At 40.2% G+C, this 144,179-nt stretch overlaps 1 protein-coding gene across 1 annotated transcript; it reads left to right on the plus strand.

Annotated features, from left to right (window-relative positions):
- Positions 1-20,208: 20,208 nt before the first annotated feature.
- Positions 20,209-103,891, plus strand: LOC109429421 (protein drumstick). The gene is made up of 4 exons (XM_029877334.2): positions 20,209-21,519; positions 79,603-80,167; positions 94,728-94,748; positions 102,156-103,891. The coding sequence occupies exons 2-4, from the start codon at positions 79,941-79,943 to the stop codon at positions 102,205-102,207; spliced, it is 300 nt and encodes a 99-aa protein (XP_029733194.1). The 5' UTR covers positions 20,209-21,519; positions 79,603-79,940; the 3' UTR covers positions 102,208-103,891.
- Positions 103,892-144,179: the final 40,288 nt, after the last annotated feature.

A 144,179-nucleotide genomic window follows, 5' to 3' on the forward strand; every position in this document is an offset into this window, starting at 1 on the left:
TCGCTTTATACGGCCATGAATCGTGGACGTATAGAGAAGTTGATCGGAGAGCCATGGAAGTCTTCAAATGTAAAGTGCTACGAACACTACTTAGCGTTAAACTGGAGGACGGCATCTGGCGACGTCGCATGAACCACGAATTGTACCAAGTACATTTATAAAGAGATGGATACCATAAAGCGAAGAAAACACGGCGGGCTTTGATGGGCTGGGCACGTAGCTCGTATGCCGGAACGACAAAAACGACAAGTTTAAACTATATTATACAGAGAACCAGGAAGAAGTCGTCCGCTTCGTGGTAGGCCGCGCACACTTTGGCTTTTTGCAGTTAAGGATGACCTAAGGCCTCTTAATGTTCAGGGTGACTGAAAGCGATTGGCCCAGGACAGAGACCAGTGGAGGTGATTGCTTCATTCGGCGTAGACTCACCGCTACGAGTCGTAGCCCATCAAGTACATATCAAGTAAGTATACAGAAAAAAAAATGAAAAATAATAATTTAGAAGTCAGCCATTTGAGTGGCACATTATCCGTTCCAACCGCCTGGTAACCCTACCGTTGCCGATTGGAAACCATAGGCCTCGCTAAGCCCAGTGAGGAGAGTGATCTTGACACGCGTAACGGCAGTAGCGGTAGAATTTATACAATAAACATAAAATAAAGGAGAATGAGAAATGTTGGCTTTGCTCTTTGGGCCAAGATTGCTGGGACGGATGGACTGCGGCGCGCGGTGTGGTGGACATTGTGGATTAGTGCAGGGATAGGGACGACAGACGAAGACGACGACGACGACGACGACCGAAAGGAATGTTAAAGATAGTCTTCTTTGAAGCGACGACGGACGGGACCGAAAGCTAAAGATTATGTGTGGTAAGTCAGCAGCAGCGCGGTGGTGGCGGGTGGCGTGGTGGCACAGTCGGCTGTTCGGTCGGTCGGTGGCGGTGATGGGAAAGAAGAAATGATCACACGGCTTATGTGCACCATGGGAAAGCAAACCACCGCGGTGCCGACCGCGAAGACGATGACGGCTCCGCTAGGGCAAACGGTGGACGGCGAGGCGGCGGCGGCAAGAAGAAACTAAACGGAGCATGAATGACGAAGAATGGAATTAAAATTAATAACGTTATAAAAAGAGACTATATGTGGCTGTTTTGTGTGCTTTACAGGGAACAAAGAGAGCGAGAGCCACAGTTCAAAGGAACGCATGATACACGGCTGGTTGGTAACGGGCTTGAATAAAAAAAAAGTGCGCAGGTATTGGACGAATAGGGATTTTGTATTGGTGCTAAACAAGGAAGCTAGAGGCTCTTCATTCAGATCTTTTGCGCGACGTGTAAGCAATTTGAATAAGAAGCCGTTCGACTACCGAACATGCGAGAGCGAGCCGAAGAGCAGCATCGGAGAAAAGTGGGCGGAGTGAAGCTATTGCGGCGGCTGCTTGCAGTAAAGGTAACGGTGGCAGTTCGCCGAGCAGCACTGCTGCTGCTATCAGAGGTCTTCTGGGAATGGGTGGAGTTAAATGAGTGTAGTTCATGCAGTTTTTTTTGCCTAATATTTCCTTTCCTCAAGGGTCAATGAGTGCCAGTGAGAGAAGGGTGCAGCAAAAGTGGCAGCAGCAGCACGGGCAATAACAGCAGCAACCGTGTGCGCTGTTGACTCATGCAAAGTGCGCTTCAATCAAGAAGTTAAAGTATAAAACGCAGTAGGCAGCTGCTGGCTTGACGGATTCCCTTGCTACGAGCGGCAGTGCGGCCAAACTTGTCTGAACGAAATGGTTGAGAGAATGAGCATAATAATGTACTAAGACCAGTGTACGCAGAATATGCCACCGCAAGCGAAAAATAGGCAACAAAGAAGGCACGGCAACAACGCTTTGTTTTTTCGTTAGCAGATAATGACAAAATCGCTCCCGAGTTTGTTCACAAAAAAAAACGGTAGGAATATTTGTCTCGTTCTATTCACATCGTGATTTTCGCATTGTTTTACAACTGAAACTCGACTCTGAGGTTTGCAAGAGTCTTAATTCGTCCAAATGCTTATGAATTCGATGATGTGGGTCGAAAATTTCAGCAGAAAAGTAGGAATATCGGCACACGCACGGCAAGCGATGTTTGTTTTATTACTCTCATCGCATGACATGCGTTTGTTGCGGAGCGCCTTTGTTACCAACATGCACCGCTTAGGACAAAGCGTTTGTTTTTCGGCGTGATCCGTTTTTCATACCCTGACTAAGACAGACAACAGTTGTTACTGTGAGGTTTTTTATAAAGCCACGTGGTCGGATTTTTTACAATTTATACTTAATATTAGTATTTATTATTATATATCAATTATTATGATTTGACCCTAGGTTCAAAGCAAAGCAGCAAAGCGAAGCAGTTGCTACTCCGTGATTGAACAGAACAATCGAAGTTTCACAGAGAACCAACTACCAGCTGCTTGGGACTAGCTACACACTCTCAATGTGCACAATTCGAGAGTTCAATATTTTAAAGTCAATAACGGCGCCGGTCACGTCCTTACGGTCATCGGGAAAGGGAAGGAATGTTAGTACGACAACCGTTGTTACTAAAAACCGTGGAATCCACAGCATCCCCACAGTTGTCTCGGGAAGGAGTATTTGTTAGTAGGGTAGGGTAATATATGGAACCACCTTTGGTAGGTGAAATGATCCACTAGTTATATGAACGGAGATGAACCAGCCCCTGGCTGAAAATCTCGATAATAAAGATAATAATAATAATAGTTATATGAAAATACACGAAACTGTCTTCATCACGATTATAATTTATTTGGTCGCGATAGTAAGCGTAATGCACATACGTCAACAATCGTTCAATATAAAACGCGTCACCGCATTGATCGTTTACTAAACCGTGAAAACCGACTTTCCCACGAAAGTTGTCGCACGCATTCATATTCCGCATTCAATATTCGCATCCCCATCTCCCTACCGAGAAAATCGACCGACTCACGAAAACAGTCGCGCGCTTTTCACAGTATTGAACGGAGAATAAACTTTCAAGCTTAGATAGCTATTTTCGAATTATGTATTTTACTAAGTTTAGTCCCATGTGTTACCTGTGATCGACGGTCGTAGAGGTAATTACAATTATTTTTATTTTGATCAATGATTGTTGTGAGCTGCAATTACTTTCTTTAAACATTTTTATCGCTTCAATATTTTGTCAGCACTGGAGCCACAAGATTAATTGGCAGATATTACCAAACTCCAGTGGGGGTGGAAGCTCAGGTAAAATATTATCTCCTGGGCGCCCATTAAAAACACCACCCCCGGCGAAGACTGGCGCTCGAGCCTAGCTATTTAGCACTGTAGTTGGAGGAAATGCCAATGCAGAACCCGTAGCTTCCGGGAAGGTAAGCCCAGCTCCCTGGGTTAGTGGGTTGGTGTCAGGCCCTGCGAGCCAGCCGTAAAAAAGACTAGCACCGGAAAATCAACAAGAGAAGAATGCGAACCGATACCAATGGCGACGACCACAGCGACGAAAAGGGACTTGCGATTGGAAGCTCGGTACGTGGAACTGCAGATCTCTCAACTTCATCGGGAGCACCCGCATACTCGCCGATATACTGAAGGACCGCGGGTTCGGAATCGTAGCGCTGCAGGAGGTGTGTTGGACAGGATCTATGGTGCGAACGTTTAGAGGTAATCATACCATCTACCAGAGTTGCGGCAACACACGTGAGCTGGGAACAGCTTTTATAGTGATGGGCGACATGCAGAGGCGCGTGATCGGTTGGTGGCCGATCGACGAAAGAATGTGCAGGTTGAGGATCAAGGGCCGATTCTTCAACATTAGCATAATAAACGTGCACAGCCCTCACTCCGGAAGCACTGATGATGACAAAGACGCATTTTACGCGCAGCTCGAACGCGAGTACGACCGCTGCCCAAACCACGACGTCAAGATCATCATAGGGGATCTAAACGCTCAGGTAGGCCAGGAGGAGGAATTCAGACCGACGATTGGAAAGTTCAGCGCCCACCAGCTGACGAACGAAAATGGCCTACGCCTCATCGATTTCGCCGCCTCCAAGAACATGGCCATTCGTAGCACCTTCTTCCAGCACAGCCTCCCGTATCGTTACACCTGGAGATCACCACAACAAACGGAATCGCAAATCGACCACGTTCTGATTGATGGACGGCACTTCTCCGACATTATCGACGTCAGGACCTATCGTGGCGCTAATATCGACTCCGATCACTACCTGGTGATGGTTAAACTGCGCCCAAAACTCTCCGTTATAAACAACGTACATTACCGGCGGCCGCCCCAGTACGATCTAGAGCGACTGAAGCAACCGGATGTCGCCACCGCATACGCGCAGAATCTCGAGGCAGCGTTGCCGGACGAGGGTGTGCTCGACGTGGCCCCTCTAGAGGACTGCTGGAGTACAGTGAAAGCAGCCATCAACAACGCAGCCGAGAGCACTATCGGGTACGTAGAACGGAGTCGACGAAACGATTGGTTCGACGAGGAGTGCAGAGCGGTTCTGGAGGAGAAGGATGCAGCGCGGGCGGTAATGCTGCAGCATGGAACCCGACAGAATGTGGAGCGATACAGACAGAAGCGAAAGCAGCAGACCCGTCTCTTCCGGGAGAAAAAGCGCCGCCTGGAAGAAGCGGAGTGCGAGGAAATGGAACTGCTGTGCCGTTCACAGGAAACACGCAAGTTCTACCAGAAGCTCAACGCATCCCGCAAAGGCTACGTGCCGCAAGCCGAAATATGCAGGGATAAGGAAGGGAGCCTCCTGACGGACAAACGTGAGGTGATCGAAAGGTGGAAGCAGCACTTCGACGAGCACCTGAATGGCGAAGAGAATGTAGGCACGGAGGACTAAGGCAGCGGAGGAAATGACTATGTTGGTGCAGCAGAGGACGGGAACGAACCAACTCCCACACTGAGGGAAGTTAAGGATGCCATCCACCAGCTCAAAAACAACAAAGCGGCTGGTAAGGACGGTATCGCAGCAGAACTCATCAAGATGGGCCCGGAAAAGTTGGCCACCTGTCTGCACCAGTTAATAGTCAAGATCTGGGGAACCGAACAGCTACCGGAGGAGTGGAAGGAAGGGATAATCTGTCCCATCCACAAGAAAGGCGACAAGTTAATGTGTGAGAATGCGAATGTTGCGAACTTTCGAGCGATCACCGTTTTGAATGCCGCCTACAAAGTGCTATCCCAGATCATCTTCCGTCGTCTTTCACCTAAAGTAAATGAGTTCGTGGGAAGTTACCAAGCCGGTTTCATCGACGGCCGGTCGACAACGGACCAGATCTTCACCGTACGGCAAATCCTCCAGAAATGCCGTGAATACCAGGTCCCAACGCATCACCTGTTCATCGACTTCAAAGCGGCATACGACAGTATCGACCGCACAGAGCTATGGAAAATTATGGACGAGAACAGCTTTCCCGGGAAGCTGACTAGACTGATAAGAGCAACGATGGACGGTGTGCAGAACAGCGTAAGGATTTCGGGTGAGCTATCCAGTTCATTTGAATCTCGACGGGGACTACGACAAGGTGATGGACTTTCCTGCCTACTATTCAACATCGCCCTGGAAGGTGTTATGCGACGAGCCGGGCTCAACAGCCGAGGTACGATCTTCACGAAATCCAGCCAATTTGTCTGTTTTGCGGATGACATGGATATTATAGCCAGAACATTTGGAACGGTGGCAGAACAGTACACCCGCCTGAAACGTGAAGCAGCAAAGGTCGGACTGGTGGTGAATGCGGCTAAGACAAAGTACATGCTGGTAGGTGGGACTGAGCGAGACAGGACAAGCCTTGGCAGCAATGTTACGATAGACGGGGATACTTTCGAGGTGGTAGAAGAATTCGTCTACCTCGGTTCCTTGCTAACGGCTGACAATAACGTGAGCCGTGAAATACGAAGGCGCATCATCAGTGGAAGTCGTGCCTACTATGGGCTCCAGAAGAAACTGCGGTCAAAAAAGATTCACCCCCGCACCAAATGTACCATGTACAAGACGTTAATAAGACCGGTGGTTCTCTACGGACACGAGACATGGACGATGCTCGAGGAGGACCTGCAAGCACTCGGAGTTTTCGAGCGACGGGTGCTAAGAACGATCTTCGGCGGTGTGCAGGAGAACGGTGTGTGGCGGAGAAGGATGAACCACGAGCTCGCTGCACTTTACGGCGAACACAGTATCCAGAAAGTGGCCAAAGCTGGAAGGATACGGTGGGCAGGGCATGTTGCAAGAATGCCGGACAACAACCCTGCAAAGTTGGTGTTTGCTAACCATCCGGTTGGTACAAGAAGGCGTGGAGCGCAGAGAGCACGATGGGCGGACCAGGTGGAGCGTGATCTGGCGAGTGTTGGGCGTGACCGAGGATGGAGAGCTGCAGCTGCAAATCGAGTATTATGGCGGCAAATTGTTGATTCAGTATTATCATGAATTTGATGTGAACTAAATAAATGAAATGAACCAAACTCCAGTAGTCCTCATGAAAACGCATTGGCGAAATTACTCCAACTTCTTCTAGCATGTAAAAAAAAATCTGAATGATCTCACCCAGTTCCATGTCGTCAGATGACCGTAACCACTCCTTGATTTCTTCAATTTTCGGCAATACTGTTGGCTACCAAGTGTGCATCCATTTTCATTACTTCACGAGGAAGGACAATGTGCACCTGCCCCAAACACGCGTCACTTTTCACTTTTTCCTTCAAACAATGCAACCCGATCGAGATGCCCATCGCAACTCATTATGATTTAACCCTAGGTTCAATTCAAAAAATCGGTCAATTCTTCGCATTCCAAATATGTTTTCCATGTTTTCTCAGTGCGATTGAGCAGAGAGTTTCAACTTGAGATCGATGCAGCTTTAGAATAACGACCAAAATATTTTATTTAATATTTTTGCCCACCATATCATTATAAGCCATCATAGTGCAGCGAAGATTTTTTTTGTGGTTATGAAATAGATGTTTTGTATGCAGAAAATCGACGCACACATTTGCTTGCATCCTCCCTAGATGAAGACAACTTGTTTACATTTTACCGACGGGAAAAGATGATTTATTTAAATATTTGAACAGCTTTTGTATCGAGCAGCAGTGAAATGCAATTTTGAAGTGCCAGAGAGCTTTTGTGGGGTGTAAATTGAAGGTAGGGTGAACAAGTGAATCAAGCGAAGTGAAAACTGAACTTTGATGAAGAACAATAGTTATGTTCAGGTCGTCACCTGTAATCTAACAGCATCATCAACGCACCTTAGCTACCACACGGCTCGAAACAACATTGTATCACAACCTGCCAGTTCATCAATTTAGTTGACGCACCATAGTTCCCATACGGTGCTATGCAACGTTTCATCCGAGCCTGCCAGATCATCGAGACACCAGTTCCCACGCCACGCGAAGCAACTTTGTCACGATGAAACCGGAGTCCTGAAACGTGACAATTCGATGAGAAGCAGTACAGCGACATCATTGTTTCCCAGGCTGACCCGGTGAGTTAGAAGTGAAGTTAGGTTACCAGGATAGAAGAATAAATTAAGTGATTCAGTTCTAGTTTAGACTTTAAAGAGTGTAGTGCTTTTTTTAAAAATCCGAAAGTAATCACTTGGACATTTGCGGCGCAGTCGTGCGGCCCTTTCTACGTCTAGAAGTAACTAGTTGGAACAATCGCGTGTGCACAAAAACAGTGACCAACGAGAGCAAGTTAATTTGAAGCTCAACCCGTAGTGACAAGTGAACGTGCGTCGCGTTGAACAATCTCTGTGTTTTGTGTAGTGCAATTGAGCTCGATCCTGCAGCTTTGGACGCCCGGCGAAGAGTTCATCGAGAATTTGGAGCCATCCCTCGCCACGTAGGTGACTCGTGACGTCCTATTCCAGCGACATTCTCCTTAGACGGTTGGCTTCAGCCATTTGAGATAGGGAGAACTTAAACAAGGTGAGTAACTTCTTTCCTTAACTTATTTAATTACATGCCTAAATATAGGCCGTTCTCAAAAGTAAAAGCCATAAGTTTCAAACCAGAGAACGAAACGATGGCGGAAGGCTTCGACATGCAAGCTATGTTTAATCTTTTGAGCACGCTGGAACAACGTGTAAATACACTCCAGCAAGAAAATGTGCAACTCCGAGCGGATCAGTTGCAGCACAATCAAATAGCAGCTAACGCTGCTGCTGCACCCGCAGTGAACGGGCAACCGGATATCTTTCGAATCCCGGACCCAATAAAAATTATCCCAACTTTTGACGGGAACAAAAAGCAGTTAAGTGCATGGCTCAGTACAGCCGAAAGAACTCTAAATCTGTTTAGAACAAGAGTATCTGTGGATGTGTTCAATATTTACGAACAGTCCGTAATCAATAAAATCGAAGGTAAAGGCCGTGATACAGTTTGCGTTAATGGGAACCCATCGACGTTTACCGAAGTCGCAGATATTTTACGATCGATTTATGGTGATAAAAACGACATGGCAACGTACCAGACTCAATTATGGACCTTAAAAATGGAAGACTCTATTCATCTTTACTATAGGCGAACAAAAGAAATAGTGCAAAATATGAAATCTTTGGCTAAAGATAAGACTCTTTATTTAAATCATTGGGATGCAATAAATGAATTTCTGGATCAGGAATCCTTGGCGGCGTTCATCAACGGCCTTAGCAAGCCATATTTCGGTTACGCGCAAGCATCTAAACCGGAGGATTTGGAAAGTGCTTATGCATTCCTATGTAAATTTAAAAATGCAGAATTAACAAAAAAGCAAACAACCCCAAATTCGCAAAAACCCAGTGGAAAATTTAATCAAAAAAGTGAACCGCACCCACAACATTCGTCTGCACGGTTTCCTAGACATTCCGATAGACAAAAAAGTTCTCCAATGGAAATCGACCCTTCCTTAAGATCAAATAGAATTAACAACCACGACACTTGTGATGATGAATCTGAAAAACCCTCGGATGATGTCGAAGATAATAACGAATCAAGTTCAGAAGAAGAGGAAGTAAATTTTCAAATTGCCTGTTTCAAAGAAAAATTGAAATAAATGCAAATAATGGTCTACCGTACACGTTTATGAAACTTCCAACAGGTTACAAAGCAAAAATCTTAATCGATAGTGGTTCCAACAAAAATTTCATATCACCTCATTTGATTCCTGAATCGAGAAAAGTATCATGTAAAACTATTAAAATTTCAAATAACAGTGGCCACCACAAATCTTCTCAAAAATTTGTCACCCAAATATTTGGAGTTAAGAAAGACGTACCATTCTACTTATTCAAATTTCACAGTTTCTTTGATGGAATTTTGGGATACGAGACTTTGTCACAGTTACAAGCAGTATTGGACATCGGAAATAATACTTTGAAATTTCCACACAAGACTGTTAAATTAGAAATTAGAAAAATGGGATCTCCTGACGTAACAATTAACGCTAACTCAGCGAAACTCATCAAAATTCCAGTTGTTGAGCAGAAAGGCGATGTTTTTCTATCTAGAAAATTGAAACTTTCAGAAGTTTCTATACCTCCAGGCGTTTATACTGCTAAAGATGGTTTCATAACATCATTAGCAATGAATTACGGTGAAAATATCGCATTTAATTGGGTTGAACCAATTAAAGTTAATAAAGTGGACAAGTTACTGGAAATAAATTTTAATCAAGGCAACATACAAGGCAAAAGCGGTTTGAAATATGAGGAATTAGATAATTTGATTCGTACAAATCATCTAAATTATGAGGAGAAATCCAAACTACTTGATGTTCTGAGGAAGAATATAAACATTATTCAGAAAGCTGGAGAAAAACTGACATGCACCACGGCAACTAAACATAGAATTCGAACAGTGGACGATTTACCGATTCATACAAAAACTTATCGTTACCCGAATATTCATAAACCCGAGGTAGAAAAGCAAATAAACGAAATGCTCGCGGACGGAATAATCCAAAACTCGATTTCACCTTGGACATCGCCAATTTGGATAGTCCCTAAAAAAATGGATGCTAGTGGAAAAAAGAAATGGAGAATTGTGGTCGATTATCGCAAACTCAATAAAAAGACGATCGACGACAAATTTCCAATCCCTAACATGGATGAAATTTTAGACAAATTAGGAAGAAGCGTTTACTTCACTACGCTCGATCTCAAATCGGGTTTTCATCAAATTGAAGTAGACCCCAGAGACAGGTCAAAGACAGCCTTCAGTACCGAAAAAGGGCATTTTGAATTCATTCGAATGCCTTTTGGATTAAAAAATGCGCCAGCTACTTTCCAGCGCGCAATGAATCGAATTTTATGCGACCTTATTGGAAAATGTTGTCTAGTTTATCTAGATGATATTATTGTTTTTGGAAATTCTCTGCAACAACACTTGGATAATTTAAATAAAGTGCTACGTAGATTGATTGAGGCCAATTTGAAGGTACAAGTGGATAAATGCGAATTTTTGCAAAAACAATGTGAATTTCTTGGTCATGTTGTAACGGAAGATGGTATCAAACCAAATCCAAACAAAATCGAAAAAATCTTAACCTGGCCTTTACCAAAAACAACAAAGCAAATAAAAGGGTTTCTTGGACTTCTTGGTTATTATAGGAAGTTTATAAAAGACTTTGCGAAACTAACAAAACCTTTAACAAAATGTTTGAAAAAGGGAGCACAAATTATTCATAATGAGGAGTTTAAAAATTGTTTCGATGATTGCAAACAACTGCTTACATCCGACCCTATCTTACGGTACCCAGATTTCGATAAGCCATTCATTCTTGAAACCGATGCAAGCGACTTTGCACTTGGCGCGGTTCTTTCACAGAAATTCGAAGATTCAAAAGAACATCCAATTGCATATGCATCGCGAACCCTAAATGATACAGAATGTAATTGGTCTGCCACAGAAAAAGAACTTGCTGCCATTGTGTGGGCTGTAAAGCATTTTAGACCATACATTTATGGAACAAAATTTCAGTTACGAACTGACCATAAAGCTTTGATATGGCTCAGACAAAAGAAAGATTTAAATCGAAAGTTATTACATATGAAACTAGAATTAGAAGAGTATGAATTTGACGTTACATACAAAAAAGGCACTTTGAATAGAAACGCGGATGCATTATCAAGAATAGAACCAGAAAATTCAACAGTAGCTGAAATACATACAACCAGCGAAGATAGCATGACACAACATTCGGCTGATACGGATGATGGAGACTTTATTCCTAGTACAGAAAAACCGTTGAACGAATTTCGAAACCAAATTGTTTTAGAACAATCTTCTGAAGATAGTGTAGAAACTTCTATTATTTTTCCACATCATACGAGAGTAACAATCAAAAAACTAAATTTTAGTCCTGGTATTCTGATTAACATACTGAAAGACTATGCAAGCCCAACCTGCACAAATGGATTATTTTGCAAAACTGATATTTTACGAAGTTTGCAAATTATTTACAAAAACTATTTTTCCAGAGCTAAAACGTTCAAAATGTTCTGGACGGAAAAAATGTTAACCGATGTTACTGAAGAAATTGAACAAGATCAGATTATTCAAGCGCGACATAACTACAATCATAGAGGGATTGTAGAAACTTTTAAACATATTAAAACCGAATACTTTTTTCCTAAAATGAAATCCAAGATCACACGTTTCATAAATATGTGCAAGTTATGCCAAAAAAGTAAATATGAGCGACATCCGTACAAAATGAAATTCAAATTTACTCAAATACCATCAAAACCATTGGAAATCGTGCATCTTGACATCTTTATAATGAGAAATAAATTGTACTTGACATTTTGCGATAAATTTGCGAGGTTAGCAATCGCTATACCCATTAAAACACGAAACCATGTTCATATAATACAAGCATTTTCCAAATTCATAACAATGCTAGGGAAACCAATAACTCTTGTCATGGACTCCGAAGCCTCATTTACTTCAGCTGCAATGAGAGAATTTTTAGAGGAGAATCAAATTGAATACCACTTCACCAGTCTAGGTCAATCATCCTCAAACGGTGTAGTAGAAATTGTTCATCGAACCTTGAGGGAACTACACAACATTCTATCAAACAAAAATTCAACTAAGGACCTTCCAGAATCTACAAAAATTAATTTGGCCATGGCCATTTACAACGACTCGATTCATAGTCAAACCAATTTAACACCTAGAGAATTATTTCACGGAATACGTAATAATTCTACTGTACCACAGGACCTCGATGAGAGAATAAGACAAAAAGAAATGTTTTTTCGAGAAATGAAGGAAAAACAAATTGAACGCAAACAAAAAGAATTAGAAAAATTGAACCTGAATAGAGAGGAACCTGAAGAATTCGAAGAGAATAAAACAGTCTATCAAAGGAAGAGAAATAATCTGAAACACGAAGAAAGATATGCAGAAATTAAAGTAAAAGAAAATAAGGACGTATGCATAATAGATCAGAACTCCAGAAAAATTCATAAATCGAAATTGAAAAGGAAACGGAAAATTATTTGAAAGTACTGGCATAATCAGTAATAATAATGAAAAAAAAATATTGGGAGTTGTATCAAAATTTTCAGTATTATGCCGGTACTTGACCACAAATGGAAATAAATTCTAAAATTATGTTTATTTTCACAGGTCCGGACACGATGTTGCGGAGGATGTTATCCATACTATCCATAATCCCAATCCTTTCTCCATACCTTTATTTTTCAGCACAAGGCACATACTTAGAAATTACCGATTTGAATAACAACCCGGGTATTGTAGCGCTAAAAGTTGGTAAAACTTTCATTTCAAATGGACACGATTGGTTGGTTCATAAAATAACTCTTAATACATTTCACGAGATTTTACAACAATACGACATAATGATCAATCAGATAGATTCAAACTTGCATACCAGAGATTTTAAGGATATTTTAAAGATTAAATTTAGTCAGACAAACGCGACACTACAAAAGCTTAGCATTCGGAGAAAGTCCAAAAGAGCAATCAATATTCTAGGCACTTTAATTAAAACAATAACAGGGAATTTGGATAACAATGACTTAGTAAACTTAAATCAAAATATAAACCTTTTACAATATTCCAACAAGAACCTCATAGAATCAAACAATCTTCAAATAAAAATAAACAATCAGTTTCAAGAAAGAATCAATAACTTGACAAAAACAGTTCTCAATGAAAAGGAAGAATTAGGCAAACTAACGAGTCAGATTAGATCAAACAAAAATATGAAGGTCTCCTGGGAACATATTCAACATTTCCAGAGGTTAATCTTCAACCTGGATGTGGTACAAAGACATTTGGAAGACATCTCAGACTCGATTGTCATGGCTAAAGTAGGCGTTTTGTCTAAAGGAATACTTCAAACAACAGAAATCGAGTACATAGCCGAAAGTTTGGAACGCGCAGGAATCTCCATAAACAACGATGAACAGGTCTATGAGTTTCTAGAACCGGCAGCCTATTACAACGGATCATCCATTGTGTTTCTCATAAAAATTCCAAAATTCTTACCTGGGTCCTACCAGCAAATTATTGTAGAAAACATACCTGTAAATGGCGAAGTAATAGCAATTGATTTCACGAAGGCAGTATTAGGAACCAACGTTACATTTATAACAAATGATACTTGCGTGAACATCGAGCAACATATTATTTGCAAATTACAAACAATGAAAAATGTCTCCGACGATACGTGCATTCATCGATTACTAAAAGGAAATCCTAGTAACTGTCCATTCAAAAAGGACAACAGAGTCAATGAAATCAAGCCTATCGGAAGTGGAAAAATACTCATTCGAAATGCATATTCAACTGTGCAATTGAAGAACAGTTGCGGGTTTGGAAATAAAAATCTAACAGGATCATTTCTTATCAGCTTCAGAAACTGTTCGATAGAAGTAGATAATGAATCATTTCAAAATTTCGAATTCGATAACAACAATCACTTGGAAATACTTCCACTGCAATCAACGTTTATCAACAAATCAAAAACAATCAAGACAGAAACACAAACCTTACAAGAGCTGCATATAAACAACAGGCACAGGATCGATGTTTTAGAATCAACAAATCGCCATGCTTCCAATGGAGGAACACTAATAATAATCATTTTTCTAATAATATGTATTTACCTGTTCAAGGAGATAAGGACAATCTGGTCGAAAATTATTATCAAACCATCTGCATCCATGGATACGGATATCGGGTTGAACCGGGACGGTTCAAGCTAGAAAGGGGGGAGTTATGTTCAGGTCGTCACCTGTAATCTAACAGCATCATCAACGCACCGTAGTTACCACACGGCTCGAAACAACATTGTATCACAACCTGCCAGTTCATCAATTTAGTTGACGCACCATAGTTCCCATACGGTGCTATGCAACGTTTCATCCGAGCCTGCCAGATCATCGAGACACCAGTTCCCACGCCACGCGAAGCAACTTTGTCACGATGAAACCGGAGTCCTGAAACGTGACAATTCGATGAGAAGCAGTACAGCGACATCATTGTTTCCCAGGCTGACCCGGTGAGTTAGAAGTGAAGTTAGGTTACCAGGATAGAAGAATAAATTAAGTGATTCAGTTCTAGTTTAGACTTTAAAGAGTGTAGTGCTTTTTTTAAAAATCCGAAAGTAATCACTTGGACATTTGTCAATTTGGCTAGCTGTTGCTGTAGTGCGGTTGCCTTCGTCGTATGAAAAAAAGAAAAAAAAATACTACTCGTTAGGGAGCGTCCATAATTGACGTAGCATTTTTTGGCCGATTTTTTACTCCCTCATCGTAGCATATTTTCCCATACCTAATACATGACTCGTCACACAGTTCCAGACTCCCCCTCCCCCCTACTTCATTTATGGACGCTCCCTTAGTGGAGTGAAATTGAAACGTGAAATTTCGCGTAATAATTCGATTTCCAGTGCTATAGAGGCTGGTGATAGATAGTCTGGTTCTTTTTGCATGCATCTGATGAGCCATTGGCAAAGGTTAGTTGGAATACATATCTGTAAATATGTATTGGCTATTGCCCGTCTGATATGATGGGAATTGGCGCCTATGACGAAGTACATTTCTACCCTATTTATATTAATTTGGTCAACATCACATTTAAGATAAGTTAAAGTCAGCAATAGTACGCCACAATACTCGGTTTGCGGTTACCACTGTCTATCCTCGGTCTTGCTCAATAGTCGCCAGGCCCATTTCCACAATCAAGTGTATAATTAGCTTCTTGTTAAAATACACGTTAAGGCCGATGCAAATATTATTTTTCTTTTATGTCCGAGACCTCTCATCAGGTACGAGGGGGGGGACAAAAATAAATAAGGAACAAACGAAACAAAAACTATTGAAAAATTGGAATTTTTACCAACTATTGAAAAAATATTTTTCAACTATTGAAAAATAGTTGCTTGTAAAAAAATTGTCTATTGAAAATGGAGTCATGAGACGCCATGTTTTTTTTTTTCGCCCCTTCAATATTTTGAGATTTTTGAAGGGGGGGGTGACATAAAACAAATTAAATATTTGCATCGGCCTAATGAAAAAAAAAAAAAACATTTCCATATTAGTTCCATATGTCAGTGAAGGCTCTGTTGATCGCTTAACAACCCCTGATGACAAAAGCTGCTATCTTGGCGATATTTTTCCAGTTTTTAAAACATTGGATATGACGTTTAGTATTGACAGTCCGCATGATTTTTCTGTCAATAATGATCATACCAACAACTTACACCTGATCCTCAACAGAGGAGTTAGAGATCACAAGAATTGTCAACTTACATCAAATTATCCGAAAACATAAAGGCCAGATATCGACAACAACATGAACTTGGAATTTAGCTTACTTAGACTGACTGCACATGTCAGTCTCCGTGATTGATCTGATCTGGTATGAACTGCACTGCATCCCATGGGATTCAACTGAATAAGGGATAGGACTCTCCACTTATTCTCACAGTGCAATTTAAGCAGCTAACACATTTTGGATCAACATCGGCGCCGGCCGGGTTATATTAAATTGACACTGTGCTGTGAAGGTTGAAAGGAAGGGAAATGTCTTTTTCAACCCGTTTTTTTTTTCTAGCGATGGCTATGAACTTACGCATCAGAAGCGGTAGCCCGTTCAAGCCCGTCTTATCGACAACATCATGAATTTGAACCTTAAGAACTCAAGATATTCAATCCATTTAGCTACCTTTCTTCTTCGTGGCAATAAGATCATTTATCACCCAAAGAAAATCGTCCCATCAGCATTTGTTGTGGTTGTCTAAGCTTTTCGAGAGAATAATTTACCGACTACTTTACTTCTTCTTCTCTTCGGCGCAACGTTCAAGCTGGAACAAAAGTTGCTTCTCAGCTATAGAAATCATGGACGACACAGGCATCGTGGTTCCACCCAAGGGGAATGACATATCTTTTTCTACCCGGAAAATCCGCATTTATCCGTTGCAAACCGTTGCTAACTGCTGCTAAACTGAGCTGCAGTTAGACGCGGTTAACGACGGTTAGGAACGGATAATGGATTTTACCGGTTAGCAAAGGAAGTGTCATTCCCCTTGGTTCCACCTGATAGCTGATGTAAAGTACACTTTATCCGCTTACAAAGAGCCAACGATCCGAGACCAGAGGAGATGCCAGGTTATCAACAAGATCCAAAACTTCATCAACCGGAACAAACTGTCCAGCGATCCTTTGTTCAAATTCTGCAAATCTGCCGTCAACATAACCAAGAAAGGCAATGATGTGAAATTATCAACGCTTTTCCCGTGATTGAAAGCTGGAAAAATTCCATAGCTACCAAAAAAACAAGTCGAATGTTTCCATATCAGCAACTTCAGCGGCCAAGCCAACTACCAGAATCGTTACTGAAGACGTCGAATATCATCATAATCGCCGGCGTCGGCCCGGTTGTTGCTGTTGACGATGAACTCTGTGGCTAGAAAAGCATCGAAGAGCATCGAGGAGACACCGCACCGCTGCATAAACCTGCGCAAGTACGTGGGAACATTGTTCATGGCCATGATTGTTTTCCCTAATTCCCTTACACTCCCCGTCTAATCTAGTCTAGTCTAGTCTACAGTCTTGGAAGAATCCAGGAAAATGATAAAATCGACTAATTTGATCATGTTTCTTGTCATTATCATTGCAAGCCATTAAGCATGGACATATTTTTTTTTCGAGCTATCAAAAGGTATATTGGTCAATATATTAACGACTGATGCAAAATATTTCGTTTTACCAAATCAAATTTGAAAGTTTTAGGCGATTTATGTTAGTTATGACATTTTCGATACAAGTCACCCTCCAAAAGTTGCATGAAAGTTTACATACTAACATAAAATGCTAAAATCTATCAAATTTGATTTGGTAAAACGAAATATTTTGCATGGCTATAAAATTTACAAAATAAAATAAAATTTATATGCTTTTAGGACATTCTTGTTGCACAGCTCACATTACAGTTTTTTAACTGACGCCGACAAGAAGTTGTCACCACATTTTTGTGATTCCGCATTTGTTATCAAATTTTCAGGAAGTTGAGAAACTTGAATTAATTTACCTGTCGGTTTTGTTGAACGCTAGAGTGATTTCAATATCATAGAATACTATAGAAGTTTCTTCAGGAATACTTAAAGAAAATCTCAAGGAATTTTTTCCATGCAATCACTTGGAACCTTTCCAGAGATTAGGATTTCCCTAAAAGTTTCTTCTGAGATTCTTCTGGGCTATCTCATACTATTCCGCTTGATTATCTTTTAAAATTTGATGAGATTTTCATCATGATGAGGAATGATCAGAAATCCATTCTCGGATTAACCTAGATGTTCTTTTAAAATTTTCTTCTGGAGTATCATCGGCGATTGCCACCTGGAATTGGAATTCATTAAGAAAATAATTTTGTTTGTTTTATCAAGACATCTTAAATTTATCGAAGACTTGCTTTGATGATTCACCAAGATTCTTTTTCCGAATTTCCCATAGGAGTTCCTCCAATTCTTCAGAATTTTCTTACGTGAATTCTTCTAAGACTAGTTTCTGTAATCCTTTAAGGAACAGGAATTCTTTCTGATATTCCTCCTAGAGTTCCTTCTGGGGTTTCCCCAGAATTTTTTTCAACGTTTTTATTGGATTTCATCAGGAGTTCTTTCTGGGATATTTTAAATAGTTTCTTCTGGTGTTTTTCCAGGAATTCCTTCTGGGATCCATTTTAAAATTCTTCCACGATTTCTTTGTAGGGTTCCTGCCGGAGTTCGTTTTGTTGTATGTGCGCTGTAAATTTGATTTTGAATACTTACTTGCGATTTTATTCATCTTTTTTATTGGAATTTCTCCAGAATTGCTTATTGCGTTTCCTCCAATAGTTATTTCTGTCAATCCTCCCAGAAATTATTCGAGGAATCGTTCAGGAGTTACTTCTTGGCATCCTCCAGGAGTTTCTTCTACAAATTCTCCAGTAGCTCTTTCTAAAAAAGACACTACACCGTGTTCAACCAGAGGTTGCACAGATTGAACAAGCACTAACATATGACAACGGACAGCACACATAACACCCAGTAGACCATCCGTCCCGGGACAACTTAATTTTCAAATACTCGCCCCTGGAACATTGTTTATGTTTTTACCTGATTGATTCGTTCTTTCCGCCTGAAATAGAATTATTTTTAAAATCCAATTCTGTTTTCGGACATTGATTTATTTTTTGTTGAGGTTCCAGCATGTGTCCCGTATTTAAACGGGACAAATCTGGTCAGCCTACCCAGTGGAGCATTTTTCGTTTGACGAAAAGTTTACCCCGACTGGGCGGGAATCGAACCCACACTCCGAGGCTTACGAAACGTCTAGATGACTGACGCCTTTAGCCGCACGGCCACGAAGCCCCCAGGGGTTCCTTGCAGAAATCTTCTGAGAGAGTCTGAGAGTAATTGCTACAACGATTTGCTAACCCACCAAAACCAACCATCCCTTCAAACTAAAGTCGTACCTACACGATAACTAGAGTGCATAACAAGCACGCACACCATTGGAGCTGAGGGGCCAAATGCGCAGAATGTTACACACATTGGAATCCTGAAGAAGTTCTTTCAAGAGCTCTTTGTGGGAAACCTTCAGAATTGATGGGATTCCTGGAATCTATTGTGGGAATTTCTTCAAAGATTTCTTCCAGAGCTCCTGAAGAAATCTCGAATTCGTAGATCCAAGACTAAACTTCTGCTCCCTAGAAAAAAAAAATCTCACAGACTTTATTTCCCTAACACTCAGAAGAAATCCATTAAGGAATCTTGAAGAATTCACAACTCCTAACAGAATTTATTGAAAAAAAAAAAAACTAAGATTACATTTTTGGAGCAATAGCCAATCGTGGATAAAAATTCTGTACTGAAGAATCGTTAGCCTATTGGATACGGCATTGTATCGCCAATCCGGAGACGGTGGCTTCGATTTCCGTTTTGGTCGGGAAAATTTCCTCAAGTTGCGAACTTTCCATCGACCACGCTTTTATCGATAATTTTAAATCTCCATAAAGACTGTTCAATTTATAAAACAGACAACTTGCTTCTTCGATATCTTTTTTTTATTTTTCAATGAAATCATTATCAGTTTTTTGCATAACTTTCTATAGCTATTCTCAAATGTAGGAAAAATATATCATTAAGCAAAATGTTCTTTATTGTGTTGTTGAAGCGGTTTTCGTAAAACATCAATAAAAACCCATTTCTCAAAATTCGACATAACTTTCCACATACTTAACGTAAGTCCGCATACGTCCGCACTTTCCACATACGTAAGTCCGCTTAACGACGTACATAGGGTATCGTGCCACTTGGGCGGTGGCTTCTGTATTCGTCTGTTTTCCACTATAACTCAGTCAATTTCGAATCAATTGACTTGAAATGTTGTACACAGGTAAATACTGTACCTATCTCACCACATTCCAAAAGTTGTGTCAATTGGTTTAAATTTGACTGAGTTATAGTGGGAAACAGACGAATATAGAAGCCACCGCCCAAGTGGCGCGATTCCCTATAATCAATAAGGGTATGAATCGATTCATAAACTAAAACAAAAATAAATTCTTCCACTTTGTAATAAAATCGCTTCAACATTTGGCAGCACTTCCCTCCGCATGCTCATAACTTACCTATACGCCTCGACCACGTTGCGCGTAGGACGATTGCTGGTAGACCAAAGCAAAGCGTGAATCAGCGACGGATGGTCCAAGTCGGGAGAGAACTCTGGGAAACGAGTAGCACCTGAAGGTTGTGGGTAGGCGGGGTAGGTGGCAGCGCAATGTGAAGTAGGTTAGAGCGAGAGACATCGCTGGGTTGGAATGCAGGATAGGGTGGGAGAGCGAGAGATTAAACTACCAACCGGGCATGAATGAGGAGAACAAGAAAGAGAGCCTAGGCGTAAGAGTCAAATCGGCAGCCAAAAACTTGATGGTACATATAACCGAGAGTCAAATCGTCAGCAGCTGTGTATATAGAAGGAGATTTAATGTACGCACTCTAGGGGTCTACGGTGCTACGGGGGGCATCAATAAAGCAGCTACTAGTGTAGGTTTTCTCTTTGGCCTGCTGGAAGATGCTGTCTCGTTCTGGCGCGTGGGGTTGGATGGCCGACTACCCCGAACGGCAACACGGTTAAGTACAGTAGATGTCTGCAGTTTCCAGTTCGCAGCTACTATGCCAGAAAGTCTTTTGACTTCTGTTACTAGCAAACGTTCGCAACACTCGTTCCAAGTCCAGCGTACTAAACAGGCCGTTTTTTGGTAGCCACCTTCCTACAATTCTCCGTCATAACTTTTAAACTTTTCGGGTTACCCGATTGACTCGAACGACGACGCCGACGACGACGACGATTGGTGTGCGGGGCATACACACACGTTCCGACGCGTTTGCCTCCTGTATTGGCTTGCTGACTGGTTGGCTGGTTGATCGGTCGGCCTCTCGTGTGGTTATTTCGGTGTGTATTATTGCGCGCTGCTGTGTTCGGTGTGGAGTTCGGTCTCATCATCTTCATCTTTGTACGCGACCTAACCGAGGGATCGTCTGCGCGCTGCTCTACACTACTCTTGCCTTCAAGTGCGGAAGATCAATTTAGTCATAATAGCGATACGCACAGAAGCGCTCGGAAGTTATATTACATCTGCGAGATTATTAACTCTCACACTTTTTTCGACTGTGCTGGAGTTTAGAGCATCCGATTACAGTGCAGGAGCTCAGCGGGATTTGTTTGATAGGTTTCCGATTTTATTGGTTTTTTATTGCTGCAACCTACCAAGTTTGGTGAAACAACCGCAGTTCTGTGACCAAAAGAAGAGTTTCTGCAAGAGAATAGTGAATTTTAGTTGAAGCGAAAGCAGTTCTTGCTATAAAAAGTGCCCCAAATGTACCAAATTGTGATGAAAAGTGTATTAAACATCGTGTTACTGATCGAAGGCTAAGGAAAGTGCTCAAACAAGGAAAACCAGCTGTACTTCAGGATCATCTAACTAACAGTTCACAGGTAAGTTCACTTAAAACTCAGCAATACATTATTACCATCAAAAATAACTCTTATCCCTACCCTACGGAACTCGGTAGCCGACTGATCCAAGTGTTGTCGCGAGCTAGTCCACTGCAGAGCTGCTACTGGTCTTTACACCGCCCACTTTTTATCTTCGTTTCGTGCAATGCCGAAACGAGCTGACGGCTACTGTTCGGCTACTGGTTTTGCTCTCTCTCACCAACACAACCTCACGAACCCCTGCGATCCAATCGAATCGGAAAGACGTCCAAAATCGTGCCTAATTGAATCCATCCATTCATTCCCCACAAATTGCCGTCGGCGCTTCACCGAAAGAGACATCCGCCGACGGCATTGGAGCGGATTTCCTAATTTGCTTATCGCTAATGATCCTACCCGACACGTCGAAGACGGACATTTTTCCTAAAACCCCCTCGTTTCACGAGAGTGTGAGAGAAATTTGCTGGGTACGGTGCGACGGTACGGACGCGACGCGAAGGCTTCCGAATAGCCAGGGGAAGAAAAGCGAACCCACTCGGCTACCGGTTTTTGCGCCGCCCTTTTTCCGCTCGTGGAAACCCGTTTATTTCGGGTGCCCTGCGCCTGCTGGCGAGCACGTAACAAAGTTAGCGTCGTTTCTTGGGGTTTTATTATAGGTAGGTACGCAGGTAGGACCGCCGGAGAGACCGAAAACGTCTAATTATTGTCGTTTGGCGGTGGTTCGGACCGATCCCAGCGTATGGCGAGAGTCTACGGAGCACAGCAACGAGCGCAAGCGCGCGCGATCACCGGCCGCAGCAGCTACCGGTTTTACGCGTGCACATGTGTGCGCAATGCTCTGCGTCGGAAGAAGCCGCAACAAGGCAGGGGTCGACTCTTTCTCTCGATTTTCTCTTTTGGCTACTGTTCGGGAATTGCGGATGACGACGCGAGTGCCGTCGTCCCTGTCGTCCGGTCGAGCGTTGGATTTTTGGATGGCGGTCGGCTGGCGACGGATTGGATGATGCGTGTATGCGCGGCTCATTGCCCCGATGTTTGGCGGGTGGGTGGTGGAGAAACATCATGCCGGAAAAAGTAGAATGGCTACTGTATTTAGGTGTGTTGGATGTAAGAAAAATGACGCTGGTTTTATGAAGGCAATTGTATCTTGGGTGGCAAACATTCCGAATGAGTTGTAATGAAAGTATTGAAGTCTGATTCATCGTACCATTCTTGCTTTATTCGCAAATCTATTAGTATTTTGCAGAGTTTTCAAAATAAAACAACAAAAAATCCATTGTTGAATGAATTTCTTATAAACTTTACAGGCACAAATCTGGCGTGCGAAGCATTGAATCACGCTGTTTTGTTGATTTGCGATAACATTGATCACTAAATGACACGAATGCCACAATAATGGTATAGTGTCTTTAATAAATAGTAATAATAATAATAATTGATCACCAAAGAAAACAATGTTCATTAGTGTTGAAAATAATCTTGCTAAACTGCATTCGTGGTTCCTGAATGTGACCATGCAGCCAAATTGTTACTCGTTGAGACTCCAAAAGGTTACAAGAACCACCATTAAACTAAAATAAAGAACTTTTGGTTTTATCATAGCTTTCAGAGCCTTTTAAACACTTAAGTGCTACTTGAGATATTTCATCCATACTCTCTAACCCTTAAATAACCCGTAAAAGTAAGTAAATTTTTAGGATGACTAAAAGTTGTAAGTTAGTTGTAAGTAAGCGTTTACTTTAAAAGGAAAAAAAGCATTTGTTGGAAGATTATCTAATTGAGTTCTTGAGGTTTTGACAAAAGACTTCGATAAGAACGGAGATAAAGCTTATTGATGTTATTTAATGTTGAGAAAGTGTTCAGTTAACATCTTCATCTATTTTTGTTCACTTAAATCACGCATTTGATAGGGAACTGGAACCATCTTGGCAGGGATTCTATTTTGAGCCTGTTTCTGTTATATTTCAGTACGTTTTGAACTAATTCATATTATTTTTGGTTCACGTCGAGCAACGTATAGTTATACTTATAGTCGAAAAGTGTCCAAAAATTAGCTACTGCCCAAGGGGTTCGGCAAACTACTCTCATCTACTCGATGTTCTTTAGCTCTTTAACCATACGAAATACGCATTCTAGCATCCAGTTAAAGGGACCATTAGACTGTTTGTCATTATGACAAATATTTGCCGTTGTAGTCCGACATTCATCCGAGGTTGCCATGATTCAGATGTATTGTCTTAAGATGTTGGAAGGGGAATGGCGTTCAGTCTTTGGAGGAATAACTCAAAAACGGATTTTTAAGCTTTCATCCGACGTTTCGGTCGCTATATTGCGCAATATAATCACCAACAGTCCAACATAATCACCAACAGTCGAAATTCGAAGAAATGTCTTAAGATGTATTGTCCATTTAATTGTTTATTTATTTTAAATAAACAATTTGAAAGAGGGAAAAGCCCCTCTGCAGTGATTTCCATTTGAAGGTATTGTCCATTGACTCACTATTCAAGGGAACTGCGGATCAAAAATATTGCCAAAAAATTCTATCGTAGAGTTTTTTTTCTCAATACTTTATTTCTACTTTTTATAAGATTTTTTGTAACTTTCTCTACATATGAACAACCGTTCTGAAAACGAATTAAACCATGCCAAAATAATGCTGATCGGTTCAACCGTTTATGCGTTATATAACTTCAAAAGGAATTCATACTCATTTTTGAATACGATGTATCAAAGAAACACTATATCCTAAAATTTACCATTCACAACAGGGTAAATTTTCATTTTTTTTTTGTGTGAAGGTATATACTTATGGCAAAGCTTCCCAAACTTCGTTTTACGACTCCCCTTTTGATAATTCTGAAAAAAACTAGGTTGCAAGTTTGGGAAATGATGATGTACCTAATTACAAATTTGAATGCATCATACTTCAATCAATTGAAGAAGCATCAAGTGTTGTTTGCAACTTTTAAAAACCCTCGTTTTACAATAGCTTCACACATGACCTACTAAGATACGTATGTCGATAAGTTACTGCGTTAGAAGTTACATTAGCAACTAATGCGATTTAGGTTGTGGAAAACGTTTGGCAGATTATTTGTGTTAAATCTCACCGAATAAACAAACAGATTTTTAATATTTTGTGGTAAAAATATGAACTCAAAAAAGATGCTGTAATTTTAAACTTCAAATATAAGTCTTCGCGCAAAAAAGGAAATTATTTAATCTTTAAGATATAAAGCAAAGTTTTGAGCGTTTATTATCTGAAATGATATTTTAAAATTATTCTCTGCACAATTCCGTAAATACCACTGATCGAAAAGCGTATTGCAGAACTATCTGATCAATTTTTTCCACAATTCTTGCATTAAAAACTTGTTTATCCCTGAGAAATCTTTTGATAATGCTTCTTAATCTGCTGGCAGGATAAGATTACTGCATACATCATACACCAAATGTCAAACTGGACTAACAGAAACGACACCAACCGTGAGAGAAAAGATCTGACGCACATGTTGCACTAATGGAAACTTTGTCAAATAAACTAACAGTCATCTCCAGAGATGAATGTGGGAGGAATAGCCGCCAACCAACATACATGCTATGTTAGAATCACAGCAGCACAAGTTTTGGTGTATAGAAGGCATTGTGACTCAATTATAGTCTTGTGTTAAATCACAGTAACTTCTAATACAACTAAATCTTGCGCTGTCGTGACTCTTATGCTTAGGTGGGCCATGACCGCCGAACCCCTAATTTCAGGGGCCTCACAAAACCTCACTACTGGTAAAAAGGATGAAGCAAGGAATTAAGTAGTGTAAGAAACATATTTTTTTGTCACGGGAACTTCAATCAACTGTCTACTCACAAAAAGTTTGTGGAATTGTAGGTTTCTAATTTGAAGGACTGCAGATATATATCAATTTATCTTTTTTTTCTTCCAAAGTTTGTTAACATTAAAAAAACTGGACTCGAAAAAAGTGAGGCAAATCAAATAATGTATAACCTTTGATTGCGTGCATAAAAATAGCTGATTTTTCAACCAACAATAGCACATTATGTGTGGTTAATACCATAAAAAATTCATCAAAATCGGTTTAGTACTGGCGCAGATATTGTCGATGCAATAAAATGTAATTTTGGAAGCTTTGGGCAATCCATTTTAAAAATTGTTTAATCTATAACTTTGTTGTTAGCTCATCAAAACATCTGAACGTTGGACTGTAAGTTCTCCTAGTTAAGGCATAATAACTTGTAAAAATTTCATCATAATCGGTTCAGCACTTTTTTCAACAATTCAAACGAAAACTTTTTTTTTGGTCACTTTGTGTTTTCAAACGATAAGTGTCTTGTTTCATCGATATCTCCGCCAATACTTTATCGATTTTGATGAAATTTTTACGCTACCACACATAATGTACTATCCAGGGCAAAAATTCAGCTAATTTTGTGCACGCAATCAAAATTATTTGCGTGTCTCTGTTTTTTCGAGTCCAGTCTTTACTTGAATCATTTAACGTTGTTCAAATGTTCAAGATATTGCACCGGCAATCATGCTGAAAATTTTTGCCTGAATTTTGTAGGAACTCCATAACTCTGTAAAATGAAGAGCCGAAAAGTTCCGCCAAATATTCGTGGTAATATCTAGAAGAAATTTTAAGCAATTTTTACAGAGTTCTTGGCAGGACTGTAAGAATTTTTATTGGAATTAAGACGAATTTTCGGAACTCAAGTGTTTGAATTTATTTATGATTTACTCAAATCGGAGATTCCCAGTACTATTGGAATTCTTTAGAGGAACTATTGCAAGATTCTTAGGTGGATTGTTTTGACGAGCTTCGGTACGGATTTCTTGAATTCTTGAGAGATTACCTGCCTGAAGTAAAGATGAAATGTGATGAAATCCTTTAGATCTCAGATGAATTTGAAAAGTTTTGCAAACAAATTCTATTTTTCAAAATGGGCTCAAAATTCATCCGAGGTTTCCGCCAAAAATTTTCAAGAAATTTACCGAGAAATTCTATTAGAAATCAAATAAGTTTTCCAGCTATCCATACAAGTCTAACGATTTGAATTCGATTTCTTTTCTTTAAGAAAAAATGATCACTTGATACATCACATGATCCGTTTTCCATACTCTAGTAGCAACGTACGTCACACAAACATTCCTTCCCTTCCTCGATGACCGTAAGAACGTGGCCGGCGCCGTTATTGACTAATAAAGTTTGGAATTCTCGAACTGTTCACATTGAGAGCGGCAGCTACTCCCAAGCTCCGTTTATTGGTTCCTTGTGCAATTTCGATTGTTATGGTCAATCACGGAGTACCAACTACGAATTGTACGGTCATCTATGCTCATGCTCATGCTCACATGTTTCGTAATCCATACTCCGGTTGAACTGAAAGTTTAACTGTAGCTTGCTTATTTTTCTTATTTGGAACGTATTCTTAAAACTTTATAAACGGGATTTTCAGCCCTGAGCTAGTTTATCTCGGAGTTTAAGGATTTAATTTAAGAAGTTTATGAACTCATCGGCTTCCGCCAATCTGACGCAAAAATTGTATTCAGATGGTTCAAAGATTTATATTCAGCTTTTTATTAAGGCAACAAAATACGTACATTTTTTGAAGCACGGTCATCAGCACAAATTATCACGACCAACACGTTGAAAGAAGATGATGAGTTTCAGTTTGGTTTTGTAACATATTAACACTTATTTTTCGATTTTTGTTTTTCAACTTTATAGCTCCCAAATTTGAAAATCCCGCCCTGACTGTTCTCGCTTTTCATTGCATTAAACCGGTTGCGAATAGATGTTTTCAATTCGCACAATATTTTGAGTTTATCAAAAAAACAAAAAAAAAAACTTTGGATTATTTTCAGACCTGTTGAAAATTGTAATTTGTGTGCTTTCCTAGATTTTAGTCACATTTATAGAAAAAACCTCCTAGTTTGAGTTAAACATATATTCGTAATTGAGCCGTTTGCGTATTTACGAGTTATAAAAATATGCTGTCTCCTTAATTGCTGTAGCTTTCTAAATTTCCAACTTATTTTCAATTTCAATTTATTTCATTTTTTGCACATTCATTTTTTACTCCAACCGTACACTGCGTTAGCTAGCTGTTCAGTTTCAGTTTTTCTCTTTTCTTGTTTTTACTTGTAGCATTAACTCTAGGCTTTGATAACTTTTTAACTGCTTTGCCAATTTCAAATATCTACATTTTTGTTGTCGAAGCATGTCTTGATCATAATGTCCTTTTAAGTATTCAATTCTATAATGATTTTCACCAACTTAACTTTTCTACTTTACAACTTTTTTTAAAATAAACTTTTCAAATTCAGAATGAAACTGCATGAAAACAATCAAAATTTAGCCATGAATTATATTATTCTGTGAATAATCGTGGTTTTTGGCATATGATAATGTGAAAAAAATATTATAGGTATAGTTTATTCACAACATTTTTGGACAACAAAAATATCTACAAAAGCATGGTAAAGATTTGAAATTTGTCAACCAGTTAAACACCTACCAGACCTCAAAGTTAAATTTTTGAGTAAAAAATAAACAAATAAAAAAAATAAAAAAGTAGGGTAGGTAATCCAAATTTGAACCAAATTGAGGCTTTCTGAAGCAGTGCAAATTTTAAGTGATTTTTTATCCCACATGGAAATAATTTACTACGGCAAAATCGTATGTACATGAAAGCCACGGGTATAAGCTTTCTGTTAAATGGTAAAAAGTTTGTATTTGCACCGAATTTCATTGAAATATTTGAAACAATGATTTTAGTCTTAATTTGAACCATCGTAATCATAAATTGAAACAATTATAATCTTAATTTGAACTACTGGCGGCAGCAGCTCGAGCAACTCACAAAACAACCAATTCCATGCTGAACAATGAAAAATCACATGAATCTGCTAATTCTCATACCTATTTTTCATTAGGCAGTGGAATCTCAACTCAGAATGTTCGAAATTCTTTAGGAATTTGGAAACTAAATTTGGATTTTTTCATCCCCCAAGAGTAAACAAAGCAACCACTAGCGCAATCTACAGGCCAACACTAGAAGCTCACCCCCGTTTACTAGTTCAAATTTAGATTACAAATGGTTCAACTTAAGATAACATTCTCCAAGTAAGAATCACTTAAATTTGATAATTTTATGACAAATGCGCCGGAATATTATTCGGTTGGTCGATTCTACGATAAATAAGCTTTCATTTGACGTGTTCACATATTGCGTGTGATACAATGCATGAGCTGTATGAGTGCACCGAAAATGTGCTTTCTCTTGGGGGAAATGGGTGAAATCACAGTGATTTTTCAATTGCCTGTTTTCCATGACAAAAACGCTTTATTCAATGCTTTTAAAGTCCATGTTTTCAGGTTATATTACGGAAAGCTGTTTAACATCTTTTTCGGGACAATATTTGCCTGAAAAGTACGTCTTTTTTTAAGAATTTTGAAATGGTTCAAATTAAGATTACAATTTGACTAGTTCAAAGTTTGATTTCTTACCCTATGTTTAACGTGATTTTGGAAAAAAAAAATGAAAAAAAAAATTGTTTAAAATTGAGAAAGTTATTTGAATCAGTGGTTCAATCTTTGCAAAAACTATTTCTTGTCAACATATTGCAAAACTCCCATATTAGATATTTTATTTTTTTCGGGAATATTTCAATAGCTCACTTTTTTGGCATGGGGTGATCCATGAAGTACGTCACGCTAAGAGAGGTGATGGGGGGTTTGTGAAAGTGTTACAAGCAATGTTTTAAGAATAGAAAAAACCCCAAAAAAATCCTAAGTTTAACGTGACGTATGGATGCTCCCCAAACTATTTATTTAGAAAAGTTGAGTATTTTGATAGTCTGAGTTTGTAGAATAACATTTCGGAATAATTTAAAAATTAAAAGTTTTACAATTTTCCTCAAAATGGATGATCAGCGAAATCTTAAAATTTCTGGCAGAGCATAGTCTCATATCTTTACAAGTAAAGTTTTGGGTTATAATTTAACAGTTCCCAGTTAAAATCTAGATTGTTTTTTTTTTATTTCTATTTTAAAGCACTCCAAGATCTCAATCTGTTTAGTTTGGGACATGAGAATGAAATTACAGCGTATCAGAGTTAGCTAGTTTATATGGAAATTAGCATTTACTGCTATTTTTATGAACGTGACTAACGTACCTTGCTGCAATATTTAACCCTCGAATACCCAAATTGTTGATTTTGATCTAAATATCATTTTTCGTCATCCAAAATCGATTTAAACATCTACGAATTTGTGCGGCTTGCTTAATGCTAATGCTAATGCTAATGCTAATGCTAATCTAAAATCGATTTAAACATGTTTTGGAAAATAATTCTTTTTAATTTTAGATTTTGTGAATTTTGGTTTTTGATTTTTCTAATTTTTATTTTTGAACATCCCTACACTTTTATATTTTCCTGGAAGCCTATTTGGCCTACCGATTTTTCAAGACGAAAACATTTTGAGATTTTATGATTATATATAAATTATATATATTTTTTTAATTTTTTCATGGAAAATTTAATTTTCTGTGTAATTTTTAGGAAAATGATTTTAGTGTGTACCCAAGTAACCAACAAGCATTTAAAATAGCATTCCTTCAGCATTATAGTAGTCTGTACGACAACGCTTTTAATGCTAATCAGCCGTATATACGCCTTAAATGCTGCTCAGCAGCAGGATTTGGAAAAAAAAACGGGCTGTCTTAGTGCTATTCCTTAAGTAACGTCGTTTCAGAATGTCAAAAAAGTGTAACGCCTCGTCGTCGAGCAAAACAAAATAAAAATAGATTCACGCTTTTTTCTTCTTGGTCTCTCAGCGGTCCCGCATCTTCGTCCTTGCCCACTCCAGCTCCTTCTCTAGCTTGTTGTACACTTTTTGCTTGTTTAGTAGTAATTGGGATTTGAACTTATGATCCAGAGATGACTAATTAAATTTGTGTTGCTTCCACGCTGCAGGATACGCTACAGCTGATGCGATAAGGTGCGCTAATTTTATCCCCAATATAAAGAATGATTGAAATGTGGCTCCAATTCCAAACTCCAAAACAAATTGTTTTCGGAGAGATATTTGCTTTGTATAAAGCATTTTTATTCCCTCTTCGATCTACATCGTATTCCGCTTCCCTGTTTCGATCTACAGCTTATGATCCGCCCAAGGAAATGGATCCTTCCGGATGGATCCGGTGGATCGATGCACTTCCGATGTAATGAGAAACGGTAACTTTTGGATGTCTGTGTTCTCAATCAAAACCAGCAACAGCAATGTTTTCGGCGATGATTTCTGAAAAGGGAGGGAAAAACGAGTATGCATCACAGATGTCCAAATTTGTCAACAAAGGACTACATCATGTAAAAGAGACGGCATGTGCTGTCAAATGCATAACATATCTTCCATACTCTTTGCTCGTAGCATTTACAGAGCATTTAAAAAGCATTTTTATTGCTTCCGAGAGAAAACATCTCAAGCAGTCGAAGTGCTAATTAAAAGCTGTAAGCATCTGAGTAGCACAGCTTATGCTAATTTAAAGCAGCTATGCATTCAAACTGCTTATGTAGGACAGCAAGCAGCTCAAATGCTGAAAACGGTCTGTTGTACGGCTTATTTAAATGCTTAGTGGTTACCTGGGTATTCAACTCCCTTAAACTCTTCTACGGATAGTATAATATAATAATCTACTAATAGTATAATATAATATATAATATAATAATCTACTACTAATACTACTAATATATAATATGATAATCTACTAATAGTATAATATAATATTATACTAATAGTATAATAGCGAAGGGTGGAACAACATGTTTGTCATTCCAGGCGTGACATCAGTGCCGGATTTAGGCCTCGGGGGGCCCGGGGCAAACCCTAAAAAGTGGGCCCCCAGAATCAAAATTTCGAAAAAAATAAACCATACAATTAGGTTTTTTTTTCTTAATCTTATGTATTATTTTAGACCTAATATTGAAAGCTTCTGATTTCTGAACTTCTCCAAAACTCCGACAAATAGAAAATTATTCGAACATTTAATTTGATATTTGACTCAAATGTCAAAATGCTAGCGTTAATGACATCTCGTTCAGATAGTACATATATTTTAAACTTTCATCCGAATTGAAAACATTTATACAAGTTTAAGAACTTAGCGTTCAGTTAAAAATCTACTAAAACATGCAGCAGCTTTATTTGAGATTGCACGGGATCGACGAGTATTTCAAAATTCAGATTATATAAAGATTAATCTCTTGGGAGCAACTGTAGCAATAAATCTTAATATCTTGAGTAAAACCAAACATAAAGATATGGAAAATTACAGTTTCCAGGATACTCAGTTTTCAAAACTAGCTTTAACTCCCAAACATCTCCAGAATTCATCATCTTCTCTTTGTCATGATAGCAGCGAACTGATGCAAATAAGTATAAATAAATATAATCATAATAAACAATCGTATGCATAATTGTATAATCATTGTGAAGTAATAGATAAATTAGTGAAACTAAATATTGAAATTTATATTGATGTACAATTACTCAAAAGCTTAATCTTTCTTGCACTCTGCTTAGAGACACTTTTTGTAGCAACTTGAAGTCACGGAAAAGTGTTTCCACTCGATAAGAACTTTCAAGGGTTTTTAGAGAAAATCGCATATTTTCAAATACTGCAACAATGACGTCCTCACTGGGACACTGCTTCTTACCTTAGTGTTCTATGAGCACTTCCACAGTAACTGTGGAACTGTTATTAACAAAGAGTTTCCTTTGTCAATGACCATTTCGTATGTGCATACCGTGTGGCAGACACGAAGACACTCTTTTCCTAAGGGAGTCAAGGATTTTCCCTTACGAAAAGTTCTTGGAACTACCGGGAATTGAACGCGTCACCCTTAGTATGGTCATGCTGAATATCCACACCTTAACAGCTGTGGCTATAGGGGCTTTGTATAAAATATGAACGCTCATTCACGTGAATTTCATATGGTTTCGTTGAAAAATACATACATACATACATACATTTATTTGTTCAACATCATTAAGACAAGACATAATCAACAATAGTACGCCACAATACTCGGTTTGTGGCTGCCGCTCTCCATCCTCGGTCGCGCCCAATGCTCGCCAAGTCACGCTCCACCTGGTCCGCCCATCGTGCTCTCTGCGCTCCACGCCTTCTTGTGCCAACCGGATCCGTTGCAAACACCAGCTTTGCAGTGTTGTTGTCCGGCATTCTTGCAACATGCCCTGCCCACCGTATCCTTCCGGCTTTGGCCACCTTCTGGATGCTGGGTTCGCCGTAAAGTGCAGCGAGCTCGTGGTTCATCCTTCTCCGTTGAAAAATATAAATTGTATTTCGGATTCTTGGGGGCCCCCTTCATCGGGGGGCCCGGGGCACTTGCCCCCTTTGCCCCCCCTTAAATCCGGGCCTGCGCGACATGCTAGCTGGTTCGTATCACCTTGGGAAGGGTGACTCCAGAAGCGGTTCAAGTGATTGTCTCGTGATGGTCTCGATTATTCGCAAGACTGAATAGAATAATTGAGGAAAAATTTAAAATACTTTAATTGTTGTGATTACAGTTTCCAGGATTAAATACAAAAGAATCAATGACATTCAAAAGGTGACCAAAACATCAATTTTTCAATGATTAAAAAAATATTAATGTGCTTTAAAAGACTCCAAAAACTATTGTGAGATATACAGAACAGTCCTAAATATCAGCTAAATTTGATTGTCCGGGCAAGAAAAAATACAAAAATGCTCAAACTATACCCCGTCTAAAGGCGGGATTTGGTATTAAAGGGTTAACCATCAAACAATAATTATGAAAGTGATTGCATTGTGTTATGTTCATTGCACGTCCCACCTCACTACGAGTAGAATAGTTCTTCGACCTGCATTATGTTCTTGCTGGACCTTTACCACTCCGTGGGGTGGGGTCATAGACTTGGAGATATTTGTAGTAAGTTTTTCCCAATTAATTTATTTATTGAATTTATTTGAAGAATTTCATCGTAGTTTTGAGAAGGTTCTCCCAACCAAAAACCAAACGCAAATTCCCATTAGAGAGCTGTACAGCCCACGTCCTTACAACTGTTGAGGGAAAGGAAGATTAGTGATGGAAGGTTATGACAACATTCGAATGTAAACTATGTTTAATCCTTATATTTACAACTAAATTACCAATGCTCAACTCATGTTTCCCACGAATCCATCAATCAGCCAAAGTGAAAAAAAGAGATTGAACATTTGGCATTCCACCGCAGCGTGGCCGGGTGCATTCTGGGGTGCAGTCCATTACCGACCGCACACCCGCATTTCAGGCTCCCTGCGACCTGCGTAATGATGAGGCATTTTTCCGTCCAATCCTAATGATTTCACCAACCACACATAAATAGATCAACATCGAACCGAACAATGCCGGAGGAGATTTTGGATGCCGATCGGTTGCGGTTGCCCTCTCAATCAACCAACGAGAGACGCAATGCCCACTCACAAGGATCGCCGCCGGCCGCAGCCGTCGTGATCCTTTTGTGTAAGGATCTCGCTTTCCAGTCTTAAGTACCATGACCACCCCATCCAAAGTGCGCCCCTAGATCGTCGGATCGATGAATGGGAGTCAAATTCCAACCCGAACGGTTCTATTCAGTCGGGAGTGGTTTTTTTACAAAGGAAACGACGATTCACAACCCAGGACTACCCGTCACGGAAAGCTGTGGCGATGATGACCACAAAGTATGATTCACTTTTAGACGAAAATAAAAGATAGGAGAGTCTTGGTTGATACGCATGTATAAAGTGCCGTCGGTCCGGGACGATGTGATCGCTGATGCACAAGGCTCGGCCGACGGTGGGCGCAGGGGACAGAGGAGGACGAGTGGGAAAAAGAAACTGGACAAGATTTGTTCCTTGAAGATCGATAAAATAAACAAATCGATCGTCAAGTGAACATGAAAAATGAATTCAATGAATGACTCGGCGGATCTTGGGAGGAATTCCTTTTTTATGTCTGCCTTATGGTTCGTCCAAAAGGGGGAAAGGACAGCAAGCAGGACAAATGCAATCCCAGGAATGCAATCAGAACATTCAGAAGTTTCGGGATGGTTATGGCAAATTGCATGAACGTGTGTATGTTGGTCACAGGTGAGATCGTTGCTGCTTGATATGTCTTTATTTATTGCTCTGATTTTGGGGAATCTTTGGGGTGGTTTGCATGGGAACCATGGAAAATTTCATCGCTTTGAATGTTTTTTTTTAATTTTACAAAATCACTACTGACAAGATTTGATTCTCGTTGTCATACGGATATTTTTCGGACTCATTGAATATGTATAACCGCTACCAGTCTTGTAAAATTCAAATTTTCAAACAAGATATATGCTGAATTCTTCCTCCTAAATGCAAAATGTAGTCATTTAGCTACAACAACCTATGACAAAAATGGTCACCATCGATGAGTTTGTGTTAAAGGATGTCTTATACTTACTTGGTACCTGATAAACTACAACCCGATCGTTACTAGTCGCCCTCAACGCTCAGAGTCTGTAGGTTCTCCTTAACTGCTAAAAGCCAATATGTGCACGGCCTACCTCTCGAAGCCGGCGGCCCCTTCATTGTTCTCTGCTGAATATAGTTTTATCTAGTAGTTCCTCCGGCATACGATGTACGTGCCAAGCCCACCGCAGCCTGCTGTGTTTTATTTGCTTCTCTGTATCCATCTCGTCATATACTTGGTACAGTCCGTGGTTTATGCGACGCCGCCAGATGCTGTCCTCCAGTTTACCGCCGAGTATTGTTGTCAGTATCGTTCGAAGACTCCAAAGGCTCTCCAATCACCTTTTCTCAAAGTCCACGATTCATGGCCGTATAAAGAGACCGGAAGAATCAAAGTCTAGTATAACATGAGATTTGTCTTCCTTCGTAGCCTACGGAACTTTAGCTGGTTTCACAGACCGGAAAAGGAAAAATGCTCTCTTCGCGGGTATTACTAATATCGCACGTCACTAGGATGTCAAGATAAATAAGTTCGTGCAAAACATCAAATTTTTCCCAACCTAGCACAACTTCGTTACCGCTGCCACGGCCTCATCGACGTTGACCACCAATAATCATGTGCTTGGTCTTTGTGGTGTTAATCGTAAGTTCATTCCTTGAAGTCTCCCCCTTAAATGCTATGAAAGCCTTTTCCGCGGCCCAACGGTCGATCACGATGATGTTGATTTCGCCCACGAAGTCCATAAGTATTAGCGTGGTTCAAAAAATCGTTTTTGCTCCACACCGCTTATTCGATTCCCAACCAGATTATATGCCTTCTCCTAAAATTTGAACTCATTTGGTTGAAAATTGAGACTGCACAAGCCCGTCAAAGTTTGTATGGGAATTAATTTAGGAAAAAGATGTTTTTCATTCAATTGACCGTAGCCTTTCCCCAAGTGCCCTAGTGGGTTAGTCGACCCTTGGTAATCCTAGGCTACTCTATCAGCTACAACTTTGCCGCAGACCGCATTCAAATCAGACGCCTCATTAATTAGTTATTCATTTGTATCCAACTGGGCAAACTTTAACAGTGATCCTCCAGATTCCCAGCAGGCAACATTGCTTCATATGGCACCAAGGATAGCACACTGAAATCATGGCTACTATGTTTTGCTGCAAAATGCAGTGATGCCCACCGAATAGTTTAACCATCATGAGTAAAGATTTCAATTCTGGATAAAAATTGGTAACTAATTAATGAGGCGTCCGATTTGAATGCGGTCTTCGGCAATGTTGTAGCTGATAGAGTAGCCTAGGATTACCAAGGGTCGACTAACCCACTAGGGTACTTGGGGAAATGTTACGGTCAATTGAATGAAAAACATCGTTTTCCCATAGTAATTCCCATACAAACTTTGACGGGCTTGTGCAGTCTCAATTTTCAACCAAATGAGCTCAAATTTTGGGAGAAGGCATATAATCTGGTTAGGAATCGAATAAGCGGTGTGGAGCAAAAACGATTTTTTGAACCACGCTAATAAGTATGTGCGACCGCGTGACAATGGTTCCGCTCTTGTACACCAGCTCTCACTGCTCCTCCTGCTCATAATTGAACAGTAAATTCGAAAGAGCATCGGCCTGCTTCAGTCCATCAAGGGCTACAAAGAATGACGAAATTTCAGCGTTGCACGAATCAGTCTAATCAGCTTCGTCGGGAAACCATGTTCGATCATGATCGGCCGTCTCTTTTTACTGAATCGTACGCCGCCATGAAATCAATAAAAATCAATAAAAGGTCTGCGAATTATAGTCCCGCAATTTATCGAGAATCTGCCCCTGGGTGAACATATGATCTATCGTTGATCGGCTGAAAACCCGCCTGATATTTGCTGACGAGGGACTCCTCAATCGGCCTCAGCCTGTTAAACAGGATTCCAAAAAAATCTACGCATAATTGAGAAGTGTTACTTCACTCCAGTCGATGTCCTTTCTTGTATATAGGTTAAATGCGACCTTCCAACCAACTTGTTCCACACAACCTTGTTGTTCTTCAGCCCTCTGATGACTGTTTTGACCTCGGTTAGCGTTGGAGGTTCCTCAGGCTGTCCATCGCCATCGATTATAATTCTGTCTGTCGCTCTTTCATTCCCACCGTTCATCAGTTCCACGAAGTGCTCTCTCCTCCTAGAAGCCACCATGTTACTTTGTCTGTTAGCAAGTTTCCGTCACGGTCGTTACACATGACGGGAGAAGGCGCTGTTTCTCTCCGCACGCCATTGACAGTTTCGTTCTCCACATATCATTCTGTTCCATATTCTCTTGCGCCTGAGCAACTAAATTTTTCTCATGCTCTCTTTTCTTTTCAATGGATTCGTTTTTCGGCTACTCTTGCTTCTCGATATCGCTCCCTACTTTGCCGGGACATCGACACCAGCATCCGACTTCTGCCTGACTGGTGATAGCCAGCTACCCTTTGTTGCGCCAAAACTTAACTTCCCACAGTTTTCTTTGATTTTTTCACAAGCTTTCCTTGTTTAAGGCGAAACTGGAAGCCTTTTCTCATTTTTTCGGTTTTTGATTTTTTATTAAATAACGAAGCAATATTTTCAAAATCGGTTTTCGTGCACATGTAGAGTATGGATCAAGGTATCTTCTGAATTTTTTTGAGGTAGAGAATGTTTTCCACTACAAAAAAAATTCAGAAGATATCTTGATCCATACTCTACATGTGCACGAAAACCGATTTTGAAAATATTGCTTCGTTATTTAATAAAAAATCAAAAACCAAAAAGTGAGGAAATGCTTCCAGTTTTGCCTTAAGACCTGATTCAAAAATGAAACGAATGAAACTAATCTAAAGTAAACGTTCCCTTGGTGGTGACAGTACCAGCAGTGGGAACTCAGGATTTTGGGCCCCTAAGAATAATCTAGGGATTTAGAAATTAGTCCGAAATTTCGAAACAGTGCTGTCTCGGCATTCAATCATCAACAAATTGGTTAATCGCCAGATCGTTCTTACCCTTCTGTACATTTTTTCCAAAGGCGACATTCTTCTATCTACTTTCGATCCCGACTTTTATCTTGTAGTTTTGACTAAAAGTTTGCCGAATAGTGTAGGGGCCGCACACACATACCGAAGTCGTGAGAGAGCTCCGAAGGCAACTCTCCATGAGGTGAATGTAAATTACACTCACCTCGTGGAGAGTCGCTGCTTTCACAGCTCTGTCCCGACTTTGTTATGCGTGTGCGACCCCTACTCTATTCGGCAAACTTTTAGACAAAACCACAATGCAAAAGTCGTCCATAGTCCAAGTGAGTGTAACTCTTTGCAAGTGAGTGTTCCCATCCCTGCTTATGGTAAATCATCAGAACGTTCTTGTATTTCTTACCAACTTTGTCAAAGACAACACTTTTTTATCTGCTTTGGATCCCAAGATAAAGAAGTTCCAAAGTTTACTTGGCAACTACCGCCACCTGGCGATGAAATCACCAACTGAATAGCGAATTACCTGATTGTTCTTGTCCTTTTGAATAACTTTGCGCCGAAGACAACATTTTTCCACAGACAAACAGACGTAACACTCTGATAATTACCATCGTACAGCGATTTAACAGTCCATTTAAGAATTTGATAGTTGGCTAACTATTCACCCGTGGCGCTTGCATCGTTTTTGTTCGAATTTGACGTTTGCCCACTACCGCCATCTAGTTGATGGTTGGCCAAATCCCGTCTTTTTAGCATTGGGCGAACATGCTTCCGTGACCATGATTTAAATCGAAAACTGTTCGAAGTGTTTGTTTGTGTGTCTGTTTGTCTGCAATTTTTCTATCAGCTTTGGATCTGTAGGTAGAATCATCAATCAGTTTACAGTCAAATTTTACGTCACAAAGTGTAAAACTTTACTTGACAACTAGCACCACTTTGCGGCAAAATCATTAACCAATTGATGAATCACCAGATAGTTCTTGTCTTCCTGAACAAGAGAAGTTTAATCCTTTTTAATACTTTAATTGAAAATAAGCACCACCTAGCGGCGAAACTACCAACCTTCTAAACAACTTTGCCAAAGCCGACGTTGTTTATCTGCTTTCGTTACTGATATAGGGAAGTTTCTAAACTTTACTTGATAACTAGCGCCACCCAGCGACGAAATCATCAACTGATTGGTGAATCATCAGATTGTTCTCGATCTTCTGAATAACTTTGTCAAAAATTCTATTATCCCAAATAAACTAGATATAGAGATGTGAAAACTTTTGAAAGCTTCTACTGGTACGTGCATATCGCAACTTTTTTGCATAGCGCTTCTATCGGCGAAATTGCCAACTTATTGTATGTCAGTTTTCATTGTATAGTAGATTTATTGTAGTACTATTACTATGCCAAAGAAAGTATGGCGCCATCTTGAAAAAAACGTCAGAGATATTCCCCAACTAACAATTACTCATTTTACAAGCACCTTTACGACGAATTGATTCAGCATGATGCTGAATAACATTTGGATAATTTTCAGGCACAACCTTTGTTCGGGTTTTGTTCGCACAAATTTGGTGAAACTATAAAGCATAGTGTTGTGTACCAACTGAACTGTTTGTTGTTAAATCGTTTTACAACTATATATTAAAGCTGTTATTCAGCTTTAGCAAAAAATGATTAAAAATAAAAAAAATGCAAAAAATTTCAATTTCCACGATAGTTTATGAACTTAATGCTGTGAACAAATATTGTGGATTAATAACTACACATAAATTTACCTAAATCCAGATTCGAACTCGAGACCCGTCGATTACTAGCCGCATGCCTTCCTATCTGCGCCATCCTAGAGATGATGAATTGCAGCACTCAAATCAAAACATAAACTTTCCGGGGTTTAATAATGATCAGACTTCGATTCCTATTCAGCAGTGGTGAATTAGCACAACATTATGATTAACAACTGAACAACAGATTAGTTCAGCTGTTGTTCAGTTAAAACCACGTGTTTTTCATCATGTACTCTGAGTTGAAGTATGATGAAACGAAAGCGCTTATTTGACTTGTTAAAAACACATTATACAGATACATGTGCTAATTTTTACATGAACTTAACAAGAAGCAGAAAAAAGTCTTGTTAAACTATGTTGTAAAGGAATTACTGCGAGTCGAATAAAAATCTTATTGAACGTTTGAAAAATGTTTTAAATTATCATTGTTGATATCAATACGAAAAGTTGAACAATGCCTCCTTTTCAATTGAAATAGCATATGTACAGTAATGTGTACAGCATAATTTTAGTTCAGCTATAATTACTAGTATAAAGCAACAATTCAGCATACATGCTTGTTTGCGGCTGGTGATTGTTAGTTGGGTCGCTCATACTCCCAATTCACTTACACCCAGCAGTGTTGCTAAGTTTTAAAATCGTATGGTTTAATTGGATAATGACATGCTGGGTAACACTTAATACCAATCGTGTGACATTCTCTGACCAGTTCAATTTGTTAACATCTGGTGTGTCCGAAATATTGAGTCAAATTTGGCTATATTTGAGCAGACACTACACACTTAAAACAGAATGCCGAGATCGGTTGTACAAATCTCGGTTAAAGTTCATTTGCTGAATCTCGGCTGAATACTTGACGTTTGAAGTTTGATGCCAGCGGCACCCATAGGTGCTGCTAAAAATAAAATTGATTTTTTGCCGATATTTCAATTAAATTTAGGTTGCCGAGCAATCGGCTGTGCAGATCTCTGAAAAAGAATGGAAATTAGCCGAGCTCAACTGTGTGTGTTCGTTCAGAATTTGAGCGAAATCGAGCGATTTATTGAATCACCCTTCATCAGATTTTGTACAGGGTGAAGCTGTCGAGCAGTTGACCAGTTGTCCAAAGGTGGTATAAAAAATTTCCTTTAAATTAATTTTCAGTATAAAGACGAAACTGGATCCATTTCCTCACTTTTCGGTTTTTGATTTTTTTTTTATAAAATAACGAAGCAATATTTTCAAAACCGGTTTTCGTGCACTTGTAGAGCATTGGCGTATCTAGGATTTTTTCCTAGGGGGTGCCTAGAAGGTGCCAGTTTTATCGGTTTTCAGGTTGGTTTTGCTTTTTTTTTTTGTAAAAGGAAATACCGATCCACCCTCAATTTTTTAGTATAATGATATACTGCGTCGCAGGAAAAATTAGCCCGCAAATTTTGACTTACGTAAAACCAACATTGTATCGAGTCTGGTTTGTACGTATAATACAAGAAATTTGTGTTTTCGGCAAAACATTCTTTCGGTAATTCCTCAGGAAATATTCCCGGCAATTTATTTGGAAATTGTTTTGCAATTTATCTCAGTTCTTTTGCAAATTTTTCAATAAATCCTTTGGATCCCCTTCGAAAATTTATTAAAGAATTTATGTAGTAATATGTTTGGAATTTAATACCAAACAGTTTTCACGCATTCTTTAAAAATTTCTTCGGCAATTCCATTAGGACTAGGAGTATTTTCAGCTTTTTTATTTTGTTGGCAAAACCTTTTGAACTGTTTTCTCGGGAGTTCCTTCGTCAATTTTTTAGTAGTCTTTCAAGCATTGTTTTGTTAATGTTAGCAATTCTATTGATATTTACTTTTTCCAATGCTCCAATTACTCTTCAGAAAATTCTTTTGGGAATTATTTCAGTGAAGCCTTTAGTAATTCATTTGACAATGACTCTGGGAACTTCCTCACATTTTTTTTTTCATTTTACAGTCATTCTACTTTTTTTTTGTATTTTTGTCGATAGTTCGGACTTTCATTATCAACGTATGCTATCCGGTATTCCTTCGCCAATTTTTTCAAAAACTCCTTCGGAAACTCTTTCATAAATCGCTTCAATTATTTTATTGAAAATTCTTTAGACAATTTCTTCTAGATATCTTTAGTAGTTGTGTGCGGAATTCCTGCAGCACATGAGTTTCGATGTTACATGCATTGAAGATTGATTTGGAAATATCATCAGCAATGCCTTGGGCAATTTTGGAAACTTCGATTATTACTTAGAGAAATACTTCGGTAATTCCTTTGGAAATTAATTCGGCAAATTTCTTCGAGATTTCCTTCGGAAATTTATTTGAAAAAAGAAAATCCTTGTAACGGGGACTCCACGGCAATTATTTTCAGGAATTCTTACTATTTTTTTCAGATATTCCTTTGATGATTTTGGAAAATTCTTTGAGAATTTCTTCGATTTTTTGTGAATGTTTGTAGAAATGCTTATAGAATATGTTTCAGCAATTTATTTTGAGATTGGATTTGGGCAATTTATTAAAAACGCCTTAATATTTTCTTCAGGAATTTCTCAATTAGCAACATTCTTTGCCTTCTAATTATATACAAGTTTTTCCCGTATATTCCTATAGGGTTTCACAAGAGATTTCTTTAGTTATACCTCCTAGGATTTCACTGTAAATTTCAACTTTTCCCGAAATTCTTTTAGGGATTCCTCTGAGGTTTATATTGAGATTCTTTCAGCTGGCATTCTTTGAAGAAGGCCAAGAGGAGTTCCAGGAGTAAAACCACGATTAATTTTTAAGAGTAACCCATGAATCAAAATTCTAGAGCAATTTCTGGATGAGTCTTTTGAAAAATACCTGGAAAAATCAAAGGCGTTGTTGGAAGCATCCTAGGAAAACTGCCTAAAAGAATCCCAACAAGAATGCCAGGAGAAATCCTTATAGAAATTCTTGTAGGTATCGTAATAAGAATTTCTGGAGGAGACCTAGGAAGCATTCATGAAACATTAGAAGCAGCAGGAATCGCTTATGGAATCCCAGGAGGAGTTCCTGGATGAAAGCCAAGAGGAGTTCCTGGAATAATCCAATGATAAATATTTGGAGAATCCCTACAAGAATTCCGAGAGGTATTACAGTAAGAATTTCTGGGAAGTCCTACGAGGAATTTCTGGTAGAACCACAGCAGGAATAGCTTGAGAAGTCCAGCTGAAAATCCTGGAGGAAGGCCAAGAGGAGTTCCTGGAGGAATCCCTTGAGAAATTTATGAGGGAATTCTTGGATAAAAATTTCTGGAGGAATCACCGGAGAGCTTCTGAAGAAATCACAGAAAAAACACAGGAGGTATTCTTGGAAGGATTCTGGGATGTATCATTATAGAAATCTCAGCAGAAATCTAAGGAGGAATTGCGGGATGAAACTATACAGGAATTTCTCGAGAAACCCCATCAGGAAAGCCTGGGGGAATCCAAAGAAAAAAATCTTGGAATACCTACAGAAGTCCCTGCAAGAACTGGTGGAATCTATAGAGATGACCCTGAAGGAATTGCAGGAGGAATCCCAGGAAGATTTCCCGGAAAAATTCCAGCCACAATGCTAGGATAAATTCGTAAAGGAATCACTAAAAGAATTTCTGGACGTATAATAAGAATTTCTGGAGGAATCGCAGGAGAAGTTGTTTGAGATATAAGGTATTCTTGGAAGAAGGCTAAAAGGAGTTTCTGCACTAATTCAAGGAAGATTGCCTATGGAAAAATTCCAGCAAAAAAACAGGAGAAAGCTCTAGAAGAATCCGTAGCATAGTTTCTGAAGTACCAAGGTTAGAATTTCTGAAGGAAGAATAGCTGGAAGAATAGCTGGAAGAACCGCAGGAATTGCTTGAGGAATCCCAGCTGGAATATCTGTAGAAATTCCTAAAATCCTAAAAAGAAATTATATCTAGAAGTTATATGCCTGAAGGAATACCCAATCTCCTTGAAAGAATCGGTAGAAATATACTGGAGGAATCCCTGATGGAATCACAGGAGATATTTTTGGAGGTATCTCAGGAAGATTTCCAGCAGCAAGGAAGTATGTCACGAGAAATCCCTAGAAGTATTTCCGAAGGAATCCTAATGGGAATTGCTTGATGAAGCCAATAGATGTTCTTGGAGAAATCCCCTGTGGAATTTCTGGAAGAACCTCTGGGGGAGGTCCTGAATATATCCTTGAAGAAATTTCTGGAAGAATCATTGAAGGGATTTTTTTAAATCCCAGGGAAATTTTCCGGGAGAACTGCCGTAGTTGAATTTCTGAAGGTACCACAGTAAGAACTTTTGGAGAAGTTCTAAGAGAAATTTATTTTATAAAAAAATCAAAAACCAAAAAAATGAGGAAATACTTTCAGTTTCGCCTTAAAATAAAGTTCTGAAAAACTGAAAAAATCGCAAACAATTTTAACGGTTATTTTATTCCAAAATTTAATAACCCAATTGTTTGCAAAAATATCATTAAACGCAAGTTTGTCTGTCAATTTATTTTGAAAACGCTTTTTGTATGATCGTTGTTTTTCTTTTTTTTTTTGGCGGAACAGCCCAGTATTCTATGAGCACTTCCACAGTGCTGATGCTGAATAATAGGGTTATGAACTAAGCGGAGTAACGTAAGGAATAGCAGATGCATCCCTCAACATCTCTTTCACGACTCTATTCATTGGTACTCAATTAACAACTTATTACAGCTGGCTCACATTTGCCTCCCTGTGAGCACAGTTTGTTTATCTAAATCACCTCAAAAATATACACAAACAGATGCTGCAGTAACGTCTCACCAAATCTGGCCAGCATATGGTTTCACACCTTTCCCCATGCTAAGGTAAGCATGTCGCAAATCTTCTTCATCCTCTCTACAGAAACTGTGTGTACCAAGCTTAGAATGTACAACATGATGATTTCCTTTCAATGACAAAAAAACCTAAGAAGTACCAAAAGGTTATCGAAAAAAAAACTTAACATGTGCGTCAAGCAGGTCGAGACCGAGAGCAATCATCTCACCTACCACATTTTTTTGGTTTGTGTTGGAAGGACAGGTGCATTCATCTATGAAGATGATTGCTCTTTCTCAACACGTTGTATTTGTTGCATAGTTTCCAATCTGAAAGAGATTATATTTTTGGAAATAGATTTGTCTATTTTCAAAAGTCTTGTCTTTCTTTTAGTCCCTTTAATATGTACAATTTCAGATTAAAAACTGAACTAACACTTGCTTAAGTCGAAAAAACAGTATAAATAAATTCGGTTCAGTTATACATCAAAAAGTGAAAAAAAAAGACATTTGAAACATTATTTCTGAAGCGTTATTGCAATGCTTTTTCAAAATACTAAATACGACGATAACATTTCTTCACATATTGAGAAAGAACACACCTTGCTTCAATCCCAAGGAGCGAAAAAGGACACATATTTCAACATCGGTGGTGGTATTTAGAGGTGGCACCTTGAAAGTCAATCCCGAAAGCAATAAGCTTGCAAACCACCAACCGACAAACAGAACAGAATCTCAAGGAGTGCTGCATGCGTTGCGTCGTTGTGTGTCCCTTGTCCAACGAAGGCGGTGCAACCAGGTAAGAATTGAACGCAACACTCCATTCGAGATAGAAAGCTTGTTTCTTGTGTGAAGGAATCATGTTGAATTTTTTTATGAGCGATTTCCTTTCTAGTTATCTCGTATTCCTCTCTATACACATTGCGTTCGAAGATCGTTCTCACGTGGCGAACCGCGATGTTGTGAATCACGACTATGGTGGTGACTAGAGATGGGCGAACCGTTCGCGAACGGTTCCGAAGAACTAGTTCTAAGGAAAGAATGGTTGAACGGTCGTTCGTTTTAAAAGAACGGTAGTTCTCCGTTCTCTAAAAAAACGAGAAAATTAAGGTCCTACAAAACTTTTCTTTCAGTTTTTCCGATGAACGAATATTGGGTTCTGAGAGAGCTAATGTTGCAATTATTTTGTAAAATAGTGCTTCGATTAGAGATGAGCAAAACAGTTCTTTCAAGGGAACCATTCTCAACAGAACAGTTCCTCAGAAAGAACTAGTTCTTTTGAACCGTTCTTCCGTTCAGTAGTTTTTAGGGTTGTTTTGTGAACCGAAGTTTAACGTTGGTACGTTGCCGTATTATTTACGTGATATGTGGCCAGCAGCAGTCAGAGCAAATCCAACTCCGCAAAAATATATAGGTTTTGCCATACTGTACATTGGCACATTATTTATCAACTGCTGTCTTTCGACCGGCTGCATATGTCATCGAAGCACTATTTTACAAAATAATTGCAACATTAGCTCTCTCAGAACCCAATATTCGTTCATCGGAAAAACTGAAAGAAAAGTTTTGTAGGACCTTAATTTTCTCGTTTTTTTAGAGAACGGAGAACTACCGTTCTTTTAAAACGAACGACCGTTCAACCATTCTTTCCTTAGAACTAGTTCTTCGGAACCGTTCGCGAACGGTTCGCCCATCTCTAACTTCGATGACATATGCAGCCGGTCGAAAGACAGCAGTTGATAAATAATGTGCCAATGTACAGTATGGCAAAACCTATATATTTTTGCGGAGTTGGATTTGCTCTGACTGCTGCTGGCCACATATCACGTAAATAATACGGCAACGTACCAACGTTAAACTTCGGTTCACAAAACAACCCTAAAAACTACTGAACGGAAGAACGGTTCAAAAGAACTAGTTCTTTCTGAGGAACTGTTCAGTTGAGAATGGTTCCCTTGAAAGAACTGTTTTGCTCATCTCTAGTGGTGACATCAGGTTATGCCAATTGACGAAAGTGTATTGCGGAAAACAAAAAAAAAACATGAACAGCTCTGATGGTGAGCTCGTTTCATGTTGCAAATATTCATCCGTCTGACTCAAAATAAAAGAAAATAAATTTTAAGTTTAAAAAAATCATTACGTTTTAAAGATTTCAATTTTTTTGTGTGCTTTTCTGATAGAAAAGTTAGAAAAATAAAGACATTAAAAGACGTGATAATGATTAGCATAATTGAAGAGATAGAATATCTGAAAATGAAATTACAGAATAGTTTCTAAACATTTGTGGGCTTCGTGGCCGAGCGGTTAGCGGCGTCAGTCGTTTAGGTGTCTCGTAAGCCTCGGAGTGTGGGTTCGATTCCCGCTCCAGTCGGGGAAAACTTTTCGTCTAACGGAAAATTCTCCACTGGGCCACTGGGTGTTATATGTGTTGTCCGTTGTCGAATGTTTGTAATGTTCAGTCTGTAGAGGCCGCAAGGTCGAAGACGGTGTATTTGTCTTTTAAAAAAAATCCCGATAAACTCACAAAATGCGAAATAAATTAACCCCGGGTTAAACATCTCGTAAATTACGATAAAAAAAACCTTGACAACATCAATAAAGACCTTCTGCAAAACGGAGATGTTATTTTTCTATATTTTTGTATTCTAAAGACCCGCTAAATGATCTACCCCAAACTAACGCATGTCATTCCGGAAAATAGCATTGCTATACCTTAATAATTACTTTATTGTTCCGCGCGTACTAACCTACAACTCTACAAGATCCCCGACAAGCAGTGACCTAACTATACATTTAGCACACAGAAATCAGGACAGGGAGGTCCGTTCAAAGTGGTTACCCGCCGCTGCTGCGCCGAAGATAGATTATTATTGTTGGTGGTTATTAGTGCGAGATGGGGTGTGAATTATACGAGGCACTCAGAAAAATGTGCAAGCGCAGAAGCAAGCAGATGCGATCCACTTTGGGTTGGTTACTTAGTTCGGTGCAGCAATGCACCGGGGTTGGCGCTTCTTCAGGGGACCTGCCTCGTTTGTCGTTGTCGCCCTCGTCCGTTCTGAATTTGCAAACCGGAGGTGAGCAGATTGCAGCCATAATTCATTGATATATTTATCCTAGGCAGGTTGGTGGCAACGGCTGAAAAAATGCAGACATGAGTCAGCTTGGAACCAGTTGTCCGAGATTGTGTGGTGAGTTAGTTACCACAGCCTTTGATTTACACGCGTGGCTCATATGAGGAGCAGTAAGAGTTGTGTTAAACTCTCGCACTGCTGAAAGGCCGATAGGTCTCGAAACAAAAAAAAAATATGGTAGAGACAGTGATGTCAACTGAACAGATTTACAATGATTTGAATTTCGCATGTATAATGCACGGGGATGGGGAATTGGCTTCTTTGGTGGTGTTGAGATAATTCCATATTCTGAATCTGCATGCCAAACTGAGCCGAAATCCAAATTTTCATCAATTTTGGTGCCCGGGAACCTATTTAAAAATCAATTTGAAATTTGTATGGGAGCGATTTGTCGAATCACACCTCGTCGCATTTTGTACTGAGCGGAGCTGTCAAGCAGTTGCTCAGCTGTCAAAAGGTGATTTCAAAAAATCTCTTTGAAATTGATTTTAGATACCAAAATAAAGTTCTAAAAATCTGAAAAAAAATCATAGCGGCTCAGAAAATGGTGCTCTTTCGTTCAAAAATAGAAAATCATTGAATTTTTCTTAATTTAAAAACCCAATTTGACGACTTGCCTTTGCCTGAAGGATGATCCCAAGCAACATTTTTTAGTCAAGTACAAAGATTCGATGAGATTATAAACATCTTGATTTTGTCAAGGTTCTCAAAATCCTCTTGAAAGTAAATTAGGCAAAAGATTGTTGCTTGGGATATGACCAAGAGTATTAGAGATGGGCGAACCGTTCGCGAACGGTTCCGAAGAACTAGTTCTAAGGAAAGAATGGTTGAACGGTCGTTCGTTTTAAAAGAACGGTAGTTCTCCGTTCTCTAAAAAAACGAGAAAATTAAGGTCCTACAAAACTTTTCTTTCAGTTTTTCCGATGAACGAATATTGGGTTCTGAGAGAGCTAATGTTGCAATTATTTTGTAAAATAGTGCTTCGATGACATATGCAGCCGGTCGAAAGACAGCAGTTGATAAATAATGTGCCAATGTACAGTATGGCAAAACCTATATATTTTTGCGGAGTTGGATTTGCTCTGACTGCTGCTGGCCACATATCACGTAAATAATACGGCAACGTACCAACGTTAAACTTCGGTTCACAAAACAACCCTAAAAACTACTGAACGGAAGAACGGTTCAAAAGAACTAGTTCTTTCTGAGGAACTGTTCAGTTGAGAATGGTTCCCTTGAAAGAACTGTTTTGCTCATCTCTAAAGAGTATGTAGACTGCATGACTTTGGAACTAAAATTGCTAGCGGATGTATCAAAACCAGAAAAGATTATTTTTAGGAGCAAATCTTATCAATATTTCAGTAATTCTTAAAGGCAAGGTTGTACAAAATTGAAATAAAAAGTCTACTCAAACATATTGGTGAGAGCAGCCGTTGAGCCCGACTGGAACTTAACGGATATGTTATGACTATGGACCATTTGATACAGTGGTAAGAGTCCACTCGACAGGTGACCCCTAAGTTATGGCGGTGGTGCGGCTACATGTTCTCCACCTAGGAATAATTGGACAGAAGAAACTAATAAAACCAGATCAATAGCAAAGCCTATTGGATACCAGGGTAGCTGTCACAGTTTACAGCTTTGCAATGGTCGAACGAAGTAATAGTGGTACATCTGATCTCCAAGATAAATTAAATGGTAAACTCGCGTGTTATGCCTCGAGCATGCGTGCTTGTCAACAACGTAGTTATCACTACACGTGTCTCAGAACAAACTATTCCATGTTTTTCAGGCGTTCTCAATATCCCAAGTAACAATTTCATTGCAGCTTGGTTTTGTTTGATTTTTATTAGGGTTTTATCACAGCAATAATTAAAACTCACAGTTTTATGACTGCTTTTATGAAAACCATTGATAAAATGTATTATAGTATACTTGAAGATACCCATAAAGGCAGATTTTAAGAGTAAACAAAACTTTCCCATTTGTAAACCTTCTGGCAATCATTATTACCACAATAAAACTGTTAAAACTCTCAACAGATGGCGATCCGTTCGATTAGTAACGACATTTCTAGGGCGGTCATCATAAAAGTAAACTAGCTTTCGTTTTATTTTCGCTGATTATGGTTGTCGCCATATTGAAGAATTCGCTAACGTAAATGGAAAATAGTTAATTTTGCTCAAATTAGCAATGAATTGATAGTTTGCCACCATTTCCATAACATGCTCACATAAACAAACTCTCTCTGCTGAGTTTTCTTGTGATTCGAGAAAGTTTTACTAAATAAACAAATTGATTCATTTCATTCCAAGATGATAATATTCACTATTTTTGAAGCGCATTAATTTTATGATTCTGCAATCCCAATATTCACGGTAAAATTGAATGCGCATAAGCCTACCAACACAATAACAACTAAAACATTACTTTGAAATGACCGCTTCTACTTACGAATGATGTATCGTCCTGAACTTTGCGTGCCATCGAAGAAGCTTCTCTGCATCTTAAGCTGTCATAGTTTTTGGTGAAACAAAAACAACAACAATCGAGAATGGGAAATTTTTCTACTAGGTTTTAAAACGGTTTTATTGCTACTCCATATGCGGTTTGCAAATCCTCTCCGAGAGTGGAAGAGGTTATCAAGAGGTTTTGATGTATAAATCAGTTTTATTGCAAGTTTTATGAAATTGGTCATGAAGATCTCTTGTAGAGCCGAACAAAACTTAAAATGTTACTTGGGTATAATGTGTTAACACAAATGAAAATCGCTTGCTAAGCGACTAAAAAAATTACCAAAAAATAGCGATACTACTTTTCACCCTTCGATAATCGGGTACGCAGGTGTTATGCTATTCACGCCAGATGTATAATCACTGCCACACACTCTGGTTTATTTGGGCAAAGCAGAAGTTCCTCCAAATTTTTCATTTCGTTGGTTGTACATCTGTTGCAGCAGCAGACATCAATGGTTTTCACTGCGAGCGTTCGTACTCGAGTTAATTTTGATGCTATGGCAACATGTATTTTTTCGGAACAAGATAAAGAGAGCCACAGTACGGGTGCTCTGCTCGCGGGAAAAATCATAGAGCATTATTGTGTTGATTCTCGATTGTGCACTTTTCGATGCGTGCGATTTCTCATTTTTCACTAAAGAGCATCCAAGTTCCAAGTACACTTCTCTGGTTTGCACTGAAATCTTAACATTTTAAGGCAATGTGTGAGAAATGACCAACTCTGGTAACAGCTTTTGGAATGAATACCTTCTTGCAAAACTGGGAAACGTTTTCAATATATGTAATCCATGGATGACGGAAAAAGTTGAAATACTTACATTATAACTAGTGTGCGGAATTGCTGGTTATAATCTCCATGATTAAGTCTGCAATCACTCACTGCAATGCGTTTGAGCGATGTTATGCTCGCTCTTCACTGAAGAGTCTTCAGAGTGCTGCGTAATGGCTACGACATGGGTAAACTTTGGTTAGAGCCCTCCAGTAGGTCCTTCTGCGGTTTCACCACAGAATTCTGGGAGTTCTTAATGTGATTTTTCCGGAGATTTTTTTAGGATTCTTTCAGAATCTTGCTCTGCGATGCCTCATTTTTCCTAAGATTCCTTAAAGGTTCCATCTGAGGTTCCTCCAGGAGCTCCTGTTGAAGGAAAACCAGAAGGAACTTGCTGGAGTAATTTCTCAAAGAAATCCTGTAGGAACTTCATGAGGAACGCCATAAGCAAAAACTGCAGAAGGTGTTCCTCAAAATACTCCCTAATGAACTCTTGGACGATGTCCATTAGAAACATCTGGGAGCATTCAAGAATGATCGGCCGAAGGAATTTCGGAAAGATCTGCAGGAATTCTAAAAGAAACTCTAGGAGGAAATCAAAAGAAGAATTCCAAGATTAATCCTGGAAGAATACTGAAAGAAGTTAATTTAGGATTCCTGGAAGTAAAAGATTTCCTGAAGAAATCCCAGAAGAAACTTCAGCAGAAAACTTGCATGAAGTTCCTAATTGGAATGCCAGCTGGAATTTTGGTAGAAGTATCTGTAGAATCAGAAGCAATTCCCGAGAGAACCCCCCTGGAGAAATTCCGGAAGAAATCCTGGGTGAAATTGCTAGAATTCTCAGGCACATTTTCCACGAATACCGTCTGCAAGTAAGAAAATACTTCTAAATCAAGACATTCCGTATGAAACTGTTAGGAGAATCTACGATGAAATTCCTGGAGATTCCCGGAAGTCCCTTGAAGTCCCAGAATCTTTGAAGGAATCCTGAAAGGAGTTCCTGAAGTTATCTTTTAGCAACCTCAGAAGGGATCCTAGAGGGCACTTCCGAAGGAACCACAAAAACAATCTTCAATTGAGGTCCTGAGGAATCACAGAAGGAAATCCTAGAGGAATCCTGTAATAAATTTGTGAAGAACCAACGGAAGAAATTCCCGGAGGAATCTCAGGAAAAATAAGGTAATTCTAGAAGAAATTTCTGCAGTAATCTTGGAATTAATTTCTTGATAAATTTCGGAAGGAAGTTTGAAGGAATGTAGGAACTCCTGAAGTAATCTCAGAAGAGATTTCTTAAAGAATCCAAGAAAAATTCCCTGGAAGAATCTCGGGAGATCTTCCTGGAGGAATTCTGGCAAAAGCTCTTGAATGAATCGCAGACGGAACCTCTCCAGGGATCTTAGGAAAAACTCTTGGAAGAATTCCAGATGGAACTACTGAAGAAATCCTAAATAATCCCCAGGAAGAATTTATAGAAAAACCGCAAAGGATTTAGGAGGAAACTGGTCACTACCCGAGCAGAGGAAAAAAATTCAATAATAGCATATTTTGATATAGAGAACAATACGTGATATTTGTTTGTTTGAGATAAGAGGTAAAAGTACTGAAAATAATATCTCAATTTTACTCCTGGAACATTCAAATAAGATCATATTTTGCTATTATTTTCAGTACTTTTACCTCTTATCTCAAAAAAACCAATATCACATTTTGATCGTCAGTACTTGAACTCTGCCCGGGTAGTATTCTATACATCAATGCCTTCGAGCTTGCAACGCATCACTCATATTCCAGCGTGACACCGGTAGTGTTTCCAATGGCCAATTCGCCGGCCGGCTCTCTTCCCATTACAAGAAAGCAAATTCTTGAGTAGGTAAACAAACCGTCCCTGAAAGCACATCATTGTCCCCTCAAACTAACGTCAACGTCGTCGGCACACTTCTGTGCCGGGTCGGCTTTGCTAGAATCTCCGTGAAAACGCCGATGACGAGGTATCGGTTTGTGAAAACGCACTTCGTCGTCACCGCCCTCTCCGCCACTCATCGTTCCCGAGTTGGACGGACCATTTTGTACTTTTTATTGGTTCACATTCGTTTTCGTTGTTGCGGACCATTTCAAGTGGTGTGTGATTTGCTTGCGGTTTCCCGGATAGTCGAGCTCGAGCACCCAACTAACCAAAACCATATCGCACCATACCGGCTGCCTTCTCCTCAGTTCCCGAGTTCCCGGGGCTGCGGTTGTGGTGGGTGGTTTCGTCAGGTAAGGGAGAAGGTATGTCACTTTCACACTTAGGTAGGTTTTCCCTGCTATCTATGGACGAGCACCGATAAGTCGGCAAAACATCAATCACCACGTCGTGTGTCACACCGCACCGCCGTCGGTGTTCACTTTTTGATGTGGGGAATGGCACTCGAAACGTATTTTTTTTTGTTTGATCGAGTGTAACACCAGTTGGTTCCGGAAGGAATCGCCTTAGGGTGGCCCGAAGGATTTGAATTGTCGTGGCAAGTGAGTTAAAAAATAGTGGCAACACACTTTTTCGCTAGAATTTCCACGTTTTTTGAGAGGGCATTTCTAAATACAAATGTTTCCTAAGGTTTCTGGTCTTCCTAAGCATTTTTATTCGTTTCAAATAATTCATTCTACTAAGCATGAGATAAACCAGTCGAAGGCTGAAAATCTGGATAATTAAAATGTAGGGTTGAAATCTACTTTGACATATGCGCTAATTGCCGTCATATCAGACGGAAAATGGCCGATAATTGCAGATATCCCAGCTTACCTTTGGCAATGGCTCATCAGATGGAAGCAAAAACATGTAGACTATCAAAACTCACCCCTACAGTACTAGAAATCGAATAATTATACACGCAAAATTTCACGTTTCAATCTCACTTCACTTAGGGAAGTGGAACCATCTTGGTAGGGGTCCTATTTTGGGCACTTTTCTGCTATAGCTCATCCAATTCTTAACCAATAGGATGCAATCAGTGAAGTACTAGATTGAAAGTAGTGAGCTGGATTTTTGTATGGTGAGATGATCAGTTCTCCATTTCTGTAATGAAATGTTGCAAAAAGCGTTGGTTATATGGTTTCTTGCCTAATTTAATGCTGTTTGAGTAAAAGTTTGGGTAACTGTGTTGTTGAAGTTGCAAGAAATAAATAATACAACAACACAGTTACCCAAACTTTTGCTCAAATAGCATCAAATTAGTCAAGAAATCATATAACCCACGCTGTTTGTACCATTCCGTTACAGAAATGGAGAACTGATCATCTCACCATACAAAAATCCAGCTCACTACTTTCAATCTAGTACTTCACTGATTGCTTCCTATTGACAAATTTTTTGGAACGCGATAAGATACGTATAGTATCTAGCCGTGTACAAAATTCCAAGTCAATTGGTTTGGAATTGACTGAGTTATAGCGAAGAGTGCCCAAAATACCGGCCGCTGTCCAAGTGGTTCGCTACCCTACGACTTCACATTTTTTCTAATGTTGCGTATGCCGAAGCAATCGCACAATATCAGCAGCTAGCCGAATTGTTCTTCATTACCGTTCCATTTTCACTTCGCCAGATTCGCTTGTTGAACCAATCTTCAATGCACATCCCACAAAAGCTTTTTCTCGTCGGTAAAATGTGAACAACAAGTTGTCTTCCGCTAGAGAAACAGAGGATACAAGCTTCAAACACGTGATTTGAGTAGGATTGCGAATAATTTGATCGACTTTAACCACCTATGGTAAAATCATAATTTTTGACCATCCTATGTTCCATAGGGTCACGTAGAAGGTGTTCCGGAAATTAAATTCAGGATGTGCCGGAAATAAACGTTGACTGGACGAAAATAGAATTCGAAGGAATTATTCATTTATTCAATCTTATTATTAAAAGCAAATTGTAATTCCTTTACGATATATTTTTACATGATTAACCCATTTATAAATTAGTAATTGACCCTAAATTGACCATGAGGCGTTAGGCGAGGTGCAAGAATAAATTCGATTATTATTGGTCATTTGTTACATAGACGGAAAGTAGATGAAAACCCTATAATAACATCAATAATTTACTTTTTTTTTTGGATCCGTCTGAGGTCTATTACCCGCGCAAATTTGACCCACTCTATCACAACTGATGACCATTCCAAAGTAATGGCTGTCACAAAGTTTACTTTGCATAACAATCGATAAATGACAAAAACGGTGAATCGACCGGCCGACCGCCGATCGACGATCGCACCACGATGATTTACGTTCGTCACATTAGCCGTTCGTTGTCCGGTAATTGGGCGTATAATTTATAGCTGTTGGCAGAAGAAATGATGGTTTTCAAACTGCGCGCTTGCGTCGTCACAAAAAGCTTTGCTTAATTCGGAAGAAGGCCCTCCCGAGGTGGTTTGATTTATCGATGAACACCACCCCCACCTCCATCGCCACCACAATGATGCATTGTTACGCTCAGCTGAAGGCGCGGAACACCAGGGTGAAATTTATGAGTGGTGATTTGAGGCGTAATTTACGTGAATTTTTATGCTGCGTATTGTACATTGCCATTATTATGGCGATTGTTAATGAGAAGATGATTTGCTATGAAATATGAAACTTCTGGGTCATATTTTTAGGGTTTTCACAAACTACATGTAGATAATGGCTCGATTTTTTAATGACGTGGCTAGGATTGTTTGGAACCAGTTTAACACTGGTCATTTCTTTAACTGCAACGACAAAACGTGAAAGTAGCGTTTTATGGATGCCTTGACAATACCTAAGGAGAATTCCCAAAGCAAGTTTGTCATCATCGGTGATGCCAATGCGCAAATCGAAAGAAAGAACTTTTTCCGTTCAATCATCAGTACCGAGAGCCTGCACCGCGTCACTAACAACAATAGGCCAACTTTGCTGCTGCCAAAGGGATGGCCATTAGTAGTACCTGCCCTGTACGCAAGAATATCCGTAAACACACTTGGAGACACCCAAACGGCAAAATTTGCAACCAAATCAACCATGTGCTGGTAGATGACCGACACTTCTCGGACATCTTTGATGCTAGAACTTTTAGGAGTCCCAACATCAACGCAGATCATTATCTCGTAGTTAGTAAGAGTCGAGCTCGGTTATCAACGACGCCGGACTCTACGAACCTGCGATCTATGCGGTTCAACATCCAGTGGTTTTCAGCAGAGGGTACGGAGTTTCAAAAAAAAACCAGCTCCCCAACTAACATTTATTGTGAATGTAAACGTCAACAAAGCGTCCTCAATACGGCTTGATGCTGAGTTACTGTGTTGTACATATGGACGGAAGCTTCTATGCAAGCCCTATACCAACGAATCTGGCGAACTTAATCCACATGTATAAACTGTGCGAGCAGCTTCTATGCCGTGAAGTCGTAGCTCTTTTCTCGGCTCCTATGTAACCACTAACTAAACAACATCTTGAGAAGGCGCTTTTTCAGCCTTTTCGCAGTTGTTAATTAATAGTTATACGGCATCCTCAAGTGAATCGATTAAATATAATTAGGTTATGGATACCGTGACGCAATACATGTGGAACTGGAATTATCGCTTTTAAAATTGAATAATTAAAGTACTTGTCGCTACTTGGAATCGAATTCGCGATCTCCGTATCCACTGGTCTTGATGATGTCCACACTGTTATATCGTCCCCTTAATGCTAGAACTAGGTAACTGGTTTTGCGAAATCGCAAGAAATTTGTTTATATCTGAACGTACACCACAATTAACACAAGATTGTCAATTGAAAATCCGAAAACACAAATTAATTCAACTTTTAAGACCAACAAAGAGTTTGTTTTATACCAGAATAAGTTTTACCAGCAATTTTTATCCGCATTTTCCAAAACGAGTTACCTAGCTCTAGCATTAAGAGGGCGATATATAAATAGCATAGAAAATAGCCCGTTTTGTTTTACTCCAGACAAGGCTTCAATTTAAGGGCCCATATAGCCGAGGCGGTAAACGCACAGGTATTCAGCATGACAATGCTGAGGGTGACGGGTTCGATTCCCGGTCGGTCCAGGATCTTTTCGTAAAGGAAATTTCCTTGACTTCCTTGGGCATAGAGTATCTTCGTGCCTGCCACACGATATACACATGCAAAATGGTCATTGGCAGAGGAAGCTCTCAGTTAATAACTGTGGAAGTGCTCATAGAACACTAAGCTGAGAAGCAGGCTTTGTCCCATCGAGGACGTTACGCCAAGAAGAGGAGGAGAGGAAGGCTTCATAATTGTGCCGCAAGAAACTTTACCCAACTTCATCTTACTGCAAAAGCTTGTGAAACGTCAAACGCAATAATGTTTACATTGAACAAGCTGTGTGGTTGCGCCAAAAGGTTCTTCGTGACAGCTTCTAGCTGAAAGAGTGTTCTTTAAACAACTACGAAGCGCTGCTATTTTGTGTATTTGGCAACACTACAAACGTACTGTATAAAAGCAACTGTTGTATTGGCTGGGACTCTTACTCGATTTGCACATCTTCCGGCATTGAGTTATTGTGGATTTAGCACTAAATTGGTGTCGGAAGTAACTTCATTGACTTCCGCTGCCTTTCCTATGCGTTAACCATAACGTCGGAAGTAGTGCGCTGTAAAGAGCATCAGATTTACTATACAGCGCACTACTTCCCACGTTATGTTCAACGCATAGGAAAGGCAGCAGAAGTCAATGAAGTTACTTCCGACACCAATGTAATGCTAAATCCACAATTAAGTGCAATAAAAGCAATCCAAATAATTTCACAGCACGAAGATGGATAGCTGTAAAGAATTTGTGTAGTAGCTATATACCCCGCTTAAAGTTTGTTTTGACAATAATGTTTACATCCGACAAGCCGTGTTGGTATACCAACAGTTTCTTAATAACAGCTTCTAGCTGTAATGAAATCACATAACGGCCTTCAAAGCGCTGCTGGTTTGGGGATTTGTCAGTATAACGAATTGTGCTGTATAGTAGCAGCTGTTTTGTTAGTGGGGACTTCTATTCAGTGTTGCGAAATGAGCGAGTACTCACACAACTAGTGAAACTCACTCATGAGTATGAGCAGTACACCTTAAACTCACCGTGAGTATTACTCACATTTGAGTAAGCGCTGTACAACTCACACTCACTCGTGAGTATTTACGTGCACATACTCACTCACGAGTATGCTTTACTCATATTCATACGGTATTCTAAAATTTATCTAAAGGCTTGGAATCCTATCAAACATTAAAATGGTATGTTTTATTGGGGCGAATGTATTGCATCCTTGATTGAATCAGTAGACAAAGTTGCTTGTCAATAATTCTATTATTATTTTTTTTTATTGTAACTTACTATTAGTTCTAAACGATCCGTTAAGGGTGGTCCTGAAGAGGTCCCCTTTGAGCCAAACAGATCAGCCTGAGGGCTTTTGTTTGAACTTAAACTAGTAATCCTATATTATAGAGTTCTGCGGAGGCGGCCATTGTAAGCCAATCGTGCAGAAAGAACTGTCAAAGTGTGAGCCAAATGAACAGCCTGATCGTTCGTAAAAAGGCGTCGATTGAACGGTATTGCAATCCGAACTAAATAAATAAAAATTATTTATTTTTAATATCGAGAAATTGACGGTATATGTTAGTTTAGTAAAAAGATAGAATTTAATTAATTTTGCTTTCAAAAGCTCAACTTATGACGAAACTTTTGTTGCTGCACTTCTCGAAAAAACTTTCATTGCTGCTTCTTGCTTCGGTTCTGCCGATATGTTTAGCTTAACACTTTGCAATAAATTTCAGATTTCATCGATTGCTCCGCTATTTTTTTTCAAAATTTTGAAAAAAAAATTCTACCATAATTAGAAAATGTAAACAAAACAACTTGAACCACTACGAAGTCACGCACATAGTTTGAACATCTAGCTTTGCAGCAAGTGTTGGCAGCTGATGTAAACAAAATGAACAGCGTTGCCGAATCGACATATGTAACTTCCGCTTATCTCTATGTAGAGGATTTCTAACTTAAACCCCTTGTAGAGTGACAGAGATCAACCCTCTGAAACGGCTGTCATCCACATACAACTGGCATGATGCCAAAAATTTGGTGCATTGCTGATTTGAATGATCGGTTGCATTAAGCCATTAAGCTGAAAACAGAAGTTTGTTCTGTTGGAGCAGGCGTGACATTCACATATAATTTAGTTCAGCGTTGTTTTGAATGGACGAAGTGTATTTTCATGGTTGTGCGTCTTGTAAATTTAACAAAAAAAACTAAACGCATTGAACAAATGAGGACACGATCGTTTCTCAAATGCACGAATTTATCTTCGTACGATGAAGTTCGCTTCCGCACGTAGCAGATTGCAATGCAGACTAAAATTTCGTAAACGAACCCGTGGCGCCCCACCAAAGGCGACGGCTTTAAGAACTAACGCTTTCTTCAGGGAGTTGATAGAGATAGCAAATAAAAAAGCATAATTTTACGGAAGCGTGCGTGGTGTGCTCGAAAGGTAGCTGATTTGACAGTTCGATAGTCAGATTCGGTTTCACTCTTTGCAGGACTGTGGTATAAACAGACTGAAACGCCACCAAGAGGCTGGTTGGATGATTTTGTTGTTTGGAGTTGGATAATCGGTTTTGTTCATTATCAGTATGGTCTGACGTTCCGTTGTGCTTCCTTCCGGTATCGGTAACAGTGACCGGAATAGGCGAAGAGTTGGGACTTACAACCATTGCTGAGAATACTCAATCACTATTTGGCCATTATGTGTCCTATCTTTTTGTACAGTAATAGAAACTAGCCACATGGAAAAAGAAACGACCAAATGTATGCAAAGAAGAAACGTTTTAAATGTTTGGAGCTAGGAAATGCTGTAATTGAATGACCCTACCATTTTTTATTTGAAGGTAGGTAAATAAATATGTCAAACATCTTCATTGAAGACCGTAAAGTGACCCGACGTATGCGAAAAAAGTTATACCTTTAACAAAGTGAGGCGAAATATAGAGATTTCCTTATTGGTGTTATTCCTTTGCATGCGTAGGTAAACAATAAGAATTTTTAGCCTATGATGCCAAAGCTCTCGAGCAGACCCACCTTTACTCGAAAACTGTGCCTAGTTTATAAATAATCACTATTGCTATACAGAACAAATGAAAGCATCATTTCAAACCAACAAAAATAAATTACTCACTAAACTCACCGTGAGTAAAATGAGTAACTCACGCGTGAGTAATGACGTCATACTCTCGCGTGAGTATTACTCACAAGTGAGTAATACTCGCAAGTGAGTATGACGTCATTACTCACGAATGAGTATACTCATACGTGAGTAACTCACAGCGTGAGCATTACTCACAAATGAGTAAGGTGAGTGAGTATTTTTTACTCGTGAGCATGAGTTTCGCAACACTGCTTCTATTCGATTTGTTCAAGTTTTCACATCTCCCGGGAAATCTCCCGGAGTTGGAATAGAGTGGAGTAAAGGCAACTCACTCCAGTGACAAGCGACGTATTTCTGAAAACCGAGTTTGGTGGCTGTATTTTGCTTGTTTTGCAGCCGTGTATTAGCTTATGATTTGTTTTTGACTAGCTTCCCTTTTATTCAGCGTTGCTTTTATTCGATGGTTACACAACAGTAAGCAAATGACCGAAGCTTATAGCGCTGAATATGTTAGTTGGATCCTCTGATAGTGCATGAGAAGAGAACAAGAGAACGTTTGCAACCTCTCATTCACCCAACGACTTTCAGCCAATTGAATCAGAATGCTCCTGCTCTTCTCTTCTTCTTGGAGTAACGTCTTCACTGGAACAAAGCCTGCTTCTCAGCTTAGTATTATATGAGCACTTCCAAAGTTATTAACTGAGAGTCTCCTCTGCCTATGATCGTTTTGCATGAGTACATCGTTATAGCACAAAAAATATCTGTGTTCAAAAAAGTTGTTATTACGAAAAGTTCATGGACCGACTGGGAATCGAATCCGTCATCCTCAGTATGGTCTTGTGGAATACCCGCGATTTTGCACCGTTCAGACCAGCGTCGCTGTCATTGTACGTATGGTCACAAGTTCTGCGGTTATTCGTACCCTCTCCCCCTGAAGAGTATCGATTTTTTTTTCCGAACTCTGCGGTTTCCACCAATGCAATCTTTCCTTCAGATTCTTTCACCGTTGAGACCTGAGAGTCCCGAGGTCGAACTCATTCATGCTCTAAATTGATCAATTAATGCGATATTTACTTTCTCATCGTTGATTTTGATACCCTTTCAATTGTTCCATCCATCGCTCTTGTATACTTGCATCTTTGCTTGACTGACAGTTTGGATAATGGCATCCCATGCAGGCGTCCCCACTTCCAACAAGCGCCCGCTGTCATAATCGACCGTTGTTGTTGTCATCGTCCGCGTAATCGTCATCGTGCCTGCCCCTGATTGATTGGTGGTGAGTTTTCTGCGAATCGATTGCCGCTTGTCCGCAGAATATGACCTTACAACAGTCAAGTAGTCCTCTCTCTCCCGTTTTTGTTGCGGCTGACCGAAATGTGGTGATCCGATTTCACTTCAACCCGAAAACACAAATCAATGTGCTCTGCCTGTGCAAATGTCGCGGTTTTCTGTGGTGGTCAACGCCGCCGTCGCCGTCAAGTGGCGCAAACTGTTGTACCAGGATCATATCAACACACAGGGAGATGTAAGCACGGTTTCGAATTACTTACCGCGTGCCTACAGTCCATAATTTAAATGGAACGGTCTCACCCTTTCGGTGCGGTGGTGGTGGTGGCGGCGACGAGTCTTGGAAGCGCTAGCGCTGGTCCATGTCTGGAAATTAGCGAGATCCACTTATGATTGTTTCAAACTCTACGTCTTCAGAGTCCAGAGTCCACTCATTGTAGGCGCGCTCTGATTTATGAAAAGCGATCAATTCTAGATTGAGTTTAAATAAGGGCGAAAGTAACATGAGAGAGTTCTCTTCATCGACTCTCTCTTCTTCAAATTAAAGTAACAAGATGCAAGTAAGGTTGCACTTTTTGGTCATAAATCGCTAGGTTGCAATGCAATCTAGCGTCTAAGTGTAAAAAAGTTCGATTGAATTTGCATCTTGTCACTTTAATTTGCAGAAGAGAGAGTCGATGAAGAGAACTCTCTCATGTTACTTTCGCCCTTATTTAAACTCAATCTAGAATTTACCGCGAGTTGTCATCGAGTGGTTACCGTACTTTCAAATCAACGGTTTGAGACGAGCGCTTTGCTCCGTACTGAAACGCCATTTATGAGACGCTGCTGGAGGTCTTTACCGACAGTGAGTTGGTGGCGGCTGCGGTATCAACCCACTCGTTTTGACAACTACTGCCCGTCAGAAACTCGAACATGTAGGTTTACCTATCACCCGGAGTAAATATGTAGAACTGCGCCGCGGTAGTTGAAAGGTGCCTTGCCGCATTGTAGCTACTTTTTTTTGCGACGTTATGAAGCCATCTTGCCTAGCTACACAGTTCTGAAACTGTACCGTTTTGCTGCCGCCACCGCACTACCACTGCACTGGGGTGATGGGACGGGGGTGTTGTGGTGGGGCCTGCTGACACTATTCAGTGACAGTGGTTTCTATTGTTATTAATGACAAACCACACACATGATTAATTAACCGTGCTGAATGCCGCATGACATTGGGTAGGTAGAGTTCTGTGAAAAATTAACGGACTTCGGTTTGCATCCAGATTGAGAAGCCTGGTCTGCCTGGTTGAGTATCATTCAGTGGCGATGTGTGGTGAGACGACTGAAGGTTGAATTCATTGTCATTATTTAAATTACATTGTTTTTTTCAAAACTGCTAATTTTGCTACAAAAATAAATTCACCATAATTTTCCAGCCACATTACAATTTAGCCATAAATATTCCAAATTAAATAAAATAGAAAAAAAAAAACAAGTTTTTATAATCTCAATGAGGACGATGACATCAATGACGAACTGTTCAGCCTTAAGCGTTGGTCCGCGCTCCAACGTCACACTCTTTAAGGTCTCCATCGGAGTTTAGATCTGAAATAGTTTCCGAAAAATGATTGGATGGTAAAAATTGTGAATATTCAAAAGAGTTATGATCGTATATCTATAGAATTAATCGGAAAGATCTCACCAAGCCGCACTCGCGTCACTGTTTGCTGAATTTCAATCCCAGCATTAACTACAAAATCTAGTCGCACTCACTCTATTATTTAATTTTTGCGTCGATAAACCCGTTCCCGGAAAAGAATCTTCTGAATCTAGCTGCGTTTACATCACTGTTTACTTTTTGCATTGAGTATCTTACTCCTGGGAAGAAATAATATTATTTAAGGTTTTCTTTTTTCCTGGCAAACGATTGGAAATAATTTGATCGGAAAAAGTTGGCACTCTCAGTCTTGAAAATTAAACGATTTTATTATATTCATCCCGACGTTTCGGCCATGAAGTGTGGCCTTTTTCAAGGGAAAAATTGGTCTAAGATTTTCTATTGGTATGGAGCCGTTCATAACACAGCGTAACAAAATCAACTTTTGGTCTGTCTCAAGAGCAAACTTATGTGTCTCTGACAGATTGTGGGTCGCTGAATCCGAATCCGGGCTCAGATTTGGTCCAGCACGGCCCAAAATCTGTCAGAGACACATAAGTTTGCTCTTCAGACAAAAAAAAATGTTGCGCTGTGTAATCCATATGGACTATTTTGTGAACTGATCTCAGACCCTCTCCCCTCTTGTCGACATAGAGTTCATATACAAATATTGAAATGTCTATAGAGCATATACTTTTTACCAGATTCCCCCTTCCTTCCTAGACGTTAACGTGATTCATCATGGTACTTGTGGAAACGAATATAGGTATCAATACATCAGAATTACTTTGTCAATTGATTGGCAATTTTGTCTTCTAATTTGACTAATGGTACTGGATAATATTCGGATTTTTTTCAACAATTCCTTCGGCAATTTCTTAGAGATTTTCTTTAGCAATGCTTCGGTTTTTCCTTCGGATTTTTGAAGGAAATTTCCCACGTTCTGCCCTCTGTGAATTTCTTTGAAAACTCCATTTGGAGTTCCTTGAGCAATTCTTTCTTCATCCTCAATACTTACAAAAGTTCGTTCGTGTACCTTTATTGGAATTTTTTTGAAGATTGATTTTCGAAAAAAAAAACATTCCGAAGGAATTTTGGGATTTTCGTTGAAAATCCTTCCTTTCAAAATTATTTCGAAAGAACTTCTAAAAATTCTTGGGAAATTCATTCAGATCGCTTTATTTGGGTCTTTGGAACTCCCTCGAAAATATTTTTGAAAAAATTGTCTCAGTTATTTATTTGAAAATACTTTCTAAAAATAGTGTGGGAATTACGTCGGTAATTTGTTCAGGAGTTCCTACGGCCATTTTTATACAAATTTTTTTTAGGCAATTCCTTTTGAAATTGCTTCGGAATTTATCCGATCAATTCCTTCGTATTTTGTCCAGTGTTTTTTTTTTCGGTGTTTGATTTATCAAATCAATTCATAGTTTCATCGACATTTTTTTTAAAAAGTCAGCGCTTTTTTTTAGAAATTCCTCAACAATTAGTTTGGAGAACCTTATGCAGTTTGTTTTTTCATTTATTGCCGATTTTTTTTTCGATTTTTTCAATGTAAATCCATGAACAGCTACTTTTTAAATTTCCGAGCTAGCTTAGTCTCGGCCATTCCAATTTTAAGCGGATTACTGCCGCTAAATAACTTAAGGAAATTCTTTTTTGGAATACATCTTGGCAATATTTTCAGAAATATCTGGAAATTTATTTTAAAATTTCTTCATTGATTCTTTTTCTTTATTTTTTATTTTTTTTGGAAATTCTTCATGATATTCTTCCAGTAATTGCTTTGGGACATTATCTTGTGATCTCTTTGGCAGCTTCTGCTGCTGCTATGTGCAATTGTTTTAGTTATTCCCTCGGTTATTGTTCTAACAAATTCGAAAATATTTATGGAAATTTCATCGCTAAATAATTTTGAAATTAATTCTGAAATTCCTTATTTTCTTGCGGCTGTTATTTTGGGAGTTTCCAAACAGTTTTTTGAAACTGTTAGGAAATTTCCAAAATATCAGCCGCATTTTATGAAACTCTAACATAAAATGCGGCTGATATTTTGGAAATTTCCTAACAGTTTCAAAAAAACATTTCCATCTATCATTCCATAGGAAATCTCTTCGCAAATTCGGTCACCAATATCTTCATTCAGCAGTGCCTTTGGAAAATCCATCAGTAATATTTTGAAAATTTCGTCCGCATTTCATGAGAGAAATCTTTTCACAAATTCATCAACAAATCAATACGATTTTTTTTTGAATATTCATAGTGAGTTTGTTTACCAATATCTTCGGCGATTCATTTGACAATTTTTATGTGAACTCTTTCGGCAAATTTTTGAAAAAGACCTCTTGCAATTTCATCGATAGATTTTTTGAGAACCTTTTCACCTCAGTCTCATTTCTATTGAAATCCTTCAGAAATTACTTCGTGAAATCTTCTTAAGTTTCTTAGGGAATTTGTTTGGTCATTTATTGGTGATTCGTTCGGATGTTTCATGTAAATCTTTGGAGCGTCACTTTGTAAATTTCGTTCGAATTTCTTTTAATTTTTTGGATTCCTTCGGCAATTCCATTTTGTTATTTTTTTTTAGATTTGGATTTCTTGAGAAATTCCTTTGGAAATTCCTAAAGATTCCATTAAGAACTTCTTTTACATTTTTTGATGAATTCCTTAAGAAATCTCGGAAAATTCTCATCGAAATTTCTTTAATGTTTTCATTTTTTTTCAGAAGGCAGTTTTTTGAGAATTCCAACGATAAATCTTTAGGATATTCTTTCAGCAATTGCATTGAGAGTTTGTAATTCTTTTGGCAGACTCTTTGTGCAATTGTTTTTGGAATTCATTCGGCATTTGTTTTGGGAAATTCGAATTCTTATATGAAAACTTTATCGCCAAATTATTTCAAAATATCATCGGAAATTTCTATAGGAATTGCTTTGGCTATTATTTTGGAAATTTCCTCACTGTTTCCATAAGCATTTGAATCTGACGTACCATAGGCAATTACTTCGACTATTCCGTCGCCTTTGTCGTCGGGATTTTTTTCGGTAGTGGTTTTTGGAAATCCAACGGCAATAATTTGAAAATTCTGTCCACCCTCTCACAATTTCTTAAAAAAAAATCTCTGCCAATTTGATCGATAATTTCTTTGAGAACCTCGTCGCCACCGCGGCATTTCTAATGGAAATCCTTCAGCAATTACTTTGAGAAATATTCCTCAGTTTGTTAGGGAATTTGTTCTGCCATTTATTGGCGATTCTTCCGGATGTTTCATGTAAATCATTGGAGCGCTGCTTTGTAAATTTCGTTTAAATTTAGAATTCTTGGACAATTGCATTGGAAACTGTGCCATTAAAATATCCATTGAGAACTTATTAAACATTTTTTTAGTGAATTTTTGGAATATGCTTTGACAATCCCTTAAAGTTCTCTGAAAATTTTCTCCGGAAGTTTTCCGTTGATGCTTTTATTTCAGAAATTCTTTTGGCATTTTTTCGGGAATTCTAACGATAATTCTTTAGGGCCGCGCTTCCCAAACTCTGTTTTCGCGGCGCACCAGTCTCTTGTGAGCTCGCTAAAACGAATAGAAAAAGCAAGCCTGCGATACGTTGGGGCACCGTGAAAGTCGAGTTTGGGAAGCGCTGCTTAAGGATATTCTCTCAGCAATTGCTTTGGGACTTTGTAATTATTTTGGCAGAAACTGTTCCTCTTGTTTAATTGTTTTTGGAATTCCCACGGCATTTTTTTTGGGAAATTCGGAAATTTTTATGGAAATCCTATTTTAAATTATTCTGAAATTTAATCTAAAAATAATTTTAAGAATTTGGCTAGTGTTTTGGAAATTTAATCACAGTCTACATAAACAATTAAATCACATATTACATAGGAAATTTCGTCTGTTTATCAATTAGTTGGAAAATTCTTTCATTAATTTGTTCAGCAAATTTCAAGGTAAGTTATTTGATAATTTATTGGATTAGTTCTTTTGGAGTTTACAGAAATCTTCCGTCGACAATTCCGTTTGCAATTTGATTTGATTTTTTGGGAAATTTTTATGGCAGCTCATTTGGTAATTCCTTTGAAATCTTCTTGTTTTGACCAATCATTGGCGTTCGGTAAATTCTTTGGAATTTCAACAATTTCTCAGGATATTGTTTTAGCAGTTCTTTTGGAGTTTTCCAGCACTTTTCTGAATCATTTTGTACTTTCGGATTTTCTTTGGTAATGCTATTCGAAGTGTCATCGCTAATTCTGTTGGAATTTATTCAGATAATTTTTCTTGTATTTTCAAATTTCTTAGAGAAATTTTTCCGAAATTTTTGGGAGTTTCTTCAAAATTTTTCATGGAAGTTCCATAGACATTTTTTTTTAAATTTACTCAATCTGATAATGTTTGCAAAACATAAAAACGAAAAATTCTTTTATTCCGATTTAATTGAAACTTCTTCTTTGATCAAAAGAATTGGAATTTGAATTGGGCAATTCTTTAAGAATTTCCTCCAACAAGTTCTTTCAGAAATTTATGTGTCACTTCCTTCAGAAACTTCTTTTGCAATTTCTGTTGGGACATACTTCGGAAATTTGGTAGGGAAATCTTCCGGAAATTGTTGTGGAAATGAAAACCTATGGAAATATCGTGATGAAATCATTCGACAATATATCTCATTCCATTCATTCTGTATTTAAAGTATGTGTTCGGATTCCTTTGGATTTTTCAGCATTTCCTTTCGGAAATTTTTATATGAATTCTTTTGACATTGCCGTAGGGCGTAGGGAATCCTATGGTAATCTATTTTTAAATTTTCTTGCAGGATTTTTTGGAAAATCCTCCCACAGTTCTTCTATGAATGCTTTTGAAAATTACATTGGCTATTTCTTCAGGATATTTTGAGCAATTAGTATAAGATTTTTGGGTTGACCGCGTCGTTGTTTGCCGTGTATAGCCAGAGCAGTAAAGAGTATTTCGAAGTGATGATCTTAGTCATTGGCAGGATGCCGCTTTTGTCACCGTCGATAAGGTGCATATAATCGTTGGATACTCGGATGGATATTTATTGGTGAGCTTTTCCTCCTTCTTGATGTAACGCTGCCGCTGGGTCAAAGCCGGCTTCTCAGCATTCTACATGTGTATATCGTGCGACAGGCATGAGTATACTCTATGCGCAAGGAAGTGTAGGAAATTTCCATTACTTAAAGTTTCTGAACTAATGGTCCTTCTGTGAGATTGTTCTATATTATAAAAATAAATAATATAAAGTTATAAATAAAATTTGACAACATAGAACAACAAGATAGAAGAAAGAAAATAGAAGGATAGAAGTATAGAAGGAAAGAAATATAAAAGGATCGGAGAATAGTAAGATAGAAAGACAGAAGGATAGAAGGATACCCAAGCAACACACATGTTATATAAAAGTTACGACAGCGCGAGTTTTGGTTGTATAGAAGTTCATTTGACGTTATTCTAACACATAGCTAGAATTACGTCAATTTTACTTCTATTCAACCAAAACATGCACTGTCGTAACTCTTATATAACATGTGTGTTGTTTGGGTAGAAGGATAGAAGGATAAAAGTAGGAATAGAAGGAGTGAAGGATAGAAGGATTGAAGGAGAGAAGGATAGAAGAATAGAAGGATAGAAGGGTAGACGGATAGAAGTATAGAAGGATAGAAATATTGAAAGATAGAAGAACAGAATGATAGAAGGGTTGAAGGATTGAAGGATAAAAGGATATAAGGATAGAATAGAAGGATAGAAGTATAGAAGGATAGAAGTATAGAAAGATAGAAGAACGGAATGATAGAAGGGTTGAAGGATTAAAGAATAGAAGGATATAAGGATAGAAGAATAGAAGGATAGAGGAATAGAAGGATAGAAGGATAGAAGGATAGAAGGATAGAAGGATAGAAGGATAGAAGGATAGAAGGATAGAAGGAGTGAAGGATAGAAGAATAGAAGGATAGAGGGGGAGAGGCTAGAAGGATAGAAGTAAATAAATATAGAAGGATCGGAAAATAGAAGGATAGAAGGGCACCAGAATAGAAGGATAGAAGTATAGAATGATAGAATGAGAGAAGGGTAGAAGGATAGAAGGTAGAATGATAGAAGGAAAGAAATATAGAAGGACCGAATAATAGAATGATAGAAGGATAGAAGGATAGAAAGATAGAAGGACAGAAAGATAAAAGGATAGAAGATAGAAGATAGAAGAAAAAAGGAAAGATATTTTTTTTTTTTATTTTTTTATCTGTGTTAACGAGATTTTTAGCCCTAGGCTAGTTCATCTCGGGACCCACACTTTACTTCCCTTCCGAAGGAAGAACTCACATTTTGCGAGTTTGTCGGGAGTGGGATTCGATCCCAGGTCCTCGGCGTGATAGTCAAGTGTTCCAACCATCACACCAGGTCCGCTCCACAAGGAAAGATAGAAAATAGAAGGTAGAAGAAGAATATGGAAGGTAGTAGTTTGAGGATAGAAGAAGAAAATACAAATAAGATTTCTGGCATGAGATTAAAGCTAGAATTCCAAGTTATCGTTCTGGATTAGATGGTATTAGATGAGAGACTGTGCGTCTGAATTGTCATCATCTCTAAAAAATTTAAAACTTCAAGATTCCGTTCAGCAGCATCCATCCGTCACTGGATGCTTCCTTTCCGCATAAAATAAGTGAAGGTCACCCGCGCACAAATCATCTTCCGAAACGCTGCCAACCACCGTAGGTATCGTAAAGTCCCATTTGTCCGCAAAGTGCTACTTACTATTTTATGGAACATTTGAATGCCACTTAGTGGGGTGTGATGTTGCGCTTCGCTAATTCAACACCCGCAGCTCGACACAACAGCCAGCAAAACCCATTCGTTATCGTAACTTCTGAAGAAGCACTTAGCAGTCGACCGACCGCGGATCATCAGTTCGAAGGTCCGAGATGCTGCTGCTGGCGATGATGACGACGACGGTGGCAACCCGGTTGAATGCCATCTAGTTAAAAGCAATCATCAACCGAAAATTATCGGACTACCAGAGCCGTAAAAACCACCCCTAAGTCCGCCAACACCGTACCGTGTAGACCGACACGTATTAGTCAGCCAAGCCAGCCACCAAGTCACCTTGGGGGCTATCTCGGAAAGGTGCGCGAATACAAGCTTAATTGCCTAGTGAGTTGGTGCTTCTTTAACAGTTCGGACGACGGTCGAGACGAAAAGATGATTAGGAAATCTGGTTTGTGGTTTTTATGAAAACTTTGCGCACATTTCATCACTGACTGGTTGGGAGGAAGCTTGGTCGCGCTTATCGGAGACGATAGGGCGACGACGAGTTTTACTGTCAACGTCTCCAGCTGAGCTAATAAATTGACCCTGATTACACCTTTGCTCAGGGTCCTCGACCTTTTTCGAGTCCCCTATTCAGCTCAATGGGCGCAGTGTTGGAATTCCAGTTTGGACACGGAGATGTATCTCGGTCAGTTCGTCACTTCCAGAAACTTCCAGAGGTTATTAGAGCCATTACAAAACCAATTTGAAACACTTTTGGTTTTATCATGGCTTTAAGGTGGTCTCAAAATGGTTGCATGCGATTTCTAGGCTTCTTGGAAGATGTAGTTGCAGGCCAGGTTCCAGTGTGAACGTAAGCTTACAAATCAGAAAAATACGAGCGTGGAAAATGTGTATTTCTTCAAGCCTAATTGAAGCTCGGTCACGGTTCTCCCGTGAACCAAGTACTTCTAGGCTCCACGGTGACCAAATTATACGGCAATCAAAACAGTTCATTATCATAAAAGTTTGAAATCCGTGAGACCGTTAAGCAGCCGGTAGTCGTAATCCTCGCTGTACTGGAGATTACCTACTGCTCAAAAAGCAACCAGCCCGAACAAACCAGTTCGCAGTGCTTGATCTGGATTTTACGACATTCAACCTGCGATCATTTCGCTGCCGCACCACAAGTACCCCCTCGCCTCGAACGAGCGTTGTTAATTGTGTGCACATACGCGATCGAGTCGCAAATTAGGAACTCCATAAAATCGATTTCGAATTGGACCTCTTTAGGTTCATCAACCGAACCGTGTGGATCGGGTGTTTGTGTGCCAGATTTTCTGGCGCCCGGGTGTTCGTATTCATGCGAGGGTGGTGTGTGGCCAAGCGAGCGATCCTAGAGAGGTGCAATAACTGTAATAAACTTTGACTTTTTCGGCATGTGGGAGTTGTTGGCGGCTGTTCAAGAAGCGAAACGATTTCAACAAATGACCTGCTAAATCACCCACTACGCTTTGAGCGGGTTCGGTTTCGAATTGGAGAGGGGGAGTCACGGATGTTTAGGTGTGGGCGTAGGTATATGTGAGGTTTTGTTTTGTCGCAATAGAGAAAGCAACTGGTGGCACGAAACAGAAATAAAATCAATGATGACGATTGTTTTTTTTACTTTCAAGCAGCCTGTAGCTGAACAAACGTAAAACAACAAAAATATGGGTCACAATTCTACTTCTTTTTTACTTGGAGTTGGGTTCAAGCTAGGACCAGTGCAAGCTTTAAACCTACTAGATTTATGAGCATGTTCGCAGTACCCATCCGTAACCTTTCGGTCAAATGAAATTGAATGATTTCGCTTATAAGTAGTTGTTTGTTGGTGTTTAACTGGTGCGTGTGTTCCATTTTATTATCCATCGCAATCAACAATCAGCAATACAAAAATATGTTATGGTTATGGAGGTTTACTTGGGCCTGGGGTCACCAAGTCATCAGTCTCCCTCCTTTGTTCCACACACAGTTTGATAACCTACCAATTACCATCTATTTTCGGTTATATATTAAATATGGAACGAACTCACCATAGTCATGATTAATCTGAATTACAGAAACAGAAGACAAACCCCAAGTAACAATGGTAGCTGAACAGTGAGAATCATAGCTGAACAATGGTTGGTTAAGAGTGTCAATATCTGAATAAGCTGGAGGCTGAATATCAAGTTGAATAGTAGTTTGCTGAGTGTATAACGAGTCTCTTGTACAGCCTATCATCGTTTGCTGAATATGATACTCAATAGAAGATTATCCATCTACTCTACATTTCTGTACCCAGCTTATCTTCAATATTGAAGGTTTAGCATTAATTAAAGTAAATAAACCAACAAGAGAAGCATAGAAATTGCCAATTGAACATAATATTAGGCAACAAGCATTAAAAGATCTCTTGCGGATTATAAAACACCCGATATGACGATAGAGATGTGGGGTAGAGATGGTCGGGTTTCAGATTTTACAGACCCGGACCCGACCCGTATACGAAAAATTTTTAATTTCAAACCCCGTACCCGACCCGAACCCGAGAAAAAAAATTTCGTCAAACCCGGACCCGACCCGAACCCGAAAAATTTTCGGCGGCCAAACCCGAACCCGACCCGAACCCGAGAAAAATAATTCTCAAGAAACCCGACCAAAACCCGAGTTCAAAAATAATTATTAAATGTAACGTGCATGACAAATAAAGCATTTTTTGATTACCAAATTATCTACACTGGCACCCAAACCCGACTTGAACCCGACGTTATTCAAACCCGACCCGACCCGTACCCGAAAGTTTTGGTATTTTTGAAACCCGGACCCGACCCGAACCCGATTTTTTTTTAATTTTCAAACCCGAACCCGACCCGTACCCGTCGGGTTCGGGTTCAGGTCGGGTTTCGGGTTTCCATCCGACCATCTCTGATGTGGGGTTTTCATCTCGAAACTGCCAGCGTTCCATCTATTTTTAGATAAAAGAACATGTATCTATCCAGCCTTAGTAGTGTTTTAAGGATATTTACCTGTATTTTTTATTCATTTTGCGTGACTTTACCAGAGATTCACGATTATCCAAATCGAGAAGCACTGAACTGTAAACAAAACAATGATGACAGCTAATGTATGCGTTCATATCCAGTACTTACATCAACCTTATCACAGCCTATGTTCAAAGCTGTTCAACCTTTAATCAGACATGGCAGTATATAACTTGTTCTCCCACGAATCACTGAGCACGTATCATTCCGGGTGGAGCAGATGCTAAGTGACTATGAATCAATGCACCCAAGTTCGTTTTTCAATAATAATAAATATTTATATATTTCTCTTTCAGCCACTGTGAACTGTATCCTACATCTACGCCTACAAGAGCCTAATGGTAATTCTGGCTAGAACTCTGTGGTACAAGTTTCATTTTTTTTGTTAGTGTTGCATAAGTGATGTTTAATTTATGAATTAAAGATGATTAAGCTACTCCAATGCTTCATCTGATCCTTATCTGTTCTATAAATAGAATAATAAATTATTCCCATTCTGACTAGAAGCGTTTCTTCAACCTTAATTCAGCCACCCGGAGAGCTTAAATCAACTTATGGCTGAATAAAATCAGCAAAATTGGATGTTTAAGAGCTTAACAAACGATTACAGTTCTTTTGCACAGCTTTTTGTTGAAATGATGGCTGATTTGCGCAAGCTACAGAAGCGCTTAATCAACATCAAATTGTTACCTGGGACTCTTTGGTGTGCATCGGGATGATGTCCACATCGTACTAGCATGAATTTGTCCAGAATGTATTGCAGTTTGTTATTTCATATTCATAAATTTTACGAAAAAAATGATTTTTGGTATTTTTGAGCTTTTTTTTGTCACAATGACTACATTTCAACTTCTCGAATATTATTACTTTATGAAACATTGTTGTTGAAGAATTATTATTATTATTAGATTTCTTAAGCAGATTTTCAGCCAGTGGCTGGTTCATCTCCGACGCTGTTGAAGGATATTACGACTTCTTTTTTTATTATACTGATCCGATGATCCGATGACAATTTTTATAGTTTTTGATCAGTGCTAGAACAAGGCTTGTGATTTTCTTCAGGAATTTCTCCAGCAATTCATACTAGTAGTCCACCTGGATTTCCTTTCGTTTTTTTGTGTTCCCTAGAATTATCTCTGAGATTCCCATACATATATTTTATTGGATTCCCACACAAGTGTAGCATTTGATGTTACTAGAAGTTCCATCGGAGCTGGAATGGAATTTCCGCTGGACCCTCATCTGTGATAATTTTTTTCTGGAATTCCTCTCCGTTTCCTCTAAAAGTTCCTTCTGGGATCCCTCAAGGAGATTCTATGTGGATTGTTCTTGGAGATTCGTCTGGAATTCGTCCGGTAATTTCTTTTGGTATTCCCTCTGATATTACCCCTATGATTTTTTCAGGAACTCCTTCTGGATTGTTTATAGATATTTTCTCTAGAATTTCTTCTAAAGTTTTTTTCCAAAAATTCCTAATTATGGAGGAATTTTCGAAGATAGTTTTCTAATTTTTATTTTCTGGAGTAATTCCTGGAGTATTTCGTGGAATAATTCTAGGAGGAAATTCTGGATGAATTCCAGGAGATATTGCTGGAGCAATTCCTGAAGGAGTTTTTGGAGTATTTCCTGGAGGAATTCCAGGAATATTTTTTGTAGGAGTTCCTGGAATATTTTCCGAAACAATTCCTAGAGGAAATCCTGTAGTGATTTCATGAGGAATACGTAGAGTAGTTTTAGGGGTCTCCAGTTAGTCTAGTGGTTAAGACTACGGATCGCCAATCCGGAGACGGCGGGTTTAATTCCCGTTCCGGTCGGGAAAATTTTCTCGACTCCCTGGGCATAATGTTTCATTGTACTTGCCTCACAATATACAAATTCATGCCACGGCAGGCAAATAAAGCCCTCCAATTAAAAACTCTGGAAATGTTCATAGAACACCAAGTTGGAGAGAGGCAGGTCAAGTTCCAGAGGGAACGTAGAGCCGTACAGAAGAAGAAAAAGAAGAAGATGAAAAAGGAGAAGAAGAAGAAGAAGGAGAAGAAAAAGAAGGAGAAGAAAAAGAAGGAGAAGAAAAAGAAGAAGAAGCATACGTAGGGTAATGTCTGGAGGAATTCCTGAAGGAATTACTGGAGCACTCGCTGGACGAAAATCAGTTCTGGAATATATTCTGGATTATATCCAGGAGGAATTCCTGAACTAATTCTTAGAGAAATTCTAAGCAGAAATTTTGGAGGAATAACTGGAAACTGAAGAAATTTTTGAAATAATTCCTGGAGGAATTTTTGGAGAAATTTTGAAAAAAAATCTTGATGCGATTCATAGAGGAATTCTTAACAGAAGTCTTGGAGTATTTCCTGGAGGAATACTTGGAGGAATTCTGGGAAGAAGTCTCGGAGCAGTTCCTGGAAAATTACCTGAAGAAATTATCGGAGGAATCCCTGGGGATGTCCCAGGATTATTTTCTTGAGGAAATTCCAGAGGTTTCCTGAAGAATCGTGAAGGTATTCATTAAGGAATTTCTGGAAGGTTTTTTGGATGAGTTCTTGAAGGAATTTCATGAAAAAATCTTGGAGTTATTCCTGGCGAAATTGCTGAAGGGATTCTTGGCAGAAGCCTTAGAGGGACCCCTGGAGAAGGTCTTGGGAAAGGTAGTGTGGGATTTTTTGGAGGAATTCCTGAAGGGATTCTTTAAAAAATTCTAGTCAGATGTCTGGGAAAAAATCCTTGAGGAATTCGTCGAGGACTTCATGGTGGAATTCCAAGAAGAGTTTATTAAGGAATTCCTGAAAGAGTTCCTGAAGTAATTCCTGAAGGAATTCCTGGAAAAAAAATCGTGAGGAATTTTTGGCGTAACTCTTTAACAATAAAAGGAACTCTCGAAGGAATTCTTAGAGTAATCCCGAGAGTTTTTTCTTCAGGAATTACTAAAGGTTTCCTGAAGGACCCTGGGGGTATTCATGGAAGAGTTTCTGGAAGACGTCTTAAAAATGTCCTTAAAAACCCCTGGAGGAATTCCTGAAAGAATTCTTCGAGGAATGCCTGAAGAAGTTCTTGGAGGATTACCTGAAGTAATTTCTGTTGGAATTCCTTGAACAATTTCTTTACGAATTCTTGGAAGAATTTCTGGAGAAATGCCTGAAAGTAATCTCGGATGAATCTCTGGAGTTTTTTTTGGAAAAACTTCTGGACGAGCTCCTACAGGCTTCTGGAAAAGTTTTTTGAACAATTTCTTGAGAAATCCTTGAGAGCTTCTTGGAAAAAATCGTAGAGGAATTCTTAGAGGAATTCCTGGAGAAACGGAGAAATTTTTGGAGAAATACCAAGAGGGATTCTTTGAGAAATTCTTGGCAGAATTTTAAGAGTAATTTCTGGAGATATTCTTGAAGAAATTTCTGGTGGAAGTCTTGAAGGAATACTTGGAGAATTTTCTGGAGGGATTCTTGTAGCAATTTCTAGAAGAATTCTTGGAGGAACTCCTGGATTTATTGAAAAATTCCTGGATGAATTCTCCCAGGAATTATTGACAGGTATTCTTAGAGGAATACTTTGAAAGATTCTTTGAAGAATACTTGGAAAAGTCTTGGAGAAATTCCTGAAGGTTTTTTTGGAGGAGCTACACCGATAAAGTAAAGAGATTCAAGAGTAGAGCTTGTGGAGCTTGAAGGTCTTAATTCCAGAATAGTTTGGATGACCTAGATCACCAAGTGAATGTTGCTAAGTTTTCAGAATTGCACTCTGAGGCTCTATAAGTATCGTAGATTTTATTCCGCGAGTATTCGCAGCAATAAAATATCCTTAGATTAACAGATATTTCGATCCATACTTCAAAATACATTGGGTCTCTGCCAGTGCAGACCCAAATTGCAAAACATAGAGATACTCGTAATATTATGAGGAGCAACAGACACAATCGTGAAATAATTATGCCAATGAAGTGAATAGAAACAAGAGTAGAGCTTGTAGACCTTGAAGATCCTAATTCCAGAATAGTTTGGAAAGCCTGAAATATCCCATGAATGTAAAAAAGCATTATAGTTGTGCACTGAGGCTTCATCAGCAGTAATATGCACGAATATTTTTTACAATTTTAGCATGATACGGGATGTAGATATCGTAACCCAAACTTCAAAGTGTTTTGGAGGCCATTTGTATTTCACGGAATGTCCAATTACAACAATATTGAGTTGCTCGTAACATTCCGAGGTCTAATGGATATCAACGTGACTAAATTTCTTGAACAGAATGAACATAAATGATGTAGATGTTGTAGATCTTAAGAACATGAATTCCAGAATAGTTTGGATGACCTAGATCACCCAACTCATGTACCATAAATTTTCTAGGAGTGCTTTGAGGCTTTCTGAGTACCGTGGACTATGTACTGTGATGTTTCATAGTGTATCAAGTTTGGTTTAGAATGTTCGATTTATGACACAAACTTCGGTGTACTTTGGAGGCCTTGGAATAGCTCTGAGATCGAAACTTCAACAGACTATGATAGTAATACATCTCATGTCAAGAATCAGTTAAAACTATTGATGATTAGCAAAACAATGAAATTTAAGCAAAAACATGTAGAATCCAATTTTCACCAAAAGTGGATCGTCCCGGGTGTTTACGAATTAATAGGGTATCATGCGGGGTTTCAGACGGCTTTCAAGTGAAGAAGGAAGACTTTCAGAGTTGTTCAGAGGCCTTACCAGGGATCTACAGAGGCGTTTCAAGTGGTGGAGGATCTCAAGTGCTTTATTGGGGGTTTCAGAAGACATTTCAGAATGTTTCATAGGAAATTAAATTGGTTTGGGGGCATTACAGAAACGTTTTCGAGGGTTTCGGAGGATATCATGTGCGTTTCAGAGCGTCCAAGAGACTTTCAGAGGGTTTTTGGATACATTTCAGTAATTTCCAGGGAGTTTCCAGAGCTTTCCCGGGACGAAACAGGGGTGTTTTCGGGGGTTTCTGAGGGTGCGTTACATCGGACTTGAGGGGGTTAAGAAGGTTTTCGGTGACATTTTTGGAAATTTCAGAGGATTTCAATGGGTTTCAGAGGCGTTACAGGATCGTTTTTGGAGGTTTCGGGGGGTATCATGGGCGTTACATGGGGTTCGAGGGAGTTCCAGAGGATTTTTGGAGGTGTTTTAGGAGGTTACATATAGTTTTCAGCGGGTTTCAGAGGTGTTACAGGAGCAATGAGGTGGGTTTCAAAGGGTCTCAGGCAAGGCCGTGTGCAGAGGGGAGGGGGTCAACCCGAAACCGCCCTTCTGCACACGGGCCTGGTCTCAGGTGCGTTGCATGAAGTCCGAGCGGTTTCAGGGGGTTTTCGGTTGTATTCGAAGGATTTTTCCTAGTTTCGGAGGCGTTACAGAGATGTTTTCGGGTTTCAGACCATTTTCGAGATCTCCGGAAGGTTTCAGGTGCATTACAGGGGATTTGAGGGGGACTCAGGGGGTTTTCGAAAGCATTTCATGAAGATTCAGAGGATTTTCAGCAGATTTCGCAAGCGCTACAGGAGCTTTCCAGCAGTTTCAGAGGTTCTCATGCACATTACAGGGAGTCCGAGACGGTTTATGGAGTTTTGGAGCCAATTCAGGAAGTTTCAGAAGGTTTTCGTCGGATTTCAGAGGTGTAACAGGGGTTTCCGGTGCGTTACAGGAGGTTTTGAGGTAGTTTAAGGGGGCCTACAGTGTTTGAAAATACATTTCGGATCACTGCTCTCAGACGAGTTTCAGGAGGATTTTAAGCGTTTCATGAATTTTTCAGACGCTTTCAGAAGGGATTCAAGTCGTTTCAGACCAATTACGCTTGTAGATCCGACAATCTCAAAGGAGCTCTTGTAAATTCTTACAAACATTGAATTAACCGCTTGACAGTACGTACTTGCATGAGGCTATGCAAGCATGACTTTCATTCAAACACACAAGTAATGTAGGGTCTGGGATCATTTGGACAGGAGCACCTATTTTGAACACTTGCTGCTATAACACAATAAATTTCAAACAGATTGACTTGAATTTTTGAACATGGCTAGATACCGTGCGTATCTGATTGTGTGGTAGTTTCTTTGAATGCTGAGAATCAAGGGAAAGTGAAAAATGTGTTTACCCTAGGCCTAGATCAAATGTATCACCTCACAGGCATTTCGATTTTCGACGGATACAACTTTCCCATGATTCAGCCTCCGATGTTGATGGATCATACACCAGCCGTGCGTCGTCATCGCATATGTGATCACGCCGTTCACCCAGATGATCTCTCATAAAAGAGCGCTATGGACAATGTCGATTATGACCCTCACCCTGTGCTCGCTTTAGCCCCGATTTGTACCTCGATCCCTCGATTCAACTCCTCTCAGTCTCAGCGAATGTGCGGTTGGCCGGAATGACGCATCCGAATCCCCGATCTTCAACGACAATTTGCGAACCATCAGACTACGACGACGACGGCGACAACTGCGTGTGGGAACTCGCAGACACTTCCCAGTTTCAGCGCAGTCTGTTTCTCGGCCGGTGGGCCAAGTTCACGCATCACACGCCGCAGCCCAGACGCCTCTTCCAGGCACTGTGATTTCGAATAAATATTTATACTTTATAATTCACTCGCCCATCATCAGCCGGAGCGCTCCCAAGTCAGCGCAAAGTCGCGCGAAGTAATTTCAGCAATTTAGATAAAACAACAACACGATCGCTGATTGCTCGTTTCTCATTCTTTCCCGTCTCGGTTTTGTTTCTTTCGTTGCAGGAGCATTTCGTCGATTCAGAATCAGTTCCCAGCCGTGGATTGTATAGGATCCTCCGATTGGATTGGAGTGAGTGGTGACTAATCCGAAGTAAGCAGACTATAAACCATAGCCAACACTCATTTCGCCCACTCAGAAAAAAAATCAATTGCCAACAGTAAACACATCACACCCAATAATTCTTCCAAAAAGATACAAAACAAAACAAAAACAACATCACTTCTTCCATCACAATAAAAAACCAAACTCTCAAAAGCCAAGAATTTAATCGATAAACTCGATAAACACCAAAAAAAAAAACTCACGTCACGTCGTCATCCACCACCACCCGGCACCGAAAATGTATCTCGCGACGCTGCGAATCGACAACGACAACCACGGTAGGGGCGACTTCCGCCCGAAGATGCGGCCAAAGTGCGAGTTCGTGTGCAAGTACTGCCAGCGCCGGTTCACCAAGCCGTACAACCTGATGATCCACGAGCGTACCCACAAGAGCCCGGAGGTGACGTTCTCGTGCGAGGTGTGCGGCAAGTACTACAAACGGCAGGAAAATATCCGCTCGCAAAGGTAAGTTTATGATTAAAGTAATCATAGTTGAATCTATTGTAGTTATATTGATGAAGAGTTATAGCAAACAGAGCGTAAATATTTATACACCAGTTTTTTTCAGTTTTTATCTTATTATATAAAACAAAAAGTTTAAAATTTGAGTGTTAGAACGTTAACACTAACAGTTTCTTTACTTTTTGCTTTAAATATGTATAGCAGAAACAGTAAATGTAGGTAATATTAACCATAAGGGAGTCCCTATTAAAAAAAATGAATTTTTAAAAGTAATGTTAAAGTTTAATATTGAAAAATGATTGTTTCCCAAGGAAACCCACCCTATTTTGCACTTCGAATGAGTGTAATCAGTTTCGTACCTTTTAATTCCGCCCTATTTTGCTTATCCTTTGACAGATTACGCGTATTTCGACTACTACTTGTAATCTTCTTCAGTGTCAGTTATCCATAACTCAGTGAGGAACTGACACTGAGGAAGATTACAGGTGGTAGTCAAAATACGCATATTTGTCAAAGCATAAGCAAAATAGGGTGGAATTAAAAGGTACGAAACTGGTTCACTCATTCGAAGAGGGTATTCTGCTTAGAGGGTTCGAAAAGTCGGTACAAGACTATTTTGCACGATAACTGAGCACTGGGATCTCAAAAAATGACCATTTTGTTCATTTTTTGATGGTTTTTCGACAATAAATCAAAAACTAGTAGAGATATCGCAATTTCAAGTACACTGTTTGCACTTTTGGGTCCAAAAATCATCAATTTAAATAGAATGGAGTATTTGGAGTAATGGGCCCATATAGCCGAGGCGGTAAACGCACGGGTATTCAGCATGACTATGCTGAGGGTGACGGGTTCGATTCCCGGTCGGTCCAGGATCTTTTCGTAAAGGAAATTTCCTTGACTTCCATGGGCATAGAGTATCTTTGTGCCTGCCACACGATATACACATGCAAAATGGTCATTGGCAGAGGAAGCTCTCAGTTAAAAACTGTGGAAGTGCTCATTGAACACTAAGCTGAGAAGCAGGCTTTGTCCCAGTGAGGACGTTACGCCAAGGAGAGGAGGAGTATTTTTATAAACAAAAATTGCGTCCTCATACAATGATGGGCTTGGTGGTCTAGTGGCTACCGTTTCTGATTCATATGCAGAATGTCCTGGATTCAATCCCTGGCCAGTCCCTTTCCTCCTACTATGTAAACTTTTCAAAGGGTGTTAGAGGACCATAAATGGATAAAAAAATGTTCTACGCATATGGTAAAATCTTAACCGTTATGTAGTAGTTATTGAACTTCCCATGTTTTTTACTCTTATTGTCTTAACTGGCTATAACTTGAAAATGGTCAAACTAATCGCAGTTTTTAGACCCTTATTCGAAAGATTATTGAATTTTCTGTCAAATGGCATCTTTCAATCGACTGGTTTAGTTGAATAACTAAGTTTTCTAGAGCAAATAGCTCAAAAGTAGTGTGTTTTAATTTATTTTTGTCAATTATCTTTGAAAAATGCGTATTAATTTAAAATTATTTCTTAGGCAAAGTTGTGGCCTCTGTTTCACTTCACAATTCGTTCTTTGACATCAAACTTCTATCTCTTATTGTTTTGTTGAAATTTCAATTTTAACATCGCATTTCAGATCATAAATTTGCAACTGTCATGGAAAGCACTTTTTTGCGCATTGTGCCGCACATTTAAATCAAAATTGCATGAAAACGATAAGAGCTAGAAGTTTGGTGTCAAAGAACAAAATGTAGAATGTAATAGAGGCCACAACTTTGCCTAAGAAAGAATTTTAATTTATTACGCATGTTTCAAAGATAATTGACAAAAACCAATAAAAATACACTATTTTTAGCTATTTTGCTCTAGAAAACTTAGTTGTTTAACTTAACCAATTGTTTGAAAGATGCCATTTGTGTGTGTGTGTGTGTGTAATCCAACTAACCCCCACTGTCCGGCAGTGGTATTATGGAAGAAAGATTTCTGCAATATCATTTTGATACTATTGCAAAAAGCTTTAGTCCGGGAGTTAGAAGGTGATAGCTCTATTGCAGATTCAGAGACCCATTTCAGAATGGCTGGAGAGACACGCCCATTCAGAAGTCACTTTCACTTACAATAAGCCCCGCATGTGTACATTACCGTTGTCATTTGGACAATGATAATGCAAACACACTTCCTGATTCAAAGGAAATCTTTGAAACTGGCGCGTATTTAGTTCATTTTATTATAGTAAAAGTAATCAGAACATTCTCACCGGAATCCATCCTATCCAAGGTAGCGCTGCCATCACCATGGGAACATCTTTGTTGTGAGTCAGGCTTTCTCCTCGTCTCGCCACCGTTGTGCTTGCAGTCAGTCATCATTTGAACACACGTCACTTTAGCTCCCACAAAACATGAATGTTAAGCCACACGGGATGATTCTGTTATCCCTCGCGAATCACTGATGGCATGGCGGTACTTTCATAGCCACATATGTAAAAAAAAAAACACGACAGAAACTGCAGCCTTTACAACAATTTTACCATGAAAAAACTACTGGAAGGCGTAGCGCCATTGTCCGTTCTAGTGAAAACGCTAAATAGACGGCACATTCCCACACTCTCGAAACGAATTTCAGCAGCTTTTCTAAATCCGAAATTCTTTAGCAGCGGCATTCAAACATACACAATTTTTAAGCCCCACCCGCTGTCGCACGTTTCATTTGAAAATTATTATATTTTTTCAAAGTCAATCAATCCATTCCTCACTATTAAAATTCACAAATGACAAGCACTCTTTCACACGCGGAAGCTATCCGGATGGCGTAGCACCGGCCAAACCGTCAGCAGAATCACAAAAAATTGGCGAACGCGAAAAAAACGCGACGAGCAAAACAAAACACGTCTGATCGCGGCTACGCCTACTGCGCTCCTCCTATTGTTTGAAAGATGCCATTTGATAGAAAATTCAATAATCTTTCGAATAAGGTTAAGAAACTTCGATAACTTTGACCATTTTCAAGTTATTGCCAGTTAAGGCAATAAGAGTCAAAAACATTTGAAGTTCAATAACTGCGTAACGGTTGAGATTTGACCATATGCATAGAACAATTTTTTTCACAATTTATGGTCCTCTATCACCCTTTAAAAAGTTTGCGCTCAGGAACCTATATAACACCCTGTATACCTTCTCCCTCCTCTCTACATATACAACTCATGTATATTCACATATTCATAGCCATCGCTGGAACATTTGGATTAGGATTCATTTGGAAATTTTCTTCAGGGATTTGTTTAGAAATTCCTCCTATTCTACAAATTCCACAAATAATTATTTCAAAGCATCTTGCATGATACCCTTCTGAAATTCTTTCATTTTTTTTTCAAAAATATCCATGAATTGGAGCAGGAATTCCAAGGAATTCTTTCAAAATTCGTTCAGAGATTCCTTCAGATTTTTTTGACATTTATTCAGAAATTTCTCCAGAAATTTCGTCAGTAAAGCTTTCAGAGATTCCTTCAGAAGCTATTCCAGAATTTTTCAGGTAATTTTTCAAATGTTCCTTCCTTAGTTTGTACTGGGGTTACTTTGGAAATTCTTCCACGGATTTTACCAGAAACTCCCATAGTAACTTCCAATTCCTTCAGAAATTTTACTAGAGATTCCTCCAAAAGTTTCACAAAGAGTTTTGTAAGAAAGTTGTGCATGAGTTTCTGCAGAAACACCTCCAGATATTGTTTTAAAAAAATCTGCGAGATTCATTTTTTTTCTAGATTTTAATCAATTGGAAATTCGTTTAAGCATTCTCTCCAACGACCTTCCAAGGATTCTGAAACTTTCTCCAAGGTTTTCTTTGTAAATCCAGGGATTTTTTTTTCCAGGATTCATTTAACTCTTTGGAGCCGGAGGGGTCATATATGACCCCAACATAGAAACGGATGTATAAATTCACCCATTCGATAAAACAGAATACATACTGTCTTCGGCAAAGTTGTTGCAAATTGAGTCCTCTATTAGGGAAAAATTGGGATATTTGTATTTGGGACTTCATTGATAACCTAGAACGTCCTGAACACCATGCAATTTGGAAAAACGAAATAACTGACATACCAGTTGTTCTAAAAGCTAAACTTGGGTGTGAGTTTCGTTTATATGTATCCATTTAACTTTCATCAAGAATATCAAAAGGTATTTTTTATTCTAAGATGTTCTAGGTGTTCCAAACTGTTCTTTAGTGAAGTCCTTCAAATCTACAAGAATAATTTTATGTATTTCCGGCACAACTAATAGCATTGCATAAGATACTGGGATCCGTGAAGCTCTTGTCATTTACAATGTCATTTATAGACGCTATAGGGATATTCCAGGTCAGTCAAACTACCTTGGAGTTCAGGACTTCAGGTCTACACTCGTAACAGTATCCATATCTGTTAAACTGAGAAACGCTACATAATCAATCGCAGTTACTGGAGCAATCTGAAATCTACTTTTTTATTATAACCCTTTGGGACATTCACGGTCGACCAAACTGTTCTGTAGTCCTTCAAATCTACAAGAAAACTTTGTGTTTTCACCATAAATAATAGCATAGGATCTACTGAGATCCGTGACGCTCTTGAAATCTCAAATGTCATTTGGAGACACTATGGGAATGTTCCAAACTATCCATGAGTTCAGAACTTCAGGTCTACACTTGTAACATCAGCTATATCTGACATACTGAGTAACGTTTCATAATCAATAGCGGTGACTGGACCAACCTAAAGTCTACTATATATTTTTATGAACCTTTGGGACATTGAGGGTCATCCAAACTATCCTGAAGTTTAGCTCTTGATAGTGACAGTAGTTAGTCTCACAATGTACTTTAGACTGTAATCTGTAATGATAGTTTTGAGATATTCCTGATCAACATCACTACTCCGGAGACCATAGTTTCAGGTCTACACTTGTGATAATAGCTTTTGCCACTACGTTAAGGTGTTACATAATTCACTGTACTTACCGAAGCAGTTAGAGGAACAATACGCGATGTTATATATTTTTGGGATATTACGGGCTTTTTACTGTTATGATGCATAGTTGATAAAAAACAACAACTGTAATTTTGACTTGTTGGACATGATAGATTACAAATCGTAGCTTTTAATGAAAGAACTTACCGTTACACTCGTAAACTTTAGGATCTAAACTCAAAAACAGTTTGGATGACCTAGGATATCCCGACTGATCTGATACTGTCTATTTACCTTCCAGAAGACATACTGGGTATGATAGATTACAAATCGAAGCTTTGTATAATGAAATCAGTTACCGTTACACCCGCAGACTTTAGAATCTAAACTCAAATGCAGTTTGGATGACCTAGGGTATCCCGACTGACCTGATATTGTCTATTTACCTTTCAGGTGAATATATGACGAAGCCACACCTCAAATTTTCAAGAGCACGAGCTGAATGAACCAAACAACGGATCGCGCTGAAAAGTTGATCGATTGTTCACCACCGGGGTGTGACCAATCGATCAACTTTTCAGCGCAATCCGTCGTTTGGTTCATTCAGCTCGTGCTCTTGAAAATTTGAGGTATGGCTTCGTCATATAATGTCCTTCAGAAGACTTGCTGGACATGATAGATTACAAATCGCAGCTTTGTATAATGAAATCAGTTACCGTTATACCCATAGACTTTAGGATCTAAACTCAAGAACAGTTCGGATGATCTAGGATATCCCGAATGATCTGATACTGTCTATTGAATTTTCAGAAGACTTACTGGACATGATGGAATACAAATCGTTGCTTTGCATAATGAAAGAAGTTACTGTTACACCCGTAGGCTTATGGATCTAAACTCAAGAACAGTTTGGATGACCTAGGATATCCCGAATGACCTGATACTGTCTATTGAATTTTCAGAAGACTTACTGGACATGATTACAAATCGCAGCTTTGTATAATGAAATCAGTTACCGTTACACCCGCAGACTTTAGGATCTAAACTCAAGAATAGTTTGGATAACCTAGGATATCCCGACTGATCTGATAAAGCTATGTTCATTTAGAATTCGGAATGACAAAATCACGTATATCTTAGGGATGGAATGACAAACATAAAAGGTGAAGCCTTCAAAACAAAAGTTATTTATTGTACTTCCATGGAAAAATATCATTGAAATTATTTATTTTTCACACATTTTCTCACTTTTTCAGTGTTGACATCTCTAAAAATCTGCACAACGGTGGTAAATTTTAGCAACAACCCCTTACGCACGTTTGTTCAACAATCAGGTCATCTATGCAGTGTCCTGAGTGCCTTGACTAGTCTGACTAGGATTCCGAAGAAAAATTGCCAAACTTTTTTTTATTGCGAAATGAGGGGCAATTCAGTGAATTGAGAAAATGCGAAATTTGAGTGTTTTTTTCGTTGATAAACACTACCCATCTGTGACGATACCACTGAACGTCTCCGGCTGTCATGGCAGCTCATCAAAATAGGTAAAACCTCTACATATCCCTTGTGTGCGTTTTTGAAAAGCAGCACGCGATTCTTGAGGCTGTCATCCTTGTATGAATTGGTTCTCATCATCTCGTTGCGAAAAAACCATGCCCAGAGTTCGAACTTCTTGCCAAATCTTCAAATTCAAAGCAGATTTATCAATGAACCCAAGCTTTTTTCTTCCGAGGACACTTCCTTATGCCATGGTTAACAACATCTGTGCACATAACACATAATGGATTTGACGATATTAACATTTTTCGCGACTGTTGTACCTGACCACGCTAAATTTTCAACGTGTTTTTTTTTTCTCCTCTTGTCTTCAATTTGAAATAACTTTTCACTCGTTGCAAGAAAATCGATGAAATTTTCAGAGGATTAGTGTATGATCAGAGTGCTGCAAAAGAATGATGATTATGTTCATTGAGAGCGCCACTAGAAAATGTGACATGATTGCGGATTCTAAGTGAACATAGCTTTATGGATTCTTCCAGAAGTTGTTCCAGCGGTTCCTCCAGGAATTGCTCAAGCAGGTCTTTAAGAGATTCCTTTAGGAATCGATCCATAGGAAGGGGCGGTGAAACCGGGGAACCTTGACTAACTAGCTCTGATTTTACCATGACAGCGTTAAAAATAATCTGTCAGTAATTTGCCGAAGCACTACAATGGCCTTTTTATAGAATTTGCTTCAAATTTTGGAATCCAATCAGCCGAGTACACGCCAAGAAAGAATAAGGTATCTACCAAACTTTCTGGAATATATTACAATTCTCGGTGAGGAAGTTATACGAAATCTTGGAAGAAGTTTTGTTAGAAAGTTTTGAGGTAAAATCTGGCGAATAGGCAGTTTGCATGCATCCGCCAAAAATGCTGTCATTGCTAAGGGATCTGTAGAAAATATCGCCAGAAAATCAGCACATCCGCTCATCGTGATCATCGACAAAGCGAGAAATATTGATAAAAGTCAGAAAGGGAAGTATGGTATGGTATAAGATAAATAAATAAAACTAAGTATGTCATTAAGTATGCTTTGGTGCTCTTGGTATTGCTATTATGGGTGCTCCACAAAACAAACTATTCATGTGAAGTGCTCCGCGTGTCAAAAGGCTGAAAACACCTGTATTAAAAGTCATCGTATAGACTGTTTCAGAAATTATAAATACACTTTGTTTATTAAATAAAATGAACTGTTCTGATGATTTCTACAAACTTCTTTCAGAATACAGCAATTTGTGCTTCACATTTTTGTATTTCCTTTCAATTGTCATGATATTTTGAAGAACGGTTGAGCTATCTAACAATTAACTTCATTCTCCAAATTTGAATTTGCACAGAAGTGTTTTTTAATGTTTTTAACATTACTGATCACTAAATACCAAAAAATATCTAACTTTTTATCATATTCGCTTCTCAACAAGTTGTCTGAGAAATGCTTTCAATAAAACCTGAAAAAAAAATCAATAAGGGCGTTTGCACAATATTTTTTCTGACATAAAGTTTCTTATTTTTTAAGGTTTTCTACGGAACGTAAGAACTACTCTACAGTTTCCTAGCTTTTCTGAACACATTCAATTTAAACTAGTTTATTTTTCAGCTCATTCGATCCTTCAGATGGAAAAGCTTGTCATACCATTAAAACGAATGCAGTAAACAGTAATTAAGACATTCGTATGCTAAACGTTCGTTGATACCTGTGATGTTGAGAAATTTGAAACACAAATGTTTGCATTGAGAAGGCCCGTAAGGGTTCACTCAAATATTACGTAACGTCAAATTTGACAATTTTATACCCCCTCCCTCCCCCACGTAACAACTTTTGTATGGAAGTTTTCGAAATTTTGTATGAAGCGTAACACAGCGCTAGACCCCCTCCCTCCCCCCTTAGCGTTACGTAATATTTGAATGAACCCTAATGATGGTTCTTGATCAAATATTCCAGTGAAAATTACTCTTACCAATCAAGAAATATCTGTTCTTATTGATACAGTAATTTTCATTGTGTTTAGAAATTGAATATTTTATTTCTGAGATTTTTTTCTTTTCTATTACTGTAATTCGCCAATTGTTGAACACTACCCAAATGTTAAACAGTTTTTGAAATTTAACTTAAGTAATTTTCCATCAACGTAAACGTATGATGTAGATGCGTATACTTGTGTGTCATGAGATTGCTCCAATAAAGTTACAAAATTATACATATTTTACGTCAAAAATATCGATTGCAAATTTTGTACCGCTGATGACACGAGAACTGCACATTTCTTAAGAATAATTTTAAGAGATTGCTGTTACGAAATAAGCTTTGCTGGCAAATCGACCGCAAATATCAAAGTCACACTATAATTACAAGAACTGGAAGAATGTCCTTAACAGTTTAACATTGTTTAAAATCATATTTTCATTGTAATTTAGTTTGAAAAAAATATTTTTCTTATCACACTATCATTATGCATCCAAGGTCCAATTGTTGAACACTGACATAACCTACGATGTGAGCATGCCTGCCAGTTTTTTTTTTCACTGCACCTTTTTCAGGAGCGATCCACGGGTTTTCAAAGCATTTCAGGGTAGCTCCAGGGGTGTTCTAGGGGGTTGAGTGAGTTCAATGGGTTTCCAGGAGTGTTTCAGGAGTTTTCAAAGGCGTTCTTTTCTTCAGTCGTTTTCGCTTCTAGTCAAACCTTTTCAGCCATTTTTTTGCATTTGGTTTAAAACGATTTCAGGCCACTACAGCTCTCTTCAAATGGAAAGCGATTCCTTGGCAACATCCATAAATTACGTCACGCTTTGAGAAGAGAGGGGAGGGGGTTCAGCACCCATACAAATATTTCAGAGGTCTCATACAAAAACTGTGACCTAGGGGGAGGAGGGTTTAAAATGAACAATTTTTGCATGACGTAATTTATGGACGCTCTTCCATTTGAATGAATTATCACTAAAATGACTAACTGGGCACAAAACACGGAAAACCCGGAAAAAAATCCGCCAGAGTGAAAAATTATCGGATGTCGGGTCAAAGTCGGGTCAAATTTTATCAAATGTTGGACCACTGTTGGACCCACATTGGATAACTATTGGGTCAATGTTGGGTTTGGTGGCGAAAATAAAAACAGGTCAATGATAGGTTTATGTCGGGTTATACGTCATCAATTACGAACAAAGCTTGAACCGTTCAACAATTGGCGAGAAACGTCCAACATTAGGATGAGCTAGCTTATGGAAGCGTTCAACATTTGGGTTACAGACTTCCCATACAAATATTCTATTTTCTCTTAGGTATTACAAATTAAATGGGATGTATAAGGAATGAGTGGATCTAGACGTTCACTGGATATTTTTCAACTAAAGTGGAATTATGCTCGGAAAAACAAAGGAAAAAAAAATGCCAATACTAACCGTTCAACAATTGGCGAATTACCCTATGCTAGATTTTTTGACCCCTTTGTGCAATTTCAAGTTTTAATCATTTAAAAAAAAGACACTACACCGTCTTCAGCCAGAGGCTGCACAGACTGAACATTACATACACGAGACAACGGACAACACACATAATACCCAGTGGCCCAATGGACTATCGAGATCAGATTGGTAGTCCTCAATGTGCAGTGTGCACGGATCATGGACAATTCGTGCAGAGGACCAACTCACTTTGGAGTTTTCTAACGGAAGGAGTTACTTAACATCTACAGCGGAGTGCATAATCTGTGAAGAGAACCAACCATCGTCGATACCTCGAAAATCGGGAGGTTACGATGGGCGGGACACGTCATTAAGATGTCGGATAATAACCTGAGTGCAATCCGAGTGACCTGTAGGGTAGGTAATCAAAAGTTGAACCAAATTGCAGCTTTCCGAAGTAGCGCAAATTTTGAGTGATTTTTTCTCCCATATGGTAATAATTTACTACGGCAAAATTTTATGTACATGAAAGCCACGGGTATAAGCTTTCTGTTAAGTGGTAAAAAGTTTGTATTTGCACCGAATTTCATTGAAAAATTCGATTATTCGTCAACAATGATTTTAATCTTAATTTGAACCATCGTAATCATAATTTGAACCAAATTTAATCTTAATTTGAACTACTGGCGGCAGCAGCTCGAGCATCTCCCACAACAGCCAATTTCGTGCTGAACAATAGAAAAACACATGGATCTGCTAATTCCCATAACTATTTTTCATTAGGCAGTGGAATTTCAACTAAGAATGTTTTAAACTCTTCAGGAACTTGGAAACTAAATTTGGAATTTTTCATCCCCCAAGAGTAAACAAAGCAACCACTAGCGCAGTCTGTTGGCCAACACTGGAAGCTCGCCCTCGTTTACTAGTTCAAATTTAGATTACAAATGGTTCAACTTAAGATAACATTCTCCAAGTAAGAATTACATAAATTTGATAATTTTATGACAAATAATGCGGAATATTATTCGGTTGGTCGATTCTACGATAAATAAGCCTTCATTTGACGTGTTCACATATTGCGTGTGATACATTGCATGAGCTGTACGAGTGCACCGAAAATGTGCTTTCTCTGGGGGGAAATGGGTGAAATCACAGTGATTTTTCAATTGCCTGTTTTCCATGACAAAAACGCTTTTTTCAATGCTTCTAAAGTCCATGTTATCAGGTTATATTACGGAAAGCTGTTTAACATCTTTTTCGGAACAATATTTGCCTAAAAAGTACGTCTTTTTTTTATGAATTTCGATATGGTTCAAATTAAGATTACAATTTGACTAGTTCAAAGTTTGATTTCTTACCCTACAAGACGACATGGTTCACAGCGAGCGAGATGGATCGATCAAGTAATGGACCCAGAAGACAGAAGACGGCCTTGTGCTCATTTCTGAAAAAGCCTTTGGCTAACGAACAGCTACTTGAGGCTTATAGGCCAGTCCCCGGCTGGGATCGAGGAAGAACTCCCGGGTTCAAAACGTATAAAATGAATATTGGTCACCATCACGTTATTGTCAGTTCCGAAATAAATGCTGACGTTAATTTGCTCGGAATTTTGGCGTAAATCGCTTCATGGCGTTGAAATTGCCATTTACAAGTTTATGTGTGGCCGTAGCATAATGTAAAATGTGGTTTAAAGAATTTTATCATGAGTATCTAAGAGCAATCGATCTGACAGCGGCCGTTTGCATTTGTATGTTAGTGAGCTGAAGTTATAAGAAGATCACTTAAGGCACCGGCAAATCATGAAACTCGATGTTGAATTGTTTTACCAATTCCTGTTAGAAATAAAACTTCAGCAAATATTTAGGCAAACAAGTTTAACTTCTGCTAGTTTGTCTACGACTCTAACAAGACGACATCAATCACATCATCCCGCAATAGGGAACGGCAGCACAAGAGTATATACCAGCAGCCAATGCGGTAGATACGCGGCGGTTAGCTTATAGTAGATGGCGATTTTGTTGATGTTGATGATGATGATGGCAAACTCGTGTCCGACAAGTGATATGTTGATGAGACCCCTCCAATTAGCGCGGTAGCTTCGCGCGCCGGCACCACCAAAGCATCATCATCGCATCGGTCGGCATATTACAGCTCAATTAGACAGGATGGCGAGCGATAACGACGACGATGATGGTAGGTGACCGGCCACCGCACCGCGCCGACGTCGTTGCGTTGTGTTATCGTTCGTTCATCGGTCGTGTTTGAAAAGCTGCGGCAAATTATACCCTCTAATAGGTATGTGTGCCAAACGCGATGCGGTCGTCGCCGGTCGGAAAGGGTGCAATTGGTCAACAACAAATCTGAAATGTCCGTTTGTGTATAAAGATAACATTCCGTTAGCCAAGTGGGGAAACGTGATCGTTGTCACATTGACGCTGGATTAGGCTGTGAGAAGTAGTTTCCTAGACATAAGGGAGATGATTGGAAACCACTGGCCGCGGCCACAGGTCAGGTGTTTTCATTGACTCCGAGATAAAATCTCCATCCACCAAGCTCCAAAATTACCTCAACTGCGGTGGTCGTCGATCCATTCCGCGCTATTCATTCATTAAAATAAAAACCAGCTCCAGCGTTAGCATTTGGGTTGTCTTTGACAGGGTAAAATTTCATGGTTCCGACCCGCACCGACCGGCAGGCAATACGCGGTAGACCTCTGGACGATCCATGACCGACCAGTAACCAGTGACCATGAGGGAAATAGAGTAATAAAACGTGTCTATTTCGGCGACGAGCCTGATAAGTTATGGCCGTGTGATCGCGCTAGCTACATCAGCTCGATGAAGCAAGCAGGATCGAATGTCGTTTTCTCATCCCGTTTTGACGCTACCTGACGGCGACCGCGGCCGCGATGTGGATTCGGTGGTTGTTGGTCAGTCCCCAAACTATGTTTAGTCATCGATCCATCTAATTGAGACCGACTTGGCACTCTAGTAGACGCAACCGATCTCTGTCTCTACTATGTTGATCGCGGAGTGAAACAACATTGTTTATTGATGTGGGATTTTATTTCGGACGGTTCCGAATCGAGGATTGGAGCTGGATGAATGCTGAATATCCCGAGTAGAAAAGATTTTTCCTAATTTTCTAATTGACTTAATTTTCTAGTACCAGATCAGAGGATAGCGCTATTTTGGATATAATGCATCAACAGAATTCAGTTGCTGGGAATAGGCTTATGACCTCTGTATTACGCGATACTTAGCCTTTACCCTATCCATTCACATGGCGGGCAATTCTTTACCCTCCCATTCATTATAAGAATCTACCGAATTGACTAATACGTGCTCGACTGTGATATCGTATCTCCCAGCAGCCTCGTTGTCCTTCAGCCTTTGTAATCTCATCCAATGTTGATAGTTCCACTAACATCTTTGTTATCTTTGTTCCTGATTAATCCTTCGACAAATCTCCAACGTGCTTCTTCCATATGGTCGCCATCATTGCATTGTTTTCTCTGTCAGCAAATTTCCCGATCATTGCACATGACTACCAGCGCAGTCTTGGGCCTGCTCACCATTGAAAGTGGCAAAAATCCTCCGCATATCGTACCAATCCATGCGTTCATGCTCTTCAGCTATTACGCTCCCTTCGTGCTGCAGTTTTTGGCTGCAATGCATTCGTTTCTCTTCTGCTCTTGCCACTCAGTACGCTGCAATAGTCTTAGCTCAGTCGAGTATTGGCGACAATAATTCGACTCCTGTCGGCACGCTTCTCATTCCCGTAGGATGAATGTTTGACCATTTGTATAGTACCTATGAAGGTATTTCTTTTCTTCAAGATTGACTATACAATATGTGAAAATTCGTTCATTCCTATTTACTCGGGATGGTGACCCACAGTCGTGTCGCATTCACGCATGACTGAAACTAGCCAGCAGTGTGTGCGTGGAAGTGAGATCTGTGGGATCGATCGATCGATGATTTGACGAAAGTTATGTCCCGAGTAGTCAAACGTTTGGAAGTTTGATGTTTATAATGAATTAATTTTTATCGCGCGATAAATTTCTCACGCTTGCCCCGTTCGGGGTCCCTTCTCCCGTTAGGTAATTTGATCCTTTCGGGGTACTAGGTATCGGCTGCTGTCTAGGTGCACAGTGATTAACACTGGATGGTTTTATTTTCTTGTCATTCTTCAAGTTTCCAGATAGGAAATGGCGGCTTGTGCTAATGACTGGTAGATTACCGGCTTGCAGAAGCTCAATACGGTTCCGTAAGGCGGCACTCTTTGCATCGATAAAGCGCCAAATTAGACCTAAATGGTTGCATGTTCGTCTGGTCATACAATGATTTTATAATCCTGCCTAACCTCGACCTCTTTAAATGTGCTTAATTGCACGGGCGCGCAAATTTCCACTGATGATAACTCAATCAGACAGCTGAAAATGCCGACAAAGCTCGAAATGTTTATGCTCCCATCAGCCAGTCAGTCAATCTCTTAATCGTATTGTGTTTATTTCACATTTATCAAATTAATCACCGTAAGAATACTGCTTGTTTTGGGACAGGTTTTTGAGACTAATATTTTTAATGTTTTTGTACATGCAACATGTATAATTTGTATTGCTAATTACTGTTTTTCTACCAACTAAGACATAGCTAATGATTTTTTTCTATTTCTTTTCAATTTCAGATGCAGTCAGTGTATTTGGCGGTAAGCAACCATATCCCCACTGTATGTTACGATTATAGATTTCGATTTTGGCTACATTTACGCAACGCTTGGCAATCTGTAGATAATTAGGACAGAATAAGGACTAGATCTGGCAAGATCCACAATCGAAAACATTAACGAGGAAATTTAGGCAATTGGATCTCACGAGCTAACATATTTGAGCGTCGTTTGGTTGTATAATTTGTTTGGATTGATTGTTTCATTTTATTTCGTAGGGATGTTATAAAGTTGTTCTGACTTATCCATCAAAGTCTTAAGTTCTGTACCTGTAATCTTTGGAAACATCTGTAATAGACACATTATGTTGCTATGTTACATCATTTTGACTTGTTTCTGTTCAGTTCCACTGTAATTCAGCAAAAGCTACAAATACAGCCAAATATCATTTCTATTATTATGTTTGGAGAACTGAATTAAAATTAATTAAGACGTGGGCCAAATCCAATGCTAATGAAAGATAAGAGACTACTTTTCCGACCTCACCCTAAACCATTCCCAGCGCCGCCAAACCCATCGATTCCTCTGGAGCAACAGAAGCTATAGCTTCGGATAGTGGCCGCGCCCTCTGTCCAATAGAAGAGATGAGCCACAGAGCACCGACATGATCTGCGCAGCCGACATTTGAACCCTAAGATCGCCTTTTGATTGTGGCTGCCCTAGTCACTGCTTGGGTCCACTTGCCAGCTCCTCTGTAGTTTCTTGACAATATGGACGATAGCCGAAGACATGGCGTTCAAGCCAAAAACATTACTATTATTATTGGCTCTTTATTATGGGGATTTTCAGCCCGAGGCCCGAAGCCAAAAACACCTCCATACATTATCTGGACAAGATTGTCCGTAGTCGTGTTTCCGCCACATGTGGCAATCACGTGGTTACGCGCTATGTGAAACCACGGACACACGAAAAAAAAAATGAGTTCTGCAGTTTCTTCAAAATCTGTACCAACCGGTAACTCGGGAGATCTTGAGGCGCAACAATGGTATAGTTACTGTCTAAAGCAGCCGTCACCCGAAACGACCTGGTGGAATGTTACTTCCCTATCGCACATATTGACCCAACTATATAATCTTGGAATCACTTTTCTTTCTTCTAAACCCCCAACCCCCCCCCCCCCCCCCCCACATAAACTGCTCAAAAGACACCTGAACAGGAAGGTCCAGGTAGTGTGGGGTTAAGGCCGTCTTCTAGTCTAGTCTAGTCTAGTCTACACATACACAGCCATTCATTGAAAGAATCCTGGAAAATGATAGAATCGACTACTTCTATCATTTTTCTTGTCATTATTAATGTATGCAGTGCATCAGAAATACATTACAAACATTAAAGCGGCCAGGCCTACTGTGCAGCGTTTTTGATTTTACCATATAACTAATGAGTGGGGACATCTCGTACCAACCGCTCAGTTTTATAGAAAGCAATTACGAGAAATCGGTGGAGGTGGCGATGCTAAGAAGGTTAATGTCACCCCTTGGTCCTGGGTCCTTGATTTCCTGGGATGGAACACAGGTATTTAATCCGTGTCCTGGCCCTTGTGCCTAGGCTTAAGCGCCTTTGCTCGCTCTCTGAAAAGAAAGTGAAACAAAATACCATTTCCTGGGTTCATGGAAATGTAGCGTAATTAAACATTACTTTTGATAGGTTAACATGGACCCATTTAAATGAGTACATAGAAACTACGATTTACATTTTTAACAATTACAAGTAAAATAATATAAGTAGGAACGAACTCACCAGGAATGTAACTTGGAATGCCTATAGGTGGATAGTTGAACTTGGTTTGTGGAGCCAAACCGAGTTCTCCCGGTTGGTAGGACAGGCCCTGCATCGTTCCTCCTGCGGCAAACAACGGCGGATTCGCTGGAGCAAACCGATGGGGTGTGGATTTCACCGGAGATCTTCGGCAGGAAAACGCTGCGATGGGGATTGTACTGGTCATTGTTGAGCTCGGGAAGGTTTCCAGATTGCTCCAGTGTATTTGGGAACTCAACTGAACAGTCGAAGTCTTTTTGGAATCGCACCAGTCGGCCTTGATGCAGCGCTGGTTCCCCGTGGAGTACTGGCAGATGCTGCAACAGCTGCACCGACTACCGCAGCTACGGCTTCTCCAACGGCTGCGGCATTCGCGGGAGTCGTCCTTCAAGGAGGAGAAGGTTCTTGCACGAATCTTGAAAGTAGTGTTTCTCGTTCCGGCTCCGGTTGGGGTGATGTAAAACCTACCGACTTTCCGCCCTCGTCGAGGTCTACCCGTTAAAACTACGACTTCGGTTCTACTGGCGTGTTCTAATCGCTTTCGTGCACTTTCGTTTCGGCACCGGGTTTTTCGTGAGCCATTCCCGGGGGAACTTCTTTTGCGCTAGATAAAAATCCAAAATTCCACTCAATTCGTCACTTTTCACTTTTTTCACAAAACATTTTAGAAAATTCGTGACAGCTAAAAAAATACTTCCAGTCGCTCGCAGAGCACACTACGATCCTCCGTGTGGGGTTAAGGCCGTCTTCTACAATAATAGTAAAAGCCAGGACTACTCTCTTTTCGACCCACTAAACACATTCCCATGGTCACCAAACCCTACGTCTCTCCAGAACCACCCAGAAGGTATCGCTCATTCGCACCCTCAAGGTTAGCTGCGTAGCCTGCAACAACAAACATCGATGACTCGCTTTGGATAGTTCATCACGGTAGCATGCTGGCGCTTAGCCAGTTTCCCGAGTGGTCCTCACCACTCCCTTTGTCCTCGGAAGGCGGTCAGGGTCAACCACCACGACCGTGCCCAACTATTTGGCAAGCACCAAGAGCTGATACTTGCGTGCAACGCACTTTGACCTGCTGAAGGCAAGGGTACTACTACCCTTCCGGCCTTATCAGCTAGCACCAGAAGGTTGCTGATGGTAGGGCTTCCACCTGACCCGGACCTTACCGAGGAACTCTTTGCAATCGCGGGCTCGAATCCAACCCAGCAGACCGACGCCACGACAGCAACGCTACCAACATAATCCCTCCGCGGCCACTTAATCGCTGTAAGGGTCAAATTTTAATTGCAGTGCACCGGTATGACCTACGAAACCGACTCCGAATCCTTAGACTATCTCTTGTATCGTGTCTGAACAGGCATTTCTCCGAGTTCAAGCGCTACCTTTTGTTACTCCCAGACGATGTGAGATATAGTCGTTGAAACGGCATTCCAACCAAACTCATCTCTACACATACTCTTGACTAGATTGTCCGGAGTTGTGTCCTCCCCGCATGTGAAAAGCATGCGGTCACGCATTATGTGGAAACGCGGGCGCACGGACAAAACGTGTTCCGCCGTTTCCTCTAAACTAGCACAAACCGGCCATTCTGGAGAACCCGCATGACCGAAACGATGTAGATACTGTCGGAAGCAACCATGGCCTGAAAGGACATGAGTCAGGTGGACTTCCCCATGGCGCCTGTTAACGCAACTATCTACTCTCGGGATCAACCTATGGGTCCACCTTCCTTTGGTGGAACTGTCCCACGCGCGCTGGCATTTGATCATGGAGCCCATCCTGCCCGTCCTGCGTATGCCTCTTGTGCCGCGTATTTCGAAGCACTCCATGTCCTCACTGATATGAATGCTGATAGGCACCATACCAGTCATGACGCAGAGAGCGTCGTGTGACACGATACGGTACGCGCTCGCAACCCGCAGGCACCTAAGCCTGTAAGTACTTTCCAGCTTCCGTCGGTAGCATTCAGTACTTAACGCGGTGCCCCACGCCGGGCCGCCATATCTAAGTATGGACGTAGCAACACTAGCCAGAAGCTTGCGCTTACTGGCGTACACCGCAGAGCTATTGGACATCATCCGGGACAGTGCCGCAATAGCTGTGGAGGCTCTTTTACAGGCATAATCGACGTGGCTACCGAAGGTAAGCTTGTCGTCGATCATCACGCCCAAGTGTTTGACAGAGCGCTTAGACATGATAGTGCACTCACCTACACTGATCTCCGTCTGCTGCGCCGATTGCATGTTGTTAACAACCGTCACCTCTGTCTTGTGGTGAGCCAGCTCCAGTTTCCTGGACCGCATCCACGCCTCCACAACCTTAATCGAGTGCTTGGTAGTCAACTTTACCTCCTCGATCGTTTCACCGTAGACTTCGAGCGTAATATCGTCGGCAAATCCGACAATAATCACTTCCACTGGGTACTCTAATCTCAACACCTCGTCGTACATGACATTCCATAACACCGGGCCCAGGATGGAACCTTGCGGGACTCCTGAGGTTATGTGAAAGCACTTCCAACCCACCTCCGTGTCGTAAACTAGTATACGATTCTGAAAGTAGCTTCCGAGAATCTTGTACAAGTACTCCGGTATCCCCAGACGCAGGAGCGCATCGGCAATAGCAGCCCAACTGGCGCTATTAAATGCATTCCTTACATCCAGAGTCACTACCCCGCAGAAGCGAATTCCCCTCCTCTTGGGCTCAAGTGCTTTCTCGGCGGTTTTTGTAACCGACAAGATAGCGTCTACGGTGGACCTCCCCTTCCGGAAGCCATACTGGTTGCTCGAGAGACCATTTACGCCCTCAGTGAACTTCAACATTCTATTGAGGATGATCTTTTCGAGCACCTTCCCCGCCGTGTCAATCAAGCATATTGGTCTATATGCCGACGGGTCTCCGGGTGGTTTCCCCGCCTTTGGCAATAGTACCAGGCTCTGCCTCTTCCAAGCTTCTGGGAAAACTCCCTCGTCCAGGCATTTCTGCATAGCAGACCTGAACATCTCGGGAGCCTCTGCAATAGCTACTTTTAAGGCCAGGTTCGGAACTCCGTCCGGACCTGGGGCCTTACCTACGCTAAGGGACTTAGCTCTCCCCGCAAGTTCCACATCGGTGACCCTCTCCTCATCGCCAGCCCCAGTCCCCGGCTGTACTATGAAAGGAGGCCAAGGACTAGGATCATGACGCGGAAAAAGTCCTCCAATGATCCCCTCCAACATCTCTGGAGATTGCTCTGTAGGAGCCATCTCACCTCTCGTCTTGGCCATAACGATCCTGTAGGCGTCACCCCACGGGTTCGCATAGGCACTCTGACAGAGACCCTCGAAGCAGGCCTTTTTGCTTGCTCTTATCTCGGTCTTGAGCGCGGCTTTTGCAGCGGCGAACACCACCCGCCGTTCGTTTCGCTCTTCCTCTGATCGTGCTCGCTGCATCCGCCACCTAGCCCGTAGGCAGGCGCGGCGCAGGTCCGCAATCGCGTCGGTCCACCAGTAAGCCGGTGGCCTCCCATTTCTAGGGTGGACTCGCCTAGGCATGGTCGCATCACACGCACGTGAGAGCACCGCTACCAGCTCGTCGCCGTCTAAACCGATTAAGTTTCGCTCACGGCGGAGCGCTTCCCTAAATACCTCTTCGTCGAAGTATGATGTCTTCCACCTACGAGGGTCCGCTGTCTGCTGTTGTTGTAGTCGATACTGTAGTGAACCGCCAGGTGGTCGCTGTGAATGTAGCCATCATCTACTCTCCAGTTCGAACTACTTGTTAGGCCAGGACTACAAAAGGTCACGTCAATAATTGACTCCGCTCCGTTTCGACTATAGGTACTCTTGGTACCGACGTTAGCCAAGTCGACATCTAAGATGGCCAGTGTTTCTAGCAGGATCTGACCCCGCTGGTTCGTGTAACGGCTTCCCCATTCCACAGCCCAGGCATTGAAGTCACCCGCTATTATCACCGGCCTTGGCCCTGTTAACAGGGTCGTTAAGCGGTCCAGCATTTGCGTGAACCGCTCGATCGGCCACCGCGGAGGCGCATAACAGCTACAAAAGAAGACCCCGTTTACTTTGGCGACCGCGAAGCCCTCGTAGGTAGTAGACACCAACTCCTGCATGGGGTATTTACCCGTCGTCCATATCGCCGCCATTTTCCTGGTCCCATCCGAGACCCAGTTGCCGTTGCCGACGGGTACTCGGTTTGGATCCGCTATGATGGCGACATCCGGTCCCGCTCAGAAACTGCCTGACAAATCAGTTGCTGAGATGCGTCACAGTGCTTCAAGTTCAGCTGCGTTACCTGCACTGTGATTTATTCGCTATGGCTTTTTTGAAGGCCGGGCAGTTTGGGTCACCCGTTGGGTGCCTGTTGTTCACGGATTTCCCGGAACAAATCAAACACCTGAATGGACTCGTGCAGCCTTGCGCCTTATGACCTTCCGCGCTACATTGCCTGCACTCTGTAGACTTGTGTCCTGTTTCCACACCTGAAGAAAGTTGGTATACTGACCAGCCCACCTTTAGATTCCCTACTTAAACGGACTTGTTTACGTCCGGCACAGGTAGATGTACCAAGGCTATCTGTGTCCCTGCCGGCCCCTTCTGTAGACGAACGGCTGCGGTGGTCCCCTGCACCTTGCACTGCTGCCGCAGTGGAGTGACGAGCTCTTCCGCGTCAGTGATCTCATGTAGGTTCTTCACCTTCAGAGTCGCCTCCGCTGTAGGAGCCCTCACCTCGACCGCTTCGTCAATAATCTCTTCTGCTAGACTTTTGTGGGCCGCTCCATGACGCGTTTGAGCTCGGGTACGAGTACGTCTAATACTGCGCACGTCGACTTCCAAATCCACGAGCTTGGCGTCGCTTTGAATCGCCTTCAAGACGTCCGAGTACTTGTACTGTTCGGTCTTAATGACTCAACTGTCGTCCAAGGGGGGTCTTCCCCTTGGTTCACTCTACTCTGTGATTGCTGAAGGCCTGACAATGGACGCAACTCTTTGTACCCTTCCATCCGGGACGGAACAGCCTTTTCAGGACCACCCTTCCCAGCTTTCTGGGACGCCTGGCTGGGATTTAACTTGCCGGCATTACTGACGACCTTCGGGGTTAGTAACCTTTGCATCGACTTTCGAAGTTGCAACAGGCCCTGTTCAGGGTTCTTGCTTATTTATGTTGGACTTCGGGGACGCAAAGTCAATGATTTTACCAAGCTCCGTTCACAATCTTCCCCGACAGGCAGCCGGAGAAGGTATCGGATTCTCGATACTTGCACTGCTCCTATCTCATCTCCTATCCTTAACGGAGACCTAGCCAACCCTAAAAAAAAAGTATGTCTGTTTGTCTGTGTTTGCATGTTCTTGCTGATTATTTACACGTTTCCGCTAAATAAGTCCTCGTGCGCATATTGCCTAATTTCCTCGTTATGTAAGTAACCTTTAGCTGACAATTCAGCGACATTTGGCATTTCCATAAAATCATTATTTTCCAAATTTCTAGAAACAAAACTGGTAAGACCTATAAATAGTTCATTGAGAAAGTTCAACACTTTTTAACCGCTTCTTCTAGCCTCAACCGAGCCTTACCATTTCCCAACCAAACACATTTTCTCATTCTTCTCCCATTTTTCTACTCCCTCTCTTGCAGGTCAATTCATACGTACGGCATGAACGGTAACAACAACAACCGGGCATACTGAGCCTAGCCTGCCAAGCACACGTGCAGCACTGTTTTGCTAATATTAATGCTAATTACGATTACGATTATTTAAAACAAAAGAGAAAGAGAATCCTTATACCGAGTCCGTGTGTGGCGAAGAAAAAAAAAAACAAAAATGCAGCAAGCGAACTTGATTGAGAATTGAGAAGACTGTTGTTGTGCGTATAGAATGTGGTTACAGGGTGTTCGGAGAGTAAAGTTACAAGATACGAGAAGGAGAAACCGATCCAGTTAACAGTGTACTTATGAGAGTGAATGAGTGAGGAAGTCTTAAGACAGTGTGGGCGAACGATGATTGTACATTTTTATTATTAGTAAAGCGTGGAAATATGTCAAGAAACTTTGAAGTTTAACTTTGAAGGCCCATGATCAAAACAAAAGAGTGTGAAACTACTATTATTATTAATCTCGTTTCAAATTTGTACATAGCTTCGAGAACAAACAGACAATGCTTTAAACTTGTTTTTATTGTCCTATTTTCCATAATCATTATTTACACCGGGCAAGTTGAAAGTTAATGAAATCAAACAAAACTGTTTCGCATTTTACGTTTAGATACGAATACCTATCGCACTTTTAATCAATCACTATTTAGAATGTACGACTAATTTATATTCGAACTATTAACATTATATCATTCCTTATGTCTTAGCCCTTAGGTATAAATAGATATATTTAAATAAACGCGCAAAGTATCCCAGTTAACTTGTAATTATTAGCCTTTAATATCGAATTTGACGAATTTACTTCAAACGATTTTCTTTTGCGATCTTCTGCGGTTCCAATGTCTGTCTTCTTAAATTCTTCCTTAGTGTGATCGACCCTCTCACTCGACAAAGTTCACGTTATAGTGCTGAGTCATGCTGACCGTCACCATTGTCGTCAGTTTCGTTGCTAAATTTATGGAACAAAAAACTGAAAAGATTCTCATTCAGCTCTCAACAAATCGAACCATGAAAAGACCAACTAAGTAAAGACTTTTTGATCTTTTCGGCAGAAACTTCAAACGAAACAGTCACATATTCCCAACAGCACGTTTTCTCCTGGGAATGGTAACTTTGTAAAGAGCCATCACTTGACATCTCGATTCAAGTGAGAGAGCCACTCAAACACACCCCATCTTCGTCCCATCAAGCTACTGGTTTTTGTGCAATATTTTCGAGCCCAAATTGATCCCCGGAGAGTAGCGTGAACTTGTCCCTTTTTTATTGTCTCTGAAACGAAACCTCAGCATACTTCTAGCCGTGCTTAGAATAGATTCTAGTCTTATCCGTGAAGAAATCATTGAACTTTTGGAAGAAACGAAATAGCAGACCCCTTTTTTTGGAAATTGAGTTTGGACTACTTAGGCAATTGCTGTTGATAATTTGTTTCTCGATTTATAGCAATATCGGTTTAATAAACAGGGAATTTTCAGTGCAGAAAAAGTACAGATATTTATGTATCCTATGAATAAATGCCAACTACACATCATGTAAGAGAAGATTGTTTCCATATCGTGATCAAAAGACAGAGCTATTCAGCAAATGAAATGAAACTACGTGTTATCGAATAAACATTCCACTTTTTTGCGTATACAAAACATGTTAATATTTTTATATTAAACCTACTCCAACCTATGTGCAGAAGCGAAGGTGAAATAAATGCAAAAGTAAACGCTATAACCGTTTCGACTTGTGTAATTTGAAAGAAACTCCTTTGTGTTGAATGTTGTTTCCAGTGACGTTCATTTTAGGTGAAAGATGACGACCAAGGCGGGCTTGGTGGTCTAGTGGCTACCGCTTCTGATTCGTATGCAGAAGATTCTGGGTTTAATCCCTGGGCCGTCCCTTTCTTCCTACTTTGTATCATTCTATCTACTGTATCCCTTTGTATTTTTTACATGTACAACTCATGCATAAGCTTATAGCCATGGCCAGAACAGAACGAGTTTTTAAAAGCCGTTTCCCTTCTTTCCAACTTTCACAGCACTGTGTAAATCTTATAAGTTATACAATCAACCGTTTCTCTTTAAAAGTCATCAACACACAATCAATCACCAAAATATATCCCCTATCCATGAATCGTATTACCGACCAAAGGTGATTCTCAAGTACAGAGTTGTTACAGGAGTTATTCCGGGGATATTTAATTAAACTCCTCCAAAGATTTTTAAGGAGTTCTTCATGAATCTACAGAGTACCTCTCGGGATTGGTGGTCTAGTGGCAACCACTTCTGATTCATATGCAGAAGTTCATGGTTTCAATCCCTGGCTCGTCCATGTCCTGCTACTTTATATCTTTCTATCTATTTGTCTCTCTATTCTACACATGCATCTCAAGTATATGCGTATGTTCGTAGCCATCGCTAGAATCAGAAACAGGTTGAACAGCACAGTGTCAATCTCTATCACATAACGCATACAAGTTAAGCAACCAAGCAAACTGTGTCGCTTCGTTAGTAATCTTCACACAATCCTATTACCACCGACGAGCCGACGTGACAGTGGTGTTTCAAAAGTGTCCCCCCTAAATTTAACGGTCGGCCAGCGAAGCGAGCGAACGCTTCTGTCAAATCAGCGCAGACACGAACCTTTTCCTATATGAACACACGGGGGTTTGGTGTCAAGCTATCAAAACTACGCGAGCCGTTATAGAGGTGGCAGTTTTTCGGCTATTTTTCATCATGGCGTCGGAGACAACAAATTTGAATTTATTTGTTCTAGCTGTCACGTCGGTTCGTCGGTGCTATTACTTTACGCCTGGCATCCAAGCACCAATGGGTGAACCCTGTGCAAAAAAAAAATATTTCCAACACTCCACAACTCCAACACTTTGACATCCGCATGACCTTGTGCTAGCGCAGAGGACTCAACAGGTTGTTGGCAACAAGCGATTGCAGCCATCATTTCCCTCCCCTTCCCCACATTGACCAGCAACCTGACGTTATTGTCGCCTAAAAATAGAAAAACACCTTCGCTCACATAATAAGTGATGTGAATAAAGTGAGCAAATGCTTTTACTTCGCTAAAATGCATGTGTCAAACCTTTTACTTGAGCATTTACTCAGGTTGTTATGACAAAACTAAGGCCAGTAGTACACAGGGTAAACTATTTGACAAGGAAAGAACTCAAGAAATAATATCAGCTTGACACTAATGAAAATTCTATCGAGTCAAACAAGATGTTTGAGCATTGGTTTCTTTCTGGACAAATATTTAACCCTGTGTACTAACATCTTAAAAGTATGAGCATTTACATTTCGAAAATCGTAATCCATTTGAAAAAAATGGGAAACCTGAGTAAATTCTCACAAAAGCTTGAGTCACCTACGGATTATGCTCAGTTGAAAGTGAAGGCATTTACATGTTACATAAACGTCGAATTATGATCACTAGATGTTGCTTGTAGTGCAATTAACACCCTTAGAGCAGCTCTGATGACCCACCGAGGCCACAAGTGTCCATTTTTGCATGATCTTAGGTTTACCTGGGATTGAATCGACTGTATGGTACAATTAACTGTTTTTGGCTACGCAGTCATAAAATGACTGCGTAGCCAAAAACAGTTACTTAGGTTTACCTATATTGGTATTGAACTTTATCATTTTCAAAGCCAAGCCGATATGTAAGGCCATTGCAAGTTGTTTTGGGTATAACGCACCCTAAAATATGGGTATCAAAGTACTCTCCTGGAGGAATCCCACGAGGACTTCCGGCAGGAAATCCTGTAAGAATCCTAGTAAAAACTCCTGGAGAAACTTCTGAAAGAATCCCAGTCAGAACTCCAGGAGGGATCCCAGGAGGAATACTCGTTCGAATCCCAGTAGGAACTCTCGGAGGAATCCCAGGAGGAAATTGGAGGAATCCCAGGAGGAGCTTCTGGAGGAATCCCAGGAGGAACTCCTGAAGGAATCCAAGGAGGAACTCGTGGAGGAATCCCTGAAGGAACTTCTGGAGGAATCCCAGGAGGAACTTCTAGAGGAACCCCAGGAGGAACTTCTGGAGGAACTTCTGGAGAAACTTCTGGAGGAACTTCTGGAGGAATCCCAGGAGGAACTTCTGGAGAAACCTCAGGAGGAACTTCTGGAGGAACCTCAGGAGGAACTTCTGGAGGAACCCCAGGAGGAACTTCTGGAGGAACCCCAGGAGGAACTTCTGGAGGAATCCCAGGAAGAACTTTTGGAGGAACCCCAGGAGGAACTTCTGGAGGAACCCCAGGAGGAACTTCTGGTGGAACTCCAGGGGGAACTTCTGAAGGAACTCCTGGAGGAATTCCAGGAGGAACTCCTGGAGGAATCCCAGGAGGAACTCCTGGAGGAATCCCGGGAGGAACTCCTGGAGGAATCCCAGGAGGAACTCCTGGAGGAATCCCAGGAGAAACTCCTGGAGGAATCCCAGTAGGAACTCCTGGAGGAATCCCAGGAGGAACTCCTGTTGGAATTCCAGGACGAACCTCTGGAGGAATCCCAGGAGAAACACCTGGAGGAATCCCAGGACGAACTCCTGGAGGAATCCCAGGAGAAACTCCTGGAGGAATCCCAGGAAGAACTTCTGGAGGAATCCCAGGAGGAACTCCTGGAAGAATCCCAGGAGGAACTCCTGGAGGAATCCCAGGAGGAACTCCTGGAGGAATCCCAGGAGGAACCTCTGGAGGAATCCCAGGAGAAACACCTGGAGGAATCCCAGGACGAACTCCTGGAGGAATCCCAGGAGAAACTCCTGGAGGAATCCCAGGATGAACTTCTGGAGGAATCCCAGGACGAACTCCTGGAAGAATCCCAGGAGGAACTCCTGGAGGAATCCCAGGAGGAACTCCTGGAGGAATCCCAGGAGGAACTCCTGGAGGAATCCCAGGAGGAACTCCTGGAGGAATCCCAGGAGGAACTCCTGGAGGAATCCCAGGAGGAACTCCAGGAGGAATCCCAGGAGGAACTCCAGGAGGAATCCCAGGAGGAACTCCAGGAGGAATCCCAGGAGGAACTCCAGGAGGAATCCCAGGAGGAACTCCATCGAAATTGACACCATACCATTTTGCATCCCACTACCCAGCGCAAAATTCTGGTTACTACCTCTTCGTTACAAAATATCCCATTCCATCGCCCATAAAGTGTCACCCATATTCTGAACACGATGCCACACAGCTTCCAACCTCTTGGCATCAATTAATGTCGCTCGGAAGAAGCTTGATGTCAGCCAGCCCTCCCCAACCAGTAGGTAGAAGCGGTCATTCATCCAACACTCATCTCTCGAAAATAAAACCAGTAAGCACCGATATAGATGGGGGATGGCCCACGAGGTGAAACGATTTCCGGCTCAAATTTCACTTACCTTGCAGCCTGAGCCCGAATACCAATAATCCACCTTTGTTTTCGGTCCGGAACCCCCAGAATGAGCGAAGAAAACACCACGATATATGTGTTTTTGACATTTTAATAATATATCTCGCGATATGGGACTGTTGCTTCTTCCTACCATTCCGCACACGGTTTGGTTAATTTTCTTGGGGACATAAATTTTACGCAGCGCAGAAGTGGAAAGTTAGCTTGGAAAAGGAACCTCATCCTGTATAATTTAGCTACCCGTACAGTAAACTAATTCATATAAATTTTGATGGCGTATCACCGGGGTTGACTTCCTGATAATCACGTATCGGGTGTTTGGATGGGATTTGGGCCGACTCGAGCTTGATGTCGGGTAGTCGAAATTTGGCTGATATGTTTTTATTATTTGTCATGTTGTGGTTTGGTTCTTTGCTTTCTTAGCATCAGTTCCATGATAACACGGAGTATCTAGAAAATAAAAACGTGAAACTAACAAAAAAAATTTTTTTTTTTAAGTAGAGAATGCTGACATATTTGATAAATAAATAATCGTAAGATTTCGAAAGTCGTGACTTTAACATAGAAACTTTACACATGTCCCTTTCGGGACGGATCGCAAAAAGCGAAATCTCCATACAAATGGTTCATCTTTAGCTCTCCAGAACTCTTGGATTTCCCAACAAAAACAACACTTGTTGCCCCTCATTTGGGAAAACTTTTCTTTATCTTTCGATTTCTAGCTTTGAATACTTAGATAAATCGAAAATATAAAATATACGACAGATAATACTTTCATGTTTCATGTCTACTTTTTGTTCAACTCTTTATGGTACTTACATCTCACATGCAACGTAAACACAAGTTTGCTTGCACACATACAAGTATTAGTAATAGTTGAATTACTATAAAAGTTCATATCACATAAAACAAAGACCAAACAAATAAAAAATAGTAGTTTACGCAACAAGGTGCAGAATGAAGATTTTTACAGCACGAGCTGTACACTTATAAGTACGACGAGTGCTGTAAAAATCGAGTTTTGCACCGAGATGCGTACAACGTTTTTTGCAATTTCATAAATTACCACTTGAGGATAGTTTTTAACAAAACTTTTACATCAAACTGCACACTGATGTTCATAGCCTAGTTCATAGCCATGTTTAAGAATGTCTGATCATAGCAGGTTATACTGTGCAGTTGTCACAATTTTTCAAACCTGCGTCCAGAAAGCATCAAGAAGTTGATCAAAACTGAAAACAGTGCTGTAATGGTTCATTACGCAACGCAAATCAGTGCTGTAATGAACCATTACAGCACTGTTAGTTTAGTGTGGGAAAGTAGGCCTTTTCCTGTCAAATTTGCGTGAGGTAAAACAGCCTACTATGATGAGAAATAAGGACTACGATTGGAAACTTGGAACATGGAATTGCAAGTCACTAGGTTTCGCAGGATGTGACAGGATAATCTACGACGAACTACATCCCCGCAACTTCGACATCGTGGCGTTGCAGGAACTTTGTTGGACTGGACAGAAAGTGTGGAAAAGCGGGCATCGAGCGGCTACCTTCTACCAAAGCTGTGGCACCACCAATGAACTGGGAACAGGATTTATAGTGTTGGGCAAGATGCGACAACGTGTGATCGGGTGGCAGCCGATCAACGCAAGGATGTGCATGTTGAGAGTTAAGGGCCGTTTCTTCAACTACAGCATCATCAACGTCCACTGCCCACACGAAGGGAGACCCGATGATGAGAAAGAAGCGTTCTACGCGCAGTTAGAGCAAACATACGATGGTTGTTCGCCGCGTGACGTGAAAATCGTTGTCGGCGACATGAACGCGCAGGTAGGAAGGGAGGAAATGTACAGACCGGTAATCGGGCGAAACAGCCTGCACGCCGTAACGAATGATAACGGCCAGCGATGCGTAAACTTTGCAGCCTCCCGTGGTATGGTAGTCCGAAGCACCTTCTTTCCCCGCAAAGATATCCACAAAGCCACCTGGAGATCACCCGACCACCAAACAGAAAACCAAATCGACCACGTTCTAATCGACGGTAAATTCTTCTCGGATATAACCAACGTCCGCACATACCGCAGTGCGAATATAGATTCGGATCACTACTTAGTCGCTGTATGCATGCGCTCAAAACTTTTGACAGTTATCACCACGCGTCGAAGTCGAACGCCGCGGCTCAACATCGAGCAACTTCGTAACGTAGAAGTGGCTCAAGACTACGCGCAGCAGTTAGCAGTGGCCCTACCAACGGAAGAGCAGCTTGGCGCAGCTACACTTGAAGATGGCTGGAGGGATATCCGATCCGCCATAGGTAGTACCTCGGCTACAGCACTAGGCTTCGCGACTCCGAATCACAGAAACGACTGGTACGACGGCGAATGTGAACAGTTGAAAAACGAGAAGAATGCAGCATGGGTGAGAATGCTGCAACACCGTACGAGAGCGAATGAGGCACGTTACAAACAGGCGCGGAACAGGCAGAACTCAGTCTTCCGGATGAAGAAGCGCCAGCAGGAAGAACGAGATCGCGAAGCGATGGAAGAGCTGTACCGCGCTAAGGACACACGAAAGTTCTACGAGAAGCTGAACCGCTCGCGCAGAGGCTTTGTGCCACAAGCCGACATGTGCCGAGATAATCACGGGAATATTCTCACGAGCGAGCGTGAGATGGTCGAGAGGTGGCGGCAGCATTACGATGAGCACCTCAATGGCGACGTTGCAAGTAACGAAGGTGGCGTGGTAACAGATCTAGGAGTATGTGCACAGGACGAAAGACTTCCGGCCCCTGACCTTCAAGAGATTGAGGAGGAGGTTGGCCGGTTGAAAAACAACAAAGCCGCTGGAGCAGATCAACTACCAAGCGAGCTTCTAAAATACGGTGGAGAAGCACTGGTGAGAGCACTACACTGGGTCATTACCAAGATTTGGGAGGAGGAAGTATTACCGGAGGAATGGATGGAAGGTATCGTGTGTCCCATCTACAAAAAGGGCGACAAGTTGGATTGCGGAAACTACCGCGCGATCACACTACTGAGCACTGCCTACAAGATACTCTCCCAAATTTTATGCCGCCGTCTATCACCGATTGCAAGAGAGTTCGTGGGGCAATATCAGGCTGGATTCATGGGTGAACGCGCTACAACGGGCCAGATGTTCGCCATCCGCCAGGTGTTGCAGAAATGCCGCGAATACAACGTGCCCACACATCACTTGTTCATCGATTTCAAATCGGCGTATGATACAATCGATCGAGAACAGCTATGGCAGATTATGCACGAATACGGATTCCCGGATAAACTGATACGGTTGATCAAGGCGACGATGGATCGAGTGATGTGCGTAGTTCGAGTATCAGGGACACTCTCGAGTCCCTTCGAATCTCGCAGAGGGTTACGGCAAGGTGATGGTCTTTCGTGCTTGCTGTTCAACATTGCTTTGGAAGGTGTAATAAGAAGAGCGGGGATAAACACGAGTGGGACGATTTTCACGAAGTCCGTTCAGCTGCTTGGTTTCGCCGATGATATTGATATTATTGCTCGTAAATTTGAGACGATGGCGGATACGTACATCCGACTAAAGAGTGAAGCCAGGCGAATCGGATTAGTCATTAATGTGTCGAAGACAAAGTACATGATGGCAAAGGGCTCCAGGGAGGAATCACCGCGCCCGCCACCCCGAATTCATATCGACGGTGATGAAATCGAGGCGGTTGAAGAATTCGTGTACTTGGGCTCACTGGTGACCGACGACAACGACACCAGCAGAGAAATTCAGAGGCGCATTGTGACAGGAAATCGTGCCTACTTTGGACTCCGCAGAACTCTACGATCGAATAAAGTTCGCCGTAACACGAAGTTAACCATCTACAAAACGTTGATTAGACCGGTCGTCCTCTATGGGCACGAAACATGGACCCTACGTGCAGAGGACCAACGCGCCCTTGGAGTTTTCGAACGGAAGGTGTTGCGTACCATCTACGGCGGAGTGCAGATGGAAGACGGGACTTGGAGAAGGCGAATGAACCACGAGCTGCATCAGCTGCTGGGAGAACCAACCATCGTCCATACCGCGAAAATCGGGAGGCTACGGTGGGCGGGTCACGTCATCAGGATGTCGGATAGCAACCCGACTAAAATGGTTCTCGAGAGTCATCCAACCGGTACAAGAAGACGTGGAGCGCAGCGAGCTAGGTGGGTCGACCAAGTGGAGGACGATCTGCGGACCCTACGCAGAGTGCGGAACTGGAGACAAACAGCCATGGACCGAGTGGAATGGAGGCGGCTACTATGTACAGCAGAGGCCACCCCGGCCTCAGCCTGACCGGTAAGGTAAGGTATGAGAGAAATTGCAAAAAAAAAAAAAATAAACCTGTGATTGCTCAACAGCACAATTGCGCTGGTTCGTTACGAAAGGGATATGACGAAAACTTTATACCGTCTACCCCCGTTGGTTTGAACAACACCTCATGCAAACCAACGGGGTTCATTTTTTAATTTGAACTTCTAGTAACCCTGTGGGCATCGAAAAACACACTGATGGTAACCCTTTTTGCTGTTTTGTTTTGATTCTGCGTTCCGTTTCACCCCGTTCCATGAGCAGAATGACGTTTGAACCTTTTGTAGTTTGAATGATGGACAGATTGGAGAGGGTCAAATTGGGTTTTCAAATTATGAAAACTGTATTGATTTTTTAATTTTATACGATGGAGCACCCTTTTCTGAGCCATTATGATTTTTTATAGATTTTTAGAGCTTTGTTTTGGTACCTTAATTCAATTTAAAGAGATTTTTTTTAAAATCACCTTTTAACAGATGGGCAACTGCTTGACAGCTCCACCCAGTACAAAATGGCTCGAGGGGTGATTCAAAATTATTTTTAAATAGGTTCCCGGTCACCAAAATTCATGAAAATTTGGATTTCGACTCAGTTTGGCATGCAGATTCAGAATATGGAATTATCTCAACATCTCTAAAGAAGCCAATTAAAAAGTGTTCATCATCATCTGAAATACGCTGTTGAGTCTAATAATTCAGCCTCAACGCTCAAGCGGTTGCAACACTATGAGAATTTCGGTACAATTTATATGGTTCATCAGAACTTTACCAAAGTTTTACATTTTGCGGAAATAACTTAACGAAGCTTTCAAGGATTTTAAGTGAAGTAGTATGGCAACAACACTAACAGTTGTTTAGAACCTGTTCAGATGGCTTTTGCATAACGACAATTGCATACCGCTGAAATTTTCTGAAGTCCTGAAACTTCACTAGGGATTTCTTTGGGTGTCTCTTCAGTGATTTCATTAAGAATTTATTCAGTTTTTTTCCGGAAGTCCTTCAAGGAAACCCTTCAAAGATCGCTTCAAAGATTCTCATCGACCCTGGGAGTGCTTCTGAAATTTTTCCAGGTTGTCATTCGCTTACTCCTCCAGGGATTCCTTTGGAAACTCCTGCAGTAATCTCTCCAGAAATTTCTGAAAGGATTTCTTGGAAGATTCATCAAGGGATTCTTTCAATAAAAAGTTCAAGAATTCCTTCAGAGATTTTTTCAGGGATTCTCCAAGAAATACTCCCGAATTTTTTTTTCAGAAATCCTCAGAATTCTGAGGTCAATTCTTCAGGAGATTGCTTTAGAAATAGTTCCAGGGATTCCTTGGAAGTTCTATACTCTAGCGCTAAATTCTTTCAGGGATTTTTCTGGAATTCCTCCGGTTTCTCCTTCAGGGGTTTCTTCAAGATTCTTTTAAGCATTTTTTCGGGGAATGCCTCTAGTGAATCTGTTTTAGAATCTCTGAGGGTTTTTTTTCGCAAACTTTTCCAAGGATCCTTTGGAGATTAATTCTTCAGAGATTCCCTCATGAATTCCTCCTGAAATATTTTTGGAAATTTCTATACGGGTTCCTTCGGTTTTATTTAATTGATTTTTATGGGATTCCTTCAGAAATTCCTCCAAAGGTTCCGTCGGAAATTTTTGACAGGGATTCAGCGATTCCTTCAGGGATTCAATATGGAATTTCTTTAGAGGTTATTTCGGAAAGTTCTTCAGGGATGCTTTTGAAATATACTTTATGTTTTGCCTTTCTCGTACACTAAGTGTACTGGAAAGGCTATATGTTCACTCCAAAAACGACTTTTTAATAGAAGGCTTGGAGGGTCAAGTCACATATACCAACCAACTCAGCTCGACGAATTGAGGTGATTTCTGTGTGTGTGTATGTGTGTGTGTATGTGTGTGTACAAATAAACTCACATCACTTTTTGACAGTAAACCTCAACCGATTTTAATGACCGACGGTTCATTCGACGCAGAATCTGGTCCCATTGTTTCCTATTGAAAATGGTTCGAATCGGTCCAGCCGTTCCGGAGTTATGGCCATTTACGTGTTCCGCACCAGTACCCTTGGAAGGGGCCATACATAAAAATGTATCAAACACATACATGCGACACATCAAACTGCGGCATTTTGGATAACCTGATGAACAGTCAGCAAGAAAACAGTCTCAGACCATATCTGAACCGGTAGTGTTCCGGAACCGGTTCCGGGAGTCCCGCCGGAAGTGGCCAAATATAAAAGTGAACCAAATCCATGCATGCGACACATCAAATTACGGCATTTTGAATAACCTGATGAACAATCAGCAAGAAAATAGTCTCAGACCATATCTGAATCGGTAGTGTTCCGAAACCGGTTCCGGGAGTCCCGCCGGAAGTGGCCAAATATAAAAGTGAACCAAATCCATGCATGCGACACATCAAATTGCGGCATTTTGGATAACCTGATGAACAGTTAGCAAGAAAACAGTCTCAGACCATATATGAACCGGTAGTGTTCCGGTACCGGTTCCGGGAGTCCCGCAGGAAGTGGCCAAATATAAAAGTGCACCAAATCCATGCATGCGATATATCAAAGCGCGACTTTTTTGATAACCCAATGAAAGGTTGGCATAAAAAAAAGACTCAGACCATATCTGAACCAGCAGTGTATCGGAACCGGTTCCGGATGTCCCGCTGGAAGTGGTCATATATAAAAGTGATCCAAACCCATGCATGCGGCACATCAAACTACGGCATTTTCGATAACCTGATGAGCAGTTAGCAAGAAAACAGTCTCAGACCTTATATGAACCGGTAGTGCTTCAGAACCGGTTCCGGGTGTTCCGCCGGAAGTGGCTGTATATAAAAGTTGACGAAACTCTTGCATGCGGCAAATCAAATCACGGCTTTTTCGACAACTTGATGAGCGGTTATTGAGGAAGTAGGCTAAGACCACATTATGGACTGTCAGTAGTGCCGAAACTAGTTCCCTCCGAAAGCGGCTAAATATAAAATTGAACCAAACCCATGGCTTTTTTGATAACCTATTAAACTTTAGCAAGCAGATAGGCTCAGACTATTTAAGAGACTATCGGTAGTGCTTCGCATCCGGTTCCGGGCCGAAAGTGACACCAAATCCATGCATGCGATACCTCAAATCACGGCTTTTTAGGTAACATGATGAACAGTTGGGGTCTCCAGTTAGCCTAGTGGTTAAGGCTATAGATCGCCAATCCGGAGACGACGGGTTCGATTCCCGTTCCGGTCGGGAAAATTTTCTCGACTCCCTGGGCATAGTGTATCATTGTACTTGCCTCACAATATACAATTTCATGCAATGGCAGGCAAAGGAAGCCCTTCAATTAATAACTGCGGAAGTGCTTAAAGAACACTAAGTTGAAGCGAGGCAGGCCAAGTCCCGGTTGGGACGTCGAGCCATGAAGACTGAGAAAGCCAAAATCTCAAAAAAAAAAAAAGAAGAAGAAGAAAAGGAAGATGAACAGTTGCAAGAAAATAGACGCAAGCCCTATCAGTGTGTTACGGCACTGATTACGGGTGTTCCGCCAGAAATGATCAAATGTAAAAGAGAACCAATACATGCGACATACCGATGACTTATTCAGTAACAAGATAAACGGTTAACCAACAAATAATCTCAGACCATATTTGGGAGAACCGGTAGTGTTCCAGAACTGGCGACAAGACGAGTAACGCGTCGGAAGTGGTAAAATATAGAAAGGAACACTAGCGGCGTTTTTGATAATCTGATGAACGATCAACAAGAAAATAGTCTCAGGCCACAGTAGTTCGGAATCGGTTGCAGGTGTGATTTGATAGAAGTGAACCAAAACCATGCATGCGATACATAAAATTGTGGCTTTTTCAAAAATTTGCCGAACGGTTAGCAAGAAAATAGCCTCAGATCACATTCAATTTCGGCTTTTCAGTTGACAAAAACCTAGTCCCAGACAATATTTGAGACCACCGGAATCGGTTGCAGGTGTCCCGCCGGAAGTGGTCAAACGCAAAATTTTAACAAAACCGATGCAAGCTGCACATCAAATAGCGGAATTATAGAGGTTAACAAAATAAATGTCAAAGCGATAAATCAAATTGTGGCTTTTTTGATAGCATGTAAACGTTGGGTAAGATTTATAAATGAAGAAATGATCAAAGTCTTCATATATGCGAGAGAACGAAATCGTGACCAAAGCGATCTCTTCAAATCACACCATTTCAGATTCCTGCGGTGTAAATGTATAGTAGGATGGATCAACGTTTTATATAAAAATATAATTTAATCGCATCAACCTTATACAGTTTTTCAATCTCCAATCTCCTTATGCTTCTAAAATTACTGCTCACAATTTGGGTGCGGCTGGTTGACCCCTCACTCTTCTCATTGCGATTGAAATTTGAATGAAAAATCTACATTTTCTGCATTTTCCTCGTAGGAAGGTCAAATTTTACATGAATCGTGTTACCAGTGATAATAAAATATAGCATAAAGTGTGCTGAAATAAACATTGGCGAAGATCACAAAGTGATCTGTGATTGTAAATAAAGTTAACCTTCTTCAAGCATTAACTGACGCTCACCCCGCTGCCATAGTGGATGGAATGGGGTCACAATGACCCCAATACACGACTAGGGTTAAGGTGGTCAAGCAGTCAACTGAGAGGTCTGATCTTTTTCTGCTCTGTTTTGTTGTTGAACATAACATCGGAATATGTATTATCAATAACTTTCGAAAATCGATGATGGCTTTGTTAAAATTGTTGCTAGTGTAAAGTGTTTTCAGGATTCAGGAACATTTTGGCTAACGTCGAAGAAAAGTTTATGAGTACATATTCGACGAGAAAGGCACTATCACCACTAGGTGGATTAATCTGGGTTTTTTTTGGAATTCTACTATACAACCCAGGTAACCAATTAGCAGTTAAAAAGGCATTTATTTAGTACTATATGTGCCTTTACAGCAATTCATTAAATGCTAATCTGCGGTATATGCTCCATAAGTGCTACTTAAATGCAGAGTTTGGCCCGATTACGGCTGTATAAATGCTTATATCTCCTATCCCCCACATTGTCAAAAATGCAAAATATATTTACCCTGTTCATTTCCCCCAATGATCCACTGCACGAATTTATGCTGGCCTGCTTACTTTCACAGAAAATTTGACGTTTGAGAGGTGCCGACACCGCTCAAACGTCAAATTTCGTGTGAGAGTAAGCAGGCCAGAATAAATTCGTGCAGTAATCTATTCGATGTCTGCCTTGCTCTTCTATTTTTCTTTCTCTCTCTCTCTCTCTCTCTCTCTCTCTCTCTCTCTCTCTCCTGTTCAACTTTTGAAGCTAGTGCACGCGCTGGATATGCAGTTGTTTATTTTTTGCTGATTCCGCCGAAATCGGGTTTCAATCGCTTGACCCACGGGTTGATGATGTTGCTGAACCGCGCTACATGATAAGCTATTGACGGTCAGATAATGTGCGCTGTTTTTTAGGTCTATTTAAGGCTTGAATATCACACCGGGAATTATTTTGCTTTGTTTTGTTGTTCTAGCATGCTGGGAATTAAAATCAATAATAGGAAACGAACCAGGGAGAATTTGTTTAGAAAACCATCTGTTCTTCCATTGATTTACTTCATTGCTGACGAATTGAATTACTCCATTGCTAATAAATGAAAGGACATCCGAATGATAGCAGATGTTACTGTCGAGATAGATAAATTAAAAAGTTTAAATGTGGTGTGCTTTCAGCAACCCGTAGCAGGCTTGTTCACCAAAAATTATCATGCATTTGAAATGCTACGCAACAGCTGTCAGATTGTAAGCAGCATAGCATTTCAATTGCTAATTTAGGGCAGTTTAGCAGTCAAACTGTTATGATATGACAATAAGCAGGTAGAGTGCAGTTATAAAACTGATATACGGCTAATTTAAATACCTATTGGTAACCTGGGAATTCTTCAAATAATTTTGCAGAAATTGCATAGGTATTTTTTCCTGGAGTTCGTTCGCGAAGTCTCCTTCAGATTCTTTCACGAATTTCTGCAGTTAATCATTTGGCGCAGCTGGTCACATGTTCGCTTTATGTTTGTAGAGGTTCGACTAGGAAGTTGACTTATTTCTCGTGGGATTTCGGCTTTCAGTCCAAGAAAAGCGTTGATTTTCTTATCTCATCGCCAACGTTTCGATCCAAATGTTGGGATCTTCTTCAGGGCTCGAAATTAATCCATTTGTCTGTTCCCGTATACATCTCACGGTTAATTGTCGCGTTTTGATTTGGCACTGCACAAATCTCATTTACTGCCAGCACCCTTGAATGTAGTGGGTGGGTTGTACAAAATGAGAGGTCTACACCTGGAGCCACGACACTTGCCAACACTGCCAGAGATAACAGCTGATCGCTTTATGCGTTGATTAGTTATGGGTTTCAAGGTATTTCAGAGGCGTTCAAGGAAGCTTTATGGGCGCTCAGTTGAACTTCACGATGATTTCAGAGGGTGATTCAGAGATGTTTTAAAGCATTTCAAATAGTTTCAGAACATTTGAGAGGTGTTTAAGGGGGCCTTTAGAGGCTCTCAGGGGAATTTCACGGAGGTTTCATGGGAGTTTTAAAGACCTTTCAAAGCGTTTCAAGCCGTTTCAGGAAATTTCAGAAGGTTGTAAAGGGGGTTTGAACAACTTCAGAGGCTATTATGTGAATTTTATGGAGATTTCATGGGGGTCTAAGAGGCGTTTCAGGGCGTTTCATGAGGTTTCCGGGGGGTTTAAAGGGGTTTCAGAGGCTCTCAGATACATTTCACACAGGTTCTATGGGAGTTTCATTGACGATTGAAGGCGTTTCTATTCATTTCAAGGCGCTTCAGGGCGTTTCTGGAGGTTCCAGAGCGGTTTTGGGGGGTTTCAAAGGCTTTCAAATGGAGTTAATTGGGGGTTTGGAAGGCGTTTCAAAGCATTTCAATGCATTACAGAGCATCTCATAAGGATTCCAAGGGGGTTTTAGGGGGCTTTATAGGCTCGCAGATAAATTTCACGGATATTTCAAGGGAGTTTCAGAGGCGTTTCAAAGCGTTTCCAGGCGTTTCAATGCTTTTCAGGGCTTTTCAGAAAGTTTCAGATTCAATTTGGGGCAAGTCAATGGCTCTCAGATGAATTGCACGGAGATTGCATTCATTCATTCAGAATACTCCAATAGATGACTGATTGCGCTTGCAGATCAAATGGCCTAAATTCGAGGGATACAACATAGACGTCTGAGGTTGTGTGGGTATGAGTCTCATTCATGATGCGTTTTGATACAACTAGTAGCTCTCGTAGACTCGATTACCCTTACTCAAGGAAGTACTTGAACACCATCAAAAAATCATTGAACTCGCCACTTGATAAACCATAGCTACCTGATGCTGTGAGAGTATGTACCTTTATCATTGGAGTAGGTCAATGTTGTATGGGGAAAATTAAAATTTGATCACACCAACCCGGGACAAAGTTTTTTCAATCAATGTTAGTGTCCAAAACAATTGTGCAAAATGTGGGAGCGATTGGTAACGTCCCCATATTCCGCATTGCGATTGTAATTTGTATGGAATACAGTATGTAAAAGCTTACTTTTTCGCATTTTTCTCATTAGGGACTTGCTTTTTCCCAAACAATGTAACCAATGATGTTAAAATATAGTCTAGGATGTGCCGAAAAACTTTGTCGAAGACCACAAAGCGATCCAACTCTTATAGAAAAAGTTATAGCGTTCAGAACGTCTGATGGAGTTTATCGTTCAACATTTAAAGAAATGACATCAAAATAATAAAATCTCAATTTTTGGCCCGAATTACAAAGTGTGTATGTTTTTTCACAAGCGTCGGATCACTTTGCGGTCTCCGGCAAAGTTTTTCCTGCATATCGCAGGCTATACTTCAACGTCATTAGTTAAATAGTCTCAGATAAATTTTTCAACTTATGAGAAAAATGCAAATAGTACGTTTCCCATACTAAATCTCATACAAAATTCAATGGCAAAGCGGAATCCGGGGAGGCAACCAATCGCCCCCAATTTTCGCACAGTTGTTTTGGGCTTATGGGAATCGAAAAAACTTTGTTCCAGAAAATCGACAGTGTTGACCCAGTCTACTAGTCATTAAGCTCTTACACAGATAAAAATAATAAGATTTACACGTCATGTAAACTTCATTTCAGTCATGTAAACGTAATGTTATGATGGTTTACATGATATATCATGTAAATTTGTGTTATATGTCATATAAACACTCAGAGTCATGCTGAATTACATGACATATAATGGAAGTTTACATGATATTTTATGACTTTTACATGATTTGTCATGTAAACTTCTGTGATATCCCCCTCTCCAATTATGTGCATCATATGTCACAGAACTTTACACTCTTTTTTCGATCTGTGTAGAGGCAACTAAATACCTTGGTAGATCTGATAATCTATACTCAAGGGAGTTCTTGGAGGTCCTCAAACAGAAAATAAACTCATCCCTTGACAGTACATACACAGATCGAAAAAAGAGTGTAAAGTTCTGTGACATATGATGCACATAATTGAAGCGTGGGATATCACAGAAGTTTACATGACATATCATGTAAAAGTCATAAAATATCATGTAAACTTCCATTATATGTCATGTAATCCAGCATGACTCTGAGTGTTTACATGACATATAACACAAATTTACATGATATATCATGTAAACCATCATAACATTAAGTTTACATGACTGAAATGAAGTTTACATGACGTGTAAATCTTATTATTTTTATCTGTGTAGTTGCATAGGGCTGTGTAAGCATGAATCTGTATATCTAATAAATCACTGATTACGCTAGTAGATTAGATGGCCCAAACTCCAGAGAGCTCTCGGATACTCTTAAACTTTTACGGCTTTTTGTAAACGTCCCTTAATTCTTAACTCTGCTTTTTCGTAAACCAACTTAATCCCTAATTTTTAGTTCTTCAACTGCTCTGTACACAATCAAATTCCATTTAACGATACCTTTATGGACGAACCATTCCTGAAAAAAAATCGTTGCAAATTCATTCATTCATTCATTTCATTTATTTAGTAATATATCGTTATTACAATAAAACTGAGTCAACAATTCCTTGCCACTCCACTCGGATCGTGGCTGCAGTTCTTCATGCTTGGACGTTTTTCACATTTGCCAGATCGTTCTGCACTTGGTCTGCTAATCTTGCACGCTGCCTTCCAGGTCTTCTTGTACCATCCGGATCTATTGTGAGCACCAGATTTGCAGGGTTATTTCCCGGCATGCTCACAGCATGCCCTGCCCATCATATTCTTCCAGCTTTCGCGACCTTTCGGATGTTAGGTTCGCCGTGCAGCGAGTTCGTCATTCATTCTTCGCCGTCAAACACCGTTCAGCTACAGGTGGTGACCAAAGGTGATTCTAAGCAGCCGACGCTCGAACACTTCGAGTGCTTGCATGTTCTCCTCGAGCATTATCCAGGTCTCGTGCATGTAGAGATTCACTGGTCTTAGCAGCGTTTTACATATGGATATTTTTCATCAAATTCTGAGAACCTTCGTACCAATTTGTACGGTAATAAAAAATCCCCACATGGCATATTTGGTGCGAGGATTAATATTGTTCGACAGTAGGTACTTGTGGAGCCTATAGTAGGCCCGACTTCCCTTTGATGATCGCCTGAAGCCATAACGCATTTTTTTACTCCACCCATCGTCGCTTCTGGTAGAACCACTGGCGTAGCCACGGGGGGGGTTTAGGGTTAAAACCCCCCCAGAGCCAAAATTTGTGGAACAAATTTTCAGTATAAAGCACTTTGAGACGAAAAAATTTTTCGCCTGCGCCGCTATTTTCAAACTACTAATACAATTATTCATTACTGTTTACAAAATGTAAGTGTCAAATAAAAAATTGCATAATTGGCCGTTGAAAACCCCTCCCAGCGAGAATTTCTGGCTACGCCACTGGGTAGAACTTACATGTTTCACAGCAGTCCCATTTGTTCGTACTCCGCTTCTTCCAGAGGTGGCTTTTTCTCCCGGAAGAGGCGGGTCAGCTGTTCAGGTCACGTTCCACGTTCTGTCGAGTCCCGTGCTGCAGCATGACCGCCCTCGCTGGGTTCTTCTGTTCCAAAATCTTTCTGCGCTTATTGTCGAACCAATCGTTCCTTCGGCTCCGTTCCACATACCCAACAGTTATCTCATCTACGTTGTTGATAGCAGCTTTTATTGCACTCCAGTAATCCTCGAGAGGGGCTTCATTGAGCTCGCCCTCGTCCGGCAACGTTGCGTTGCCTCAGGATTCTGAATTTGATTTCTGAATCTGAATGCGTGTACCTTATGGTAAGTAGGCACGATACTCTATGTTGTCAAGAATAATGCCATTACGAAAAAAAAAACTGAACCGACACGGAACCAGATTCGTCACAGTAAGAACTGTTTCGCTAACTAACCCGCGGGCTTACCGCTTCAGCTTCAAAAGCCCGGCAAAGAAGTATAGAAGAAATTGTAGTCGAGATGTTATGTTTGTGAACTGTTTTGAGCAGACATACCTCTACAAACCCTAGAATTTGTTAGTTGCCTCAGAGGTGTCCCACCTTCTTGTCACTCTCCATCTTCTAAAAGAGACACCAGGAGGTCCCCCATAAGTCTGGCTCACGGCCGACCTCGGCGATGACGAGGACAACAACGACCGAAAACGCGACGACAAAAACGCACAACGATCCCGAAGAAAGATGGGCGGTGATTTAATCGTAAAAAAGAAAACACAACCCGTTGATTATCGGTGATTTGTCATCTGGAATGGGGGCCCATGATACGATCTAAATATTTTTCTACCCTCTGACGATGGCGCGACAACAAAAACTGTGAGTGACTTTCGGCCACGGTTGGACCGCAAGCGACGAACCACAAAGATGGGGTCACTTCATCGCACCGCGCCGATGGGAAGGGGTTTTTAATGAAAGATTATCTGACGATGTTAGGGGCAGCCAGACGACGTCGACCGCGACGGGCTGCGACGCGGTTGCAATGGTTTATGACTAATCGATTGCAGTTTAGATAAATGAGCTGCTAAAAACGGCGAGAATAAAATATGTGAGAATGGAGCTTGCAACTCGATGCAATTTTATTAACGATTTCGGCGTTAGATTTCATGACGTTCATTCAATCAGCGCGGTTGCTGATGAGAGTTGTTAATGCCTTCGATGGGCTATTGAAATCGGATAAGTGTTGTGGAAGATACATTTTCGCGACAAGTTGAATTTGATCATTTGGTGGTATCGGTGAGTTTGCTTGAAGAAAATAATAGATTCTAGTCCCATTCTTTCCATTACTTAGAAGACATTTAACAGTGACGCCACAAATTGATACCTTTTATTGTTGGTTGGAAGCCCGTTCAGTTATTTAGAGGTGAGTAATAGCTTAAACTTACTAAAACGAAAGATTTCTGGGTCGATTCTGATGCTTGATCAAAAGACAAATGGCCTTTCGGTCCTTAAAACAAAAACTAAAATGGAACCTCTAAGCTAAGAGTGGCGCTCATAAATTGAAAGACTGCCGCCGTAGACAACGTACAGTTGGAAACCGCTCAAGCAGGGCTGCCGGTCAGAAGACGAGAATTATGATTCATAATTATAATTTCAAAAGAGTCACATCTCGGCAAAACGCGGTAACCGAAACCTCCCCGGGCCCCATTAATCGTGATGAAGATGGACCCTCAATTAATAAGACGAATCAGTGGCATAAATTATTATCGTTCCCCGCGGCCGGCTACTCTACCGAATAACTATGTTACCTGCTGGTTTTTCCTCAGAAAAGATTTGCCAAGTGGCTCTCGTGATATGGCAACCAGGACTCCCGCTGGTCAATCGAGCTGCCATGGATGCGCCATCGTCTGTTGGTAGTACATTATGGATGGCGGAGAGTTTTCGAACAATGGCCAAAAGTGATAATCGAGCCGAAGAATGGATTCCGGTTTGTCTGCTGGCTGTCTGCTCGAACAAACGCCCTCGCGTTCCATCTAGATCGATCGGTGGTATCTATAAGTAGCGTGTGTTTAATTGGCTGTATAAATATTAGATTAGGTACCCTTTGTGTCGCTTAACAATTTGAAGTATTCATAACAAATAAGGAATGGAATTAAAATATCAGTTGATTACACAGCGTAACAAAAATTAACTTTTGGTCTGTCTCAAGAGCAAACTTATGTTTCTCTGATAGATTTTGGGTAGCTGAATCCGAATCTGGGCTTAGATTTGCTCCAGCACGTCACAATTTTGAGCTATACTTCAATTTATAGGGCAAAATATGCGATTTTGGGCTTTTTTGACTGCCAGCCATTAAGCATGGAAATATTTTTTTAAGTGTGTGAAGAATTAGCTTAAGTTAAAATTCACAAATATAAAGAAATTAAAAAAAAAAATTAAGTAATCAAAAGGTAAATTGGTCAATTAACGTCTAAATTAACGACTCATGCAAACTATTTCGTTTTACCAAATCAAATTTGATAGATTTAAACATTTTATGTTAGTATGTAAACTTGCATGCAACTTTTGGAAGGAGACTTGTATGGGAAATATTGTACCTATCATAAATCGGTTAAGACTATCAAATTAGATTTGGTAAAACCGAAATATTTTGCATGAGTCGTTAATTTAGATGTTAATTGGCAAATTTACCTTTTGATTGCCTAAAAAAATATTTCCATGCTCAATGTCTGGCAGTCAAAAAAGCCCAAAATCGCATATTTTGCCCTATAAATTGAGGTATAGCTCAAAATTGTGACGTGCTGGAGCAAATTTGAGCCCAGATTCGGATTGAGCGACCCAAAATCTGTCAGAGAAACATAAGTTTGCTCTTGAGACAGAAAAATGTTGCACTGTGTTACTGAACAAACTCGTTAGGCTATGGATCTTCAATGTTTATCATCGGAAAACGGGCAGCCATTCAGCAAGAGCTCGATTCCGAGTTGGTCCAGGATCTTTTCGTAATGAACATTTTTAAGACTTCCTAGGCAGGAATGCCAGATGATTTTTTGAAAAATCTGTATCACTCTTTTCAAAAATCTGTATCTCATACAAAATTTGGGAGAAAAATCTGTATCCCATACAAAAATAAAATGACCCCTCTGGCTCAAAAATCTGTATTCCATATAAAACGAAATATGTACGGGTGCTCAAAAATCTGTATAATACAGATAAATCTGTATATATGGCATCCCTGTTCCTAGGGCATGGATTATTTTCGTACCTATTACCCATATACGAATGCAAAAGAAGTCGATTGACGAAGTATGCCCTCAGTTTTTATGTGCTATATGCTCATTAAAAAAACTGACAAGCAAAAAATATGACAATACTGACAATCGAAAAAAAAATCATCTGTATGAACGAGATTTTTAGCCCCAAGCTAGTTGATCTCGGGTTTCACACCTTACTTCCTTTCCGAAGGACGAACTCACATTTTGTGATTTGTCGAGTGCGGGATTCGATCCCAGGTCCTCGGCGTGATGGTCACGTACTTTAACCATCACACAAGGTCAAGCGAAAAAGATGAGGAAAAGAATTGTTCTCTTTTGATTGATGATCGTTTTTGGTGTAGAATAATGCCCTGAGTTCGAAAACGTGAAGGAAAAAAATTACAGTAGAGCGGATTTTTTTTCGACTTTCCATACAAAGTTGATGGTTTGAAATCGATTTTTGTTCTATTTTTAAGCAAAGTCGCTTACTTCACACATCTCATTATCCGTAATCAATGTTCCGATTGAGCTGATTTTTTTTACTGTAACTCGCTCACATATGATATGTCAAATAAACGTTGCGAAAGAATTTTTGAATTGTTTTTTTCTTATTGGAAAAATTACATTTCTTCATATATTTTTGGAAAAATTGCTAAAATTTAACCCTCCTTTGGCATTAGGGTCATTTTTGACCCAAACCGTACACTACGTCAGCGAGCTGCTACCAACGTGATGCAAAAGGAAGGTTAAGGAGATTGTCCCCAAAACTCGCCAATATCTTGAATTCATCAATCTGACGCAAAATCTGGATTCAGATGATCGAATCGTATTATATTCAGCTTTTAATTTATGGAAAAATATTAAAAAATTGTTGAACAAAACGCAAGATATTTGAATTTTATTAAATTTCATATTTTAAAAAGTTGTAAAACTTAAGGGTATGCGGTATGGGATTTTTTCAAAGCGATACGAAACGAAACGGTATGTGCATTTTTTTATGCGATGCGGTACGAAACGAAACGAAATTCAAGAATGTTTCGTGAGATCGATACGAAATCGGAATTCACTCGGTATTTTTCGAAACGAAACGAAATTTTCGTAAAAATTCCGCGGAATTTTGCAGTTGAGCGATTCCAAGCAACAGCATCAAAATTAAGGAAAATTTTTAATTCATGATTTTCTATTGAACTGAAACTTTGCACAGTTTTTCAGTTCCACCTAAATCGCCATTTTTCGATATCAAATTTTTATTTAGAGCCACGACTAACTTTTCAAAAGGGTGTATGTGAAAATGGTTCAAAAATATTCAAAAATATGCACAGCAAAAACGGATTGTTCGATTGTTATGAATTTTTCAGCAAAGTTAGATAGCTAAATGGTGATTTCTAAGAAAATATACACTGTGAAAAAAAATCTATTTTATCATTGAAAAACATCATTTTTGTCACAAAAACTCAAATATCTCAAAACCCTATCTTTTTACCAACTTGAATTTTTTAGGGAAAACGGTCCATTGTATTAGCAATCTACCATAAAAATTTGGTGATGGTAAACTAATAAACAAAAAAGTTATAGCATTTCAAAAATTTCACAATTTTTACATTTAGTAAAAAAAATTTTTCTGTGTAAATTATTTCGGCCGGGAATCGCGATTTGATGCTGATTTTATTGTTCAGCAAAGTTAGATTACTAAATGGCGATTCCTAAGAAAATATACACTGTGAAAAAAATCTTTTTTAACATTAAAAAATATCATTTTTGTCACAAAAACTCAAATATCTCAAAACCCTATCTTTTTACCAACGTAATTTTTTAGAGAAAACGGTCCATTGTATTAGCAATCTACCATGAAAATAAACAAAAAAATTATGACAATTCAAACATTTCACAATTTTCACATTTAGTAATAATTTTTTTTGGTGTAAATTATTTCGGCCGGAAATTGAAGTTTGATGCTGATTTTATTGTTAATGGCCTTGCGTGAGTAAAACAAGTTGTTTTTATTATATATTATCAGAGCCGTAGCGTGGTCTCATGGCGCTCTTGGCAAGCATCTAGATTGGCGCCCCACGACTATTGGACATTGTTAACTAGCAAAACTTTGTAGTAATTTATTTTTATAAATTTCTTGAAAAGATAGATTTCAGTAGTTCGAAGACACTAATTCACGCCAATTTTTTATAGTGTTTTTCTTTGGGAATTTCAATGGGAGTTGCCCAGATATTTTCGAAATTTTATTTCTCTTATACGAGTAGAAGTACGAACACATTTTGCATTTCAAGAATCACACTAAGATCAGCACAATAAATAGAAATGACATTTCAGATTCCTAACAAAAATGATGCATGAATTCCTTCAAGAAATCTTACAGTATTTTTCTTCTCTTTTCACAAATTTTTGTTCATCTGAATTTTGTTTTCAATTGGTTCTACCAAAATATTTCCATAAGATCTGTAAGAAAATTTTCAGTAATCATAGACGAACTATGGATATGAATAAATACCAGGCGGAATTCCTAAATAAATCTTTATTTCAGCTTTTGTTGGAGTAGTTCGTAAAAAACCCCTGAAGGAAAACCTGTAGGAACTTGTGGTGAAACACTGGAAGAATTTCTGAAAGAGTACTTGGAAGAATTTTTGACGGAATCCATATTGAAGTTTCTTAAGGAATCTAGGAAGGCTTTCAAAAGTATTCTGTGGAGAAATTTTGTATAAAATCAATGGCAGATTTTCCAACAGAATACTCATATAAATATCTGACAGAATTATAAAATTATGGTTTTCTGGAGAAATTTACGAGAAATTTCATGAAAGGTTTTCTAGGGGAATTGTAGCAGAAATTTATGGAGCAATCTCTAGTGCACATGAAACAATTTCGGAAAGAATTAATGACAGATTTTGTAAGCGCTATGAAAGAATCTATACAAGACTTTCTAAAAGAAACTTCAGTTAATTTATTTTTCTAAAATTTTCTAAAAAACATCTGTACAACTTTCAGAGGTATTTCTGAAGGAATCCCTGGAGGGATTTCTAAAGTAATAGCTGCAGGATTTTATATAGGAGTCTATGGAGGAATTACTGAGGAAATTTGTAGTTTCAAAGTTAATCTTGATGATATTTTTGCAGGAATCTCTATAAGAATTTCGGAAGGAAACTCTGGAAAATTTTAAAACCCAGAAAAAATGTGGAATAGTAGAATTGAGAAATAGTTCTATGAATACTTTTGTAGGAATCTGTGAAGGAATGTCTGAAGGTATCCTTGAGGAAAATTAAAAAATCTATCATTGAAAAATTTTGAGAATATCTACTGAAATTCCTTGAGGAAAAATTGTAAGATTATCTAATAAAATCCTAAAAGAAATATCAGGAATAATTCTTTGACTAATTTCTGAATAAATTCCTAGATATCCTAGATCTCCAATTGCTAAAGGAATAAAAGAAATATATAAATGAATGTGTAGAAAATCCCTAGAAGTAGCCTCAAGACATTCTCTTGTGAACAAGTTTAGGAATTTTCAAAAAGGACTTTTAGAAAGAACTTTCACTAGTACTTTGAAAGCATTGCTTTGCTCATTAAAAACCTAAAATAATTTCTCAAAATAGAATAGTTGATAAATTCCCTGGAGACATCGTGGTAAATATTCAAAATAAACTAGAGAATTCTGATTTATTGAGAATATGGAAAAACTTGAAAAATAAAACAAATTATCAATCTTAGATACTGAAAATGGTGAAATCTTGATAACATTCAAGAAAACAATAGCATCATCCTGTTTTCTTTTAGCCTTAGGCCTTTTCGGCGCCCCTCTGAGGCTGTCGCCCTTGGCGGGGGCCAACCTGGCCAACCGCACGCTACGGCTCTGTATATTATATATACATATAATATACTATGTACCGTAATGTTCCGATTTTATCACGCCCTCCGCGCATTAGTCGTTTATTCATTAATTTGCTGTTACATTTGAGGACAAGTGTTTTCCCTCTTCTTCAAGATGAATGTTGAAAGCGTGTTTTGCAACGTTAAAAATATTGAAATGGGTATAGATGTTGAAGAATATTACAGGGCATTTTTGAAAAGGGGCGTAATTAAATTGTTTAAACAGATGTCGCTGATGGCAATTTCTCAGTTGTTGTCGTTTTCGAACTTCCTGCGCCCTGCTTTACCGATGATATACAGATGGCTCGTTTGTCAAATTTTAGACGGCAGGACGTGCAAATGCGTAATTTTGTACACAATGTGGACATTTGGGCATAACCAGTCTCTTTCAGTTTATCTATGGTGCTTTCGGTGAGATTTCGTAACTCTTTTGAACATTTTTTTTCATCAAACGGTCTACAAGAGAGCGTTGAGTTGAAGACCTTTGAGAAAGCGACTGTTCATCTTGTTCGTTAGATTATAATAAACAAAATCACTTATTAATTTTAACTTACTTGTTTGGTGTTGGTGGCTGAAGAAAAAAAAATACTATACAATTTTTAATATTCATAGCGGTAGTATTTTTTTGTTTTTTTCGTGAGCATTGTCAGGTATGTATACAGACAAACAAACGTAACACTGGCGAAATTTTCATTGACCACGCCTTCAACGATCATTTTGAATCTTGGTTGTGGCTTTCATAACAAGAAGAGCGCCCATCGTTTTTCTTTGCGTTTGACGTTTCACACTAGCGCCTTCTGATGACGATATTGCACAACGCAGTGTTTCGTGAAACATTTCCACCAGGTGGTGATAGTGTGAACTGGGCGATGAATTTTCACTAAAATTGTTCTAGGCGTTTCGTCTGTTTGTCTGTGGTATGTACCTCTTATGCATTTGTTGTTGTTGAAGTTACTCGCATTCTTCCGATCATAAAGTCTGTTCTCTACACACATAATTTTGATTACCGAGTTCGGTAATTTTTTGACGAGATTAAAACTGCTGAGCACCGAACTCGTTCAGCAAAAATGCATTGTTTACCTTTTCCATACGATTTTGACAGTTGTTTTACTGAGCCTCAGTAAAATCGATTACCGAAACTACCGAGATCGTACTGCTGTTATAATCTCGTCAAAAAAGTACCGAACAGGCAATTCAGAAATAAGTGTGTAAGAGGGATTTTTTTTTGCGGATAAACTAGACGTATACGCGTATAAAAAACTTTTATTATACAGCTTTTGTCTTAAAAATAAATTCAATTCCATTTTTCTTATAATCAACAGCTTTTCAACACTATCAAGGGATTTTTTCACCAGTCACGTACAATAAAAAGTATGACAATCTCAATATTTTTGATCACAACACTGGATCGCGTCTAAGTTTCAAATAGATACTATAGTAATTACGAATAATCAAACTAAAGTATCATGAAAACAACTTGTTTAATTCAGGCGGTAGCCTTTACAATAAAATCAGCATCAAAATATAATTCTCGAAATAATTTAGCATAGCATAGCATAGCATGAATACTTGCACAAATCTTGGATGGAGTTGCAAAGTTGAATATTTTCATTGACATTGCTGATGTCGCTACTATCTTCAATGTCATAGATTCACTCAACTCCACACACCTGGCCAAGTCCTTGCAAGCATTTATAAATCCCTTCATCAACTTAGAAAGAGCCCAGAACTGAAGCATCTTCCAATAGATGAAAGGATGTTGAAAATAGCGAATTTTCAACTTATATGCAGTTAAATATACTGAAATAGAATTATTTATAAATAAATAATATTGGAAAGATCTCACCAATTGTTGTGGGGGTTTTGTGGTTCAATACCGATCATCTAATTGTTTTGATTAATGTTCTTCTCTGTAAAGAACAACACAATACTCAGCAAAGAACAACACAATACTGAACACTTAACACCCGCGCATCTATTGTTTTGATTTTCACTCGAGACAATAGCGAACACGATCGATTATGCTGCCATACTCACCCCTAACAGGAGCGATGCATGCACAGCAAAGAACAACACAATACTGAACACTAAACACCCGCGCATCTATTGTTTTGATTTTCACTCGAGACAATAGCGAACACGATCGATTATGCTGCCATACTCACCCCTAACAGGAGCGATGCATGCACAGCAAAGAACAACACAATACTGAACACTAAACACCCGCGCATCTATTGTTTCGATTTTCACTCGAGACAATAGCGAACACGTTCGAATATACTGCCATACTCACCCCCAACAGGAGCGACGCATGCACAGCAAAGAACAACACAATACTGAACACTAAACACCCGCGCATCTATTGTTTTGATTTTCACTCGAGACAATAGCGAACACGATCGATTATGCTGCCATACTCACCCCTAACAGGAGCGATGCATGCACAGCAAAGAACAACACAATACTGAACACTAAACATCCGCGCATCTATTGTTTTGATTTTCACTCGAGACAATAGCGAACACGATCGATTATGCTGCCATACTCACCCCTAACAGGAGCGATGCATGCACAGCAAAGAACAACACAATACTGAACACTAAACACCCGCGCATCTATTGTTTTGATTTTCACTCGAGACAATAGCGAACACGATCGATTATGCTGCCATACTCACCCCCAACAGGAGCGATGCATGCACAGCAAAGAACAACACAATACTGAACACTAAACACCCGCGCATCTATTGTTTTGATTTTCACTCGAGACAATAGCGAACACGATCGATTATGCTGCCATACTCACCCCTAACAGGAGCGATGCATGCACAGCAAAGAACAACACAATACTGAACACTAAACATCCGCGCATCTATTGTTTTCATTTTCACTCGAGACAATAGCGAACACGATCGATTATGCTGCCATACTCACCCCTAACAGGAGCGATGCATGCACAGCAAAGAACAACACAATACTGAACACTAAACACCCGCGCATCTATTGTTTTGATTTTCACTCGAGACAATAGCGAACACGATCGATTATGCTGCCATACTCACCCCTAACAGGAGCGATGCATGCACAGCAAAGAACAACACAATACTGAACACTAAACACCCGCGCATCTATTGTTTTGATTTTCACTCGAGACAATAGCGAACACGATCGATTATGCTGCCATACTCACCCCTAACAGGAGCGATGAATGCACAGCAAAGAACAACACAATACTGAACACTAAACACCCGCGCATCTATTGTTTTGATTTTCACTCGAGACAATAGCGAACACGATCGATTATGCTGCCATACTCACCCCTAACAGGAGCGATGCATGCACAGCAAAGAACAACACAATACTGAACACTAAACACCCGCGCATCTATTGTTTTGATTTTCACTCGAGACAATAGCGAACACGATCGATTATGCTGCCATACTCACCCCTAACAGGAGCGATGAATGCACAGCAAAGAACAACACAATACTGAACACTAAACACCCGCGCATCTATTGTTTTGATTTTCACTCGAGACAATAGCGAACACGATCGATTATGCTGCCATACTCACCCCTAACAGGAGCGATGCATGCACAGCAAAGAACAACACAATACTGAACACTAAACACCCGCGCATCTATTGTTTTGATTTTCACTCGAGACAATAGCGAACACGATCGATTATGCTGCCATACTCACCCCTAACAGGAGCGATGCATGCACAGCAAAGAACAACACAATACTGAACACTAAACACCCGCGCATCTATTGTTTTGATTTTCACTCGAGACAATAGCGAACACGATCGATTATGCTGCCATACTCACCCCTAACAGGAGCGATGAATGCACAGCAAAGAACAACACAATACTGAACACTAAACACCCGCGCATCTATTGTTTTGATTTTCACTCGAGACAATAGCGAACACGATCGATTATGCTGCCGTACTCACCCCTAACAGGAGCGATGCATGCACAGCAAAGAACAACACAATACTGAACACTAAACACCCGCGCATCTATTGTTTCGATTTTATTTCGAGACAATAGCGAACACGATCGATTATGCTGCCATACTCACCCCTAACAGGAGCGATGAATGCACAGCAAAGAACAACACAATACTGAACACTAAACACCCGCGCATCTATTGTTTTGATTTTCACTCGAGACAATAGCGAACACGATCGATTATGCTGCCATACTCACCCCTAACAGGAGCGATGAATGCACAGCAAAGAACAACACAATACTGAACACTAAACACCCGCGCATCTATTGTTTTGATTTTCACTCGAGACAATAGCGAACACGATCGATTATGCTGCCATGCTCACCCCTAACAGGAGCGATGCATGCACAGCAAAGAACAACACAATACTGAACACTAAACACCCGCGCATCTATTGTTTTGATTTTCACTCGAGACAATAGCGAACACGATCGATTATGCTGCCATACTCACCTCTAACAGGAGCGATGCATGCACAGCAAAGAACAACACAATACTGAACACTAAACACCCGCGCATCTATTGTTTTGATTTTCACTCGAGACAATAGCGAACACGATCGATTATGCTGCCATACTCACCCCTAACAGGAGCGTTGCATGCACAGCAAAGAACAACACAATACTGAACACTAAACACCCACGCATCTATTGTTTTGATTTTCACTCGAGACAATAGCGAACACGATCGATTATGCTGCCATACTCACCCCTAACAGGAGCGATGCATGCACAGCAAAGAACAACACAATACTCAATATAATTCTCGAAATAATTTACACAGAAAAAAATTTTTTTTTTGTTACTAAATGTAAAAAATTGTGAAATGTTTGAAATGTCATAACTTTTTTGTTTATCAGTTTACCATCACCAAAATTTTATGGTAGATAGCTGATATAATGGGCCATTTCCCCTAAAAAATTGAAGTTGGTAAAAAGATAGGGTTTTGAGATATTTGAGTTTTTGTGACAAATATCATATTTTTTCAAAGTAGAAAAAGAAATTTTTTACAGTGTATATTTTCTAAGGAATCATCATTTAGTTATCTAACTTTGCTGAAAAATTTATAACAATCGAACAATCCGTTTTTGCTGTACAGCTTTTAGAATATTTTAGAACTATTTTCGCATACACCCTTTTGAAAAGTTAGTCGTGAGTGAATATGAAGGTTTAATATCAAAAAATGGCGATTTATATGAAATTGAAAAACTGTGCAAAGTTTCAGATATTTTTGAAATGGTCGCTCAGGATCGACTGACATGACTCCGTGGAATTCCTCAGTTATATAAATTTTGTGTAAATTGATGCTGCGTTTTTGATTTTTTTCCTGGAATGAATTTTGTTTCCCTTAAGACTCTCATCCCCTAGACTTCATTTGCCACAGTTGGGTGTTAAACCATTTGGGAAAGGGGACCAGACTACATCTCACTGCATACGATGCATACAATCAAGTCAATAGGTGCAAAGTTGAATGTGTTAGCGCGCAAAGACTTAATAAATACGTTGCATTATAACGAAGACGTTATAAAATGCTTGAACTACAAATGAGACACCATTTTCAAACCAAACGGTACCTCTACTTGGGGTGTAATGCAAAGAAATCATTTTCTTCAATAAGTGAAATTTAAAAAAAAAACAAAAAAATCATACCGGGAAGTCTTTAATCAAATTGGTCAAAAAATATCGGTATGAACTCCTGCAGATTCACTTGAAAAACTTAAATAATACTGTTACGAACTCCTACATCAATGTCTTCAGATCCCGAACATATTTTGGAAATTAACTTGAAATAAAATAAAGATTTAGAATCCCTTTAAAAAAGGAAAATTACTTGAGTGATTCCATTTGACGTCCATTCCTCGCCTTAAAGGTGAATCTCTTTCAAGAGTTTCAGTGGAAATGTGAACTATTTCAAAAGGGTTTAACCAGAAACTTTTCCATGGAACAAACCTTCTACCAAATGTGTCTTAATAGATTTCTCCTGGGATTTTCAATCTTTTTCTAAAGATTTTTACAGAGATATCTCCTGAGAGAGCTTCCATGTTTTCTTAAAGCTTTTGCTAGTATATTTCACATCGTACATCATCTAATCCGGAGTAATGGAGAATATTACTCTGGAAAAAAATCTTATCGAGAAACCAAAATAAAGTTTTTTTTTTAATTTTTTTTTTACATTTGGTTCCATCAGCAAATTTAATCAAAATATTATTTATAGTCCTGCGTTGAAAGCATCCTCCCAAGTAACACACTTGCTTTGCAACAGAAAAGTCACGGCGGCACAGGTTTGTGTTACGCAGAAGTCACTGTGACTTAAGGATAAGGTATTTGGAGTACATTGCTCAAAATTTCTAGAGCGCCGTTTTTTAGAATCGTTGAACGAATTTGGATTAAAAGGCATCATGCTGTCGACAACCACTGAACAATTAGCGTGATGCATTTTCATCCAAATCTGTTCAACGGTTCTAAAAACGGTGCTCTAGAAATTTTGAGCTATGTACTCCAAATACCTTGTCCTTAGTTCTAGCCAAGTAAGTGTTAATTTGTTAGTAGTAGGTAAGTCACAGTGACTTCCACGCAACAATAACCTGCGCCACCGTGACTCTTCTGTGACAAGTGTGTTGCTTGGGCTTTTGAAAAATGTCCTAAATAAGAGGTATATCCGAGATATGTTTTGTCTTTATTATAGAGATTATCAGCCTGGTACTAGTTTGTTCTTCGATATTCGAAATGATTTTACAGGGTGGCAACGTGAAAGTGCTATTGCATTGAAAACAAGTGTGCTTAGGGAAACTGGATCTTAGATATGGGGCTTTTAAGAAACAAAAGATTTACGGTTTGACTCTGAAGAATATTTCCGACAGGGTTGCCAGATCTCGCGTTCTGCTCAAGACGCACGCTGCTCACAACATTTTTTTTTCGGACGAATTTTTTTTTACTTTGGAAGCGTCTCTGAATAAACAAAATGATCGTGTGTATAAAGCAAGTCTTCGTGAAATTCCTTCCGACAAACGAGAGGTTCAACGATATCGAAGTGCTGCAGTGGTGATGGTTTTAGCGCCATATCAACAAAAGGCTAATTACCATTGTTGTTTATCGACAGGGGCATAAAAATCAACAAAGAGTACTTTTTACAACACGTCATTAAAGATCACCTATTCCCCAGTGCCAAGAAACTGTTTGGAAAAGAAAGTTTTTGTTTTCAGCAGGACTCAGTACCGACGAATAAGGCAGTGGTTGTTAAACAGTGATGCAAGAAAAATTTACCGTGCTTCAACAGAATAGCTGGTTTCGTCTCCCGATTTGAACCCACTGGACTTTTGTACATGGGAATACATGCAAGGGAACCTGAGCGACGCGAAGAACTTGGTTTAGGATACCTTCAAAAACCGTTTGGTAAAAATTTGGGATGAAATGCCGGACGAAGAGGTGCGTGCAACTTGTAATAACTTCGAGAAGCGTCTGCGGGCCGGAAATCAAAACAGAAGGAAATGATACTAATTGAACTAAATACTTTGTAAGTTTAATACCTTTACTTTGTTGTGTTATTAAAAGTGAATTTGCAGAAAAATTAAATCCTGTTTGAATTTTGTATCAGTTTTCGAGTGTATCATTTCTACGTTGCCACCCTGTATAACACTTTTCAGTAACTTGAGATTAGCGAGATCTCCGCTAAATGATATGGACATTTACACTATGAACTTGTTTTCGAAGTTTATTGGACATTCCACGGAATTCCGCTTAATTTCGTCAAATTATATTTTTTGAAGGCGAAATTTTTAGAATTTGACGAAACGAAATTTAAAATCATAAATTTCGCCTAGTTAAATTTCGTGGAATTCCACGGAATTTCGTTTCGAGGTGTACTTGGCGAAATATTTCGGTATACCGCATACCCTTAGTAAAACTCGATATTGAGCTAAAACTCAAAAAGTGTTCTACTTTAAATTTTTTGAAGCACGGTTTCGAAATCAGCGCTACATTATCCTCCAGAAATTGTGTTCGTTGACAGAAGTTCACGACTTCCGTTTTATTTTGTAAACTAGTGTAATCAATCAACACATGTAATGTAAACACAACGATATATTATAAAATTCAATGTTACATCTCAGACTCATGTTGTATTTTATGACATTTAATTGAGGGGCCCAGATTCAAAGGGGCGTAAGTGACCATTTTGTCGATTTTGAGCTGAGTATACTGACATATAGCCGAGGCGGTAAACGCACGGGTATTCAGCATGACCATGCTGAGGATGACGGGTTCGATTCCCGGTCGGTCCAGGATCTTTTCGTAAAGGAAATTTCCTTGACTTCCTTGGGCATAGAGTATCTTTGTGCCTGCCACACGATATACACATGCAAAATGGTCATTGGCAGAGGAAGCTCTCAGTTAATAACTGTGGAAGTGCTCATAGAACACTAAGCTGAGAAGCAGGCTTTGTCCCAGTGAGGACGTTACGCCAAGAATAGAGAGAGGAGAGATACTGACAAATTCTTCTGATTTCAAGCTTTCAGGAACTTTTTTGAGATAATTTTTATGATGATCAGAAAAATTACAATAAATCGGAGAAAATTGGATCGATTTTGAAACTCCATACATTTTGTATGGGATGAAAAATTGGTGAAAAACTTTAAACCTTATTTACTTGATTGTGGGGTTTTGTCACTTACACCCCTGTGCTTCTAACCCCCTCAATGGTATTATTGCCTTCCTCGTTCACCGTAGTGTTCTGAAAGGCTACTTATATGTTCACTCAAAAAAATAAACTTTCGATAGAAGGCTCGGAGAGTCGAGTCACATACCAATAAACTCAGTTCGACGGATTGAGATGATGTCTGTATGTGTGTGTATGTATGTCTGTGTACAAAAAAAGGTCTTTCACTTTTAAAGTATTTCCCAATGGCCGGTTTTTTTGGATTATAGCTCGAAACGAACCGAAATTTGCATTGTTCGCTATTGGAAATGGTCCAGATCGGTAGAAGCGTTTCGAAGTTATGGCCATTTTAGTGATCCGAACCAGCTCCGGTGAACTAGTCATATATAAAACTGAGTCACACCCTATCATACGGCACATTAAATTGCGTCGAATTTTGTAAATTTCAGCATGGTTCACGAATGTTATGCGGAAATCATCAATGAATACCAGATAATCACGATGTTGACCGAAATCCAAGATGGCGACCTATAATCCCAGATGGCGGCCCACGATTAGAAAAGGTGGCCGTTTTATAGAGTTTAAGGCCCTAAAACCATGCAATGTGGGTTTATTTGGTATGGAGAAGACATCCGGAGTCTAAAAATGGCGAACAGAATATCAAAGATGATGGCCCAAAATCTAAGATAGCGGCTCAAAAGTCAAGATGGCAGCTGTTTCAACGTGTTCTAGGCTCTGAAACCATGTAGTATGGGAAAATTTGGTATAGAGAAGATGTCTGGAGTCTGGGCCCCTATAGCCGAGGCGGTAAACGCACGGGTATTCAGCATGACCATGCTGAGGGTGACGGGTTCGATTCCCGGTCGGTCCAGGATCTTTTCGTAAAGGAAATTTCCTTGGCTTCCTTGGGCATAGAGTATCCTCGTGCCTGCCACACGATATACGCATGCAAAATGGTCATTGGCAGAGGAAGCTCTCAGTTAATAACTGTGGAAGTGCTCATAGAACACTAAGCTGAGAAGCAGGCTTTGTCCCAGTGAGGACGTTACGCCAAGAAGAGAGAGAGAGAGAAGATGTCTGGAGTCCAAAAACGTTGACCAACAATCCAAATTACTTACTACTCACTTTCAGTCCTGAGCACTCAAAGTGTTGCAGAGGGCCGAAATGAAAGATCTTCAACCTGGGAAATTGCTCGCCGTCACCTTGACCTGTGGTGCCAGGTCAAATTTCTGTGGACTTCCTTTATTTCCCTGTTGAGGCTGCGCCGCCATCCTGCTGGGCTCCAATCTTTCGCTTGTTTACATATTGAATTCCCGCCCCTGCGTAGAGTGCGGCCGATCACTTTAGCTCCCAAATTTCTGTCGCTATCGGCTTCTGAGGACATCGGCGATGAAGGTCTACGTTGGAGATCCAAATGTGAGGCCACCATGCACGAATTATATACCGCAGGCATCTATTGATAAAGACCTGTATCCGCTTAGTGTTCTCCGCTGATACATACCAAGTTTCATGGGCGAACAGCAGTACAGATTTCACATTCTAATTGAAAATTCGGATTTTGATGCGTCAACTACGCGGTTAAACTCTCAATACCTTGGTTAAACTCGCAAAGGCACCCCTCGTATTTTTGATCCGTGCACCATCAGCCGCCATGTGCAAGCCATTGCCCAGCTACCGTGAAGCTGGAAGGGTTGACCGTGTTTACATCCGACGATTTGGTCTTGTTGACGTAGCTGGTGAGACCTGCCGCCGAGGAGCGATCGGCAATATCATCGAGCTTACTCTGCATATTAGAGCGTCGTTGAGCTAAGAGAGCAACATATCCAGCCAATTCGAAATCATTTAGGTGCTCCATGGTAATGGGGCTGCCACAGCAATTAACGATTTGGTTCACGATCAATCGCACCTACCAGGATCTCGTCGATTACGATAAAGAATGGTAGCCTTGATGGGGTACATCCTTGCTTTACTCTAGCAACGACCCGGATGGGATCGGACAAGACACCGTTTGTGCAGAACTCTACAAGAAAATGCCATGTACTGTGCTTCAATGAGGCCGATGATTTTCTCAGCGTCACCCTTGCGCCTTAGAGCTTCCCTCATTTTTATGATTTAAACGGTCGAAAGTTTTCTCGTCATCAAGGAACACAAGGTAGAGAGATTCTTGGAATTTATTGATTTGCTCAAAGGATAATACGGAGCGTGACAATATGGTCCACACAGGATCATCCGGCATGGAACCCTGCTTGTTAAAGCCGGAGAGTTGCGTCAATCTTCTCCTGTATCCAGTTAAGGATCATTTTGCAGAGGACTTGGAGAACGATACACAGCAACATAATACCACGCCAGTTATCATATACAGTCAGGACACCCTTTTTGGGTACCTTTATTAAGACACCTTGCATCCAGTCGACCGGTTGATGCAGCAGTTGTGCAGATACTATGAGGACAGCTTTGAGCATCTCGGCTGATATCTGTTCGGCCCCTGGGGCCCTGTTCGATTTCATTCTATGGATGGCTGTCTCTATCTCCTGTAATGATGGTGCGCCGGTTTTGACACGGGTAATGCGTCGAACTCTTGGCGGATCATGTTGAGGTGTTGGAAGCGCGGCCGACACTTCAAAAAAGTTTCAAAAGCATTTCAGCTGGTCAGCCTGGAGCGGATCTGGTGTAATGGTTAAAGCACGTGACTATCACGCCGAGGACCTGGGATCGAATCGCACTCCCAACATACTCGCAAAATGTGAGTTCTTCCTTCGGAAGGGAAGTAAAGCGTGGGTCCCGAGATGAACTAGCCTTGGGCTAAAAATCTCGTTAATACAGATAAAAAAAAACTATCCAGATGTGTATTTGGGATTTGGTCTTCGCGGCTTTGGCGTTCCTTCGCTCCTTTATTTTCCTCCAGGCGTCATCTGTGATCCATTGCTTTCTTTGGGTGCGTAGCGCACTCAAATTATTCTAGCCAGTGGCGCTTCCACCTTCCGGAATATCCGCAACACGGTTCTCCAGCTCCTCGACGAAGGACCTTTTCACCGCATCGCATCGTCTTCCGTGTGTTGAACCGACGCCCGATTTTCACCATCTGTCGATGGATCCTCGGAATGCGCAACCGGATCTCGCTGGTTAGGAGATGATCAAGATAAAAAAGCGGTTTCGTACATCAATACCCACAAGAGGCGCTTCAGCAAAGTGTAGAATCGCTGAAAAAAAAAAACAAAATACTACGCGAACGTTGTATTTGTCGGGGAAAGGAATCGAACCCAAATTCATTTAGCTATGAAGTGAGTCTGCAGTAATCTAAGCCGGGGTGTTCGGCTACCAAATTTATGTCTACTGCAAAAAAACTGATAACTGTTTCATTTCAAAAACTCAACCCACCTGATCCGTTCCATTAACATAACTGGCTAATTGCTTTTCAGCAGCTTAATTACGATTCACAAGTGCAAACAAGATTCACTCTGCCGGTTGGTACTTGGCAGTTTGCAGCGACGACGATGCACATGCTACCAATTCCTGGAAAAGCACACCAACCAACTATAAAAAGTACAAATTGATGCCTCCATCTCATCGTCACAGCGGACGATAACCACCATACGCTCGCTCGCTCATCTCGTCTCGAATTCAATAAACATAAAAATCCATTAGTTTAATTATCACGCGCTCAGCCAACAACGAACGGCTCGGTATAAACGATTGGAGTGCACGCTCGATGAGTGTTAAGATGCGCAATTTAATGCTTATTCACACTTGCTTGCTTGTAGTACCCCTATCGACAACGGGAATTGAGCAGCTAAACATGTCACGCTTGTCACTTAGGGGAAGTGTTGCTGTTCAATTCCATTGCTGCTTGCTGCATCTATCACAGAAGGCGAAGGATTGGAGAAGGGATTCATATCACACGATTAGCTTGGGGGTTCATCCATGATAGCAGTTATTTTATGCGATCAGCAAGCAAATGGTTGGTTCCATTTGAAAAGTGCACTTAATATTTCAACACATCAATGAATAGTGCAATTGTATTAAAACAATAAAATCAATGAATCAAATAATAAATTATAAAAAAACAATGTTTTAGAATATGATTTATTTATTTATTTAAAACTTTAACAAAGCACTAACTGAAATATAAGAACGTGATAAGAACAAACGTTTGTGGTATTTTGTCGCTCTCCAGATTAGTATATTAAGATCCTTTTACGTGGTTTTATTTACACGGTATTCTCCGTGTAAAAAAAAAACTTAGTAGAGGCTTAAATAACAAAATGTTCATCCCAGCTGTACTATCCGTATCCTATAAACAAGGCACTGGGCAAATATGGGTTGAGGAAATCGTTCTATGTAGGGTATTTTAGCCAATAGTGGACCCCTTACCTATAGTGGACCCCCTTATATTTTTCCTAATTTTCCTGCTTAAATCTGTTTTTACCGGTGAACTTCCACCGGGAGACGATGGATCATGTTCCTAGCCAGTAGTTACAAGTGGTGGAGCTATGCTGGAAAGCAATAATTTGATTTTTTGAACAAATTTGTAAATGTAAACAAATCTGGGGGACAACTATTGGTTAAATCCAAGGGGGTCCACTATTGTCTCCGTTTTAACATGGTAAGAGAATACGATTTATACTATAGTGGACCCCAACAATCCTATGGTGGACCCCGGGGGGACCACTATAGGATAATTTGAGCCAGATTTGAAATGATTATTTTATGGGAAATGTAGGGTGGTTTGGTAAGGTTTTTGTGTGCAATGTGCAGGAAAGACATAGAACTTGCTGTGCAAACGTTGACAGGGGCAATTTAATTGGAATATCATACTGTTTAACGATCAGAACAATTTTCAGCTACTAAGGGGTCCACTATTGGTTAAAATACCCTACTACGTCTGTATCTTCGTGGTAGAGCATTCAAATTCGTGAACCAACAAAGCACATTTCTCAATGAATTTCCAAGCAAAAGGCACATAACCTCAATGATATGCTCAATCCAGAACTTGAAATTACCGCACTCCATTCATAACTGCCAGCTCGTTGTAGACGTTCTAAGAACTTCACGGGACGTCCCGAGTTTCATTCACTAAGCCCTTCAAACCCTCAGAATTTGGCGCACATCGCGGATCGTTTGTACTCTGATAACGTTTAGGTTACAAGCAGTGCGATTTTTTTTCGGGGTTCTAATTCATAAAAACGTCCAACTACTCCCTGAATCAATCGGATCAAAGTGCTCCCATGCGGTGCTCAGTCGAGTCCGATTTCCATCCGAATATTTATTTAGCCGTGCCATAACTCGAAAGCACGCTTTCCGGTCTAATTTCCTTACGTGGTCGACTTGCTCTGGCCACGCTCGGCAGGGGAGAGCTTTGGAATCGCGAATCAGGACCGGGAAGACGGATTCCGGTCTTGGCACATGGCGGCAGCGGCGGCGTTGTTGTCGTCGTCGTCGTCGCCCCGTTGGTCATCATCGTCGGACGGCGGGCGGCGGCGGCATGCGTATAAATGGGAAATATTTATGTTATGATTATTGGGATTTGGTCGAAAGAGCTCCTGCTGGGTTGCGATTTTGGCTTGTAAATTGCTTTTTGGCTCGTTTGAAGGAATCTGTGGCAATTCACTGATTGTTGCTGTTTGGTATCAGTCCATAATCAGGCGGACCTGGGCATTCGCGTAGCCTAAGGCAGTAACTTTCGGGGCAACCTGATTGCCCTGAGACTGTGAAAGAACGCTGTGCAGTTCTTCTTCCATACCGGCTGCCCAACTTACTGTTGTGAGATTATTAAGCCGATGATTTTATTTATTGCCGTCAACATTTGGAAAATATACATTAGCTCGTGAGAAATTTTGTAACATTGAATGTTGAGCATTTGTTTACCGCAAAATACTCAGTACTAAGCATGTACATGAAGTACTCATGAAGGCATCGGATGCCCAGACAATCATATCTAATAGACTTTTCAAAAATGTTTTCTGATTCTCGATTCCACTCTTAGATTTTGATTAGCATCTAATAAGAAGTTACTCAGCCAAATCCATTGAAATTAAGAGGTGCATCAAATAAAGTTTGCGTTTATCGACTATTTTAAAGCTTCAAAAGCATCATAATTTCACTCAAATGTCAAGCTCCTAACCTCCAAGAGATTGAGGAGGAGGTTAGCCGGTTGAAAAGCAACAAAGTCGTTGGAGCAGATCAACTACCAAGCGAGCTTCTAAAATACGGTAGAGAAGCACTTGTGAGAGCACTACACTGGGTCATTACCAATATTTGGGAGGAGGAAGTATTACCGTAGAAATGAATAGAAGTTATCGTGTGTCCCATCTACAAAAAGGGCGTCAAGTTGGATTGCGGGAGCTATAGCGTGATAATACTACTGAGCGCTACTTACAAGATGCTCTCTCAAATCTTATGCCGCCGTCTATAACCGATTGCAAGAGAGTGCGTGGGTCAATGTCAGGCTGCATTCATAGGTGAATGCGCTACAACGTAACTGATGTTCACCATCCGCCAGGTGTTGCAGAAATGCCGCGA

The sequence above is a fragment of the Aedes albopictus genome, chromosome 2 (assembly GCF_035046485.1).
Source record: "Aedes albopictus strain Foshan chromosome 2, AalbF5, whole genome shotgun sequence".
Classification (NCBI taxonomy): domain Eukaryota; kingdom Metazoa; phylum Arthropoda; class Insecta; order Diptera; family Culicidae; genus Aedes; species Aedes albopictus.

What these genes read in the sequence shown, in the direction of transcription:
- LOC109429421 (XM_029877334.2), top strand. Translation starts at nt 79,941, where the DNA reads ATGTATCTCGCGACGCTGCGAATCGACAACGACAACCACGGTAGGGGC. An exon ending in GAAAATATCCGCTCGCAAAG is followed by an intron (nt 80,168 to 94,727) that starts GTAAGTTTATGA and finishes TTTCAATTTCAG; the next exon opens with ATGCAGTCAGTGTATTTGGC. An exon ending in TGCAGTCAGTGTATTTGGCG is followed by an intron (nt 94,749 to 102,155) that starts GTAAGCAACCAT and finishes CCTCTCTTGCAG; the next exon opens with GTCAATTCATACGTACGGCA.